The sequence below is a fragment of the Apodemus sylvaticus genome, chromosome 1 (genome assembly GCF_947179515.1).
Source record: "Apodemus sylvaticus chromosome 1, mApoSyl1.1, whole genome shotgun sequence".
NCBI classification, from domain to species: Eukaryota; Metazoa; Chordata; class Mammalia; order Rodentia; family Muridae; genus Apodemus; species Apodemus sylvaticus.
The window spans coordinates 133,238,464-133,382,642 of NC_067472.1; the positions used below are offsets into that span (position 1 = coordinate 133,238,464).

Here is a 144,179-nt window from a genome sequence, read left to right on the forward strand (position 1 = left end):
CTGACTGAGTAAGACCATATCTAAGCAATAGGAACCATGAAACCCTAACAAGCAGAGAGTGATGCCTTAGCGGGTCTGAGATGCACAAGGTACCCACTCAAGGCAGTCCTAGAAGATAGGGCATCTCTAGGACAGGACAATGGCAGGGCTAGTTTCTAGCCAAAGGTATGTTCCTTTCAGAAAAGAAAAGTATATGTAAAGAGAGACAAGGCAAGGCATATGAAGTGGGTCTTGTAGCTTGCTAACTCTCCTCAAAGACTTGCCTTTGGGATCTGTGGCAGGAAGAATAGTTCAAAATCTACCTTGACATCTTTATTAGTCTCTCAGGCTTCCTGCTCATCAAACCCATAGAGCTATAGCCATAAAGTCCCTTGAGCATTTCAAATATTTCCCTTTATTTTTTATGTTAGGTTTATGGGTATTTTATCTACATGTATATCTGTTCACTGTGTGATTGCAGTGCCCAAAGAGCCCAGAAGATCCTTTGATTATTGCAATCTTCCGTGTGGGTGCTTAAAATCCAACTTGGATCTTCTGGGAGATAGCTAGCTCTCTTAATGACTGAGTCACATCTCCAGCCTTCCTTGATCCGTTTAAGCAGAGATCCCAATTTTCAGGCTATCCCCCATGTTGGAACAGTAATCCAGGCTTATTGCCAGCTCTGCCTATTTATTTTCCAATTTCATCCAAAAGCTCCAGTGACCCAGATGATGATGTCTTTTGTGTGGTGAGTTCTTTTTACTCTTATAAACAGGATTCTGATTTTGTGTTTAGTAAAATGTATACCTACTGTCCCACATAGCATGGGACAGTGGGAGCCTGTTACATTCTCCTGGATGTCCCTAGCACCTGACACAGGACTTCTATGTGACTTTCGGTGTTTGACAGAATAGACAGGAGAATAACAATGGGAAAGGAGTAAGGGCGTTTGTCCAGGGAGGAGCTACAGAAAGAAGGAAGTGAAGCTGAGAGCTGGGGTGTGCATTGTTCAGTGAAGGCTAATTTAGGTCAAATCAAGTGTTTTGTGGCGAGCAAGGGAAATCTCCAAGGTGAGCACTGATTACATTATTTGCTTAGAGGCTTAAGCTATTTGCTCTCTATTTTTGAGGCATGCTTTCTACCTGTAGAATTGTTTTTTAATCGGTTCTATTTTGGGACAAAGAAAACAAAACATGTCTGAAATGCCCAGCAGGTTATCATATCTCTTCCTTTCTCTAGGAGATTGAAGTTTTCTGGAAATATGACTGGACTGGCTATTATAAACAGTTTCTTAGGGGAGCTCTCCCATGAGTGTTCACATGCATCTGTATAGGAGCAGAGGCTTTTATTGTAATAGCTTCTATTTTTCTTTCTAAAGAAAAATTGTCTCTTAGCTGATATTTTTTGTTGTCATTCAAGTTCTTCTCAACTTGTCTCTACTTTTTCCAATCTGTTTCCACATTTTCTTTCACATATATCTTCCAGCATCTTCCCAAACTTTCCTACCATGTGGATCCCTTCACCTGATACCTTGACATCACCTGGATTTGTTTGAGTTCACTGTCAGCTGCAGGGTTGGCTTTGGGTGCAGATACTCTTAAGTGATCGATCATACAGGGGTGTCTTCACTTGTGGCATACAGCAGACATTCTCCGTTGGGTAAACTTCTAATAGGAAGCAGAATTATAGAGAAGAGGTGAAGATGAAAGCCACCTTTAGACCAGGAACAAGGTGCTGTGTGACAAGCTAGCCTTCCCAGTGGCAGTCATCAGACTCCCATGTATAATCAGTGTATCCTGATCTATTGTTGGTTACCCATAACTGTCCAGCAGCAGCAAGAGATGCAGTAAACCTGGCATGCAGGCAGCTTGCTGAGGACAAGAGAGTTACTCTCTTTGAGATTTAGTTGTATTGTTTATGGGATGGAAAAGTTAAGTTATATGCATCCAAATTTTACAAAATTGAAGAGGACAAATTACTCAGTTCAGGGAATATTCCTTTGTACTTTCATTTGTTTGTATCTCTGGTGAAGAACATTCTCATATTCTTCCTTATTACTTTCTTTGGAAATGCCAGCTTAGGGGCAGAACAGAGAACTCTCAGCAAAAATGTATGCCACACAAACCTGAGGGCCTGAGTTCAGATCCCAACACTTGCTCAAAAAGCCAGGCACAGTAATGTGCCTCTGTAACTCTAAAACTCTCTCTGTGTGTGGTGGTGGTGATGGTAGTGGAGACATGATCCCCAGAGCTTACTGGCAGCTAGTCTAGGCAATCAATGAACTTGGCATTAGTTAGATACTTTATCTCAAACAATTAGCTAAAGTATGATAAAGGGAAATACCCATTGTCTACCTCTGGCTCACACTCCCCACACCACACCCTCTGGTATGGACACCACATACACATATACCAACCTACACACACTCACACACATAGACATACACCACGTGCACACTCATATACACACAAATAAAAATGAAGTCCAAGTCAGATGGGTTCATGTAAGAAAGAAAGCACATAACTATTGTATATATTGTGTAAATCATAAAAGCAAAGTCAATAAAAACACTTCAATATCATGATGCCTTCTGTAAGTTGATGCTGTTCCTTTTAAAGTTTCTGAGCATGAGGCTTGTCCCCTTTTCATTAGAAAGGGTGGCTCGAAAGTCAGCAGGGAACTGGTAAACCTGAGCTGTCACCTCAGAAAATCCTTACCTCAAAGAGAACTGAATACCCAATAGATAGATGTCAAAGTATCAGGTGAAGGGATCCACATGGTGGGCAAGTTTGGGGAGATGCTGGAAGATACTTGTGAAAGAAAATGTGGAAGTAGGTTGGGAAAGGTGGAGACAAGTTGGGAAGAACTTCAATGACAACAAAAAACACCTTTTCTGTGTGTAATTTGATGCTATTTAATAGGATAAAAACATCTTAGGTACCATGAAAGGCAACATTGCTGTTCTCAAAATGTTCATCTTAGCCATTATTCATTTTGGGAAAAATATGAATATGTACCTATGACTCAAGGTCATAAAGGAGATTTAAGAGGTTGTGAAAGAATGTGAGGACCTTAGGCCAAAGTGGCATGGGGATTCAGGGCTCAAACAGAGTGTGGGTACCCCAAGTCTAAAAGCTCTCCTGGAGAAGACTAAAGATTTGTGTTTGTGTGGAGGTGAAGCTAGCATCCCCATTGTCCTTTTGGCTCCTTTGTGCTTTGAGGCATAAATGGTGCATGCAGACCAAGGCCTTTCTCTGTGTGGTGTATGTATTTACACAGAAACTGGCTGGTGCTTTCATGGTTGAGTTTCTTCCTGGTCATGGACACTGAACCAAGCTTTGTGAAAATGTTACTTTCATAACAACTCAATAACCAGGATGCTATATTCTTCTCATTTCACATATGAAGAAACCAACACTTCCAGGGTTAAGTATATACTCTGATTTACAGAGCTGGCATCTATACAATTTCAAAGCTCTGCTTTGTAACACCGACTACAAGGCAAGAAATGCCGTGGGAAAAAATGTGATAAAGTCAAATCAAAGAGATGAGGGACTGGCAGATGCCTGTAAATTTGATTTTAGTTTTGAGACAGGGTTTTGCTATCTCTCCATGTATCTCAGGCTGCTCTTGAATTTATGGTAGTCCTCATGCTTTCACCTCCTGAGTAAAGGGTTTAGTTACAGCTATGCACTACTACATATGGGCCCATAACTGGCTTTTGTTAGGCTACATTCCCAGCCTATCAGACAGCTCGATGAACAGGTGGTATCCTAAACTGCAGGGTGTCTGGCTCATTGGGCCACGGTTCCTCAGCATGCTGCTGCTGCTGCTGCTGCTGCTGCTGCTGCTGCTGCTGCTTAATGTTACCTTCAGGCACAAGCCTGCTGACATCTGACAATTCTGTTTTGGGTGAACCAATGGTACACTGCTCAAGGACTCCTGATTCTTTTGTAGACTGTACTGTGGGCTGAAATCTGACTGTTGGTACTATCTCCTCTTGGGGAAGTCATATTCCTCCTTCTGTTAGTCTGATCACAGTGGTTTGGCATCTCTGTAAGTTTGAGCACCAGCTGCTGCCTCCTTCCCTTCTTCCTCAGCCTCTGGAAGAACATAGATGTTTGAAGACAGGTTGTCTCTAGTTTTGCCTTTGGATCACCAAGATACGATGATTTGCTTCCAGGATAAGAAGGCTTAAGCCCGGGGTAGGTCTTTAGTGCTGAAGGAGAGAGCTTACTAACAAAACAGACTTTAGTGCTGCTTCTGCTGTAGGGTATGTTTGTCCAGGAGTCTGCATTTGAGCAGCACTAAGAGACTTTCCTGACATGGCAGACTACACAATGAAAAACACAGTTGTGAGAATGCAGGCCAAAAGGGAACTAACAAACTTTTCGAGTAAGGAATGAATACTTATGTCTTACTAAGAGAATTCTGTCAGAGATATTTGTATAAAATAATATTTATAAATGTCTATAATGCCATGGATATTATTGGTCTAATAGATGAGTACATAATTTTCTTGCTCTAGTTTCCTCACTTCCTCATTTTCTAAATAAAACTCCTTCAAAAGCATAGTATTTATATTACCACATTATTTAACTCTATAAATATTTAAAGGTTTATTTTCCTGGCCTCTTTTTAGCATATCAGTTAATCCAACTTTTACTACATAAACAATGAACAATGCTATAATTACTATTCTTCATCAGTTGTTGCCCTACTTTTCCATTTTAAAAACTGGAAACATTCTGTAACTTCAAACTAAGCATGGCTTGACTGTACAGGGTTTGTTTTAATTTCTTGGGAAATAAAGCAGGGGGTTATTAGGGAGTTTGGTCTTGCTTAATCTGAGTTAAGCAAGTCTGTCACACGAAGCTAGCTTTCTGATCTAATGCAGTGGAATCTTGATGGATGATTCAGCTAAGAAGGGTGACATACCCCTAAGGTTATAGCACTAATGAACTAGCATGGTCCTGAGTGGGGCAAACCCAGAAGTGATGGTTAAGAATTCCAAAGAGTGGTTTCCCATTCCCATCCAGAACTGTGAGTCCTGCTACTTTCAACCTGTAGTTGATGTGATTTCTGCCAGAAACACCAACATTTTTTTTTAATATCACAGGTGATTAAAACCTATTTTGTGCTCAGAAACTTAGTAACAACCAAATACTCTTAGACCACTGTATCTCTATAAGCTCATCTAGGATGCCGACAGCATTTGAAGGATGTGAGGAAAGACATGGTGGATTCATTTGCATTCGTTGGTCCAGCCTTTTCTTTTCATTTTTCTTCTAATAATGAAAGTATCCATTTAAGCAATATTAAGCCAGTGGGTTTATTTACAGCAAGGAGGGGCCCTCTGGCTCACAGCCCTTTTTTTTGACTTGCTTTAGCGAGGAACTGAGTAACCGTTAACCTTGGTTGAGCAAATATTTTCAAACACCTGCTATGCTCAAAGACTATGCATTTGGCGATGGTGATTCAAATTGAAGTAAAACACACCACAATTCCTATCCTAGACTCATACGTAGATTTCCAGCAGAGAAACACACAGTAAAAAAAATGAGACATTAATAACTATCATATAATATGATAATACAGAAATATGTATATGCCAGGGGTCTTCTTAGAACAATTCTAAGTGTTCAAGAATTACAAGCTATCAAAGTTGTCAGTCTGTAAACCTTGCTCTTAATTAGAAAGAGTCATTACCTTAGATAGTAAGATAATAAAACATATATATTTCTCAGATGGCACATTCTGTGTTTGTATAAAGACATTAGGACAAATGGCTGCACAGTAACCATTCAGCACAGTCCCCACTGGAGAGATAAAAGCTGGGGCCTCACAACTCTGGCAATTGTCCCAGGATCCAACAGTGGCTTGAAGACAAGTTTAGGACAGCAGTCCAGTTCAGCATAGAGTGGCCTTTCTCATATCTTCTGTGTCTCCAAGTATTTACCATTGGTGTTGACTTCTCAATAAGGATGGAACCTAAGGACAAGCTAGTATAGGGGAGGTGGAGGTTCCACCTACTGATAGATTCATGTGTGGGTGCAGATGTGACTATATAGATCACATCTAGTGTGTTCTTTGCTGTGCTCAAAACATCTGATAGACACAACTCAAGCAAAGAAGGATTTGTCTTCATTTAGCTATGAAGGGTTGATAGTTTACAGCAGTGATTCTCAACCTGTGGGTCATGACCCCTTTTGGAGTTAATGACTTTTTTCACAGGGGTCACCAAACATTATTTGAAAACACAGATATTTACAATATGATTCATAACAGTATCAAAATTATAGTTATGAAGTAGTAATGAAAATAATTTTATGCTTTCAGGTCACCACAGTGGGTCATTAGGAATATTGAGAACCACTGGTTTATAGTATTCAGTTCATTAAGGTGAAGAAAAAAACGAAGGAATCCCTAAACTCACATCATGGTAGACCAGGAAACAGAAAGTGACATTAAGTGTCACATTAAGTCCAGGAATAATATACTTCCACACTTCTTCCCTGAGTAACCTGATTCCTCTATCTAGGTCTCACATACTGAAACTCCTCACTGCTTCCCAAAATAGTACTCATTGGAGACCAAACATCAGAATACAGGATATTACAGAGATATTTAATATTCACAACACAATAGAAAAATTGAACAGAGATAATAATAGTTCTGTATGATACAGGAACCTTCAGCAATGATGGCACAAGAATCAGGAAGGTCTGTAGTGAGTTGTGTGAAGTATGACAGGAGGATGGGAGGGGTGGGTTCAATAGTAATAAACTAACACAGGGCCTGTTTATTTAGACTCTTCACAGGTAAGAGCAATCTTTTCCTCTGAACACTGGGTAGGCTCCTGTGGAATGAAGATTTTGTGACCTACTTTTGTAGTAGGACAGAGAATTGCTTTGGTGAGTGACTTTTCTGGTGTCTATTGATTTTTCAAATGCAAAGGTGCCATATTTGGGGTCAGTATGTTCTAAACTCCTGCAGCATCTAAGCTCACAGGGATTCACATGAGCATCTCATTGGTATCTATCTGAGTTTGTTGCTTTACCTCATTCTTGTTCATGTAGAATAGATGATGATGAGCTTCTCCTCCTCCTCCTCCACGTCCTCCACCACCTCCTCCTCCTTCTCCTTTCTTCATGATTTTGAGATAGGGTTTCTCTGTGTAGTCCTGGCCATGCTAGGACTCAATCTGTAGATCAGAGTGGCCTCGAACTCATAGAGATCTGCCTGTCTCTGTCTCTTAGGAGCTGAGATTAAAGGTGTGCATCACCAACACTGCACCACCATCGGTATGCTTCTTAAGGAGTATTTTATCATATGTTTCCTTGTATGCCCCAGTCCTATTCCTGTTGAGTAGTCAAAGGTACCTGAGGGTATGAGCACTCTAAACAGTGTTCTTCCTTTGCCCTCATGGATTGAGGAGAATTTCTTGTCATAACTAATTTTAGGCAAAGACACAACTACTACTGACATCTGTCAATCAGGACACCAGTGTCTCAGCCCTTCTGCGGTTGCTCCTGTGTCTTTCCAGAGGGATTGTCTTCTGCTAGTGCTTGCACGGAAGTAGACATGGTCTGTGCCCTTGATATACTACCAGAGCCTAACTAAACCTGGAGAAAACGTCACATTTTGTTTTCTCCCATCCCCAGTGGTAACCAGGCTATGCTTCCTAACTCCCTTTTCCAATAGTTTTCCTCACTCCTACAAGTGGATTCTAGAAGGTACAACAAAATGGACCCTCAAATCTAGACTTGAGATATAAAAACAGCACTTAACTATTTATAAGAGCCTGTATGCATTCGTGTTGTCAAGATTTCCAAGGAGAAAGAAGCTTATGGTTGTTGTAAACACAGTTTAGCAAATTAGATGGACTTTTTTTTTTGAGTAGGATCAGCTGTGCAGAAGTACTCTGTATAGATTATAGCAATATTTCCATGTCATATATCTACTCTTGGACACATGATTAAATGATTTTCAGTGAGCATACTGAGCTTGTATATTCACCATTGTAGCCTAATTTTAGGATATTGCCATTTCTTCTCTGTTTCCAAATTCCATCAAGTTCATTTGGAATCAACATCCACTCCTACCATGGCCCTAGACCACCCCTGACCTATCCCCTCATATTGTGGACTTGCTTACCCTGGATGTTTTATGTAAATGGAATGAAACAATCTGTGGCATTTTGTAAATAGCTGAGTATCTGTCCAATCTGTTGCATGTATCACTAATTTGGCCCTTCTTAATGTCAGTTCATATTGTACTGCACAGACACATGATATTTCATTTATGTGTTCATGGGCTCAGAGGCATTTGTGTTAATCCCATTTTAGAGTTGATGTAGATGCTGTGAACATGTATGTGCAAATCTTTGTGTAAGCATATGTCTTGGGTACATTTTTTGGAATTGGGCTTGCTGGGGTTTTGTTAAATATATGTTTAGTGTTTTAAGAACCTGGCAAACCTATTTATAATAGCCAGAAGCTGGAAAGAACCCAGGTGTTCTTTAATGGAGGAATGGATACAAAAAATGTGGTATATATACACAGTGGAGTACTATTCAGCCATTGGAAACAATGAATTCATGAAATTCTTAGACAAATGGATGGAGCTAGAGAACTTCATACTAAGTGAGGTAGCCCAGTCTCAAAAGATCAGTCATGATATTCACTCACTGATAAGTAGGTATTAGCCTAGAAACTTGGAATACCCAAGACATAATCCACATATCAAATGATGTCCAAGAAGTACGGAGGAGTAGCCCCTGTTTCTGGAAAGGCTCAGTGCAGCAGTATAGGGCAATATCAGAACAGGGAAGTGGGAAGGGGTGGATGGGGGAATGGGGGGTGGGGAAGAAGGGAAGGGAAGAGGGCTTATAGGATTTTTGGAGAGTGGGGAGCCAGAAAAGGGGAAATCATTTGAAATGCAAATAAAAATATATTGAATAAAAAAATAACAACAACAACAAAAAGAACCTGGCAAACTATTTTCCAAACTAGTTGAACCATTCCTCACTCTCACCAGCGGTTTCTAACGGTTCTAGATCATCACCTCCCAGCCCACACATGCTGTCATCTGTCTGCTGATCAAAGCTATACTAGTGGCTGGGTGGTGGTGTCTCGTTGTTGTGTTAAATATGTTTTTGTTCAGTTCTTACAGCTTTCAATCTGACAGTGTGTGCTATGAGTCACCAGAAGAGAATTGTGGATAAAGGCTGCACCAGTTACCAAATTTATTTGCTCTTGGAATCGCTTTTGCTCTCTTAAATGAATATGTTCAAGTACTAATAGTATTCAGATTTCTGGGAAGAATTACATCATTTGATTACAGTATTGTTTGTAACTTTGTTCTAAACAAGTGTCTATGGCACAATGATTCTGAACCAAGTAGCCAGGCTAGCATTGTAAGAGTTAAAGACAACAAACAGATTAGTGCTAGGAGGTTTGGAAAAATAGTAGTTTGCAGTGAATATCTAAATGGAAGTTTGTTCTCTGCACTTGGTTTGCTAGCCCAGCCCAGATGGGTTCAGATCTCATGGAGAGAGCTGGGATAAAGCTGGGATCCTGGCTTCATTTTAATTTCTAATACTCAGATAACAATCACTACATCATACAGATGATAGTAAGGCGGGATTTGTATTGTTAGACCTTTTCAGACTAGGAGCTGGGGTGACTGAGGTTCACACATGGCTCATTAAATCCTCACAATGACTTTATGCATGACTGTTATATTTATAACACCCATTAACAAATGAGGATACTGAGGCACCAGGAGACTCTTAGTAGCTTCTACACAGGTAGCAAGAAATAGCAGAATCAGGATTTGAATCTGGATCGCCTATACACGAAGATGTTTGAGAAACATTCTACTGTCATGCTAGAAGGCAAATCAGTCAGGAAGATCCTTTGTTCTAATCACATAGAAATGACAGAGGTCTGAAAGTACTGGCAATCTAGCCTTTGGCTGTTTGGAATCATGGCTGGTTCCAAACAGCCTTGGTGTTTGCCTTCATACCTACATGGCATGTCCTACTTGCTCCACACATGTCTTCTGCACATGTGTCTCCTTTGTTTCAAAATTTTGCTGCTCACATCCTCACCAGTGAGATCTTCCCAGATCTTGGCTCTGCACACCCTCTCCGCTCATTTTCACAATCTCCACTGCATCTTTAGTCAGGGAGCAGAGCACCCAATGTTTTATTATATTTGGGACTCTAGTCCATGGAGTGGTACTGCCCTTATTAGTTAAATATGTCTCGAAATGCCCTTAGATGTTCCCAGAGATATCTCTCCTAAAGGATCCTCAATCCATTCAAGTTGACAATGAAGATTAACCAGATATAAGTTTCATCACCAAGCAATGAATTATGTTGTTTCAATTTTACTTTTCCATTCTTGAGAATGGAGTTAAAATGTATCCATTTATGCAGGGCTTTAAGCACCAAGGATCATGGAAAATGTAAGGGTGGGGAGAAGAACTCAATTGTGGAAGTAGGATCCACTCTCTTATCAAGATTAGTTCTGGGGTCAGCTGAGTATGGGGCCCTGACTTGACTCCTTGGATTCTAGGTCCCTTCTCTCTGCACAACCCTAACTTACCGTTTGACTTCAGCTTCTTACTCAACCCTTGGTACAGATTCTCTGTGTACACTTGGGCACATCCATTTATCCTCCCAATCCTTCATCTCTCCATCCATGACACAGTTAAACACAGATAATCATGCTTCATTCTTGGCCCTGAGTGTAGACAAGGCATCATGGGAAATGATCATTTTACTTCTTAGCTGGTGGGTTGCTCTTGTGCATATCTTTTCATTGCTGATTAGTTGATAAATTTGACTGTTCTTTCAAGGGGTTAAGTAATGGATGCTACTGATTTCATGGATCAAAACTGGCCATGCGCCAGTTCCAGAGACTCTTGAAATCCTAAACCGAGGTTATCAGCAGCTTGATTCTTTCTGAGAACATTCAGGGATACTGTTCTTAGCCCACTTCACAACTGCTGGTGGCCTCAAGCCTGCGGTATCTTGAGGTGACACTGTCTCCGAATGTCTACATCATGTTCCCTCCATGCACATCTGTCTCCCTGTCTCCACATCTGGATTTGCTTTTGCTTTTTCATAGATCCCAGTTACTTTAGGCTCCCCCCATGTCCTATTTATCACTTTTGTGGAACCCTGGTCTCTCTCTGTCTCTGTCTCTGTCTGTCTGTCTGTCTCTCTATCTTTGTGTGTGTGTCTGTGTCTGTGTCTCTGTGTGTGTATGAATGAATGCCTAGGCCAGAAAAAAATCATTGGGTACCTTCTTTCTGGCTACCCACCTGACACACACATGTCTTGCTTTGTTGAAGCAAGATCTCTCAGTAAAAATGGAGCTCACGTGGGATTTCAACTTTCCAGCTAGGCTAGAGGCCAGCAAGTCCAAGAAGCCTCCTATTTTCTGCTACCCAAGTGCTTCCTGGGCATCTGGACTCAGGTTCTCTTGCTTGCCCATCAAGCACTAAACCACTGCTCAGCCTCTCCAGTCTTAGACTTTATTCTTAATGAGATCACACTCTGAGAGCCTGAGGGTCAGGGTTCAGTTTATCTTTTGTGAAGGAAGCAATGTAACTCACAGTGCTGCAAATGAGTAATTGTTGTGTTCTCCAGAAAATGTTCTGTTAAAAAAAGAATAACTGAGCATTTCTCAATAAGATCCAAGTGTCAAGACATACTAAAAAACAAACAAACAAACAAAACAACAACAACAACAACAACAACAACAACAACAACAAAACGCTTGACAGGGAGACCCCTTCGCTTCACTGCACTTGACATTCACAGCCGTTCTTCAAACCAGATCGGGAAAGTGGGGTTGGTTTTCACAAAAGCCTTTTTCTTTTCACAGAGAAAGTATCAGAGTCTTTACCCAAAGTGGTATTTCCCACATATGCTTTCAGAATTGAAAATCTTTTCTTCCTGACTCGTGACATTTTTGTGGGGCCTCCAGAATAGAAATAACGGAGTAGATCTCAGGCATCTGGCACTCCTTCTCCATGTGACAGCATTCTGCTAACATTTCTGCTGTTTGTGTGTGATTTGTTGTCCTCCCAGGGTTTCTAAATGCATGAAATGAAAACCAATTTAGAATATTAATCTGACACGATACTGGTCCAATCGAAGTTTCTTTACTGGAGATGGTGAACATTTTTTGCAAGAGCAGAGTGAGAGTTATTCTTTTAAGTATTTCTTCCTGGCTTCTTCTGCACTGTTGTTCTGAGTCCCCCAGGTGGGTAGTGGGGCTAATGACAAATGATAGTTCCATGCCTGATTTCCACACTACAGTTCACTGTCTTTTGGAAACAGGTCCTAGAATCTCATTCTTAATGTGTTACCTGGGTTCTTCTCTATTTGCATTTGAGAGCCAGTATTTTTCTATCACCTTTCCATGAGAATATGCATTGTATCATTGGAGTTGTATAGTTCCCAGAGCTAGAGTCTGTCCAAGGCTGAAGGTGGGGAGAACCAGGTAGCATGTGTGGGGCAGAGGGCTCAGATATGGAGTGTGGGCAGGAGGGGAGTCCAGCAGCTGCTGCAAGGGCAAGTGTGCATGGTCTATTGTAAAGCAACATCTGCTGAAAGCAGGCAAGGGTCGAGGGATCCATGTGTGGTAGGAAGCTTAGTAAGGGTTCATGGCTATGAATTTGTTGGCAGACAAAGGCATGGGTTTCTGTCAGCTCTGATGAGAAGAGATCTGAATATCTACCTCAAACAGAAAAACCTGACTCCTGGGCACAGGTGGAGTAGAGAAGGGCTGAGGGAGACGCCTAGCCTATACTGCTGAGGGCCTCCCATTGAGGTGGGACCTCGGGGCTACCTGGGTGCTGTGTTAAAACTCAGATTTCTGATGTCCCATTGGCCCTTCTGAGATCTCTGGAGACTGTATTTCAAACTTCCTGTGTGATCTGGTGTGCCAGTCACCCAGGACAGCATTCAGGATATAGACCATAAAGAACTGTGGCCCTTGCAGTGATCCCTACCTTTGTGAAGACCTTGTTTTTGTTATTAACCTGCTTGGAGCCACACTTGCCTCATCCATTAGATAAAGTGTTCCTGCCTGCTTCGAGCCCTCTTTCCTCCTCCCCTCATCATCTCCTTTTCTTTCCTTACTTTCCCTACATTCTCCAGTTCCCTGTATGTAGCTCATTTTCAATGCACATTTGGGTACATGGTAAGCGTCATTTGGTGATGGCTCAATTCTTGTGAGACTTGAGATTCTAGAACAGGAGTTCTCAAACTTCCTAATGCTGGGACCCTACAGTACAGTTCTTCATGTTGTAGTGAGTCCAAACCATTATGTTTACTGCTACTTTATAACTGAAATTTTGCTACTATTATGAATCATAATGTAAATATCTTTGTTTTCTGATGGTTTGAGGAAACCTCTGTGAAAGGGTCATTTGACAAAAAGGGTCATGATCCACAGGTTGAAAACTGCTTTTCTAGAAGGTAGTTGGGGCAGGGAATCTACCTTTTGGGTGGTAAATTCAAAAGAGGGAACCTGTGATTAGACCTGGGTTGTAAAACAGTGCTTTGGGCCTAGACAATAATGGTTCCTGGTTTTCCAGAATGGAAGTAGGAAAATGATATTGCCTGAAATAATATTAACCAGCAGTCTGGATACTTTGTATATAATTTGTACATTAAGTACTATTGCCTCATGAAATGACTCTTTCCAAGCCTCAGGGCTCCCATAAAAATCTGGGAGATATGGCTCTGAGTCTCATATTTGACTCCCATTCTTATCCATTGGAGTCAAGTACAAGGTCATAGAGGTCTTTGAGCCACAGTGCTGATCTCAACAGCAAGCTGGGCCCCAGAGAAAGCTATTTATGTGTTCTACATTTCTAAATGTAAAGTGATACAAATACTTTATATTGAGGCTGGAAGAGCATGCATTTTCACAATAGAAATTGACCCATAGTATATACTTCTACTGTTGGCTAAGCTTGATAAGTTCAAAGGAAACCCATAACACAAAATTGCCTTGTACTGAAAATCCCTTGACTACTTCCTTTTGCATTCCTGTATAAGATCTGATCTTTGATCTTCACCGGGTTCTTCAAAGCTCAAAGAACTTCTCTGCCCATGGTTCCATTCACCAGCCTTACCAATTCAATCCCCACTTAGCGTATGTGAATTCAGATGTCTAACCAAATATACTCCACCTTACCCATGAAGTTTGGGTATTAGTAAATATATTCATTTAATTCAAAGATCACGTCAGAATCCCAGCCTTTTGTAACTATTCTCTTTTCTGTCTCTATTCCTAGGCCATAACCTTCAGGAGAAGGACAAACATCATAGGCAGTGAGCTGTCGAGCACTGCCCCAACCTTGTCAAAGAGAGCAGCTGGACCCATTTTTATTTAGAACCTCCCTGTACAACCTCTGGGTCATAGAAGAACAGGACAACGTTTGACACTTTCCAAAGACGTTTAACACACATCAGCACAAAAGGCTACTTAGGCTGTCTTTGTATGAATTTGGTTGATTTGAGAAACAAATTAAAAAGGTGCTTTGATTGAAGAAGTCACATAGGCATACTCACCATTTCAATGATATAATAGGTGATGGTTATTGGAACAGCCAGAACATTTACCACAGAGCAAGAGATATAGCTTGAGCAGCTACCAGACAATTCCAGAACCAAAGAATGGATGACTATAGGTACCGGGACAACTATGAAGGCTATGCCCCCAGTGATGGCTACTACCGTAGCAATGAGCAGAACCAGGAAGAAGATGCACAGAGTGATGTTACAGAAGGCCATGATGAGGAGGATGAGATCTATGAGGGAGAGTACCAAGGCATCCCTCATCCAGATGATGTCAAGTCTAAGCAGAACAAGATGGCACCCTCCAGAACAGATGGCCTTCGGGGCCAGGCAGACCTGATGGCTGAGAGAATGGAAGATGAGGAGCAGCTGGCTCACCAATACGAGACCATCATTGATGAGTGTGGCCATGGGCGCTTCCAGTGGACCCTCTTTTTCGTCTTGGGTTTGGCCTTGATGGCTGATGGAGTGGAAGTGTTTGTGGTGAGCTTTGCTCTGCCAAGTGCAGAGAAAGACATGTGTCTGTCCAGTTCCAAGAAAGGAATGCTTGGTAAGTAGGAACTTCCAAAGGTCATTTTCCTTGTGACATCAAGTATGTGAAAGTTAAGGAGAATATATATATGTACATATTTACACATACACATATAAGCATATATATGTATATGTATGCACACGTGTATAACTTGTCACTGTTAGACATCCTGCAAAGTTATACATTTTATAGTCATTTTACCATTAAGATGTTATTGTATTATGGAGATCAATTAATTTATTAACTCAAACTTTCATAGCTAGTATCATAGCTTGTTTTTTCAAGTCTTTTTGATCCATAGCTCTTTCTTTGATTCATAAATCTTGTTTTCTCAAGTGACAGACTATTTTCCTATTAAACCATCTTCCATATCCAAGTCATAATACATTTTGAAAGGGGTACGCCAGAAGTCTTGTCCATCATTTCTTCTTTATGTGTCTTCCAAAAATCCAATGGCATCTGCTCCCAGCTCCTCTTGTACTAAGAGTTAATGGCTAAGTGCCCATGTGGCTTGGATAACTGATGGGCTGGAGCATACCCACATGCAGAGTCCCCGTAGGCAGTTAAGAACCACGGTGTGAAGCACAGATGTACTCTGAAGGATAGAGGACCAGCTTGCAAGTCAGTTAGCAGACCAGCACTGTCAGATCCAAGCCTCAGCCATCAGGGCTTGAGGCAGAGAGGATTCTGTTATAGTTATAGAGAGGATGAGCACAAATGGTGTGGAATAGAAGAAATTCATCATAATAGAGCCAAAGGCTTGTCTTGATCCCCAAATGGTCTGAAAAACATATGTACCCTCTACATTTAGTGTCCAAATAGGGCCTAAGATATATGAAGCTATTGAGAACTTACCATGAACTAGTTTATCATTCAAGATAAAGAATAAGTATGCCCCCCCCAGGAGTTCAGCTGTCCAGACACCAAATTCATTAATTCAACAAATAGGTACATATTTCTGGTCTACAATCTGCTGGTACCTGTGATAGAATCTTGGAGAAAAAAATAGGTTTTGTCTCTTTAAAACAATTATATATATCAAGACAAGAAAGTCTTTATGAACACAGATTTAATAACTTCAGGGATAAACATTGGAATGTGTCTTGTGTGGCTCTAGACCTTGACTTTGGAGAAGGAGTAGGCAACCATTTCTGAAAAGACTGGGATAGTAAACAGTTTTGAACCCCAGATGGCCTGTCATAGCTATTCAAATCCCATTCTGTAATCAAAATGATTTGGAGACAATATATAAACTAGTGGATATGATTGTGTTTCAGTAAAACTGAAACTGATCTTTGGTGGTAGCAGGAGAACTGTGAACTTGAAGACAGTTTGTGCTATTTAGTGAGACTATCAACAAATCAGGAAAAAAAGCAATAAATGCTTATATAAAGAGCTATGAAGAATTGTCACCAGATAAACAAAATAACAGCACCAAAACCTCCAAAACTAGCTGAAAAAAAAAAGATTTGTCTCTGGGCTATTAAACCTTGTCTTATACATTTATGCTTAATCTATAACGCTATTTAAATGATTAGAACTCCATCAGGCATGACCAAGAAAATCAAAGGAGTCTGAGTACATAAAAACAGATGCTTTGAGAAGCTGGAGTGTTATTCAGCTTTTAAAAGCCAGCAGAATTTTTAGAATTTTTAGTTATGCATCAGCGTCCCTGGACATGCAGGTATACACTCTCAACTTTAAATATTGAATAGTGAGCTTTAATACCTTCATTTATTTTTACTTCTATGTGCACTGGTGTTATGCTTGCATGTATATCTGTGCGAGGGTGTCAGATCCCCTGGAACTGGAGCTACAAACAGTTGTGAGCTGCCACGTGTGCTGTGAATTAAACCTGGGTCATCTGGAAGAGCAGCCAGTACTTTTAACTGTGGAACCATCTCCCCAGTTCCCTGTGGTAGATTTTTGAAAAGGCAAGGCAAGGAACAAAATTTCCAATTGAAACCACTTCATCTGCAACCGACTTTAGCATTTCTAAGTCATCAACTTGTTTTTGTACTGTTTCCAACCAAAACCGGAGTTGCTGTTTATTCTGGCAATGGCAATGATGGTTTCATGCCCATCAGTGTCTCTGGTACCAAATACCCAGCAACCTTATTATTAGAACTGTGACAGTTTCCACTTCTCCCAGGGCAAACACTAGGCAGGAGTTGAGCAAATGGGGTTGTGGTCTAGAGAGCCCAACTGGTACAGTTTTTCCCTCTGCTTACCAAGATGGTATGACTCAAACTGAGACGGGCACATAGACCCTGAGTAGAGATTTCTATTTCCCATGGGGCTGAAAACCCCCTCAGTTCCTTCAGCCCCTTCTCCAACTCCACCATCAGGAAACCAATGCTCAGTCCAATGGTTGGCTGCTTGCAACTGCATCTGTATTTGTCAGGCTCTGGAAGGGCATCTCAGGAGACAGCCTGTCAGCAAGCACTTTTCCATATCCCACAACAGCATCCAGGTTTAGGGACTGTGTATGGAATGGATCCCAAGGTGGGGCAGTCTCTGGATGGCCTTTCCTTCAGTCTCTGATCTGAACTTTGTCTCCATATTTCCTCCTGTGAGTATTTTGTTCCCCCTTCTAAGAAGCACTGAAGAATCCACACTTTAGTCTTTCTTCTAGGGCTTCATATGGTCTGTGAATTGAATCTTGTATATTCTGAGCTTTGGGGGCTAATGTCCACTTATCAGTGAGTCTGTATCATGTGTGTTCTTTTGTGACTGAGATACCTCACTCAGGATGATATTTTCAAGTTCCGTCCATTTGCCTGTGATTTCATGAAGACATTGTTTTCAATAACTGAATAGTATTCAATTGTGTAAATGCACCACATTTTCTGTCTCCATTCCTCTTTTGAAGGACATCTGGTTTCTTTTCAGCTCCTGGCTATTATATATATGGCTGCTATGAACATAGTGGAGCATGTGTCCTTATTACATATTGGAGCATTTTCTGGGTATATGCCCAGGAGTGTAAGAGCTAAGTACTCAGGTAGTACCATGTCCAGTTTTCTGAGGAACAGCCAAACTGATTTCCAGAGTGCTTGTACCAGTTTGCAATCCCACCAGCAATGAAGTAGTGTTCCTCTTTCTCCACATCCTTGCCAGCATCTGCTGTCACCTGAGTTTTTGATTTTAGCTGTTATGAGGTCCCATTTGTCAATTTTAAATCTTAGAGCATAAGCCATTGGTGTTCTGTTCAGGAACTTTTCCCCTGTGCCCATGTGTTTAAGACTTTCCCCCAACTTTCTCTTCTATTACTTTTAGTGTATCTGGTTTTATGTAGAGGTCCTTGATCCACTTGGACTTGAGATTTGCTCAGGGAGATAAGACTGGGTAGATTTGCATTCTTCTTCATGGAGACCACCAATTGAAAGAGCACCGTTTGTTGAAAATGTTGTCTTTTTTCCACTGAGTGGTTTTAGCTCCTTTGTCAAAGATCAAGTGACAATAGGTGTGTGGGTTCATTTCTAGGTCTTCAATTCTATTCTATTGATCTACCTGCCTGTCACTATACCAATTTCATACAGTTTATACCACAATTGCTTTGTAGTACAACTTGAGGTCAGGAATGGTGATTCTCCCAGAAGTTCTTCTATTGCTGAAAATATTTTTTGCTATTGTGTTTTTTTTGTTGTTGTTACTCCAAATGAATTTGAAAATTGCTGTTTCTAATTCTATGAAAAATTGTGTTTGAATTTTGATGGGGATTGCATTGAATCTTTAGATTGCCTCAGCAAGATGTCCATTTTTACAATATTAATCCTGCCAATCCACAAGCCTGAGAGATCTTTCCATCTTCTGAGGCCTTCTTCCACTTCTTTTTTCAGAGACTTAAAGTTCTTGTCATACAGATCTTTCACTTGTTTGGTTAGAGTCACACCAAGATATTTTATATTGTTTGTGACTAATGTGAAGGGTGTCATTTCCCTAATTTCTTTCTCAGCACACTTATCCTATGAATAAAGAAAGACTACTAATTTGTTTAATTTAATTTTATGTATGGCCACTTTGCTGAAGTTGATTATCAGCTGCAGGAGTTCTCTGGTAGAATTTTTGGGGTCACTTAAGTATACTATCATACTATCTGTAAATAGTGATAGTTTGACTTCTTCCTTTCCAATTTGTATCCCTTTGACCTCTTTTTGTTGTCCAATTGCTCTAGCTAGAACTTCAAGTACTATATTGAATAGATAGGAAGAGAGGACAGCCTTGTCTAGTCCCTGATTTTGTGGGATTTCGTTAAGTTTCTCTCCATTTAGTTTGATGTTGGCCACTGGTTTGCTGTATATTATTTTTACTATGTTTAGGTATGGGACTTGAATTCCTGATCTATTCAAGACTTTTAACATTAAGGGATGTTTAATTTTTTCAAATGTATTTTTCAGCATCTAATGAAATGGACATTTTTTGTTGCATTTGTTTATTTAGAGCATTACATTGATAGATTTCTGTATATTGAACCATCTCTGCATTCCTGGGATGAAGCCTACTTGATCATGGTGAATGATCGTTTTGATGTTTTTTTTGGATTCAGTTTTGAGAATTTTATTCAGTATTTTTGTACTGATATCCATGAAGGATAGTGGTCTTAAGTTCTCTTTCTTTGCTGGGTCTTTTTGTGGTTTGGGTATCAGCGTAAATGTGGCTTCATAGAATGAATTGAGTAGTGTTCCTTCTGTTCTATTTTGTGGAATAGTTTGAAGAGTATTGGTATTAGGTCTTCTTTAAAGGTCTGATAGAATTCTGCAGTAAACCCATCTGGTCCTGGACTTTGTTTTTTTGGTTGGGAGACTTTTAATGGGTGCTTCTTTTTCCTTAGGGGTTATGGGATTGTTTAGATGGTTTAGCTGATTTATATTTGGTATTTGGTATTTGTCCATTTCATCCAGATTTTCCAGTTGTATTGAATATGGGCTTTTGTAGTAGGATATGATGACTTTTTGAATTTCCTTAGTTTCTGTTGTTATATCTCCCTTTTCATTTCTGATTTTGTTAATTTGGATACTGTCTCTGTGCCCTCTGATTAGTCTGGCTAGGGGTTTATCTGTGTTATTGATTTTCTCAGAGAACCAGCTCCTGGTTTTGCTAATTCTTTGTATAGTTCTTTTTGTTTCTACTTGGTTGATTTCAGCCCTGAGTTTGATTATTTCCTGCCATCTACTCCTCTTGGGTGTTTATTTGCTTCTTTTTGTTCTAGATTTTTCAGGTGTGCTAATAAATTGCTATTGTATGTTCTCTCCAGTTTCTTTTTGGAGGCACTCAGAGCTATGAGTTTTCCTTGTAGCACTTCTTTCATTGTGTCCCAAAAGTTTGGGTATGTTGTGCCTTCATTTTTATTAAATTCTAAAAAGTCTTTAATTTCTTTCATTATTTCTTCCTTGACCAAGTTATTATTGAGTAGAGGTTGTTCAGCTTCCATGTGTATGTGGACTTTCTGTTGTTTTTGTTGTTATTAAAGACCAGCCTTAATCTGCAGTGTTCTGTTAGGAGGCATGGGATTATTTCAATCTTGTATCTGTTGAAGTCTGATTTGTGACTGATCATAGGGTCAGTTTTGGAAAAGGTACCATGAGTTGCTGAGAAGGTATATTCTTTTGATTTAGGATAAAATGTTCTGTGGATATCTTTTAAACACATTTGGCCCACAACTTCTGTTAGTTGCACTGTGTCTCTGTTTAGTTTGTGTTTCCATGATCTGTCCATTGATGACAGTGTGGTGTTGAAATCTCCCACTATTATTGTGTGGGGTGCAATGTGTGCTTTGAGCTTTAGTAAAGTTTTTTTTATATAAATGTGGGTGCCCTTGCATTTGGAGCATAGATGTTCAGAACTGAGAGCTCATCTTGGTAGATTTTTCCTTTGACCAGTATGAAGTGTCCTTCACTATCCTTTTTGATAACTTTTGGTTGAAAATTTATTTTAATGTTTTTAATTCCACTTTCAATCAACTTAGAAATAATTTTATGCCTATCATTTTATCTGTATAATTTTCCATGAGTCAATTTTAACGTGCTTTTCTACATATTTCATCAATTTTATCAGAGATATTTTCCATGTAAATCTCCAATTTTATCAGAAAATGTTTATAATTCCACTCTTAATCAACTTAGAAATATTTTATGCCTATCATTTTATCTGTATAGTTTTCCATGATAATCTTCAATTTTAACATGTTTTTCTATGTATTTCTTCAATTTTATCAGGAATATTTTCCATGTAAATTTTCAGTTTTATCAGAAATGTTTATAATTCCACTTTCAATCAACTTAGGAATACTTTTATGCCTACCATTTTATCTGTGTAATTTTCCATGATAATCTTCAATTTTAACATGTTTTTCTATATTTTTTTACAACTTTATCAGAAATATTTTCCATGTAAATCTTCTATCCTATCATAAAATGTTTCTGCTTCCTTTTTCAATTAATTTAGCAATGTTCTTTATGTCTACCATTTAATTTTCCATGAAAATTGTCAATTTTAATGTTTTTATTTTTTCAATTTTGTCAGAAATATTTTCCATGTATATCTTCAATTTTATCATAAAATATTTTTATTTCCTTTTTCAATAAAAAGAAATAGAAAAAAAGAAAGTTGATTTTATTCGCTATTACAATGGCTACTCCAGCTTGTTTCTTGGGACCATTTGGTTGGAAAATTGTTTTCCCATTCTTTAATCTGAGGTAGTGTCTGTCTTTGACACTGAGGTGCATTTTCTGTATGCAGCAAGATCCTGGGTATCTTCAATATGTCTTTCTATTGAAAGTCTATGTCTTTCTATTGAAGTCTATGTCTTTCTATTGCAGAATGTTAGGGGATATTAAGGAATAGTTATTGTTTCCTGTTATCTTTGATGTTATTTTTATGTTTGTGTGGCTATCTTCTTTTGGTTTTTTTGGAAGGATATTACTTTCTTGCTTTTTCTATGGTACAATTTCTCTCTTTTTGTTGGAGTTTTCCATCTATTCTTTGTAGGGCTGGGTTTGTGGAAAGATTTTGTGCAAATTTGGTTTTGTCATGGAATATCTTGGTTTCTCCATCTTTAGTAATTTAGAGTTTTGCTGGGTATAGTAGATTGGGCTGGCATTTGTGTTCTCTCTGGCAGATCTGTATAACATCTGCCCAGGATCTTCTAGCTTTCATAGTCTCTGGTGAGAAGTGTGGTGTAATTCTGATAGTTCTGCCTTTCTATGTTACTTGACCTTTTTCCCTTGCTGCTTTTAATAGTCTCTGTTTTTTGTATTTGTTGTTTCAACTATTATTTTGTAACAACATAGGAAGAATTTCTGCTCTGGTCCAATCTATTTGGAGTTATTTATCTTCTTGTATGTTCATGGATATCTCTTTCTTTAGGTTAGGGAAGTTTCCTTCTATAATTTTGTTGAAGATATTCACTGGCCCTGTAAGTTGGGAATCTTCACTCTCTTCAATACTTATTATCCTTAGGTTTGGTCTTTACTAGATGTTTTGTGTTAGGAGCTTTTTCCATTTTGCATTTTCTTTGACTGTTGTGTCAATGTTTTCTATGGCATCTTCTGCACCCGAAATTCTCTCTTCTATCTTTTGTATTCTCTTGATGATTCCTGCATATATGACTCCTGATCTCTTTCCTAGGTTTTCTATCTCCAGGGTTGTCTCCCTTTGGGATTTCTTTATTGTTTCTATTTCCAGTTTTAGATCCTACATGGTTTTGTTCAATTCCTTCACCCATTTGTTTGTGTTTTCCTGTAATTCTTTAAGAGATTTTTGTGTTACCTCTTTAAGGACTTCTAACTGTTTACCTCTGTTCTCCTGTATTTCTTTAAGTGAGTTATTTATATCCTTCTTAAAGTCCTCTATCATCATCATGAGATGTGATTTTAAATCAGAGACTTGCTTTTCTGGTGTGTTGGGGTAAGGAGGGCTCCCTGTGGTTGGAGAAATTGGTTTTGATGATTTTGACAGAAACCAAGCAGCCTTGATTTTTGTTGTTTATGTTCTTAGCCTTGCCTCTCGCCATCTTGTTATTTGTGGTGTTAGCTGCTCTTGCTGTCTTTGACTGTGGCTTGTCCCTCCTGCAAGCCTATGTGTCTGAGTCAGTACTCCTGGGAGACCAGCTCTCTTCGGGAATAATTTGGGTATGGAGACCTGTGGCTCAGGACTAGCTCTGGGTGCAGACAGAAACTGGAAGGATCCTGTCCCAGGCTGCTACTCCTTGGTTTCTGTCCCTTCATTCTTTTGTCTATTTCTTTTATTTTTATATGTATGCATCTGGTTGTGTGTTCACATCTCTCTCTCTCTCTCTCTCTCTCTCTCTTTCTCTCTCTCTCTCTCTCTGTGTGTGTGTGTGTGTGTGTGTGTGTGTGAGTTGCATATACGTGTGCATGCCCATGCTTTTGGCAGCTCAGGGTTGATTGATGCGATGAGTTTTTCTTGATCTCTCTCCGTGCTATCTATTGAAGCAGGACTTGTTGCTAAACCTTGGAGTTCACTAATTCTAGCTTGTCTAGCTGGCCAACTGGGACTCTTCCTATGCCTGCCTCCCAAGCACTAGGATCACAGGCAGTTACATGGCTGCCACATGCTTTTTGTGGCTCTGATCTCCAGTCCACATGCTTGTCCACTGAGCCATTGGTTCATTACTTTTTTTAATTTTAAAAGGTTTTGAGGACTCTGGAGAGATGGCTTAGTTGGTAAGAGTACCTGCTGAACCTAGATTCAGTTTCAGGCAGCTACAATCATCTGGGCCTCCAGTTCTAGAGGTTCTGACACTCCCTTCTAGGATTTCTGGACACCAAGAATTCATATAGTGCATTTATATGCATGCAGTCACAATACTTGTGCTTATAAAAGGAAAACAATAAGCACTTAAAGATTTACAAAAGGGTTTTGGGCATTGCTATTCATTGAAACTAAGTAGTTGAGCACCTTAAGCATGTGCTCCCTCCTGAGTTCCATCCCAGTCACTTTGTTTCTTCTATTTAATACAATTTTTCATGGTTTGATCACAGGGTCTCTTGTGACTCAGGCTAGCCTGAAAATTGCCACAAAGCCAAGGATAGCCTTAGATCTCTGGCCCTTCTGCTTTTTGCTCTCACACACTAAGATTATAGACATGTGTCTCCATGCTTCACCTTTTACTCACTGCAAAAAAAGTGTTTTATTTTTAATTCTGTGTAAATGAGTAGACATGCACATGTGAGTGCCATTCCTATAGAGACCAGAACAGAACATCAGGTTCCATAGAGATGGAGTTATGTGTGGTTATGAGTTGCCCAATTTAAGTTCTGGGAACAGAAATCCAGTTCTGTGGAAGAATACTAAATACTCTTAACCTCTTAACTATCTCTTCATCCTCAGTTTATTCTTTAAAAAATAATTATTAAACATCAATATGTGCCTGTGGCTTATCGGACTGATATAAATACAAGGGAAAAATACAGTACGTGCATTAGCATTCAGAGAGTTTTATTCTCACAATAGAAATTGAGATCATATGTGAGTAAAGGGCAACAATACAGTACAGTACAGGTTTGGTACAGTACAGTATGGAGCAATTCAGTATGGCATACTGCAGTATGACACAGTGCATTGTGGCACAGTATGGTGCAGCACGATACAGCACAGTACCGTACGGTGCAGTAAGTACAGTCCAGTGCAGTATGACATGGTATGGAATGGCACAGTATGGTATGGCACAATATGGCATGGTACAATACAGTATGGTACAGTGTAGTATGACTCAGTACAGAATGACACAGTACATTATAGCACGGTATAGCACAGGAAGGCAAAGCATAGTATGGTTCAGTACACTATGGTACATTGCAGCGTGACATAGTATAGTACAATCAGTAAGGTACAGTACAATATGGTACAGTGCATTAAGACACAGTTTGGTATGGTACAGTAAGATATAGTACAGTATGGTGCAGTATGGGATGGCACAGAATGACACAATATGATATGGTTCAGTGCAATGGTACATCACAGTACAGTATGGCACAGTACAGTACGCTATGGCACAGTATGATACAGTACAGTGTGGCACAGTATGCTGCAGTATATGGCACATTGCAGTAAGCTATAGTACAGTATGGCACAATACAGCTTGGCACAGTACAGTATGTTATTGTACAGTGTGACATAAATTGGTACAGTACAGTAAAATATAGTACTATATAGCAAGTACAGTATGGGACTGCACAGTAAGGTATGGTGCAGTACAGTAAGGTGTAACACAGTATAATATGGCACAGTATGGTACAGTACTGTATGGTACAGTGCAGTGTGGCATAATTGTATGGTGCAGTATTCACTGGTGTCACTTTTACCAGATAGGAAAGAAAGGAAGGCAATGTGAGTGGATGGATCTGGTGAAGGGAAGCGCTGGACTGAAGACCCTTGCTTTTATTGGGGTTGTTCTGTTCTGAGATGGTTTTGAAACCTTGGGCTGATCTGAAATTTTCCTTCTGAAATATGATTTTAGGTGACTGATTCTCTCTCTCTCTCTCTCTCTCTCTCTCTCTCTCTCTCTCTCTCACACACACACACACACACACACACATACACACACACACATACACACATGCACACATTTTCAAAATGAAGTGAGTGTGTGTGTGTGTGTGTGTGTGTGTGTGTTTGTGTGTGCCATAGAGCGTGTGGTGGTCAGATGATGCCTTACAGAAGTCTGCTCTCCTCTATCATGTAGGTCCTGGGAACTGAACCTTACTCAACGGAATTGGTGTCAGTGTCTCTACCACTGAGCCATCTTACTGATCTTTTTCTATCTTTGTCTTTTTCTTTTACTTCCCTTTTATTTTACCTTCTTTTTAAGTGATAGCTATGCATTTTTTATTAATAATCGAGGAAAACAAAAACATTCTCCAGGCCTCAGTGTAATATTGTAATTACTGCTACTAGGAAGGTTGAGGCAAGAGAATGACTAACCTAGGTAGTTTAATAAGAACTTATCTCAAAATAAAAGATGGAAACATTATTGAGACTACAGACACTGTTAAAAGGACAAAATGGCAACCATCAAATTGGGAAAGGATATTCACCAACCCTACATCTGATAGAGGGCTAATATCCAATATATACAAAGAACTCAAGAAGTTAGACCCCAGGGAACCAAATAACCCTATTAAAAATGGGGTACAGATCTAAATAAAGAATTTTCACCTGAAGAAATTTGGATGGCCGAAAGGCAGCTTAAGAAGTGCTCAACATCATTAGTCATTAGGGAAATGCAGATCAAAACAACCCTGAGATTTCACCTTACACCAGTCAGAATGGCTAAGGTCAAAAACTCAGGAGACAGCAGGTGTTGGCGAGGATGTGGAGAAAGAGGAACACTCCTCCACTGCTGGTGGGGCTGTAAGATGGTACGACTACTTTGGAAATCAATCTGGGGCTTCCTCAGAAAACTGGACATGACACTTCCGGAGGACCCTGTTATACCTCTCTTGGGCATATACCTGAAGGATTCCCCGGTATGCAATAAAGACACATGCTCCATTATGTTCATAGCAGCCTTATTTATTATAGCCAGAAGCTGGAAAGAACCCCGATGTCCCTCAAAGGAGGAATGGATACAGAAAATGTGGTATATTTACACAACGGAATACTACTCAGCAATTAGAAACAATGAATTCACAAAATATTTAGGCAAATGGTTTGATCTGGAAAATATCATCCTAAGTGAGGTAACCCAATCACAAAAGAATACACATGGAATGCAATCTCTGATAAGTGGATATTAATTAGCCCTGAAGCTCTGAATACCCAAGGAACAAATTACATAACAAATGAGTCCCATGAAGAAGTATGGAGAGGGTCCTGATCCTGGAAAGGATTGATCTAGCATTGGAGGGGAATATAAGGACAGAGAAAAAGGAGGGAGGTGACTGGAGAATGGATGGAGAGAAGAAGGTTTATGAGACATATGGGGAGGGGGGATCCGGGAAAGGGGAAATCATTTGGAATGTAAACAAAGAATATAGAAAATAAAAATATTTAAAAAAACAGTTCAGTGTTAGAATGCTTGTTTAAAATATGAACGATCCTGAGTTCAGGCCTTTGCACCACTGCAAATAACAAACAAACAAACACACAAAGCAGTGGCTTTCACAGAAGAAAGTTCCTGGTGTGATGAGGCATTGATTTGCTTCTTTCAATTGATATTTGAGTGATTGACAGCTGTGTGTCCTATTTCTTTAGCTGTCTCACACTTAACATGGGTGGCACAAAAGACAAACCACTAACATATCCTTTCTTTGGGGCTTGCTGACATGATATCTGTTCTTTACCTTAGAAATAGGGTACCCCAGCTTCATGCCTGTCAAAAGAGGGAGATCCTCACTTGTAGGCAAGAGCATCATGTTTGCCTGCAGAGCCCTGATTTTCTGAAGAGTCTCTTAGTGCACATTTCACCGCTTACTGCTTGGTAGTTTTTCTTGCTAACTGGAGAGGGAAGTCCTGGGGAGTAGCGTGCTTCAGATACTGTTTTGATCCTAACATGGGGCCCCCAGGATTTGGAGTCTGCCCTGGCTATGAGGTGAATGTGGAACAATTTCAGAGAGGTTCATCCACTGGCATAAATTGTGGATTGAATTTTCACAGTTCCTCAGAGATAATTTTATCACTCTGATTTCACGAAAATTTATCTTTTAATTATTTTTATATACAAATGATTTCTGAGTGTCAGGGCAGAACATTTGATTTGTGATGATATAACATAAAAAGGTAAATATTTTTCTAAGTTTTAAAATTAGCCTGCTAGTATCTCAGTGGAGAGGAACACTCCATGTCCAAAGGTCTAGCACTAGACTGCTTTTATGCATTCCTTTCTGTGGTCAATATATTTTGTTCAGCTGCTCTTACTTATCACTGGGTAGACCATGGGATTGCTTAGGATAGAATGAGCACTAAAGGCTCTCTTACTGACTGCCATGTTTGACAATGGCGACTTGATTCCACAGACAGTGGAAAGCGGTTCAATGTTAAACATTTTGCAAGGCTCACAGATCCTGAGCTGGATGGCAGCCATGGCTCTCCCTTAGTACCACCCAAGAAGCTGTAAATGAATACAGACCTGGGACTGGGGCTTGTTCAGTTAGTAATAGGCCTTCTGCATGAGCATGAAGACCTGAATTTGGATACTGAGAACCCATGTAAAATTGGTAATGGTGGCCTATAACTGTGACCTTGGCAGTGGGGGAGAGCGGTGGTGGAGACAGGTGGATCACTGATGTTCATCAGCCAGCCAGCCATCTAGCCAAGTCAGTGGAGTTGAGGTTCAGTGAGAGAATTTGTCTTAAAAGTTTATATATATATATATATGTGTGTGTGTGTGTGTGTGTGTGTGTGTGTGTGAAGAGTGATAGAGGAAAGATAGTTAATGTCTGCTTCTGGCTTCCAATCAAACATGACTGAGCACATGCAAACACATGCACATACTTATATTAACAAGTGCATTCATTATTCATATGTGCATATTTACTCAAACACATAAATACACCTACACTAGCAAGTATACTCTAGCACACACACACACACACACACACTAAGAATATGTCTGGCTCTAGGAAAGTCTTGTTGGCTATCATTGAAATCCGCAATGGTGCGTTATGGGCATGGAGTGGTTTTGTTGTGCACTCTGGGGTAGAGAAGGTCATAACTGATACATGTCTTTGTCAGGATGGACTAAAGAGATGCCAGGGCTGTTCTTTGCTCTGTGCTATGCAAGATGACATATGATTCCCAGGTGGCCTTCCTTCTTGCGTTTCCTTTGATAGTTTGTCTATTTATTGTCTTGGCCAGAATGAAAACATAGATGTACATCTGAATCACGTTCAGTACTTTACAGATTCTCAACCGTTTTATTGGCTATTGTCATTTGTCTTTAAATGACCCAGGATGTGAGCAGAGTATGAATTCCCGGATCCCCAGATGAGAAAGTGTTGCTTGGAAGCCTTCAGTGATGAATGCCGGATTCCACTCCCTAATGAAGTTTTCTAGCCCTGTGATCCCTTCATTGCTACTCATCTTTGTGTGGGTTGCTTTCTGCTAATGAGGTTGAAAGGTTGATTTTATCATGTGCATATCTCTTTCAGGGATGCCAAAGAAATGGAAGCTAAAGAGATCACTGATTTTCCAGAGCCTGTACAATCTCTGTTAGCTTTCTTCTAATTTAAAAGCAAATTATAATAATCACACTACCATGACCTAGAGCTGTGATTGCATAAGGTCTCACCTTGCATCAGCCCTACACATGGCTCTGATGCATGACATCTCTAATCCGTATTGCAAGGTAAATATTGTCTTTATCACTTCACAGATGAGAGCATGTGGACTCTAAGTGGTTTAAGTAACTTCTCTAAATTAGTTGGAGAGAAAACTAAGATTTGAAACTGGTTATATATAATGTGACCTATTGCTTCTCCTTTCCCTTGATCTACCATCCATGGAAGACCTTGCAGTTGCTGTGACTTGCATAACCTTACCTTTTTGTGCAAAATGCATCATCTATAAGTTACAAATGAAAATGCTGGACTTCTAGCCAAGTGCTGCAATCAGGAACAAATCATCTTGGTAGATGAGAGGAGTCTCAACCAGGTGTGTCACAAAGGCCAATGGATGGTAGGGGTATGCAGTAATTCATTTAGGCATAGTCTATCTACACAGGACAGGCCTCCAGAGGGTTGGGAAGCAACACTGTCACCCTGCATCAGCTCAAGAATGATGCCCCCTAGGTCATGTCTGTTACCATGGCTATACCACAGCAGCAAGGCACAAATGCCTCCCCCAAATTCTCTTCCAGAAACCACATTAGGTAGAACATTTGGGTCCCATGTGGAGTTCATGACTACATAGCTAAAATGGCCCTGTGTAGGCTGGTGGGTATAAAACCCATCTTTACTCATAAATCTTAAACTGAACAAGCCCAGATGGTCTTATTTTTACTGTGCAGAGGATTGATTTAGATTTTTGAGGAGAAAGGGTAAACATTATAGATATTTACGTTGGGGAAGAAGGAAAGGGGAGTAGATAAATGGTTTTAGAAAATGCCATGCCCTTTGATATGCTTGCCCTGGGAGTGTCACTGAATAGCCTGAATGTGAACTCTCTTCTCTGGGGGTGAGCTGACCAGGTTGCTCAGACATGCAGAGTGAGCACTTTCTGTTTCACTGCAGGAGATTTGCTGACTCAGGGACACCCATTAATCTCTGTTGGAGATGTGCAGAAAATAGCCCAAAGAAGCCACCCCCCTGCCCTGGCCTTCCGCCTCACCTCTCCTTGGCTCTGCAGAAGGGAACTATTATTTTTGAGAGAGGTGTGTACTAATTATAAGTCAACCATGATGCCTAAATTACAGTGTTGTAGAACCATGTGATATCACACGTGAAGAGGATAGGGGGGTGCTTCTAGCATGTTCCTCATTTCTGGCTTTAGGAAACTGAGCCCCACAGAGAAAATAACTAGGTCAATGTCATGAGTCCTGAAACCAGAACCTATGTCTCCTTCTTACTGGGTTCTTTTTTTTAAAAATATATTTATTTTCTATATTCTTTGTTTACACTCCAAATGATTTCCCCTTTCCCAGATCCCCCCTCCCCCTATGTCCCATAAACCTTCTTCTCTCCATCCATTCTCCAATCACCTCTCTCCTTTTTCTCTGTCCTTATATTCCTTCCAATGCTAGATCAATCCTTTCCAGGATTAGGACCCTCTCCATACTTCTTCATGGGGGTCATTTGTTACGCGATTTGTGCCTTGGGTATTCAGGGCTTCTGGGATAATTAATATCCACTTATCAGAGATTGCATTCCATGTGTATTCTTTTGTGATTGGGTTACCTCACTTAGGATGATATTTTCCAGATCAAACCATTTGCCTAAAATTTTTGTGAATTCATTGTTTCTAATTGCTGAGTAGTATTCCATTGTGTAAATATACCACATTTTCTGAATCCATTCCTCCTTTGAGGGGCATCTGGGTTCTTTCCAGATTCTGGCTATTATAAATAAGGCTGCTATGAACATAATGGAGCATGTGTCTTTATTGTATGCTGGGGAATCCTTTGGGTATATGCCCAGGAGAGGTATAGCAGGGTCCTCCGGAAGTGTCATGTCCAGTTTTCTGAGGAACCACCAGACTGATTTCCAAAGTGGTTGTACCATCTTACAGCCCCACCAGCAGTGGAGGAGTGTTCCTCTTTCTCCACATCCTCGCCAACACCTGCTGTCTCCTGAGTTTTTGACCTTAGCCATTCTGACTGGTGTAAGGTGAAATCTCAGGGTTGTTTTGATTTTCATTTCCCTAATGACTAATGATGTTGAGCACTTCTTAAGGTGCCTCTCGGCCATTCGAATTTCTTCAGGTGAAAATTCTTTGTTTAGATCTGTACCCCATTTTTAATAGGGTTATTTGGTTCCCTGGGGTCTAACTTCTTGAGTTCTTTGTATATATTAGATATTAGCCCTCTATCAGATGTAGGGTTGGTGAATATCCTTTTCCAATTTGATGGTTACCGTTTTGTCCTTTTAACAGTGTCCTTTGCCTTACAGAAACTTTGTAATTTTATGAGGTCCCATTTGTCAATTCTTGATCTTAGAGCATAAGCTATTGGTGGTCTGTTCAGGAACTTTTCCCCTGTGCCCATGTCCTCAAGGGTCTTCCCCAGTTTCTTTTCTATTAGTTTCAGTCTGTCTGGTTTTACATGGAGGTCCTTGATCCACTTGGAATGAAGTTTAGTACACGGAGATAAGAATGGATCAATTCGTGCTGTGATAAAACATCCTGACCAAAGCAACTTGGAGAGAGAAGGGTGTGTTTCTTCTTAGAACTCTCGGGACACACTGCATCACTGAGGGAAAGTTAGGCTAGGAACTCAAGCAGGATCCTAGTTCCTGCTTGAGGAACTGAGGCAGAGGCCATAAAGGAAGGCCTCCTCCTGGCTTGCACCCTGTGATTTGCTTGGCCTGCTTGCTGACATGCCACAGGGCTACCTACTTAGGGGAGGTGTTGTCCACTCTAGGCTAGGTTCTCCCAGATCAACCAGTAATCAAGAAAATGCCTTACAGATTTTTCTATAGACCAAATATCTGGAGACATTTTCTAAATTAAGAATCTATCTTCCCAAATGTCTCTAGCTAGCATCAAGTTGGCAAAAACCTAGTGAGAACACAGAACTTTTTTTCTCTACATCAAACTGTCTTGCCTCTGCTCCTAAGAGAAAACTATATAAGCCAGTCAGATGATCTTTTATCTGTGTGATTTCTTTTTATAGGAGACAATATGTGCATAGGATATATTTGGCTGCTTTTAACAGTGGCTTTGAGTCATAAAGACATCATTTATTTACTGCTCCAGAATTCTCAAAGTATGTGGCTTCAAGCATTGATTCAGGGCCTTCCTGATGTTAGGGCTGTGAGGTTCACATCTTCGTTGTTGTCCTTTCCTTAAGGTCACAGGGCTGTCAACACAGTTTGAAGCTCTCTACCCCTCAGGAAAGTTTTCTAAGTAGAGAAGGGAGAGGGATGGTAGACAATCTTTGACTCCCTCTGTGTTCCCTTTTAATCTGCCATGATGCATTACTCCAAGGTCTCTGCAGGATGCCTTATATGATCCCTTTCTTGGATTACCACTGGCAAGAGAACAGGACGAAGATGGCCATCTTAAGTCTGAGTCATCCTTGGAGGTTAGGTATGGAAGAAAAACTTCAAAAAACATTTCAATACCTGAAACCAAAGAAACCAAAACAGCCAACCAACCACCACCACCACCACCACCACCACCACCACCACCACCACCTTCACAACAACATAACAAAGCAAAACACTAAAGCAAGGATCTTCTAACAAGGAAGAAGAGAAAACACTTTGTGGGGTTTGCTGCATGCACTACTATTTTTCCAAGATAGACTTGATTTTGCTATAGCCCTATAGCACTATCTCTACCATCTTAGATTAGTCACATAAGCATCCTGACTCTTGATTTCTTAATCAATAAAATTAAGATATCATTAGCACTTGCTTTATAAAACATTTATGAGGGTTAAATAAGATAGTGTAAGGGGAGCATGTAGAGATGGATCAGTGGTTAAGAGAACTTATTCCTCCTGCAGAGATCCTATATTTGGCTCCAAGTATCCACATACTTCATAATCATTTTTAATTCTAATTCCAGTGTCTCTGACACTCACACAGGCTCCAGACATGCATGTGTGTACATGGGTACATGTAGGCAAAGGACTCATATACATAAAATAAAAATTAAAAAAAAAACTTAAAAAGATAATGCATTGAAAGGCCCAGCAGAGTCTCTGGTATGTGAGGATCCATCAGATATTTTTTTTTATTCGATATAATTTATTTACATTTCAAATGATTTCCCTTTTCTAGCCCCCCACTCCCCGAAAGTCCCGTAAGCCCCCTTCTCTTCCCCTGTCCTCCCACCCACCCCTTCCCACTTCCCTGTTCTGGTTTTGCCGAATACTGTTTCACTGAGTCTTTCCAGAACCAGGGGCCACTCCTCCTTTCTTCTTGTACCTCATTTGATGTGTGGATTATGTTTTGGGTATTCCAGTTTTCTAGGTTAATATCCACTTATTAGTGAGTGCATACCATGATTCATCTTTTGAGTCTGGGTTACCTTACTTAGTATGATATTCTCTAGCTCCATCCATTTGCCTAAGAATTTCATGAATTCATTGTTTCTAATGGCTGAATAGTACTCCATTGTGTAGATATACCACATTTTTTGCATCCACTCTTCTGTTGAGGGATACCTGGGTTCTTTCCAGCATCTGGCAATTATAAATAGGGCTGCTATGAACATAGTAGAGCATGTATCCTTATTACATGGTGGGGAATCCTCTGGGTATATGCCCAGGAGTGGTATAGCAGGATCTTCTGGAAGTGAGGTGCCCAGTTTTCGGAGGAACCGCCAGACTGCTTTCCAGAGTGGTTGTACCAATTTGCAACCCCACCAGCAGTGGAGGAGTGTTCCTCTTTCTCCACACCCTCTCCAACACCTGCTGTCTCCTGAATTTTTAATCTTAGCCATTCTGACTGGTGTAAGATGAAATCTTAGGGTTGTTGTGATTTGCATTTCCCTAATGACTAATGAAGTTGAGCATTTTTTAAGATGCTTCTCCGCCATCCGAAGTTCTTCAGGTGAGAATTCTTTGTTTAACTCTGTACCCCATTTTTTACCTATATTTTCTATTTATTTACTCTGTATAAGAAGTAAACATTCATTCATTGGGCTATAATTAATAAGGTATTATTAATAAGGTCTTTCTCCTCAAGGGACAAATATTTTCATGAAGAAATATAAGAATCAAAGACCACTGTCCCTCAGCCTTCATTTCTCTGTCCTCAGACTGGCTTTGTAGAGAGGATGACCTTTCACTCCTTGCCTCCTCTTGCCAGTTCCCTGCACTGGGACTTGAGGCCTGCACTGTGCAGTGCTGAACATTGAATCCTGGGCCTCAGGGGATGCTAGATAAACACTTGCATCCTTAGCCTCAAGAACTTAACACAATCTTGGTAGACTGCTCAGCATTTATGCCTCCACAGCACTGCCAGTCCTGCTACCAAAACCAAGATTGTTTGTTCTGCATTTTGTTCTGCATGTATCATTCACTCTGGGAGTCTCATGTCTCCTAGGGTACCCCTTGTCACCTATACTCTCACCCATATGTGACCATGTGCCCCTTTCCCCTTTAAGTCTTCTCTGAAAGCCATTTGCTTTTTTTATGTAATCAAAGCTTGTTCTCCCCTCATAGTGTTCCTTAGCCACCAAGTCTCAATGTAAACTTCTTTCTCTCCCTCCCTGCAGACCAGCACTCTTGCCCCCTCATGAACCTATCCAAACCATTCTCCTTCTCTTTCCTGATTAAAGATGCTAGATTTTAATCAGTTGTCACCATAGTCTGCCACTTTCTACTCGTTCTTATTACAGAAGTCCAGTGACCTCTGCATCATGGTACTATGGTCATTTAGGAGTTGAGCTCCAGGATTAGTGTTATATTCCAATGCCATAATAATTCTTGGTCTTTTCAATGCTTACTTTCCAGTGTCTTGGCCTCTTGGTTTCTTTGAGTCCTCTTCAACAGACATCTGATTACGTATCTCTTACTGTCTATTGTCAGTCAGAGTTTCTATTCCTACACAAACATCATAACCAAGAAGCAAATTGTGGAGGAAAGGGTTTATTCAGCTTACATTTTCACATTGATGTTCATCACCTAAGGAAGTCAGGACTGGAACTCAAGCAGGTCAGGAAGCAGGAGCTGATGCAGAGGTAATGAAAGGATGTTTCTTACTGGCTTGCTTCCCCTGGCTTGCTCAGCTTGCTTTCTTATAGAACCCAAGAATATCAGTCAGGGACAGCACCACCCACAAGGGGCCCTCCTCCCTTGATCACTAATTAAGAAATGCCTTATAGCTGGATCTCAAGGAGGCATTTCCTCAAGGGAGGCTCTTTTTCTCTGTGATGACTCCAGCTTGTGTCAAGTTGACACACAAAACCAGCCAGTACATTTGACCCCTTGTCATCTTGACACACAAACACATCACTATTAAGCCCCAACCCTTACTTTTTTATTTTAATTTTCTATTGAATATTGTTTTCATTTACATTACCAATGGTAAAACCTTTCCTGATATCCCCCCTCCCCTAAGACTCTCAACCCCTCCCCTTCCTCCTTCCCCCTGACTCTACATATATCCCTCTCCACCCAACACATTCCCTCCCACCCCTCGGTTTCCCTTTGTTCCGGCCTCTGTTGAGCCTTTACCTGACCAAGGACTATTCCTTCCACTGATACCCAACAAGGCCTTTCTCTGCTACATTTTTGGCTGGAACCATGTGTGCCCCTTTGTTGATGGTTCAGTCCCTGGGAGTCTTGGGGCATCTGGGTGACTGAAATCATTGTTCTTCCCATGGGGCTGCAAACCCCTTCAGCTCCTCTGGACCATCCTCCAGCTCCTCCATTGGAGACCCCATGCCCAGTCCAATAGTTGGTTGTTAGCATCTGCCTCTGTATTTGTAAGGCTCTGGCAGGGCCCCTCTGGAGACAACCATGGTATGCTCCTTTTGGTATACACTTCTTGTCATCCATAGTAGTGTCAGGGTTTGTTGACTGTTTATAGGATGAATTCCCTGGTAGGACAGTCTCTGGGTTACCTTTACTTCAGTCACTGCTCCACACATTGTCTCCCTTATTGTTCCTATGACTATTTTGCTCCCTTTCTTAGAGGAACCAAAGCACCCTCACTTAAGTCCTCCTTCTTCTTGAGCTTGGTAAATTGTAACTTGTATATTTTGAGCTTTTGGGCTAATATCCGCTTATTATTGAATGCTTACCATGTGTGTTCTTTTGTGATTGGGTTGCCTTGCTCAGGATGACACTTTATAGTTCTATCCATTTGCCTAAGAATTTCATGAATTCATTGTTTTTTAATAGCTGAATAGTACTCCATTGTGTATATATAACAACATAACTGTATCCATTCCTCTGTTGAAGAACATCTGGGTTCTTTTCATCTTCTGGCTATTATAAATAAAGTATCTATGAACATAGTGGAGCATGTGTCCTTATTACATGTAGGAGCATTTTCTGGGTATATGTCCAGGAGTGATATAGCTGGGTTTGCTGGTAGTACTATGTCTAATTTTCTGAGGAATCACAAAACTGATTTCCAGAGTGGCTTTTATCAATTTTCAATCCCACCAACAATGGAGAAGTGTTCCTTTTTCCCCACATCCTCTCCAGCAACTGCTGTCCCCTGAGTTTTTCATCTTAGCCATTTTGACTGGTGTAGAATCTCAGTATTGTTTTGATTTGCATTTCCCTGATAACTAAGGATGCTGAACATTTCTTTAGGTGCTTTAGAGCCATTTGAGTTTCCTCAGTTGAGAATTCCCTGTTTAGCTCTGTACCCCATTTTTAATAGTGTTATTTGACTCTCTGGAGACTAACTTCGTGAGTTCTTTGTATACATTAGATATTAACCCTCTATAGGATGTAGCAACCCTTACTTTCTTATTCATAAACAAGTCTAAATAACTTGAAAAATCCCACAGTCTTTACAAATTCTTACATATTAAGATTTAAATCCCTTAAAATATACAATTTCTTTTGAAAACATCTTTCTACAATTCAAAGTCTCTTAACTGTGGGTTCTATTAAAATACTTTCTTCCTTCAAGAGGGAAAAATATTGGGATACAGTCACAATCAAAATCAAAATCAAACTGTCAAATGTCTGGAATCCATTCACAGTCTTCTGGGATCCGCAAGGGCTTGGGTCACTCCTCCAGCTCTGCCCTTTGTAGCACACACCTTGTCTTCTAGGCTCCAGCTGCCTGTACTCCACTGATGCTGCTCTTCTTGGTGATCATCTCACGGTACTGGCATCTCTCATACATTGCTGTCTTCTACTGCAACTAGGCCTCACCAATAGCCTCTCATAGGTTCCCCTCCTGGTGCCAAGCCTCAACTCCTTTGCCTGACCCCTACAGTCATTGATCATCAGTTGCAACTGGGGTTGCACTTTACCAATGACCTTCCATGGCCTTTCACAGTGCCGAGCCTCAGCTGCTTTTCATGACCCCTCATGCCTTCAAAATCAGTACCACCTGGGTGACTCTTACACATTACCAAATCCACGTGTAGCACAAGATACAGCATCATTGAGGTGAAATCTCCTGGGAAGTGTTTTCTGAGAGCATAAAGAAACTCTTCCAGAGATAGCCAAGGTTGTACCTTAAGCCAATCCTCAGCTGCTTTTCATGACCCCTTCATGCCTGAAAAGATATTTGTGGGTAAACATTGAGGAAACTCCAGGCAGCTAGGGTGAGGGTCTTAAACCCATGCCCACAGTGACACACTTACTCCAACAAGGCCACAACACCAGATAATGCCACTTCCTGGCCCTAGCATATACAAACCATCACATGGCCAATAATGAGAATCTCTGCACACAGCATCAATTTCCTCCTTTGTCTTCCTTTCTTGTATCCTCCAGTGCTGATTATATTGGCTTCACCATCAATCTGTCTTTGCATCCTACAGCTGAATGTGGCTGGTGGGAATCATGCTCAGTTGGGTGCTGGCCCCACTAAACTCCTGATCTAGGACATTCAAAAGCTCTTTGTGCCACCAGCCATTGTCTTTTATTTCCTTTTCCTCTGGTGAAAATTGTGTTTCTTATCTACCCTTCTCCACTCTTGGGGACCTCAAGCCCATGCCCATTCTCTGGCTTATGAACTCACTTCCTCTTTTCTTAAGGATAACAGAAGCAACCAGAAGGGAACATCCACAACTCCTGGTTCCATAGCTCTGTGCTGCCACTGTCCCCATGTGAGTCTGGGGATAGAAGCTAGTCATTTGCATGTCAGGTCTCATCACCTCCCATCTCCCTGGGACATCACTTTTAAAATTCTCACTTCTGTCCCATCAATATTTTTTTTTCCTTTCTATGGATTTTTTTCCTATTAGCACCCAGGGTGCTGGAGTTTCCTCAATGTTTACCCACAAATACCTTTTCAAGTCTCTGTTTTTGATAAAACCCATGGAATCCAATCCTCTCTTCCTATTCTCCCTTGAACCCATTCATGCAGGTTTCAATCCCAATCCACTTCAGAAGCTTGTTCTTGTCTATGTCACCAGTGGGTCCTATGCGTTGACCTTTGTCCTCAACATCCTGACCAGGTCACAGCAACTGCTGCCAGTACTGTTCCTTTCTGCACAGCACACTGCAGTCAATAGACCTCTCAACTGTCATTCTCTCCCATTTCTGTTTCTTCCCATTGTCTGTCCCTTGTCACATTCTTTCCTGAGGTCCTTTTCATCCTTCTGGCCTTTAAACACTGGGATATCTAGTGCTCAGTCCCCTGCTTTCTCCCATGCCCCTTGAGCACAACTCAGTCCCTACTTTAATACCACCCTTGGACTGATGTTACTCTTGATGCATCTCTGGAACCCAGCCACTTCATCCCACCTCTTCTGCTGCCAGGTTGGCCTATGTTGCCAGTATCACTCACATGGAATATATAACAACAGTCTCCTTACTAGTTGTCATGACTCAGCTTGATAGAAGGAGAAGATAGGGTGGATGGTTACTCAGGGAGGCCTCTCTGAACGTTGGATTGGAGTTTAAGAGGGAACCAACCATGTGCAGAACTTAAAATTAGAGAATAACAGTGTGTGCAAGTGCTAGAGGAGACACTGAGGCAGCAAAGTGCATAGGGCATTCACATCTAGGGGCCGCTCAATATAAATAACGTTAAGAATATTTGTTACTGGTAAGAGTATTTGTTACAAGATTTTTGACCCATGTGTTATATTTTATCTTTAGAAATGTGAGTATTCACTTTATTAACATACTATTAAAGTACAAATCAAATAAGACACATGGGTTCTCAAACAATAGATAAAAATAACTGTTTTGCTAGTACAGTGTTTTAAAAGCAGAATTTTATTTAACAATTCAAACTGTCTTTCTCTTTGAAACTATAATAAGATCTGCCATTCATAATTCTGCAGTCATTTAAGGTTAGGTGGTTGCTACTCCTTTTAGATGAGACTTCTATTTGCCTATCTATCTATCTATCTATCTATCTATCTATCTATCTATCTATCTATCTATCTATCATCTATCACCTGTTATCTATCATCCATATATATATGTATATGTATGTATCTGTCATGTATGTAAGTATGCATATATAACATCTACTTATATATCTGTCCATCTATCTATAATCTCTCTATAATTTATTTTCATACTTATAAAGAACACTTCCTGTATGTATGTATGTATGTATGTATGTATGTATGTATGTATGTACATGCATACAAGTGCCAGAAAAAACAGAAGAAGGTGTTAGATTCCCTGGAGCTGGAGTTATAGGTAATTGCAAACCCTATGACATGGGCTTGCTTAGCAACTGCATTCATGCGCATTGCAAGAGCAGAAGGTACTTTTAGCCACTAAGACAATTCTCCAGCCTCCATCTTCATATGCTTTGTTTTTTCATCTCTGATCACATATTCCTAATCAATGCCTAACTGGCTTCACCCAATTGTGTTATTTATCTTGTTCTGTAAATCTTGGTTTGAAACCTCAAGGTCATGAGGTATAAAATCCATTTGCGTATTTAAAAGGATCCTCATGGCTCATCTAAGTATGTTCATGGAAGATTTCTACTTTAAGTCAATGAATACAGTGGATGAAGAAAAGAAAGCATAAGCAAACATTGAAGACCCAAGAGACATCTGGTCATGGACCTGTCTCCTGTTTAAGCTACTCATATATGTGCAAGACATCTTAACTTTGGAAGCAAACAAGGCAGAAAGTGTCAAAAGGAATTTTCATGTCAAGTCAGTTGCCTAACCAGTTGTGTGTGGTCAAACCAGGTATAATAATCTATTATGCCACCAAAAACCCATCAGTGAACAGTGCTAGAGGTTCCTAGGAGAGTTTCCAACTTTTATATCACAGATGCCCTTATGTTGGCCAAGAGTCAGAGTCAGATGTCTAATTGTTCCCGGAGATAAAGGTCTCTCTTTCCCTGATGTAAAGCAGCTCTACCTGAACACAGGCAATACTGACTGCTGAAGACGAGACATCTGGTTCAGTCGGTAGATAAACATGTGTCTAGGTTCTGGAAGGACTGAAGTGACAGGTCACGAGCTCGATTTCTTCTAGTCTCCAGTCTTGTCACCTTCTGATCATGTGATGTGCCACTTAGTCCTGGTGTCTTTTTCCTTCCATGATCAGATGCTTAGTCAGCCACTCTCAGATGCCACCCTCCTGCCTGGAGACATTCTTGCTGTGTCCCTTCTTTGGATATTGAGCTTCTTTCAAATTCTCCTGGAATTTAAGTTTTCAGAAAGAAGAGGATTTAAAAAAATACTGTTAAAGATTTGATTTGTATTTCATTAGCATTGAAATTTTGCTTCCTCAGGCCTACATTCAGAATTGTGATTTACAGTCTTTAAATTTTGATTTTTTTATTTTGAGATTGCAATATAATTATATCATTTCCTCCTCTTTATTGTCTCCAAACCCTCTCATATACCACTTCATGTTCTCTTTCAAACTCATAGACTGTTTTATCATTACTTATCATTACATATATTCCTAAATATATAAGTATAACCACTTAGAGGAATTTTGACTTGTTTGTCTGCATGTCGTTGTCATGGAATCATTACTTGGGCTTAGAAAATTGCCATTTAGACTTTGGCTCCTTCTCCGGATCTCTTGACATGTCCCTCAGTTTTGCTCTGAGACTGGCCCTGTTGTGAAACTCCTAGACTATTTTTAGATCTCACCAGACACAGGCTTCAGCCCTCTCAGCAAGGACCACAGCAGCCATCCCAACATAACCTTAGGACAAAGGGCTGAGGCATTGCTGTGCATCCCTGGGTTGTGACTTCATCTGAGATGTCCATCCACAGTTCTCAGAATAGCTATTAGAAGAGTCATACATCTATTGCTTAGGTGTCACCTCTCCTAACCTGCCTTACCTACAATTATTCTGCATATATAGTAAGTTCCAAAAGAGAAAATAAGTCTTTTTAAGGTACTTCTAGTGTGGTGTGTGAACAAGGGAGTTACAATTTTCCTGTAGTGTCTCCAGGGAATATGCTTCTTATTTTCCATGCAAGAGAAAATTAAAGATGCTTCCTATGTCCAGGGCTAGGATAAGCCCTGGTTAAAGCCTAACTTAGGGTTTCTGCATTGTATATGTTGTAGATGCTCCTACCATGGCTGACAGTGTGCATCTGCTAACCACAGTCATGGCCAGGGATCTGGAGTCTTGATCTGCTCATAGAATACTGCTCAGTGGGAAGTTTCCCTGAGGTTGGAGATGGGCTATTCATCTTCTAGGATGAGGAATTCTCCAGGTTGCTTTATAGGTTCATTAGCCTTCCATTCATTCTGGCTAAAAGGTGTGTCCTGACACTATGGTATGGAAGCAACGGGCATCTTACTTTCAGATTCTCTGCCTGCAAACCTCTGGCCTTGTTGACCACACTGAGAACTTCAATGTTCCATGAGGCTTAGCTTTGCCTGTTCATGGAGCTGTGTCTTAACTGGAACTGAAGAGCTGGTGATGAGTGAATAGGCTTCTTTCTCAGCAGGGTGACAAGGGTCTTGCCCAGACCTCAGCTGCTCCAGTAGTCTTGTCTTATCACAGGCCATTCCGTAATTTGGGGGCAATGATGGATCTCCTGACTGTATGCTTGGATTTCTACCAGATATTGAAAAAATATCTCCACTCTTCACTTCTTCTTTCTCCTTTTTCTCCTTCTCCTCTTCTTCCTCCTCCTTCTTTTTGATAATATTTGTTAGGGAGGAAAATATTTTAAATTAAATTTAATTTTTTAACGTATTCACTTTACATTCTTCTTACTGCCTCTCTCCCTGGTACCTCCTCTCACAATCCTTCCCTCATGCCCTTGCTTCTTCTCTGAGTGGGTGGGGACCCCTGGGTATACCCCCACACTGACACTTCAAGTCTCTGTGGGGCTAGGCCCTTAGGGAGGAGAATTCTTGACATCAGTTTTCTCATATTATCGACTCTTCCCACCGTTGGGATGGCTAAGTGAGAGTATTGCATATGTCTCTGATGCTTGGTGGGGAGTTCAGTTACCAGTCCCACTGCTCTTCCTTTTTCTCCTCTGTTCTTAAGTAACATATGTGACACTTGGGGAAGTTTCATCTTCCCCAGAATCGGAAAAACACATTTACTTGCTCTTATTGCTCTCAGGAAAGGTCATAAAAAGCTAGTGTAGTGATTCCATGGTAGTTCCCACTAGACAATATGGAAAGCTAAACTCCTTCTCTATGACATATGCAAAGTGTTAACTCATCCAGAAATTTTTGAGGATCCAGATATTGTATAAATAAAGCACCTGTCAAACTTACCCAGCACTTCTTTTTTAAAAAAATTGGTTATTTTATTTATTTACATTTCAAATGTTATTCCCCTTCTTAGTTTTCCTTTCCGCAAACTCCCCTATCCACTCCCCTTCCCCCCTTCTATGAGGATGCTTCCCCACCCACCCACCCACTCCTGCCTCACCACCCTAGAATTCTCCTATGCTGGAACAGAGAGTGTACACAGAGATATATTTTAAGTTCTTTCTTGATTTGAAAGCAAGGTAATATTTTTCTAGGATATTGCTATGTGCATTAGAATGGTCTTTGCCATGTGCATTAGAATGGCCATGTGCATTAGAAAGGTCTTTGCACATTTATCACCATGTTAGTCTGTAAGCCCCAGACCCTAGACCAAGACCAAGAGAATATCTTTCTTTCAGAGAGTACATTTCTTTTTTTAAACAATGACAACGACAACAGAAAACCACTGTCAGGAATTATCTGTTATAAATGGTAGGTGGAATGGAAATAGTTTAGATGACAGGGGTTGATTTTTCTGTGGGACTGTGCTTCTAAAAATCAAATTCAGTCTTGCCTATACTGTGCAGGTCTATCCTAAGTTATTGAGGTACTCTACAGATGAACCCAGGGAGTGCTGAATATTTTTCTCTGCAATGTGTGTACATAGAGTGAAATAAATATTTGCAATGGTGGCAGGGAAAGAGAGTTCAGAATTCTCCTAGGAAAAATTCTCCAGTATAATTAGTACATTTATTTTCTGTTTATTTAGGTAAGAAACAACAGCTAAACATAGCTTCTTCATCCTGGCTTAATTGCTAAATAATATGATCAACCATATAAGGTCCCTTTTTTTTTTCACATCATGCTAATCTAATACAATCTCATTATACATCTCTTTGCCACATTGGCCCCCATGCTTAGAGGAAGTATCCTGTGTGTGGGAAGAAAAATCATGGAGCTAGTATGTGTGAGGGGGGGTTGGTAGATGCCTGCTATCTGGAAAGCAATTTGGACTTTCATGCTGGGAACTACAGACTTTTTGATCCGCTGTAAACCCCATCATTCTGTTCCTTGGGACCTATTCTGAGTGAATAACTAGAAATTCAGCCAAGGACATATGCACTTTTCCTGGATTATTATTTATGAAATGAAAAAAATAAGGGACTCTGGACTTTCCAATGCTGAAGCGATTTTGACCCTATAACTACAGCGTGTAGTATTATATTCACAGACATACTAACGACCTTCCTCTAGTGGCACTAAGCTGGATAGTTTTTTCCTTTATTGTTTATACATTTCGAGGGTACTGTTCATGTTTTCCCATAGCAAATATGAATTATTTTATATTACTTTATTTAACAAATATTAATGGCTTCCTTTTCTTTTTGGCACTACTGTGGATGGAATCGAAGGCCTTGCATGGCACTTTCCCATTAAGTTACAGCCCCAGCCCTGAGCAAATATTAATGGGACACCTACTATGTGCCTACTGTGGGCTAAGTGCATGGTAAACAGTGGAGAACTGTAGCAGAATTGACAGAACTCTTGCAGTAATGGACAGTCAAAAGAGTTTGATCAGCATTGGATACCAGGTTGTCTAATAGCAAATAGAGACACGTTGAATGGAGGAAGAGCTTGTCATTGAAAGACAAACTGGGTGAACATGTTTGTTTGGGGCAGAGGTCAGTAACTATGGCCCAAATCTCTGCAACACATTTCTATATATTTAAAATTAAATAGATATATAATAATTATGCATGTTTATGGGTTATAGTGTGATAATTTGATATATGTATGTGATATAGAATTATTAAATCCAGATAATAGCCTCTCTCTGTCTCTCTCTGTCTCTCTCTGTCTCTCTCTGTCTCTGTCTCTGTCTCTCTCTCTGTCTCTCTCTCTCTCTCTCTGTCTCTCTGTCTCTCTGTCTCTCTCTCTCTCTCTCTCTCTCTCTCTCTCTCTCTCTCTCTCTCTTTCTCCTCTAACTCTGTCTCTAAAGCAGGTCTCATTATATAGGATTGGTTGGATTGGAGCTTGCCTTGTAGACTACACTGACCTTGAGCTCAAATCTGCCTACCTCTGCTTACCAGGTGCTGGGATTAAAGACATGCACTGCCATACTCAGCTCTTTTCAGTCTTTATAAAATAAAAAGTAAATCTCTATAAACTATAGCCACCATCCTGTGCTGTAGAACACTAGACCACACCCCTTCTATCTAAGGATGCTTTCACATGAAGTACAAACTTAAAGGGTGGAAAGGAGGAGGAAGAGTCGGTAAAAGCTACTCAGCAAAGCCCCTGAGATGTCTATGAAGCAACAGCATGCATATGAAATACGTACTTTCTGGTCCTTAGCAGAAGAATTTGGTGAGGCAGAGTTTAGAAGATTGGGAGTATCTCCCTAATGAAATAACATTTATAAAGAGATCTTTAAAAATTGAAGAGTTGGTTTGGGGAAAAGGTTTTCCATTGAAGCTCTTTTTTAAAACAGCAGGGAATATTTTAGTCAAAAGAAGCTTTATATTGGAACATGACTCTTTCTCCAGGTCTGGAGGAGGGGAAGTCTACTTAAAGGACAAGCTACTATAAATAAGTACCTTCTGCAACTCTCCAGCCTCCTTTGTGATTCCTCGCATATATGGTTGGCTTGGTTTTAAAATGCCACTATTACACCTTCATTTCCTTGAGCCCTGGATTCCTAAGGCAGAAGCCCACACCCAGATACACTATTAATGACCACAACAGGAACTTAAGGTGGTTGTGCATCTAGGCTGAGCCTCTACTCCTCTTCATATTATCTCTCATTGTCCTAACAGCTCTGCAAGAACACAAACTGGCCAAAGTTTATAAAGAAGTGACATGGTCTGGGCTAACCATGGCCATGTTGCTGGTCACTGTGAACAGGGTAAAGATGTCTCTGACTTTCCACCATGGCTGTTATTGAAGACTGATTTCTTTCCCATACAGGCAGATTCCATGACTTTATTACATTGTCAACAGTTAAAAAGAAGGGCCCTCCTGGTCACGTCCACCACCTCTCGACATTGAAGCTCTACTCTTCAAACAGCAACCACAATTTTTTTTGTTTTTGTTTTTTATTGGATATTTTCTTTATTTACATTTCAAATGTTTTCCACTTTCCAGGTCTCCCCCTCAGAAGCCCCCTATCCTATCCCCCTCCCCTGCCTCTATGAGGGTGCTCCCCTACCCACCCACCCACTCCTGTCTTCCCACCCTGGCGTTCCCCTACACTAGAGCATCAAACACACTCAGGTCCAAGGGCCTTTCCTCCCACTGACGTCCAACAAGGCCATCCTCTTGTACATATGTGGTTGGAGCTATGGATCCCTCCATGTATACTCTTTGGTTGGTGGTCCAGTCCCCAGGAGCTCGGAGGGGATTTCTGGCTTGTTGACACCGTTACTCCCCTCATGGGGCTGCAAACCCCTTCAGCTCCTTCAGTTCCTTCTCCAACTCCTCCATTGGGGACCCTGTGCTCAGTCCAATGGTTGGCTGTGAGCATCCACCTCTGTATTTGTCAGGCTCTGGCCAAGCCTTTCGGGACACACATAATTTTTAATTTCTTTTTAAAAAGTTTCAGTGTGCTTGGGTCGGGAGGAGGACACTTTGCTAATCTCCCGGCAGCCGGTTGAATGGAATTAAGGGATGATAGTTTCCAGCTTTCTAACTGGTCTCTCATCTGCTTCAGGGTAAAGTAATTTTTTGATAACTCCATTGCACTCTAATTTTCCAAATTTATTATCTTAATTTTCCTCAGCTAAAGATGGGTTTTAAATGAGTTTAGTAGTGTGTAGTCATTTCAGAGGCACTGTTAATTTCACATTTCTCTTCCCTTGTAGATAGGGTCATTTTTCTTCTATCCCTCCTCCCCCATTCTCAAAGGCAGCATGTGTGAGGCTCTTCTTGCTCTTCCTGATGCCGTCATTACTTGGACAGGGAGGTTTGCTGGTGAAAGCCCCTGCCTTGGTGCCAGGAAGCCAAAGATGCAGTGATCACAGACCCTTAGCCGCATCAAGGTTCTGGGAAAGTCATGAGCTTTGAGGGAGTAAACTACTTTATTCGATAAAATCGAGGGTGGGGTAAGTGGGATTCAATATCTAAGTTCTAAGTTTTTTGGATCCTGGTAAGTCAGGATCAGTCAAGGAATAGCAAGGACACCAACATAATACCAGTTATCTGAAAAGAGAGACTTTGGTGTAAAAGATCACTAATTGGATAAGTGGAATGCTTTTGCTTAAGTGGTAAAAGTAGGGTATAGCTAGAACCTCTAGGACTGTACACATTGAGGAAAGGTCCTGGAATTATTATAACTAAGTAGAAGAGAGAAGGGATATCCTGGAGATGCATGTAAGAAGTGGGGTCCCTGGCTGGCTCACCCTGGTCTGAGAGAAGAAGATGGGGGCACAATGAGTTTCCTCTATTGGATCTAGCTGCTACCATAGAAGGAATTGCTGCTGTCAGGATGGTGTTGATGAAGCCACCATTAACAGGATGGAATAAAGAGGATCTTCACTTCTTATCATTTCCTATGGGAAGACCTTAGAAGCAGCATCAAGTATGGTCCAGAATAGCTTTGGATTGGGAGACAATAGCTTGATACCTGGTGTAGTAGCTTTTTTCTGCTGGGATAGCAAATAAGTAACCTGGAAGTCACTTTTGTTAGAAACAGGTCTCGTGTGTCCCTCAGTATTTTAATTAGACATCTGTGTTTAGGCTTTTGTCTGTCTGTCTTTCTATCTATCTGTCTGTCCGCCTTCCCCCTGCCCCCTGCCCATCAATCATACATCATCCATCCATCCATCCATCCACCCACCCAACCACCCATCCATCCATCATCTATCTATCTATCTATCTATCTATCTATCTATCTATCTATCTATCTATCTATCTATCTATTCATGTGCGTATGTTGTGCCATGGTATAGATGTGGAAATCAGAGGCCAACTTTGGGAATTCAGTTCTCTCCTTGAATTTATGTCATCACACTCAGCAGCAAGCACCTTTTCCTGATAATCCATTTTGTAAGGCTTGTTTTTAACCTGAAGATCTTCTTTCTAAGTGAGAAGTGTACAGCACCTCATCTTTAGTGATTTCTCTTTTTAAAAAGTATAGGAAGATGGCTTGGAATTGAGCAACCATTTTATGAATGAGATGGCTAAGATCACCACAAGGCAAGAGCTTTTGACTAAAATCATATATTAGGTGAATAACATCCCTGGGTTTTGAGGTCAGTGTCCTCGATGTGCTAAAAGGAAGTCAATCCTTTTGCTATTCAAGGTCTTGCTTCAGGGCCAGCAGGGCTAGTCACCTAAGAGTATATTAGAGATACAGAAACTCAGGGTCCCCCTTTTATCACATACAAAGACACAGAGCTTATGATTTGTCTTACACCTTAGTCTCATCCCTTATCAGGTACCTCTGCCTTAATTATACTCCGCTTACTTAATTATACTTTCGACCACATGCCAGTACTCCTAACTATATATCACACTTTCTTTTTTGCTTTCCTGGATCTGCACATGTCACTGGTCACTGTCTTGTGTATGTATGATGTGTGTAGATATATAGATGTGTAGATGTGGGTGCATTCAGATATGTGAGTGCAGGCATGTGTATACAGGCATATGCGTGGCATACTATGTATGAGTGAAGGTTAGAAGACTCACTGGGATTCCACATTGTTTGAGACAAGGTTGTTTTGTTTCATTACCATGGCAGGCTAGCTGGCCTGTGAGCTTCTGAGATCCCCCTGCTTGTCCTCCATCTAGGATTATAAACATGTGCGTTTATGTGAGTTTTGGGTATATGAACTCAGATACATAACACTTGTATGAAAAACAGTTGATTCTGGAGCCATTTTCCAAGCCCTAGGCACAGACCTTAATGTCTACTTCAAGAGGAGCAGAATATATATTTCTTGGAAGCCTTCCCACACTGAGATTCCTTGTCTGTGTTTTAACACATGACATATACATTTTCCAGAATTTGTCACTTGGTGATGATCATATATTTTATTGTTTATCTCCTTGAGATAAAGGGACCATTCCCTACTTAGCAGATTGTCCTGGAGATGAGTAATGAAGAATAATGAACTAATATAGAGATAAGAAATCTAGCTAATATGTGTCTACAAGGGGGCACTAAAGTGGAATCGGTGTAGACTCATTTTTTTTCAAAGATAGAAAAAAACTGATAAACTTTTTAGCTGACCTAAGGAAATACAGAGCAGACTCAAAATCAGAAATGGAAGATGGGACATTGTAACTAATGCCACAGACATATAAAAGATAATAACAGACTGTTGTGAACAAGTGGTTGTCAACAGATTAGATGAAGAAGAATAGATTAACCCATAGAAACATACTGCTAAGACCAAATCACAAGAAACAGGAAGTCAGAAGAGACTAAAATTTAGCAGAGATTGAGTCAGTAATCAAGCACTTGTCAACACCACAAAACCTAAGACTTGAGGTCTTCTCTGGTGAACCCTACCAAACACCTGAAGAATAATTAATGGCAAATTTCCTTAAACTCTCCCCCCCCCGCCCTTCCCCAATTTTAAGCATCTACAAACTCACTTTAATAAAGCCAACGTCACTGTGATACCAAAACCATGTTACTAAGTAATCCCCCAACCCCCTGCAAAGACCACCACACAGACACTCTCAAAGCCAAAGAAGAACTTTACTATCCCTGAAGAACCATGAGACTGATATCCTCAACGATGTATTATCAAATCATTAGCAAATCAAATATGAATCCAAATGTGGAAGATCATATAACATGATCATGTTATGCAAACACAGTTCAATATATATATATATATGTGTCTTAATTAGGGTTTCTATGGCTATGATGACCAAAAGCAACTTGAAGATGAAATAGTTTATTTTGCTTATGCTTCCACAGCCAAAGTCATCACTGAAGAAAGTTAGGACTGGAGCTCACCTAGGGCAGGAACCTGGAGGCAGGAGCTGATACAGAGCCCATGGAGGGGTAGTGATTACCAGCTTGATCCCCATGGCTTGCTCAGCCTGCTTTCTTTCTTTTTTAATTGAATATTTTCTTTATTTACATTTCAAATGTTATCCCTTTTCCCTGTTCCAGCCTCCTGGAAGCCCTCTATCCCATCTTCCCCCACCATGCTTCTATGAGGGTGTCCCTCCACCCACCCCACTCCCACCTCCCTGCCTTGTCCAATTTTCTGAGGAACCACCAGACTTATTTCCAGAGTGCTTGTATCAACTTGCAATCCCACCAGCAATGAAGGAGTGTTCCTCTTTCTCCACATCCTCTCCAGCATCTCTTGTCACCTGAGTTTTTGATCTTAGCCATTCTGGCTGGTGTGAGGTGGAATCTCGGGGTTGTTTCGATTTGCATTTCTCTTATGACTAAGGATGTTGAACATTTTTTAGGTGTTTCTCAGCCATTCGAGTTTCCTCACTTGAGAATTCTCTGTTTAGCTCTGTTCCCCATTTTTGTTAGGGTTCTTTGGTTCTTTGGAGTCTAACTACTTGAGTTCTTTGTATATATTGAATATTAACCCTCTATTGGATGTGGGATTGGTAAAGATCTTTTCCCAATCTGTTGGCTGTGGTTTCATCCTCTTGACAGTATCCTTTGCCTTACAGAAGCTTTGCAATTTTATGAGGTCCCATTTGCCTATTCTTGATCTTAGAGCATAAGTCATTGGTGTTCTGTTCAGGAAAATTTCCCCTGTGCCCACGTGTTCAAGGCTCTTCCCCTGCTTTCTCCTCTATAAGCTTCAGTATAACTGTTTTTATACAGAGGTCCTTGATCCACTTGGAACTGATCTTTGTACACGGAAGTAAGAATGGGTTGATTTGCGTTTTTCTACGTGCTGATGGCCAGTTGAGCCAGCACCATTTGTTAAAAATGCTGTCTTTTTTCCACTGGATGGTTTTAGCTCCTTTGTCAAATATCAAGTGCCATGGTTTTAAAAAATTATATTTTTATTTATTCCCTGAAATGTTCGTACATCTCTACAATGTATTTTGATCGCACACATCCTTTACTGCTTTTCTCCTGTGTCTATTGTGCTACCCACACAGTATACTTCACAGCTCTGTGTCTTCTTTCATGTTTACATCATCAACAATGACCCTCTAGGTTCAGCTTTCATTTGGACATGAGTGCGGGCCACCCACTGCGACAGGGACAACTAGCTTAGATGGGTGAGCCATCAAGTAACATGTTCAAGGTCAAACAGGGAGTTGGGCCCTTATTTTAAGTGCTTGTCTGGGTTTAAGAGGGTAGGGTTGGTAGGGGCAGGTGAGCTCAGGGTACTTGTTCTAAGTTGCACCATTTCTGGAGATTCTGGCTGCTCTTCAGCAACTTGCTTAGGACATGCCGTCAATTGCTGCGATGTCAGGAAAAAGAACGCTTCAGCAGGAGACTTTGCGAGGCAAATGGGCATCAGGAACCAGAGGAAGAATGGGAGCAGTGGTTGCGCTTGCTGTGTGTCAGCCTGCTTTCTTAAAGAGACAAGGACCACTAGCCCAGAGTGGCACCATCCACAATGATCTAGATCTTCCCACATCAATCAGTAATTAATGAAGTACTGCATAGGTTTGTGAGCTTACAGTCCAATCTTATGGAGGCACATTCTCAACTGGGACTTCCTTCTTTCAGATGACTATAGCTTGTGTTAAGCTGGCATAAAACTATCCAGCACAATGACTGAAAACTTACAGCAAATCAGGGGGAACAAGGAATGTACTCCACCATGGTAATGATTGTGAGTGACAAGCCCACTAGTATTGTGCTTAATAGTAAAACCTTTTCTAGTGAGATCAGGGACAAGGGTAGGATGGTTCTTTGTTTGCACTAAGTTTTGGAATATCCAATCAGAGCATTCAGGGAAGAAAATGAAATGAAAGCCATCTAAATTAGGAAGAAGCGAAAGTGTCTGTTTGCAGACGGTAGGACCCTATAGCCCAAACCCCATACATACAATAAAAACAACATGTTAGTACTAATAAACAAATTTATCTAAGTTGTAGCATGGGGAATACACATGCAAAAATAAGTAGCATTTCTATATGTGAGAAATGAGCTGAGAAAAAGAAATTAAAACCAGTGCCATTTACAATAGTATCAACAAACACTTCAGAATATGTTTAAGCAAGGAAATAAAAGAGGTATACACTAAGAACTATAAAACCACTAAAGATGAACATCGAAGAACATACAAATAAATGGGAAGATATTGCCCATAGATTGGAAGAAATGATACTGTTAAGTACTCATAGTAAAATGACCCATCATGCAATCCTTACCAAATTCCAATGACATTTTTCTCAGTGTTAGAAAAAAAATGTAAAACCTGTATGGAACACAAGACACTGGCTAACCAAAGAAATCTCAAGATAAAATAACAAAGTTGATGTTACCACATTGCCTAACTTCATATATGCTTCAAAACTATAAAGATCAAGACAGATTTGTACTGGCACACAAATTAAAAAGCAACAAAACAGAATCCTGACCTAGAAATAAAACCACAAATTTATGGTGATTGTTTTTTGAATATACATATACATATATATTTAAAGTTATTTAATGTCTGTGGGTGTTTTGCTAGTACATATGTCTAGCACGTATGGTGGTACACCATGAGTATGTCTGGTGCCTGAGACAGCCAGAAGAGGGTATTGGGTTCTCTGCAACTGGAGTTACAGATGGATGTGAGATGCTCTGTGGGTTCTGGGAATTCCACCCAGGTCCTCTGAAGAGCAGCCAGTGCTTTTATGTATGCATGGAGATGTCTCTCCAGCTTCATGGTGGATTTGTCTTTGAGAAAGATGCCAATAAAATATAATTTGGGAAGGAAAGTGTGGAGAACACTGCATACCCACATGCAGAGGAGTGAAGTTGGACTCACAGTTTCCCACACAGTCTATGCTGAAGATTCTCACTTTGAATATTAAATCTCACATGAGGGCCTTTAAAGTACACTTTACTTTTTTAAATGAAAAATTACAGCATTTAATGTATGGATTGTGAGACAAAAATCACCTCACAATGGGGTGATAATTCTCATTTTAGTTTATCTGTGTTTATGTGTCTGTTTGTAAAGCTGGTGAGCTTATTATTTTGTTGCAACAGCATATACAGAAAATCACCTGTAGATAGTTTCTGATTTGCGATGGGGAGACTGTTCCATCACCCATTTTAATGTGGTTGACATGAGATTTTTAGGATGGGGAAAGTTAGCATTGGAGACCAATGCTCATGGATCTTGGGTTATTTCACTACAAAGGAGGAGAAGGAGGAGGTAATGAATTCTCTCTAATGTCTTGTCTTCTCTATTTAGGGCTGATAGTCTACCTAGGAATGATGGCAGGAGCCTTCATCCTGGGGGGCCTGGCTGATAAACTGGGGAGGAAGAAGGCCCTCAGCATGTCACTGGCCATCAATGCCTCCTTCGCCTCCCTCTCCTCCTTCGTGCAGGGATATGGAGCCTTCCTTTTCTGCAGACTCATCTCAGGCATAGGGTATGTACTGCCTCTCTCCATGAGTCTCTCACCTCCGCCCCTAGGTCCATGTGATACCTCATGGAGCACTTGGATTGAATGTTGTTGTTTGACTTTAAAGATACTTTATTAAAGTTAAGGGCAGACAAAGATGGCTCAGTGGGTAGAAGTGTTTTCTACCTACCTTGACAGCCTGAGTTCAGTACCCAGGATGTGCAGGGTGGGAGTGGAGAACTAACTTCTACAAGTAGTCATCTAATGCCTATAGACTATACTATGTCTTGAGTGTATGTGCACACATGATAACAAACAAACAAGCAAACAAAGAAACAAACAAATGCAATGACTTTTTAAAAGCCAAAACAACCCGAGATTGCTTTCCAAATGTAGGGGAAGCCTCACTGATGGTCTATTTAATTAATGAGGGTTTCATCCCCGAGCCCAAAGATACAATAGAAGGCAATTTGCTTTCTGCTATGACATTTTAAAATTTATCACTTGGTGATCTCTTTCTGTTTGGTTTTTCTCTTCAGGATTGGGGGCTCTCTGCCAATTGTTTTTGCCTACTTTTCTGAGTTCTTATCACGGGAGAAACGCGGTGAGCATCTCAGCTGGCTGGGCATCTTCTGGATGACTGGGGGTATCTATGCATCTGCCATGGCCTGGAGCATCATTCCACACTATGGTGAGCTGCAGACTTAAGAGAGGTCCAGGTTCTCTGTTTCTATGACAACCACATCAAATAAATACCTGCTCTCAACCTCATTTCCTATCTTGTACATAGTTGCTCTATGTGACTTAAAAAAAGAATTTATAATGTTACCGACAAATTGTTAATTTAGAAATAATGTCATCTCTTCCCTTCTCTTTTTAAAACTATTTCTCCTCCTCCACTCACTCCTTTCCCTCTCTTTAACTTTTCTTTTCCCTATGTCTCGGTATATGTTCTCATGTAAGTACTTGTGAAGGACAACCTGCAAGGTTCAGTTCTCTACTCACACAGCCTTCATTTCTTCCAGCACTCTTCACTTCCATGAGTGGGGCGTTGGGAGGCCTGTTTTATAGGTGGAAAATGTAACAAAAATCATGAGATGTGCCTGGCTTACCCTAGGCTATGCATCAGAGATGGGGCAGGAATGGATACCCAGTATTCCTCCGGGTGTAGCTCACTTCTTGCACACATTACATTTTCTTTCTATTTTTACATTTCAAGTTAGAATACAAAACAATGGATTTCATGGTGGCATCTTCAGTCTTATGTGTCATTACAGTTTGTTCTTATTAATTGTCTTCCTCTTGGCCCTCTTCGTCCTGTTGGCTTATTCCCTTCTCCTAGTTAATGAAACCACCCCAATTCCTTACCACCTGTACTTCAATGGTCTTTATAGCTCTTTCTAAGGATTACTTTGACTCTTTACACCAAAGGGTTGTTTTGCTTTGTTCTCTCTTCCTCTCTTCTTTCTGACTGTCTCTGTCTCTGTCTCTGTCTCTGTCTCTCTCTGTCTCTGTCTCTCTCTCTCTCTCTCTCTCTCTCTCTGTGTGTGTGTGTGTGTGTGTGTGTGTGTATGTGTGTGTGTGTGTGTGTGTGTGTGTGTGTGTGTGTGTGTGTGTGTGTGTTGTGATTTCCTATTAATTTTAGAACTTTTTTTTAGTTCTGGGGAGGATATAATTAGGATTTTAATTGCAACTTCACCGAATCTGTAGATTTTTGGTAACCTGGCCATTTTAATGATATGAATTGCACTAATCAATCCATGGACACCAAAGTCTTTTCTATCTAATATTTTCTTCAATCTATGCTTTCCTACATCAGAGACCCTTTACTTCTTTTGCCAAGTTTATTGATAAGTATTTTTGAAGCTATTGTGAATGGGTTTAAAAAGTTTCTTTGTAAATTTTTTATTAGTATGTGACAGCATTGGTGATTGTTATATGTTGACCTTTGTATCCTGACACTATACTAAAATACACCACTTTCATACCTGATGTCATTCTTGGCGGTCCACAGAAGGGAAGCAATCCATGATCATTTATCAATGACAATTTTATTATCCCCAATAGGTAAATGCTGTGATCTCTGCAGAAAGACTTGGCAACATCAACTTTATTCTCAGTGTTGTTGAGAGTTAAGCAGAAGAAATAGCAGTTTTGAATTTTTGATGTCTTTTGAGTATTCTGGTAATGTCATGAGCATCCTTCAAAAGCATTTATTCATTTCACAAAATGCTGATTGATAAGTCTATGCTCTTTAGTGTTCTAAAATCCTGAATGCCACTAGGAGTATTATGTGCCATTTTCTTGTTTTAAATCTGACTGCATTGTGTGTTTGCTGAACTCAGGGAGGCTGATGGGCACCTTTGTAAGAAACAGTCACAGTGGCGATGATGCAGTCTTAGTTGGGGTAGTATTGGGTGAATTTCTGTGATAAACTGATAGATCCAGACACTTTAATGGTTTAGAAGTTTTTAGAAGAAACAATTCAGTTTCTTTCTCCTGTAAAGTCAGGTTGATTTTTCTAGTTTGCAGATGGCTCTGCTCCATCAGCAACTCTGGGACTCACATCATGTATTTGGGCCATCTTTAAGAGATTCCCTGTAGCATGTTATGGTTTCAATGGTAAATGTTCCTCACAGGCTCATATAGTTTGAACAATTGGTCTCCAGCCAGTAGTGCTGTTTAGTAAGGTTGTGAATCTTTTGGACATGGGGTCCAGCTGGTATATAGAGGTCCATGGAGTAGATGAGGAGGTTATGGCCCTAACTCTGGCTTGAGGCCTGTGCTTCCCAGCTGCCTATATGACCAGCCATATATGACAGCTGTGGACTGTCTCTACTATGCCTTCTCTACCAGGTACTGTGGGTTCTGAACTGTGAGTCAGAATAAAACTGTTCTCCCTTGCTTCTGTTAGGTGTTCTGCCACAGGGAGGTGAAAACTGGCTTTTCCTTGTCTTTCACTTGAGAAAGAGCATGGACAGTTCTGAGCAGGTTTTTAAATTTTGTTTTGTTGTTTGCTTGTTTGCTTGTTTTCCAGCCAGGGGTTCTCTGTGTAGTGCCGGCTGTCCTAGAACTCTCTTTGTAGACCAAGCTGGCCTGGAATTCACAGACCTCTGCCTGCATCTGCCTCCAGAGTGCTGGGATTAAAAACATGCACAACCATGCCTGACTCTATGCAGGATTTTTAAGGGCAGGAAATGGAGCTTATGATCTCCACTCACATTTATTTGTCCACATTTCTGTATCAGAGCAAATGCTACTGCAATGAATGCTGGGAAACACAGGCCAGCGGGGAGTCTGGAAAATAGAAGAAAGGGTTTGGGACCATCAGGTAGTTGTGGTCATTTTTAATACGTGAGAACCAACTAGATTTTATATCATTAGAAACACAGAAAGTTATGCATAGGTCTAGGGAAGAAAAGAGTTTCCTGGCTATTTTGTCAGTAGGCAATTTTTAAACTTACTATAGATATCAAATTACATATGCTTAATAGAAGGCCATTCTATCCTTCACCAGATGCACATTTTAATTTTTACCTACTTGAGTGTATGGTTCTGAGAAATAAAATTTTATTTATTTGTTTGCTTATTTGCTTATTTATCTTTTTCCTCCAGACAACATTTATTCTTTAAAACTCTATTAATTAGCCTATTTATTCAGTTTACACCCTGATCCCAGCCTCCCTCTCCTCCCAGTTCCCCCTCACACAACTCCCCTCTCCCCTCCCCTTCTCCTCTGAGAAGGGGGATTGTCCCCCTGGGTACCAACCCTTCCTGACATATCAAGTCACTGCAGGACTAGGCACATCCTCACCCACTGATACCAGACAAGGAGGCCCAGTTAGGGGAGCAGGATTCACAGGCTGAATGCCACCATTCTTTATATAAGACGACTTCCTCTGCTAACCGGTCTAAATTTGTTAGCACTATAAAACTACTTCCACATTTACATGAACTTACTGAAAAACACTTTTTGTTGAGTGGATAAAAATAAATATTAATTCTGAATAAGTCTGAGTAAATTAGTGCTTTTGTGCAGTATGGGGACAAGGTACCCCATCTTTACAAGCATACTTTTATCACTTACAAAACAGGAAAAAGAAGTGAAAAGAATTCACCTTAGATTCCTTGCCAATACAGTGATTCCCAGGATGCAAACCATCTTGAGAATATTTTCTAGGTGATCTTAGTGATGGGGCTAGCTTTCCTCCTGGAAGCAGTAGGCATCCTACTGTATCTGTTTACAGAGCGCAGGTACCAAGGAAGCATGTCTTCAACCGAGACAGCAAGCAGCGAGGCCATGACTTCTCTGGTTGGCTCAGCCTAAAACAACTTCTCACCTTAACCAGTCACCAATTACTTGGAAGATTCAGGTTCTGGCTGGGTTAGAAAGCACTTCTTTCCTCACTCATGGAAGTGAGTGCAGGGGTGGGGTAGGGGTAGGGTCAGTATGATCCATGTTATGTGTCTGCAACAGAATGGGTGGCAAAGGGAAGGAAAGGTAGGGATGGATGCTGTGAGAGGAGAGAAGAGTCGCAGTGGTCATCACCACCTGCATTAATTTATAAACCTTACCCCCCCCACACACACACACGTACGCTCACATCTTCATGCATAGTTTCTGTTTTGGCTTTGTTTTTAAAGACAAGATTTCATGTTGTGGCCCTGGTTGGCCTTGAACTTGCAGCAGTCCTCCTACTTCTGTGATAACTGCTGGGATTACAGACATGCACTAAATAGTCAGGAGCAAATGAGACCAAATGAAAAGTCATGTGGAGGAGGGACCCCTGGGTTTCTGTCTGGTCACTGCTGGCTGACAGTAGTGCTTGTGGCTAAATATTTTACTCCTAATGGATAGGAACCTTCTTTATTTTTATGCCTGTATGAAATCTGTGACTTTTACACTCTAATTTAGAAGTAGAGGTTTAATCAAAGTGGTCATTAGCTTGGAGGAAAACTATTCTAGACATGCTTTGGCAGAATCAGAGTACAAAAAGAGCGATTGTTTACTTTAATCATCATTTTACCAGGACCAGATGTTTGGTGCAGAGAAAAGATCTTTGATGGCGTGTCTCAATATGTTTGAGACATGTGTCCTCTAACAAACGGGAAGGGTGACTTTAGGAAGGAGACTGAAGCTTGTATATGTACAGCTTGTATAATCCATTTAGTTGCTTTTGTAAGAAGGTATCATGGGAGTTTTGGCTCTAGAAATTTGGACAACGGATTTACTGAGAAAGGAAAGGACAAAACTTGGAATCCTCCTCCTCTTCCTTTTCTTCCTCCTTCTCCTCCTTCTCTTTCTTCTCTTCCTCCTTCTCCTCCTCCTTCTGAGAATTCACTGGGACAGCCCAGCAAACACTAAAAGCAAGTGGGCACACGTTGGAAGAACGGCTCTCATTGCAGTCAGCCCCACCAGATGGTTGTGAAATCCTGACAAGAGAAAAGTAGGGCAAGCGGAAAGATCAGCCAGCAGAGCAATCCATGCCTCTGAATTAATGTTGTTCCAAATATTTGAGGCAGTGCTCCATTTAATTTTATTCAATTTAAGGCCCCAAAGACGTGCCTAATGAATGCAGTAATGCAAATGACTGAAATCACCAGGAAAGCCGCAGAAGCCTGAGGGAATAACGGAGATTAGAGATTTTACTCATATTATCATAAAGAAAATGTCTTTCTTTGCATGATATCTTCTAAATATACCAATGTCAGTCCCTCTTTCCTGGTCATCCATTTGAGTGTGATTCCCTGGGAAGTTTTGATCAACTTGGCTTCTAAGGATGCCAGAACTGTGCAAATAATGCTATGGTTTTATCTTTCTTTGACTAATATTACTCCCAAGAGGAAATAAGGGTTTTTAATTAAAATTAAAATGAATCAAACAACTCCAGTGAGACAGAGATGACCAAGCTATGCGAAAAGAGGGTTGACTGTAATGGAGCACACTGGATGAGGCAGAAGTGCCCTCTCAAGGGGCCACATCTCACCACCTGGACGTTGTCATTGTTGCTCAGTTGTACGTGAAGTAGGAAATGTCTGTAGGCCCAGAAGATGTGGGTTAGACATCAGCTGTGGAAACACAAACTGAAGCATGATGGGAAATCAGAAGTATCAGGATATAAGCTTCCTACCACCTGAGCCAGCCATAAAGTGTTGTTTGTTTTTAACTAAATAACTGGAACTTTTGTATCCAAGTAGTTACTATCTTCTAAATGTTAATAGTGAGTGCATTTATTTCTTAGACTTTACCTATTAAAATACTGATTGGGCTCTTTTCATATAAGCCCTGAAGGATATTATAACTTTAGCCTTTGCTTTTCAAAAGTAACTCATTGATTTTATTCAGCGGCTCTTACACTAAATGCCACAAGCTTACTTCTAAAAGTCTGGAATCCCGTCTTGAAGCATATGAGTCATTATGGGTTTCCAGGAAAGGGCATGTATAGCAAGCTTACAGGGGACCACTATCTGCATTCTGCAGCTGTGAAGACCTAGTGAGATAATGATATGCTCAGGATTTGAACTCTGACCTATTTGACTACAAAAACCCAAGATCTTACCATTGTGTGTGCTCCTTAAAAAGAGGAGAGTTGGGCTATCCATGAGATCCTTAAAAGTTAATGCTTGGGTAAACTAGCACAGCCACTGTGGGAATCACAATAGAGGATGCCCCTGCCAAAGCAACCAAAACAAAATAAAAGTAAGGCTCTCCTACAATTCAGTAATGCCATTCCTAGATGCATATTCAAAGAAATCTAAGCTAAGATAGTGCAGATCTAGGTACTTGACTGTGTTTATCATAGTGTGGTTTGTAGTAGCTAAGGTATGGAATCAACCTGTGTGTCTACCAACAGATAGTGAATAAAGAAAATGTAGTGTAGATATAGAATGAAGACTTGAGGAACAGAATTAAGTCATTTGCAAGAAAGTGGGTGGAGTTGAAAATTATCATAGGTAAAAATAACCCTGGTATTGAAAGACAAATATCAAATGTTTTCTTTCATGTGTACAGCCTAGATTTAACTATGGGTGGTGTGAAAGTAGAAGGGGAATCTGGGAAGACAAAAGGGACTATAGCAAGGGGCGGATACAGGATCATGGAATGTGAACACAGATCACGTGGCATGCTGAGATGAAAATGTCATGACACATCCATCACTTCATGCTATGTATGAGTTTACACTGATAAAGCCTTAAAGTGCTCTCTCACTGTAAGCTCTGAAAAAAGAATTCCATAACATTTTGTACAACAGCAGCTCATAGTGCCTAGTCACATTCCCTTTCAATGGTGGTAAGATTCACTTGAATGGGGAAGGATGTTTGCTTTTGGAAACATACTAAGTCATGTCAGGATCTGTGATGCTTTCCACTGTGAGGACATGAAGCCTGCTTGCTGCAGTCACTTGGAGTTGGTATTGGGGCACTCTATCCCACTGAATGCTCGTGGTGGAGAGAGGAGCACACCCTTTTCACTGTGGCAGTCTTGGGTCTTTCTTCCATTTGGCAGGGGAACACTTACTGAGCAGAAAGAGAAGAGAACGGTACCCTGTGAGAGTGCCTTCTGGGCCAGTGCTTGTGGAGGTCTGGCAGGAGAATATCGTCAGTTAACAGTTTGTTCACTAAAAATTAAATGTCTATACAGGGCTGAGGACGTAGCTCTGTTAGCAGTATTTGTCCAGCATGAACTAGGCCCTGAATCTATCTCCAACACCATATACACTGGGTATGGTGGCGCATGCCTGTAATCCCAGTTTGTGGGAGACAGAGGCAGGAAGATTAGAAGTTTGTGGTTAGGGCTGGAAAGATGGCCCAATGGTTATGAGAATTTATTGCTCTTGTAGATGTCTGGGGCTCTATTCTCAGCACCCACATGCTTGATAACAACCATCCATAGCTCTACTTCCATTGTATCTGATTCTCTCTGATGAGCTCTTATTTTTTCCTTTTTATTGGATATTTTCTTTATTTACATTTCAAATGTTTTTCCCTTTCCTGGTTTCCCTTCCAAAGACTTCCTATCCCATCCCCCTTACCCCTGCTCACCAACCCATCCATTCCCACTTCCCTGCCCTTTCATTCCCCTATATTGGGGCATCGAGCCTTCACAGGACCACTGATGCCCATCAAGGCCATCCTCTGCTGCATATGCAGCCAGACCCATGGGTCCCTCCATGTGTACTCTTTGGTTAGTGGTTTAGTCCCTGGGAGCTCTGGGAGTACTTGTTGGTCAATCATTGTTCTTCTTATGAGCTCTTTATGTGCTAGACATACACATGGTGTACATACATACACATAGCCAAAATACTCGTAAGCATAAAATAAAAATAAATATTTTGGATAGAGATGTTTAAGATGATCCTTGACTAATAAGTTTCAGGCCAAGTTGGGCTATTTATGAGACCCTGGGGAAGCAGAGAGATAAAGACAAAAGTAAGACAGTGATTTCTTCTTCTTTTAGACAAAGTCTCATCATGACTTACAGTTATCCTCCTGTCTTAGACATCTGAATACTGAGATTATAAGCATGCACTCCCATGTTTGACTGAGGATTTTTTTCTATTATACATTTATATAAGGCCCTATAAACCTCAAGCAGGCCCAGAGTTCAGAGTTTGCTAAAATGCAGACCCCCAGACTCGTAACTGAGAAGCTCTGGTGCAAACAGGGACTCGGCATTTTTTCTTCAGTAGCCTCTTCTAAAAGGCTGGCATGTCCTTGAGCTTGAGAGCTGGTTCTTCCATTCTGTCTGCAGTGGGACGGCCTATTCCACACGCTTTCTGTTTCTTTACAGGCTGGGGCTTCAGCATGGGGACCAATTACCACTTCCACAGCTGGAGAGTGTTTGTCATCGTCTGTGTTCTGCCTGCCACTGTGTCCATGGTGGCTCTGAAGTTCATGCCAGAAAGCCCCAGGTTCCTGCTGGAGGTGAGTCCTTACCAGCCACAGGAGTCCTGGCCTAGTTCCCTCAGTCCCCAGCTGTGTGCTATCTCCTCATTGCCTGCTGCCCACTCTCCTTTGTTGATGACTAGGTCTGGCTCCCTTCCTCTTGGTAATGGTGGCAGGTCATGGATTAGAGCTCATGGTGCAGTAGGCAGGGAACCTCCCTCAGGCTCGGAGGGTACTGAAGGACAGGTCCTGGCTTGCCTTATGGTACTGTCTCCTCACAGAGGTCCTGAATAGGAGCCCCATCATATTTTCATGCATGCTATTTTTAGTATGACCACAGTGAAGTCTTTGTTAAATCTTGTAACTGTCCCAGGGCCTCCAGGACTCTTAGCTCTCTGTAGGTCCTCTATTTACTAGAAAGATGCAGGTGATCTTGCGAGTTTCCCACTCTGGGGGTTTTTGTGTCTATAGTAGTCGGAAAGCAGGAGCTGACAGCAGGTGACAGGACCCGGTCTCACACAGCCTCAATCCCTAGATCAGCCTTGTTGTTGACTATCGCAAGAATGACCCATGTTTAATTCTCCCTTGTACACACCACTGATCACATACATCAAACCATTTTCAACCAGGGTCATTGCAAAATGCAGCCTTTGCCTATCCATTTCTTATGGATGCCCTAACAAAGTGCCAGAGGTTGACTTCAACACATTTATATCACAGTTTCATAAATGAGAAGCACGAAATGAAGGTACCAGTGGTGCTGGGCTTCCTCTGAAACCTGCAGGCAAGGCTGCTTTTTTCCCTGTTCTTCACAAGGGTGCTGCTAGTCATACTGGGTTGCGGACCCACTCTGCTCCAAGATGAACTGATGTTAACTAATTCCATCGGAAGCAGCCTTCTTTCTGAATAAGGCCACACTCTGCAGGGCAGCGCCAGTGTAGGGGTCATACTTAGGACCTCACTCACAGTATATTACTTTTTGCTTCATCTCATCAGTGAGGAGCATGGCTCCATGATCCATTCAGATTCATAGTGATAACAACATTTGACATCTGCCCCTCAGTGCCAAAACCTAGTTATCCTTCCAATGCATGCTAGGGACTTGCTGTGGCGCTTACCTGGGGCTAATGGGTCCATGTCTGATCCTGCAGACCCAGCACACTGTTTAGGGGTGGAGGGCTTTCCATCCCAATGAAAAGGAGGCACAGGCAGCCATGAAGTTTCATGTCTCTATTTTTTGATTTTCCAGATGGGCAAACATGATGAAGCATGGATGATTCTCAAGCAAGTCCATGACACAAACATGAGAGCTAAGGGGACCCCTGAGAAGGTGTTCACGGTGAGTGAGCTAGCCTGTACCAATGACGCACTTTACTGCTTTATTGAGAGAAAAGTATTCCTTTAATATTCCTATCATTTTCATACTTGAAAGATCTCTTCATCAGAATTATTTGCTCTCTCTCTCTCTCTCTCTCTCTCTCTCTCTCTCTCTCTCTCTCTCTCTCTCTCTCTGTGTGTGTGTGTGTGTGTGTGTGTATGTGTGTGTGTGTGTACACAGGTGCATACATACCACAGCCTATATGTAAAAGTCAGAGGATAACTGTCAGGAGTTAGTTCTCTCCTGCCACCTATGGGGTTCAAGCATCAAACTCAGGTTATTAGGCTATATGTGAGCAACTCTACCCACAGAATCATTTTACCCATCTTGCCAGTCCTAGGTATTTTTTACTATTATCACTTTCTAATGAAATTACCTAAGGAAGGTTGAGAAGGTGATTCAGTCAGTAGAGTGCTTGCTGCACAAATATGAGGACCTGAGTTTGATCCCCAGAGCCAGACACACAGACACAGACACACAGACACACAGACACAGACACACACACACACACACATAGTCACAGACACACAGACAGACACAGACAGACAGATATACACACACAGAGAGAGACACAGACACACACACAGACACACAACACACAGCCACACAGACACACATAGAGACACAGACACACACACAGACGCACAACACACAGACACACAGACACACACACACTAATTATCAAGAAAAGAAAAAAACACATTGAGGTTGGAGAGATGGCTCAGTGGTTAAGAGCATTTGCTGTTTTTGCAGAGGACCAGCGTTTAGTTTCCGGCTCCTACATGATAGCTATCTGTAACTTCAACACAGGAAATTTGATTCTTTCTTCTGGCTTCTATGAGTACTAGGCATTCTTGTGATGTACAGACTCACCTGAAAGCAACAACTACTCCTACCCCCTCCTACAAAAGTAAAAATGAGTGAATTTAGAAAAAGAAAAGGCTAGCTATACTCTTGTGAGCATACATCCACATGAAGATTTGCTTATTGTATTTAGCTGTATGCACTAGCATTTTAGATATCTCCGCAAACATCTACAGCCATCGTTCCTCTCCATTGGCCTCTCATACTATCATTTTAATAAAAGACACTGTCATTTTAATGAATGTCAGTGCTTGGAACATTAACCCCACTTTCAACACGTCCCTAATGACAGAGACTCATTTATACTGTTCCATTGCCTGTTTCTATAAATATCATTGTGATGAACCTCCTCATCCATGTAGCGCCTGTCTCTTCAAGTTCTGTAGAAATAAAATTTCTGGCTCAGATGGCATTGATTATTTTTATTATTTAGCATTTTGAGATTGTAATATAATCACAACATTTCTCCCCTTCCCTTTCCTCCCTCAAAACCCTCTCAAATTTCGCCTGGCTCTCTTTCAAATGTAAGGCCTCTTTTTTTTAGTTAATTATTATTATATACACATAGACAGACAGACATGTATGCATGTGTGCGCGCGTGCATGCACACACACACACACCTAAATATTTAAGTAGAACCTTGAGATGAATCCCTAAGTTACATCTCATAAGAGCTATGTTACCTTTCCAAAGCACAAGTAGCAGGCTACCCATTTCTCTCCACCCTCTCAGCACTGGCTATTAGCCTGGGTTTAAGAAGCAGGAAGTGATGATTTCCATGAAGATATTTGCTCCTGCTTGCCACACTTTGTAGCCAGACACCAGGAAGGCGTGGCCCAGGCAGCTCTTCACATCTGCGATTATAACCCTCTCAGACCGGTGTTTCCTGAGAAGGCCTTGTGGATGAGGTCCCACCTAACTCCCAGTCACCCGCTTTTCCCCCTTCTAACCCATGGCTTCAGCCCTGAATTCTTAGGTGGGATCACATGGTAGCATTTGGGTTTCCTCATGGGGAAAGGCAGGTAGTGTGCCTGCAAAGACATTACTGCAGAGATTAAACAAAGAGCCCAAGACAATGCCTGCCTTGGAGTATTACAAAATGTTAACAGCTGTGAGAAATGTTATGACATGCATTTTTTCATAAATTAGCTCATTACTTTCTTTATAGAAAATTGCTTAATGGCATGTTTGCCCAGTTCTAATGCTCCCAAGATATTTAAAATAATAGACATTTTATTTTACTTTTAATTTGAAATTGTTTTCCACATATTTATAAATATGTCTATATATATAGCAACACTCCCATCCTCCCTTCTCTCTTCCCCTCCATCACTTCTGTTTTCTCTCCTCAATACTTTTACCTATACTTTTATGGGACTAGTCTATCCATTACTAAAATGTATTATGAAGACCATGCTCCAAATGCAGATGTTAAGCATCAGTGGTTCTCCCTCTCTCTCTCTCTCTCTCCCTCTCCCTCCCTCTCTCTCTCCCTCTCCTCCCCTCTCTCTCTCTCTCTGCCCCTTCCCCTCCCCTTCTCTCTCCCCCCTCCCCCTCCCCGTTACTCATGGATGGATTGTGATGCACAGGGAGGCTACAGTTGAGCAGACTCCCTGCCCACCACCATCATTCCTGTACTCTTCCTTCCTTGTTGCACAGCCTGGGCAAGTCCAAGCTCTGGGTTCTTCCCGGGAGGTGTGTCCTTAGCCATCTCTCCTCCTCCAGCCTCAGGTGCAATGGCCTCTGAACCATATCAGCCTGGCACAGAACGCACACCCTCCACCTGCAGCAGGCATTTGTGAGTTTGGCGGTGTTACTGAAAAGTTATGGAAATGATATCAGAACACACAGTTTTGCTCTTTCTTCCTTCCAGACCTTGCCCTCTTTTTAAGCCTCTTTGTGTGCACTGGCTGGCGTCCTTCTCCACACCGTGCCTGAAAGCTGCGAAACATGTGCCCGTGCACGCGTGCACCCTTCATTTCTTGGGAATACACTCACTGGATTCTCAGCTTGCACTATGTCACCTTTCACAAATCAGCCTCTCCCAGGGCAAGCGGGCGGTGACTTCTGTAAGGCATACTTCTGGAAACCTGGCTTGGCTTCTGAGACTGGCTGCCCTTTGTAGAAAAGCGATCCCACATTCTCGCTTGGCCAAGTGCAGAGATAAGATCAGACACATTACAAGCAGGCTTTCACCTGAACGGAAAGTGGTCTGCTAGTCTCGGCTGCTACCAGAGGTGGCTGGGATTCCAGCGTGGGTGTTCAGGGGAACGCTTCCCAGCCAGCGGGAAGCTCTGGCAGCCGCTGGTTCATATCCTTCCGGGAAGTCTGAGATGATAAAACTAACAAGCACCTCAACTTCTAAAGGCAAAAGCTAAGCTGTTTACTTTCAGGACGGGAGTTCTTCGTGTTAGGGAGCACACTGGGATGGAAGGAAGCCCATGGAGATCAGAGTGCAAGGGGCCTTATAGATTCTGGGATTTTTCTTACCCTAACCTATATGCCACTTCCTGGATCTTGGGGCTTCTGCTTTTAGTGATTCTTTTCATTTTCTTCTTTTTTAACCTAATAGGACACTGGAGCTAAATGAATATAGGTTCAGTGTTCCAAACTGCCTTGTTGATCATGAGCTATGCTGAAATGGAAAACTGGAGTCCAGGAAAGATGGGAAAGGGAAGCAGGGAAGGGGGGGGGCAGGAGAAGAAGAGGAAGGAGAGAGAGAGAAGGAAGAAGAGAATGGGGAGAAAGGAACTGAAGGAGGGAGGTACAGAGGGGGAAAGTGGAAGGAAGAGAGAGAAGGGGGAGATGAAGGAGAGGATGGAAGGAAAGGGAAGGGAAGTAAAAATACCAGGAAGGAAGAACTGAAAGTTGACCGACCTTAGGCAGTAGGGCTGACATCGCGGTCAGCAGGGGGTTGCATACTCTACTCAGCCCACCTGGGCCAAGCCACCAGCTGGTTCTTGAGTGTCCCCTTCAGTAAAGCAGTCACGAATGTGCTCAGCCACCCACACCAGAAGAGAGGCTCAGCCCTGAAGCTGTTGAACTGGGAGCTCACCTACCTCCTTGACTCCGGAGCTGCAGGCTTTCGAAGCTCTGCTATGGTCCTCCCACACGACTGGACAGCAGCAGCCGCTAGAAGCTTTGCCTGCAGAGAATCCTTGGAAGGGTCTGGGACTTGGAGCATTCTACTAAGAACTTCGGCAGGGTAAACAGGAACACAGGCCATATGCTCTTCTCCGTGGCGCCAAAGAAAGTGTTCTAATTAATTGTAAATTCGAGAGCAGTTGTGCTGGAAATCAACACGCCCACTCCCCAAAGCCCAGGAACAGAGTGTTATTTCCCCCAAGGAGCAAAGCAAAGAAAATTTACACCACAGCGGTTACTTTGGTGATTTGGAGCGTGCTTTATACGGGGCTTTTAAATCTGCCATCCTCCTTTCCCTTTGTCCTCTGTTGGCAGTAACTGGTGCTGTGGTGTCCAATGGGGTTAGGTGATTCGAAGCCCTGCTCCATCCGTTTCTGATGAGTCCTTCTGCAGTGCCTTCTATGACCATTGCCTACTCCCCAGGCTAAGCCCAGAGGAAAGAATGTTTTCCCAGGCTGTGCAGCTGCAGCTGGGAAGTTCGGAGTACAGATGTGCCTGTCAGGCTGCAGCTGAGCGGGCACTCGGCCATCCTGAAGATTATGTGTAGCCCCATCCGTGTTTCTCCTTTGCATCTTCACATTCACAGTTTATTGGCTGAAGAGAGAAATGGAGAACTTAAGAGCTATTTTATCCCAATTCAAACGCTTCGTTAGAAGACCAATAGAAACTGCACGCTCTTCTTCTGGTTCTGTGAATTCGAGCAGAGTGTCTGCATTGTGGACCTGGCTAACTCTGCTACAGGAATTTACATGGTCTCCTTAGCACTGACTAGGTCTACATTTCAATGGTTTAACAACCACATTGATGTGAAAGTTGCTGTTATAGTGAGTGAGGGTTGTTTCCGTTGGACTTTCCAGGTGTTTATAGTATTAGAGGAACACAGACCTATTTCTCATTACCTGACTTCAGAACTCTCATCTATAGCAAGAAAATTGGCATGTCCAGGAAGCCATGATTTCTCTCACTCTGTTGTGTTTGTAAAACATCTCAAGCAGCAGTGTCTATCCCTTATATTGCTGCTTGCCTGTATTCCAAAATTTTCTGATATTTATGCTCACTAGTTAATAGAAGTGTGAACTTTAATGCAATGGCAGCTTTAGTCGGTCAACATACTCTAGACCTGGTAACACACATTTCTCAATGGCTTGATTTCCTGAAAAGACTACCGTTCAAAACGAACTATAGTTCATTTTGCTTGCAGACAGACATACCCACATGGGAAAGTTCACTGAGATCTGCAATGCAAATCTTCATTCAAAAAAAATCATAAAAATCAGAGGACTGTCAAACACTTTTAAAATTCTGGACAATCGCTTCTCGGCCTTTTGGCTAAGATCAAGTGTAAAATTCTGGACAATTCAATAAAGCCTTCAACATTTAGAAGGCAAAAACTGAAGATAAATGGTGTTGAGATAGTCACACCCATCTTTGCTTTTCAGGTTTCCCACATCAAAACTCCCAAGCAAATGGATGAATTCATTGAGATCCAGAGTTCAACGGGAACTTGGTACCAGCGCTGGCTGGTCAGGTTCATGACCATTTTCAAACAGGTATGATCTGTGAGCACATTGTTTGGAGAGGAGGCTGGCTCCATAGGAGCCTATTACTTCAGCGGATGAAGAATAAAGACCACTCAGCATCCTTAAACTAAGGCGGCAGGATGGACAGGGGGCAACCTGAGGAAGCTTTAGGCAGGGCCCCTCTAAACCTGCCCAGTATCTAGAGATGAGAGTGTTTAAACCGTAGTGTATTCTCCTGCTGCTTTTTCTCAGCACCAGGGTTTTGATAGTCTAAGTAAGCACCCTTCTCTCCAGCAATGTCTCTTTAAGTAATTCATAGCAAGGGAGATACGATAAAAAATAAACGACTCTGGGATTTTAGTTGACTTTGGGAAGGAATGTGCTGATTCTATTTCTGCTGGAGTGTGTCAAGGCAGCCCATTGACCACTGAGACAGCCAGCGAGCTTCTCCTGAGACTTGAAGGGTTCAAGCTTTATAGTCAATAAGTATTTGAAGTGTTGCCCTGATTGCAGGGTAGGGAGTGTAGAACTGACTGCTGTAGGTTACGGAATGTCTTAGAATTCCAGCTTGGTGTGCTTTGGTCACACTTACCAAAGTACCGTGCTCCTGGGGGAAAAGCTACAGGGCTGTTGATGTTCAAAGCAGAGCAGAAGGAAGGGATGGACATTCCTTGTTAGATAGACAGGGTTGGTTCCTCTGGAGGAGGATGGGCCACCCCCTTCTGAAGGATGTGTTCGTGCTGTCAGCTGTCCCTCCCTTTAACTGTTTTTTATTGGTGTGTATCCTAGGTCTGGGATAACGCCTTGTACTGTGTGATGGGTCCCTACAGAATGAACACCCTGATTCTGGCTGTGGTCTGGTTCACCATGGCCTTAAGGTAAGTTCTACCTCACACTGGTCCCTTTGCAGCCTGGTTTATAGATTGAGGGTTATAATTTGGTCTGGTGCACTGTTTGTCTCAGACTGGATGCTATGGGCCACAAGTGGCAAGCAAATCATTTCTGTGAACAGAAACCTCCCAAAAGGGATCCTTAGAGCAGTCAGGAGTGGTCTAGCCTCAGGCTAGTCTTACTGCTGTGTTGGCAGATTGCCTGCAGGCTTCCTGTGCACAAATCATCTGCCTTCTCCTTCATCTACACCAAGGCATAGCAGACAAATAGGAAATGGGCGTGCTTACGGTGTACTACTTAGTTTTTCAGTATACATAAGCTTTGTGGAATCATCGCATGGTGAAGTTCATCACACTTCTTCATCCTTTTTTAACACCGAAGATTCCCTCTTTAGGAGAGTTCAAGTAAGCACTGCCTATTGATTCTGAACTGCTTTTTACCATTAGCTATAATTGTTCATCACTGAGCTTCTGGCTTTTTCTTTTTAAACCAATGGCACCTTTCTCAGAAGCTCTGGAGCCAATATTTCCTTTAGTTCCTGTAGCCAGATGGCAGTCTCCTTTCCTGTTACTAGTTAAGGAAGTGAGATTGGCCTGTGGGTTTTTGACTCATTTGGATTTACCCCCAAGCTGGAGATGCCTGTACTTTCCTGAATGCTGATGTCTGAATAAAGTTTCAGCTTTTATCATACTTTGCCCAGCAATAAGGAAACAAAACAAAACAAAACAAAACAAAACAGAGCTAGAGCTGGTTCTGCCTTTAAACTTCAGGCTGATACCTTGGGCTCGTCTTAGCTTCAGATTTCATCACCGTGCTCCCTAGGTGGGTTATGCAGGGTGTGTAAAGCACTCAGAGGCTGTTCAGCTAGCATACAAAGAGCATCTGGTCCATAGTGATCAATGAGGAGGACTATACACTTAGATCTGGGACAGTGCTTTGTTCTATAACCCATGGGTAGGGAATCTCAGAAATCGACTCAGGATACCCTAAGACCAAGTTCCCAGCACAAAGGAGACAGAGGGCAGGGACAAGGGAGGAGATAGAAAAGGGAGAGGGGAGGGGCACAAGTGAGAGGGGAGATAAGGCATGAGGGAGAGGAGGGAAGGGGTATTTGTTCAGTTGGGGTGGATAAGACAAAGGATTGTCTCTGGTTAGAGAGAAGACAGAAGTAGCCTGCAGGTGAATGGCAATTTATAAAGGTAAAGGGGAAAACCCATGTTAGGATGAGGTATTTGTTTAAATTGGGCATGCTCATTAGGTGAGCCAAAGGGGGCTTTCGATTGCTGGACTTGATAGCTGGACCTTGGTAGTCAGCCTCAGAGGGAGGAAGAGGCCAAATAAAGGGATAGACCCTGAGGAAAGTAATCTAACAGGTTTTAGCAAGGCAGAGGGAATGGGGGAAGGGCATAGCCTGCCAGAGACGTGTTTGCCAGGCTTGAGCTGGCCACAGTCCCTTCACCATGACTCCAAACAACTCCTTCACCCCAGAAAAACAAGAAGCTCTAGTGAGTTCTTTGATAGTGGCATGAATATAGGTAAATTAATGTGATCCAGTACCTGGGTGGAAGGGATGAAAATCGGCTCTTCCAGACCTAAACAGGTTGATTATAGAGGAAGCCTATAGAGGAATTATTCAATTCCAATATTTCAGAAGTCAAATATACTGGGCACTAATATTCAACTCATCAAATGCTTAAAAAGTGAGTTTTATTTATATCTATTCATATTGAATTTAATTTCATTTGATAGGTAATATATTCCAAATGTTGGAATACCAGGGAAATCTTACCTCTGCTTCCTTCTCTCTCTTCCACCCACTCCCTTCTGCCTCCAGTTTGTAATCAGCTTTTAGTTCCAGTTTTTCTTGTTCTCGCCCCCTCCCTCTCCCTCTCCCTCCCTCTCTTCTTTCAAATGTAAGCAAATTTATACAGATACATGTAGATGTTTCCCAAAGTCTGTGTATATGTGCAGATGTTCCCATAGCCTATGTACACTTGTAGCTGCTATCCAAAGTCTGTTTATATATGCAGATGCTTCGTCGGACTTCTCTTATTCACTTTGCATATGATTGTTGTAGTCAATGATATATTCCGAGTATCTGTGCACACCAATCAACCAAGGTTTTGGTTTCCCTCCTTCTCTCCTTCATTCCTTTTCCCACTTATTTTGAGATAGAGTTTATATAGCCCCAGATGGCTGAAAATTCAGTGCATAGCTGAGCCTTTCCTTGAATCACTGATCCTCCTGTCTCCTCCTAAGTGCTGGGATTATAAGCATATCGTACCATATGTGGGCCTTCCTTCTTTGAAGAGGAATAATATGTCTAAGTAGTGTCCTACACTTACCTCATCCATCACTCATCATTAGCCAAAGCTCCCTGGTAAGATTTCCAGGAATTTCCAGATCTTTGTCATTGTAAACAGTGCCACAATGTCTAGACCATGGGCTATGCAATTGCACTGGGAAATGAAGGATCCACAGCTTTTAGTGCTGAGATCCCTGAAGTAATCTGTGGCCTGCTTGCACTGAGGCTGCTTTGTCAGTGAACTGGATTCCTGGAAGTGGCATTCAAGGGTCAAAAGAGATAAGCCATCACAAATATTTTAGGCACCAGTAAGCTCTTCTCCACATGTGCTTTTCTTGCTATCAATAGAACAGGGCATCTTTGCTGTCAGTCCACTCTCTGTTGCTTTGATTTAACATCCTAGAGTTTGGGGTATAATTTATATCAGTCAAAAGGAGAGCTTTTTTTTTTTATAATTTTTATATTTCTATGTTTCATGTGTGGTATATGTAGTCTCTCCCTCATCCTCTCCTCTCTCTCTCTCTCTCTCTCTCTCTCTCTCTCTCTCTCTCTCTCTCTCTCCCTCTCCCTCTCCCTCTCCCTCTCCCTCTCCCTCTCCCTCTCCCTCTCCCTCTCTCTCTCTCTCTCTGTGCGTATGTGAACATAAGCCAGACATTGAAAGTTAGTTATCTTCCCAGATTTCTTTCACATTATTTACTGAGACAGGGTGTCACTGAACCTGGATCTTGTTGATTTGTCTAGCTAGCCAGTTTGCCCTGGGGACCCCCTGTCTTTACCTCTCCAGGCTATCTTGTCTACCTATGATTTATGCTGGTGCTAAGGATCTGAATGCCACCCCTCAACCTTGCACAGCGAGCACTTTATCCACAGAACTATTTGCTCAGCCCCCTTCCTGTCTTAGGTTGTCTAAGTGCTGCTGAGTGATGCGCACACAGTCTCAGTCCTCACATTAATGGGAATATCTTTAACATGTCCCTTTTTACTACTATGTCTGGATTTTGAGTTAAGATGTATTTTCTATAGGTTGGATAAGTGTCCACCAGTCCCTAATCTACTGGTAGTTTTTGTTGTTGTTGTTTTGGGTTTTGTTTAAAATAACAAATGAGCTTTTGATCAAGTGCATTTCAGAATATCATTTTCTTTTGCCTTTTCGATGTGTTAATGCGATGAATTTTGTATTCTATTTTCTAATAATGAACCAGATTACTGCATTAATTGTGATCTGCATTAAGTCATGGACGCAGAGCCCACTGCTGAAAGAATGAGCCAGAACAATGGGGACTTCTCAGATTCTCTGCCTTCTCTCCTGCAGTTACTACGGCCTGACGGTGTGGTTCCCTGACATGATCCGGTACTTCCAGGATGAGGAATATAGGTCTAAGATGAAGGTGTTTTTTGGTGAGCATGTGCATGGCGCCACAATCAACTTCACCATGGAAAACCAGATCCACCAACATGGGAAGCTTGTGAATGATAAGTAAGTGTGGGGCCATGGGCTTTCCTTGGGCCTGAGTCAATCACTGGGGGTCCCCTTGGAAGAGAGTGTTGGGATGCTAAGAGTACTATGGATGAACTCCAAGGATAGAGTGGTCCTCACAACCCACTCTGGCTGCTGGAGATACCACAGTCCACTGATGGCTGACTCTGTTTTGCCCCTTGTGCCCTGACTATGAGATGACATTTGGAGGAGGATGACCAATGTGTCTGTCTTTCCTGAGAACTTGAGCCTTTGATGAAAGGGAACAGAAAGCCACATTTCATCAGGTGCCAAGTTATTCGCTAGGCTGAGCTGTCCTCTGTTGAGCTTGAAGTGTGCTTAGCAAGCTCCTAGAGTGTGGCTGTCAACCGTGTGAGTGACCCATGACTTTGCCATTGCACTGGGAAATAAAGGAGCCACGGCTTTTAGTGCTGAGGCCCCTGAAAAGCATCTGTGGCCTGGTGGTTGAGCTTTTCCTCTGGTTCTGGAAGCTTCTCTGTGCTATTATGGAACTACTGTCTGTTATTCTCCATATACTGCCTCAGAAGGTCGACCAATATGTTCCGTGGTCAGTGGGACTCTTGTCCTTACCGCAGAAACCAGTGGATTCTAGAAAGGTTCCGCCTACATCTCTGTGAGGTCGCTTTCTCAGTCCATTTGACTCATCGCCCTCCTTGTGGGACAAATGCCGTGGATAGTTTAGACTGTTGAATTCCCTCTATGAGGCTGCCCCCTGGAGGTGAGTAACGGATGGAGGCAGGATGTTAGATCAGATAGTTTCCAGGTCATATTGTTCATCAAGCGGAGCAAGGGCCCCTTGAAATTGCTTTCTGGAACTGTACCTAGTAAGGTCACTGAGTTCAGTGGCGTATGACTAACCATAGAATTATGTGGGATTTCTGGAGATGCTATGGCCTAGACACATCACTGTCAATGCCACTAACTCCCTATCTGCTACATTATCACAACATTGGCACTGTCATGGGGAGTTCATAAGGTCTCTCTGAAGCCTATTCAAAATGTATCTGTCTTCACCTACGAATTTGAAACTATGCCATGCTTGTCTTCTTGTGTTATGCTGCCACCTGGTGGTTAAGATGTAACAGTACCTTTTCTTTCATATTCCCAAGCTGTTGATCCTCTGCACCCTTTGTGCCCTATATTTCCCTCTGTGACACCATACGCATGTTGCTGCTTTAAAATGTAGATGAAAAGTGATTTACTTTACTGACTAAAACACATATAGGAAATGATTCTGTATAAGGGCCTCAGACTTTCTCCTCTATGTAATGTAGTTTCCATTGAGAGCCAATCCGTATCCTTCCGAGAACCACATTCCCTTGACCTCAAGAAGAAATCAAAGTGCAAAGATCAGTTTTGGCCTTACCCCAAGGGATCATTGGTGTGTTTTATGGGACACGGTGCCTCTGCATTCCAACACAGAGTTTGCCTCAGAGTTCATGAGTTTTTGCAAGAAAGGCAAAGGATTAAATGAATATTTAGCTAAAATGCCAGGTTAGGTTACCCTTACTAGTAATTAAGAGAAAGATTGGGATCCCACCTGAGTATGTATTAACTAAGCATCTAACCAACTGATGTGCCTTTTCCAAGAAGTAGGTCATTTGGGAGCACCAGCTTGCCAGTGGGTTAGCCTGGGGAAGCTTGCCAGGGGGTTAGCCTGGGGAAGGAGAGCAGGGAGAGGTCCCTAATTCCGGTCTGTGAGAATTCAGGACCCTGGAAGTCATGACCTGATTTCCATTTTTCTTCCCAGTTGAGTCTGTACTCTGAAGGCTCAGATTGTTTGCAGTGGGACCGCATCACAATTCACGGAGGTGACTTGCCATCGGGAAGTAGAAAGGCTTTTTATTAAAAGTCTTATGAAGTCAACAGGGCTTCCATTAAAGGTCAGCTGCGAGTGGCTCAGGGTGCAAATGAGGCTCGTGGTGAGATTTCCCTCCAAGTGAGGCAGAGAGCAGGCAGGAAGCAGGGAGAGCAGAGGGGGAGGCAGAATCACGCAGTGAGCAGAGCGGGATTCCATGCACCGCCGGAAAGGTCACCATGCCACCAGGGCCCCTTGTAGCAGCACGTAAATAAGATGCGGTTTTTAAAGACCAGTTGTGGCTAATTTTAATACAATAAAGTCCATTGCGACTGCAACAGTAGGTGGTGAGCATAGGCGATTGCTGGAATATACTGGGCTCTCCAGTCTCACAGTCTACCTTGGAAGGTTACAGTTCAGATACGGAACACACATTAGATTATGTGGTAAAATTTCTCGGTACCATTTCTCCCTTCATGTGGGTCATGTGTCTTTTCTTCTTGACAGTCTGACTGGGCACTTTGTATTTTTGCTGGGCACTGATAATAGGATTTCTTTCTCCCAACAGACGGTTTGAATACAAGATTGCAAATACTTAAGAACCCTCTTGATTACTGGAGGTGTATTTTGTGCCTAGTTGAGCGCCTAAGAATTTTCTTCATTATTGGTTCTGTAATCCTATCGCTTTTGAAGAACTATTGCCTTCTTTTTACTGTGGAGTGATCTGTACTTTGAGAGATGAGGGAATAATCCAGATACCACTATTTGGGGTCCTCAGCCTTATAAACCATAGCCTCTAGGTCATCAGCTTAGGTTCTAAATACTCACTTTGTTAACCCTGTTTCCTTCTGGTGAGGAGAAGCTGCTTGGAGCTGATCTTAGTGCTTCTCACATGGGAAGTGTGTACTTTACCACAGAACAACAGTTCTTAACCTGCGGTCACAACCCCTTTGGCAGTCGCATGTTAGATATCCTACACACCAGATATTTACGTTGCGATTCAGAACAATAGCAAGGTTCCAGTTACGAAGTATCAAGGATATAATTGTATGATGGGGCTCGGCACACGAGGAACTGTATTAAGGGGTCAGAGCATGAGAAAGGCTGCAAATGACCTCTCTAAGCTGTGTTCTTCAGTCCTCGATACTATTCCTGTCTCTCCAGAGAAAATGATCACCATTGTCAGAAGTTGGTGTGTTTTCCAGTGTCATTCTATATCTGTGAGCATTGCACAACCATCTTCTGTATGTGTCAAGTTTCAGCTAAATATATAATATATATTAATTGTTATTGCCACTGTTTTTCTGAGACAGGGCCTTGTGTAGGCCAGGCTGGTCTCAGACTTGCCTCGTAGCTGATGATGCTCTTGAATCCTTGATCTTCCTGCTCTGCCTCCTGCTGGGATTACAACCGTGTACTTCCATTTCTTGCTTTACATATGCTAGTGATTGTACAACTTGTTTTTGTGTGTGTGTGTGTGTGTGTGTGCTTAGAATGAAACTCTTTTCAAAATTCATTTATTCTGTGACAATTTCATAAATGCACAAAACAGACTCCAGGCACATTCTCCTCCCCTCACTCCTTACCCCTCCGACTCCCACCAACATCCCCTCCTACCAAGTCTCTGTTCTAGTTTCATATCTTTTCATTTTGATTTTGATTTTGCATGGTGACTCACTGGGTTTAACCTGGGCATGTGTGCAAAGCTGTCCGTAGAAGTGTGATCACTCAGAGAGGTGACATCACTAAGGACAATGCCTTCCTGTCACCTACAGCCATCAACTGCCTACAGCTCCCATGAGGAGGTCTGGGCTTGAGGACCTCGTCTCTGTCTGACAGTTTATGGGCCCACTCTTTGCGGGCCCTGTTCAGGAAGCTGCATCTATGGTGATGGTTAGTGTAGCTACACAACTCATTATTTTTAACTTGATTTCATCTCATGCATATGCTACGATCTATCTGTTCATTGGTGGACATTTAGGTGACAGTTGTTCACCACTGCAACAATGTTGCAAAAAATATTCTTATGAGAGTTTTTCTCCCTAGTATAACTAAAGGGAACATTCCTGAGTGGGAAGGGTCTTGCTTAGCTATGCTCACATGAAAACTCTGCTTCCTCCATACCAATGGTTCTCAACCAGAGATTGAGAACCAACCTGTGGGTCTCAACCCCTTTAGGGTCAAATGACCTTTTCACAGGGGTCACCTGAGACCATCCGAAAGACATATATTTATATTACCATTCATAACAGTAGCAAAATTGCACTTATGAAGCAGCAATGAAAATAATTTTATGGTTGGAGGTCATCACAACATGAGAAATTATATTAAAAGGGGATTTGCAACATTAGAAAGAGAACCACTGTTACATATTTCAAATAAAATATTTCTATGTACATGTTGGTGTTTGTGTGTGTGTGTGTGTGTGTGTGCATGTGTCATATGTGATTGGGGGAAGATATGTGTGCCACAGCATGCAGAGGACTACTTGGTGGAGTAGATTCTGGGGATTAAACACAGGTCCTTAGTTGTATAGTAAGAGACTTTACCCACTGAGCCACCGTGTCACTGACTCCTGCTACAGTTCTGTCTGTATCTCTGATGTGATTTTAAAAATCTTCCTTCTTTCAATATTTTCTTCCCTCCTCCCTTCCAAGACAGGGTCTCACACTGAAGCCCTGGCTATCTTGGAAGTCACTATGATGTATACCAGGGCAGCCTTGACCTCACAGATATCTGCTGGCCTCTGTGTTCCAAGTGCTGGTATTAAAGACATATGCCCACACCTGACCTTGTATTTGCTATTTATCTGTTTAGGTGACAGTTGTTCACCACTGCAACAATGTTGCAAAAAATATTCTTATAATATTTTTAACCGTATAACGCTTCTTCCTTCTCTTTCTTCTGCTTCTTCTGGTACTTCCTCTATGAACTTGTCAAATTATTGTTTTGCTTCCATATTTCTTTGGGAAAATTATTCACCATATCTCCTCAAGTATTTCTTCTGACAAATTCTGTCCTCTTTCCATCTTGAATGATGAATGCTTCCTATATTAGACTGGCCTGTATTCTCTCATAGTTTTTAGATATTCTTTTCTGTCTTTATTTATTCTGTTCATGTTTCCATTTTGGTAATTTCTTTTGAATTATGTATAATTTCAGCAATTCCCTCTTTTTGTTAGGACATGTGTCCTGATGAGTCTATCAAATGCATTTTTTCAAAGAGAATATTTTTGATTTATTTTTTGGCAATTTCCTACATGTATATACTGAATTGTGATCATCTTCAACTGTAATTCCCCCAGCACTCCCTCCTGGGCTCCCACAACACTCCCCTCTTTCACCTTCATCTGCTCCCCCTCTTCTCTTTTGTTTTATAGTTAATTAAGTCAAATTAGTGCTCCCTGTATGCACATGGGTTTGGGACCATGCACCACAGCAGGAACAGCTTATTTGCAGGCAGGGCATACCCCTGAAGACAAATGACCCTCCCTCCCCCAGCAGCCAATTACCAACAGCTCCTTAGATAGAAGTACGGCCTCAAGAGCCCTCTCCTCTCAATGCTGGCATATTGTGTTGGTAATCATGGCTGCTCTTAGTTCATGAAAGCTACGGCCCTGCCAATTCCCCTAGATGGTATTTCACGGCCACGGCCTTCTTCCCAATCCTCAAGCTTTTCAGTCTTTCTGTCTGCTCTACTGCAGGTTTTTTTTTTTTTTCTGAGCCTGGGTGGCGACTGGATAGTCTAGCCTCTGTCTTGGCAATGATCACAGTCAATTATAATAATCGACTCTTTCTGTAGAGTCAGTCTCATGACAGTGACACCATCAGACCACAAACACAAGGACGACATTGGCATGAGTCTGGTGTCCTTTAGAGCCCTCTGTGGATAAAGCGTTGAGTCTGAGTGACTGAAATAGAGTATCCCAATAATGATTCTCTTCTAAAATTTATTATTTAGACTTGTTCTTTGACAACTTCACACACGTATAAGTTGCAGTGCATTCAGATCACTCTCCCCTCTGCCCTGTTTATCTCCCCCTCAATCCTGACAATCCTTCTTCACATGTTCCAGTCCTTCTGCTTTGTTTGTCACCCGCTGGGTTTCGCCAGGGATGCCTATATAATCACAGATTTGGGACTATCCAATGGATCCTGTTGGGCTCAGCAAAGCTGTCATAATAATTTTGTCCCAGACTCTGCATTACCAGTGGCTTCTCTTTCCTTAAAGGAATAAGAGATACGCTGTCTTTTGCTAACTCACTCCCCAACCCCAATCACTGTACTTAGAGACAGGATCTCACTATCTAGCCCAGGCTGTCCCTGAACCCATAATACTCTGGGATTGAAGGTGGGTACCACTACACCTGTTTTTTTTTTTTTTTTTTTTTTTTTTTTTTTTTTTTTTGGTGATATTGCTTTCAGCCTCCAAACCTTCCAAATGAGTAATCTTGAGATGACTCAGTGTATAAGTTAGATATCGGAAGATATGACTTATGGAGAGACTCATAAAATGTGTTGGTCCTTTCTCCTTTTATCTTTTTCCTTATAATGTTGTCTTTTTTTAACCCACTTGGAGACACATTTTGAGATCTGCCTGCGTCACATTCATTTTTGATTTATGGCTCAGCTTTCTTAGTTACCCTTGGAAGGATATTAAAATACCTCTAAAGGCCATGTCAGCAGCCCATTATTATATTAAAGAGAAGGATATCTTAAGAGAGGCAAAGACTGAGACAGGAATAGCTGTCCTATGTAAACGCTCATCTGGTGTACAGTGTTTGAAACCATTATTAAAAATGGTTTGAAAATATTTGAAACCTGTATTAAAAATGTCCCAATTAGTTTTCTGTTTCTCTCTTCCCTTCCCCTCTCCTACTCCCTCCACACCTTTCCCCTCTGTGACACGGTCCCCTCTGGCCACAGATTCCTGCCTGAGGGTGACTTGAATTCCTGATTTTCCTGCCTCTACCCCCCAAATGCTGGAGGGATTTTGGGATGTTGGGATGCTGGGATTATAGGCAAGTTCCACCTAACTCTTCCTTCCTCCCAACACTCCCCCCCCTCCCCCTCCCCCGTCATAGGGCCTCACTCTGTAGCTAAGGATGGCCTCTAACTCATAGCTATTCTTTTACCTCAGCCTCCTTCGTGCTGGGTAGATAGGTATTAGTGTCTATGTCCCATTAGTTTTTCCTATAGAAGTTGGAAAGTTAATGACAGATTCTGTAAGTGTGAGTTTAAATGTCCACCCAAATGGGTGCCTAAGAAAAATGATTCAAAGTTGTTGGGAGCATAGCACGGAAGGCCTTGTGCCTACAGATCTCCAGAGAAACTAGGAATTGTAAGCATGCACCCAGAAAACTGGGAATTGGAAGTGATTAATAGCCTGCTGATCTGCTTTATCTGTTGGCTCAGGCCACATCGAGCTGTTACACACAGGACTAAATGCAAATGACCCTCATAACCAGGGTTTCCCAGGCTCTCACAGCCAGGGCCAGGGCTGGTTAGTAGCCATGACCTCAAAGCTATCTGTATGACTGAGGCCAGGCCATTTTTCCCCCAGGATGTTAACCTAGTAGAGGTAGTTTTGATGCAATTGTACTTCCTTGTGCACCTGGCATTGTATTACACTAGGAACCTTCCAAATTATACGGTTTAAATTTGTTGGGAATAAACCACCTGGCATCAGACTCCCAAAGTCTTGATCTAGGTTGGCAACGTCATTCTCCCCCTAGTTTTCATTCTCACTGCTATGTGGTTCACTTCCACGCCTTCTGTGATCATCTGCAGGCTCTCCTCCACAAAGGATTTTTATTTTCTAGACCAATAATTACAGCAAACATTGAAAGTGTAATAATCTGATCTCTGCCTCACACAAATATGATGTGTGTGTTTGTGTGTTTGTGTGTTTGTGTGTGTGTATTTGTGTGTGCACACGTGTGTGCGCGCATGTCTCACTAAACATTCTAGGCTAGCCTTGAACTCATGATCCTCCTGCCTCAGAACTTCCAGTGCTGGTATTACAGGTGCTCACCACCATGTCCAGCAATGGAAACTGGATATTTAACAATAGTTTCCTAGTTTTATTCTGATGATGTAGATAGGGGCTATCACTGTGGCAATCACTGGCCCGAGGCTTCTTTTGGGGAAGGAGGTCCATTTGCAGAAGCTAATTATGAGCATCTCCAGGTTAGGCTCTGAGCAGTGCACAATGGAACACTGGCCATTACACATGGCCAGAGAGTGCATCATCTTGGGTGCTAAAGAGGAGCAATGACCCTCAGCACCCTGTGTTGCTCTGTCCCTGATTCCAGTATCTGGCAGTGGTCTAATTTGTGTAAAGCATCACTTTTCCCCCATCACTTAGATTGAAGGCTGGGGCACATGGTTTTTCTCTCTATTCCCAGGACAGGATCGAGTACCTATGAATATCAGTACCATGCCCTGGAAAGGTTGGCTAAAGATTGATTGTATAAATGTGTGAAGGAAATGTGTGAGGGGCTTGCAATTGTTCATGAATGAAAACTTATCCAAAAGCTTCCAGCTTAAACACCTGACCACTATAGTGGAGGAGATGGACATGCTCAGAAGGGACCTTCTTTCCAAGTTGATGGGAGTTGGAGCTCTACCAAGAAGCTTCTCATGGTGGCTGTACCTCAAAAGCATCCAGATGCCTTGCCCACTTATTATTAATGGGACACTTTTAAGTGAAAACAAACAAATAAACCAAAACAAACCACCACCACCACCACCACCACCACCACCACCACCACCACCACCACCACCACCATTACCACCACCACCACTACCACCACATCACAAACAACAACAACACTCACATACCCTTCATCTAAAGAGAAAATTAAATTGATCCAATTTCTAACCTTATTACACCAATCCTAGCCCCCACAACTACCTTCATTTTGTGGTATAACTCTGAAAATGTATTTGAAAACATACATTTTATCAACTCTATCAAAACACATTCTATCAACTCTATATTATATCTTGATTTGATTTTTTTACTTAATATATCAGTCCCTTCTTTCCCCCTCCCTTATTTCTTTCCTTCCTGGACAGAGGTTTGCTTGTAGCCCAGGCTGTCTAGGGACTCACTAGGTAGTCCCAAACTCAAGGCAATCCTCCTGTTTCAACCTCTCCAAGAGATGAGATTTCAAGAGTACCATCACACTCTGCTCATTTGACATATCTTAAATATTGTTCCATATTAATACATATAGATCTGCCTGTATGGGATCTGTCTGTTGTCTATCTACCTCTCAGGTATGCACATATATGTACCTGTAGTTGAATGCATGTGGTAATCCATTGCTATTGTAAGCAACATTGTTATAAAGACCAGAATGTATCTTTTCTAATATACGAGCAAATGCATGTAAGGTAATCCCTAGGTCAAAGGAAATGTATGAGTTAAATTTTGTGAAATTGTTCTCCAAAGAAGCTGCATTGATTACATTCTGGGCAGGACAGGGCTCATCTGCCCACATGTAGGTCTAGCTTGGGGATTTGCTCAGGTTCAAGGCTTATGGGAAAGCGAGGTGTTGGTGATATCTCCATTTCATGCTCTCCACATTTCTGCCATTCTGATGGGAAGGTCCTTGGGTCAGAATTTGGGAGCTATGCCATGGGCACGGGCTCTTCCATGCTCAGCTGGACCACATGCTGCCCTCCATAGCCCCAGAGCCTATTGCCAGCAGCAGAAAAGCAGCTGCAAAAAAATGGGGCAGTGGACTGGCTTGAAATCGTGTCCTGCTACCTCTGCCACGCAGTTCTTGATTTTGTCCTGTGTTCTCCATTTGGCCACGAGCATTCCTCTTTACCTGGGACACGTCACTCAAGGATGCTGTCTTCCCCACAGGTTCATAAAGATGTACTTTAAGCATGTCCTCTTTGAGGACACATTCTTTGACAAATGCTATTTTGAAGATGTGACATCCACAGATACTTATTTCAAGAACTGCACCATCGAATCAACCACCTTCTACAACACAGGTAAGAGGATGGACACACTGGGAGGAATACACAAAGGTGGTCTGGGGCTTAGAACTGAAGCCCATAGTCAGAGCTGATGCATCTGTGTCAGCTTCTTGGGAGAGAAATGGCTTGTAGCCCCAGGGAGGGCAGGCATTAGGTACCATCCTGGCATCTGCTTAGTCTATACCTCAGTTCTTTTTTATCACATATAAATTGGAACCAAAATTCTGGCAAAATGTTCTCATCTGAATGAGACAGATGCTATACAATATTCCAGTATGACATTCATAAAACCAGCATTCTTAGGAGGGCTACATTTTCCACCCCAGATTCATTCCTGGAGGCTGTGCATAATTTAAAACTTGCACAATTTAAAACCAGTTATAAATCAAAAGGGAATTGTTACCTCTGTACAGATTCAGTGCATAAGGCAAGATACAAAGAACATTTTAGAATCACACTGTTTCAGATTTTCATGACTAAAAACAAAACAGAGAGTTCTACTGCTCCACTACTTTTGTTACTTCGACTGCGCTCATCACGACTTAAGGACCTCTCAGTGCAGCTGAGTATTATCAGAGCCTTCCTTACCAGGGTCTCAGTGGAGAAATGTATTCTGATTATTTCTGCCTTAGAGCTGAGGAAACAGACTTAAGCAATTGATCGAGGCCATATCTTGTAAGGAGCTAGAGTTTGAATCCATTTATTTATTACATGGTTCAAAAATCTCTTTGCTTTGGACATCTTGCTTCATATCTGTATTTATGTGTTTGTGGTCAACAGATAGTTTATACAATATCTTCTTTCCTCATGTTCCCAGCCTCAAAAGTTTTGCTATCTGGTCTCTAATAATCTGCTATTAGACACACCTTCCTGAATTTCTTCTTAGCTTTACCTTAAAAAATAATGGATTCCAGAAATTCCGTTGTCATTAAAAACCCTTTTATTCTTTCAAGTTCAAATGATGCCTCGTCATTTGCATACTTAACACAGGGTTGGGCTTACTTTTTGTGTTTGTAGCTGGGAAATGTCATAACTTGGAGAAGCAAAGGCCATAGTCAGGTGTATGCCTCCAATTGTGTGTGTGTGTGTGTGTGTGTGTGTGTGCATCCATGTGTGTGCACAGTACACATATGGAAGCTAGAGGTTGATACTGAATAACTTTCATTCACCTCACCTAACATTTTGAGACAGGGTCTCTCACTGACCCTGGAACTCCATGACTCAGCAGGTCAGTAAGCCCTGGAGATACTTCTGTGGCTGTTTTCCCAAATCTAGTATTTTAGGAACATGCTACTATACTTGGGACTGTTTTTTTTCTTTCTTTTTTTTTTTGTTGTTGTTATTGTTTTTGGGTTTTTTTGGTTGTTGTTGTTTTGTTTTTTACATGGGGGATAGGGATCTGAACTCAGATAATATGTTGTGTGGCAGGCATGCTACCCTCAGAGCCCAGTCTCTGTACACCTTTGATCTTCTAGGAAGAAGCTCAGGAAGCTAAGTGTTTGTATTAGGGCCAGCCATCCCACCCAGATTTCCCTAATTAGCATTTTTTCTACTAGAATAGTTGCTCTTTGATAGTGTCAGAAGATATGAATTGTTTTCAGAGCAAGTGGCTTTTACTTTTGAGAAAGTTTAGGGTTTTGGATAAGAGTCTGCCTGGGCTCAGCAGTAGACAGTTCAGGCTGGTCCTAATTCATGGGTGTGGACAGTGTGTGTGTGTGTGTGTGTGTGTGTGTGTGTGAGGGTCTCTTAGGAGGACCTGAAGCTCATCAATCAGGCTAGACCAGCTGAGCAGCAAGTCTCAGCAATCCATTAGTTCCCATCTTTTCTGCACTGGGATTACAAATTTGTGCCGCCACGGTCAGCTTTTTTTTGTAGGTTCTGGGGAATCAAACTCGGGTTTTCATCCTTTCGCAGATAACACTTTACTATTTTGCCTGTCCCTAATCCCAGTTCTTAAGTTCTACTCTCTAAGATGGATTACTTCAGAGGCGTGTCTCAGTCATTGCATGGCCCCGGGTGTCACATTATTGGGACAGTCAGGATTCTCAGGGGCTGGGAAGAGGGGTTTGGATGACGTTCTTACCACATAGGTGTGAGGAGTGGAATTCATATCTTCAGGAAAAGACTGAGCTGGTGTGGCTGATGTGTGTAATCCCAGCACTAGAGTGGCAGAAACAGGGGATCCTCAGGGTGAGCAAGCTAGCTAGACTAGCAGGAGTAAGTGAGCTCCAGTTTCAGTGAAGGACCCCACCTCAATAGGTAAAATGGAGAGTGATTGAAGAAGATACCCAACAGCTTCAGGTCTCGATATGCATGTGTACACACATATGTGCCCCTACACATGTGAACACACATACACACATGCACATACTACACAAACACACGCATAAAAAGTCTCTAAATTTAGCATTAGTTTAATTTCTCTTTATTATAGGCACTTGAGCAGATTATTACATTTTTGGACAAACATCACTGTGACTTTGAGGTCACAGCTTGTCCATAAAGAGGGTGTCTATGCATCTGCTTTCTCTACCGAGCTCCCATCCACTCCATGAACCAAGGCTTCTTTCTCTCCCCAGACCTCTACAAACACAAGTTCATTGACTGTCGGTTTATCAATTCCACCTTTCTGGAGCAGAAGGAGGGCTGCCACATGGACTTTGAAGAGGACAATGATTTTCTGATTTACCTCGTCAGCTTCCTGGGCAGCCTGTCTGTCTTGCCTGGGAACATAATTTCTGCCCTGCTCATGGACAGAATCGGAAGACTCAAGATGATTGGTAAGTTGCTCATGATGGAACATTTGCAACTCCTGACCACAATGACTTGTTTCCTTCTCTTAAAGAAATGTTACACGTGGTAATGCTGGATCTGCTGCTGTAAAACCAAGGAGCCTCATTTACAGATTCCTAGGGTTTCATATGAAGGCTTTGAGTGCAGGGAAGGGACTCCTCATCACTTCTAGAGTATTCTATTATCACTCTAATAATGATGATGAAACAGATCGACCTTCCTGCCTCATAGCATTATAATGGGAAAGATATAAAATGCTATTTAATGATAGCTTGATGGCTTAAGGCAAATCATATTATTTTTCTTATTTGATAGCGACTTTCTGTTGTTTAATAGTGAAAGTGAGAGGGGCTAAAGGAATTGATGAAATTCTATGACGTGTGTGCAAAATCATGAATGAGTAAGTAAATGAATAAAAACTATTTTAAATTGCAGATAATTATCTTAGTCTTTGTTGGACAGACTCTTGTTGAAATCCTTGCACATTCAGCCATTTGATTTTGAACATATGCTGTTTTCCTGGGTTTTGGTTTCCTAATAATATAAGGAATAATAATTGGGAGGATTTGTGAGGGTTAAACATCATATATAGCCCAAACGTCTTATAACATTCAGTATGCTGTAGGCTCTTGGAGTGGTGGCTGTATCCACATCTGCCTTGCCTCCCTCCGGCAGAATGTGCACTGCTGGATACTGAAACACAGCGCTGTGAGGAGTCAATAGAAGTGAAATGTGTGCACCGAGGTCAGTGAGAGCGTGCTCTAACTGTGAGCCGGTTACACTGCTAGGAAAGTAGGAAGGAGGCACATTGATAAAGAAGCCAGTAAGGATCTGCCTTCAGGGTGTTGTTGATTGAGAAAATGAATACTAAATTTTCCAGTGTTAGAATACCAAGGGAAACAAAATCAATCACATTGTCATTTTATTGGAGAAGAGAAAAACAAATCAAGTCTTGGTGAGAAGAAACCTTCCTTGGCATTTGGATGGTACTTGATATTATTATTGTAGGTAGGAGATGAATATTCAGAATGATGAACACAAGATGTGCTTGTGATCTTGGCTCTGGTATCTTATTAGAAAGATTGGAAATTGTCTCATGAGTACTACAGACTGAGCTGCTTCTGTTAGGGGGAAGTGTCCTTGTTGGGAGACTCATGAGTGATACACACACAGACACACACACACAGACACACACACATACACAAGCACACACAGAGACACACACATACGGGGGAGGGGGAGAGAAAGAGAGAGGGAGGGAAGGAGGGAGAGAGAGGGATAGGAAAGGAGAGGAGAAAAAGGGAAGACATGGGGAGGGAGAGAGGGAGAGAGAAGAGGAGGAAGACAGAGGAGGTAAAGAGGAGAGAGGAAAAGAAAGGAGAGGAGGGGAAGGGAGAGAGAGAGAGAGAGAGAGAGAGAGAGAGAGAGAGAGAGAGAGAGAGAGAGAGAGAGAGAGAGAGAGAGAGAGTCACTGTTCAGGTCATGATTGCTCAGTCTCTGCACTCCTCTTCTTTACAGAAGATCTCCAGGCCTTTCTGTAAATGTTGGTCTGTTGAGCAGCTGTAACATTCTCAGTTCCTAATGAACACTAGACACTCTGTGAAGCTTCCCTTCCACCATGTCACCACAGGATGGAGAGAGGTGCTTTGAAGCAGCTTTTTTTGTGCCCCTCAGCGCAGCCTGGCTGCTTTATCCTGATGCTCCTCAGGGCTCTCGTCTGGGAGAAGTCATTTCTTGTTATGGGCAGAGTAGAAGTTTTTCATAATGAAGCTGTTAGTTACACACTCATTTATTCATTTAATAAACATTTATTTAGACAGTCCTTACTCTGCACCAGACTGTGGAGGAAGCTATGGGAATATAATGGTAATTGAGACCATCAACATCCTCATGTTTAAAGAGTAAAAGACGAATTGAGAGAGACAGACTCAAACTAGAGACTTCATTTAGCACCGGGATGCTTGTCTGCCAGGATGTGTTTCAAGCCTTTCATAAACCCCACGGGGTGGGAACTATTGATATTAACGTTTTACAGATGGGAGAATGAGGCACTGCGGGAGCAGGTGAAGGACCTTTTCAGAGCACGCAGATAGAAAGTGGTGAGGCTTGACCTTGACTTCAGATCTAATTAGAAGAGGAATCAGGATTATGGGAATGAAGGGCAATGGGCCTTGTTCCTCTGCGGTAGGAGCAGTTAACACAGTCGAGGAAGTTCCTTTGACCATAGCTTAATTTGACAATGGTGTTTTATTAGTCACAATTTATTAGCTAAGAGTCACATTGGTCTCTCGGAGCAGAGCATATGTTCGGAGAGCATTGCTCTCAGGCCGCTTGCAGCCCACAGATGCCAGCCTCCTTCCGCTGTGCTTCCATCCGGGCTGGTCGGAAGAGCCTAGAGTGTCTGCTTACAGCCCTGCCCCTTCCCAGAGCGGGTGGTATCCCCGTGGATAGTTATCATGCCCCAGCTCCATAGCCAGGCTTACACTTCGCACTGTTGTTACAGCCCGGAGTCCCTGTGTGATTCCAGGGTGAGGCCCCATCAGGAAGGCGTTTCTGGATAGAGTCAGAAAAGCATTCGGATTCCAGGCAAGGAGGACGCTTGCTCCCATTGCTCTGATGGTGGTGGGAGCTTGCATATTGCGGCTCGCTGCTTTTGCTTCTTTCTTTTGGACTCAGCCCCACATGATTCCAGACCCTTTCAGGCCTGCAGCCTACTCCGTCATGACCAGAATCAACCCAAGGCTTCCCAAGCTCTCCCGGGTGGGCCTCCTGGGTTGGGAAAGGGTTTGCTACAACTGGTTTTTTAATATGGGGTCTGTTATTACCATCTCCGTCAGCGGGATTCCTAGTTAGAGAATCACCCTGAATGGTGTAGTGAGAAAAACAAAACAAAACCCTGTTGATGGACAGCTTTGTACATGTGACTGGGGTTGGGACACATGAGGGACACAGCTGTCATCCTATGGTGGCAGGAACTGGGGGAGAAAACAGCATCCACAGAGCCCAGTGAGGTCTCATACAGTAGAGGAAGAATAGCCTGGAAGACACTGTGGTCCTGGAGGGACTTAGCCGTTGCCAAAGATGGAGCTTCTAAAATGGATGGTGGTCACCAAGCAGTCCCACTTCTCTTCCATCATGGCGATAACGGGTCCCAGCTTCTCAGGGGGTTGCAGTAGGTTCTGTGAGGGCAGAGAGATCTCTGTGGTGGAGATGGGGATGTATTAGTCCTATTTCTGTTGCCATGACAAACACCCCAGACTTTGTACTTAGAAGGAAGACGCATTTATTTTGATTCCCGACTTTGGAGATTTTTGGTCCAAGGCCCTTTGCCTCTGTTGTTTCAGGGTTTCAGGGTTTGTGTTGAGGCGGAGCGTCATGCCAGGGAGAATGTGATAGTACAAAGCTGCTCGCCTCATGGTGGCCTGGGAGCACAGGGAGCTCTTTCCTTCAGACGCCATTAAACGAATCCATAAATTTAATCCATTCATGAGCCCAGAGGCCCGCAGAGGCTTTACTTCTGAGTATGGCTGCCTTGTGGACAAGGCTTATTCAACATACGTGCTTTGGGGAGGCATTTAAAATTCAAGCCAGAACAGGTCATAGGTGGAGAAGCAGAAGAACTGCCCTTCTGGAATTTTCCCTTTGTAGCCCACCTACAAATGTGTTCACATTGGAATGCAAGCTTTATGAGCTCTGATTCTTAATTTATTTTTTTTACGTTTCTTTAAAAAGGCAGTTAAACCTTAATATCTTAAATTTTGAGTTGTATATAAATGTATGGCACTCTTTCCATGCGTACATGTCAATATTTACTTTTTCATTGTATATGCTTGTATTTAAAATAAGTATGAGCTTATTTGTCCCATTTGTGCTCTTCCCAAGTGGGAGTTGGACCTAGTAACTCAAGTGACCTGTAGCTTCAGCTGAGCCCTTGAGATTGGTGGGGTGGGGTGGGCCAATCCTCTGGGGGCAAACTCCAGGATACCACAGGCTTCATGTTTCTTTCCACCTTTGTCTTGTCTCTGCAGGGGGCTCCATGCTCATCTCTGCAGTCTGCTGCTTCTTCCTGTTTTTTGGCAACAGCGAATCTGCAATGATCGGCTGGCAATGCCTGTTCTGTGGCACCAGCATTGCAGCCTGGAATGCCCTGGATGTGATCACAGTAGAGCTGTATCCCACCAACCAGAGGTCAGTTCTTCCCTGGGGTTTCCTCTAGAACTTGTTTAAGTTACTTTGCTCAGAAGCCCACCTCCCGCTGAATCTTGGACCACACATGGTCTTGATCTTCTTGGAGTCCATGTTCCAAATGACTCCTGGGCAACTTACTTTCTCTCCAAGATGATGACAGCAGCCTGGGCCTGGGTAGGCTAGGGTTTGATAGGATTGAGTGAGTGACAAGAACCAGTGAAGGGGTAAGAGTGACTAAAGCCATCTGTATCATGCATTCCTCGTGGCGGTTGAGCCCAAGCCTGCCAATGAGAACTAAGGAGAAAACGTGAAGATTTGGAACAACATGGATGGAGGTGGGGCTTGACAGGAAGTAAGAGAAGGTGGATGGAGGCAGAATGGTCCAGGGATGCTACAGTTTACTCTTTGTTTAAAAGCAGAAAGTCAAGTCCATTACCCAGTAGGTGTTTCTCTACATGAAGGGGATCTTGAACTATGTGGACAGTGGGTAAGTACATGGTATGGAGGATTAGTAAACAGAGTGCTGAAAAGTATTTTAGTGATAGTCCCAAAGCCAATGACAGAGCTTCTGGGTTTTGGATGGCTATCCAACCATGTTTAAAGCCTCTTTCCTGAGTCAAAGAATGCTAAGTTTTACAAATAGTAAGGGGCAGAACGGTGGCCATTGTTGAATGGGCTATGGTTTTACAGGTAGGAGATTTAGGAAAGTGAAATGAAGAAACACTTAGAGACAATAGGATATCAGAAAAAAAAAAACCCTTAGAACATCTACATGTTTAGCCATATCAAAAAAAATGTAAAAATGCAATAGAAATACTCTGATAATAGCAGAAATGATAAAATACCTATAAACCAACCAACCTGAAACATGAATAAAATCATAAACCTTTGCTACAACATAAAAGAAGACATAAAACAGAAACAAAGACTTGCTTCATTGTGGACAAGAAAATTTACTCTTACAAAAATGTCAAGTTTCCTCTAATTCTTCCCAATTACAATAGTCCATTCAAAATTCAGTGGGACTTCCCCTCCCGCTGGAAAGTTGGAAAAATCATTTTAAATTTTATTAGAAAAGCAAGCATATGGAAATAGAAAACAACAACACAAACATGACTGGCTAGGGTTGGGGCTGGAGCTTATAAATCCATCATGCTGCTCAGGTAGAGACAATAGAACCCAATCTCTAACTGTAAATGTATGCCAACATTTTAAACTTTTTATATAAAAAAAGAACTATTTTAGCTGCAACCCAGGAATGACTACCTTGAGAATACTCTCCCTGCGTACCAGTGGTTCTCAACCTTCCTAATGCTGAGACCATGAGTTCCTCATGTTGTGGTGACCCCCAACCATAAAATTAATTTTGTTGTTAATCCATAACTGTAATTTTGCTACTGTTATGAATCATAATGTAAATATCTGTGTTTTCTGACGGCTTAGGTGACCCCTGTGAAAAGGTCCTTGAACTCCTATATAGAGTGAGAAATGTGCTCTATACAGACTGTGTGGTTCATGAAGTTTATCACTTAAGTGTAGTCTAGGGATAATAACTGGTACTGGGTTCTGCCATGGGTAGTAAAAACTCCAAACAAGCATGGGATGTTTGGCATCGCAAAGACTCTTTATTGGTAGTCTGAGCAGAAGGTTTAGTTTCCTATGTTTTTAGTCTCCTTTGCCTGGACTCTACCACGGACCATCTCTGTTGCAGGAAGTAAGATAAAGGGGGAAAAAATAAAGGAATAGAGAGTAGAAGTCAGCTCTCAGAAAAATTCTCAAGTGCACTTCTGTCTCCTTGGCTGAAACTAAGTCACACTAACACAGCCAGCAGCAAGGGACTCTGGGAAATGTAGTCTTATACTTGGGGACCTGTATTGCAGGGTGAGCTAGCTGTCTTTCCCACAAGAGAGGGTGCTCACACTTTACTTTGCAGGCAGCTTTATTTTTTGATATTTTTCTCTAAGCAAGTACCACTTGTAACTATTTTAATTAGAGGTATGCTTGGGAAGGTAAAGAAAGAAGCTTAAAGGTAATCCAAATGTTAATAGGGGCCATTAGTCCAGATATCCCTACATCTGTGTACATCACTCAGTACTTCCAGTGCTGGCTAAAATAAAAACAATGTTTTTATATTGAGGTAAAATGTTCAGTCCCACACCTCCTCCTCTTACAACATCGAAAGAACATACTGTCGCTCATCTAGTGAGGCCTAGAATTTCAGAATCCTCTCCTGTCCTCTTCTTTTGCAGGGCCACGGCCTTTGGCATCCTTAATGGACTGTGCAAATTTGGCGCCATCCTGGGAAACACTATCTTTGCTTCTTTTGTTGGGATAACCAAAGTGGTCCCCATCCTTTTGGCTGCTGCTTCTCTGGTTGGAGGTGGCCTGATTGCCCTTCGACTGCCAGAGACTCGGGAGCAAGTCCTGATGTGAGCAACCCTCCGGGGAGAGACAGACTTCAGGACACTCCAGCACAGCCACACCTCCTGCCTCTCACTGTCCACAGGATACCACGGACAGCACAGAAGGAGCAATGGACTTTGTGATCCCTAGTTTAGGACCCACTTCAGTTGTTGATACATTTTTAACTCAGGTGATTGACTAGGGGTGCCCAGAACCACCCTTAGGATCCCAGAGCTGTGTGCATAGCTTCAGGTCTCTTGATCCAAGGCAGGGGGAGGACTCTCCAGTAAAAACACACAATAAGCAAGGAGTATATGCTTCTTTAAATGAGGTGCAAAAACTATTTGCATTTCAGACTGAAGTTGAGGACAAGAAACACTTAAGCTCCTTCATGTAGCTTCTGGGAGCCCAGTGATCTAGCAGAGAGCCATAGTGTGGAGTGGGGTCAACACATTCTGGGCTCAGAGAACAGGCTACATATCTGCATTTGAAAGTATCACCTATCATATTTTCCTTTTGAAAATTGGCACAGTAGTATTGAAGACACTCTGATCTAGAAAAACCCAATATTTAAGCAAAATGTATATAGACTGACTTCTCTTTCCAAGTGTCCTGAACTTTGCACAATGAAGAGGTGATACTTTAAGAATGATATTTAGTATGGTTTTGCTCTAGTCAGAGAAACCTGAGGATGGGTATTAATGTAAACTAAGTTTGTATATAACAGTTTTGAGGTTTTATCCCCACAAATGATAGCTGCTACGTTGCCAGCATTTTAGCCATATTTGGGGAGAATTCTCCATTCAAGGTCCCAGAAGACTTGGTGCAAAGGGGTGACATGTAAGCACGATTTCAATGCAGCCATCTTGCTTGCAAGATATACTTGGCAAGCTTCATGCCATTTCCTTTACCTGGGAACTTTTCTTCAGGTTGGTAGGGAAGTTACTTTTCTCTCCTATGTTGGTCGTCTGTGAAACTCCGGTCCACAGGTCATTTGATGCTGTTTACCCAGAAAGAACAGGAAGAGAGTGTTTTTTTTTTTATTATAATTTTTATTTTTTAATGACTGCTTGCACTCTTTTTCTTTTAGAGCCCCCCCCCCCCAACCCCACACACAGGTAACTGACTAAGGACGGGGAAAGGTAACTACGGTTCTTCAAAATGTGAGTTCTTCCTGTTTGATTTCAAAGGAAAACACAATGTACATTTATTAGAGCGGTTAGGACCTGTGAGGAATTTATGCTCTGTGGGCTGGCTCGAGGCTTTGGAAACAGGCCATTATCAGACACATTAGGAAATAAAAAGCATGAGATACATTCGTTTCATTATTGCTCCAAGGAAGCTTTTCCTGAGATCCAGGTTGGAACTTGAATGTGGAAATGGAAGGGGAGAGGGAGCCAGGGCACACTGCTCTGGCAGGTGTCTGGAGGCCACACTGCAGGAGCGGCTATTGCTCCTCAGTACCCTCTGCAATGGCAGAGACAGGAACCTAGGAGTTCCTGTCACCCGAGCTGCTCTTGCCTGGGCCAGGGGAACGACTGACTGTAAGAACTAGTTTGCTCATGTTATTTGTAGCTATGAAGTGCTAACCTTTGCCTATTAGAAACCTCCCCCAGTCCAAACCAAACTAATGGCTATGTTGAGTGTTTTTTCAGTTTTGTGGCAATACTTATGATGCCAGAACAGGTCAAGCCATCTTTCCTTAATCCTCTGGAATATAAGTCAGTAGCAGGAAAGAGTGAAATTTTTGAGACCTCCCCATGTTCAAGTGTGGCTAACATGTTTACTCTGCTTCCCTGGTCCCCACCTCTTTATTTACACCACCGTTACTTTCTGTACAGGCAAGGAAGATGCATCAGGTCTGATGTGATAGCCCGATTCCCCCAAATATAAATATATATAAATATACAGAATGTATTGATGCTTCTCTCAGTGTTTTATAGGAATTAACTGATAATGCTCTGTTGTTAACGAGAAACTTCCTGTAATATAGCTGTAATGCCCTTTTCCATTTTCTTGTGATATGGACTGCATTGGCTAGGATCATGAGAGGACTGTGTAAATCTGTGGTTATGTATTCATCATAACAGTATTCTTTAATGGGATAATAGACCTCAGTGCGTAGCTACCACTCAAGAAATGTACAAGACACTTAGAATCCACATTTACAGCCAGATAGATCTTGTAAACTTAAAATCTGTTTAATTTTTTTAAGCATAGGAATGGCTGCAGTCATTTTTGGCTAACTGTACTTGGTTTCTAAGCTCTGTCTTCTACATTACATTTATGGCTCCTTAAACTGACTGCCTAACCAACCAAGGGCAGTTCCCACCTATCCACCACGTGGTCTGCAGCCTCTCTCATGAAGGATTATCTGGCCATGGTACCTGACCACTTCATAACTTGCTGTCACTCCTGGTGAAATAAATATGTTTTTAAAAATAGTCCCAGTGGCAGGTTACTGGGGTATAATGTACACCATTCTTAGCCATCCATATTTTCATTTTTTGTTTTTGTTTTTTGTTTTGCCCTGAGAGACTCCCAGTGGCATCTATAGAGGACTAAAGAGAAAAGCCGTTGCCACACTGAGCAAGACTGTTCACAGTTCATGATGTATTTTATGATGGCTTGTTTGGGAGTTGATACTTTCAACAGTCTCAACTGTGTTGTGGGATCTCCTGATGCTGATTTTTGACCTTTTTTTGTTGTATTAAAACTAATCAGTGAAAGAGGTGTCTTGGTTCTGAAATTTGTAGTACGTGAGCTTGAGATTATATAATGATCCACTCTTTGGGTTCCCTGGCTATTGGCTCATGAAAATAACCATGAGGGAATCTCTAGGAACCGAGGTCAGAGAACTCATGTCTCTTCTGCATTCCTAAAGTGATGGAATCCCTTCTTCTAACTGTCTTATTCTTTTATATGTTGACTTCGAATGATGTGGCCCAGGGACCTATGTGATGCAGCCTAGGATGATGCAGTCTCTCTTTGTGGGCTACTGTTCTTAGTTGAACCAGGCTCCTTCTAATTTACTCTGTAAATTGGAGGCTCCTCTCAGTTATAAATATAAACATGAACATCTTTGCTCACCTTTGCTGTAGAGCATGCTGAGAAATATGTTTGCTGGATACATGACCATCATTTATTTCTTCAAAGTGGAGTTATTGGTACTAAAAGAAAATAGATCGATGAATCATTCCTAAAATTTTCTTGTTCACTAGAACCACCTGGAATGGAGTCTGGGGCAATATCTCAGTCGGCGAGGATCAGTCATGGTATGCACTCACTGATAAGTGCATAATAACCTAGAAACTTGGAATACCCAAGAAATAATCCACATATTAAATAATGTCCAAAAAGCACAGAGGAGTGGCTCCTGGTTCTGAAAAGACTCAATGCAACAGTATAGGGGAATACCAGAACAGGGAAGTGGGAAGGAGTAGATGGAGGAACAGGGGGAGGGAAGAGGGCTTATGGGACTTTCAGGGAGTGGGGACCCAGAAAAGGGGAAATCATTTGATATGTAAATAAAGAATACATCGAATAAAAAGAAACACATTTCAAAGGTATTGACTAGTTACAGACATCAATAACTCAATGGTGTCAGAAATGACATTTTCATCCCTAAAGATCACAGCTTCCCCCAGGCCTCGGCCTTGGGCCATTTCTGTTGGTCCAGTTCTGCCTCTTCCTAGACTTACAGGGGCAGATTTCACCTGGGATTGCTCATGTCTGCCTTGACTATTTCCACATGGTATGTGTGTGGTGCCTGTGTTTATAGACTTTTGCAGACAAAGATACCTTTGGCATATTATTACCCACTGGGGCTCTATAATGAGAGTTTGATTCTAAAAGCTTTTTATTACCTGGTGATTGTGACAAGGTGAGGTGGAACACAGCCAGCTGACCATCAGCTGACCTTGCTTGGTGATGTTCTTGACAAAGATGGAAAGAATTCCCCTTTAGAGATAAGGCACCTTCCTCCATGCAGACTTCATGGGACATAGTTTACAGATGCCCCCCCTCTTCCTGTTCTTGTGTAGGACCCGATCTTATAAGCATTTTCCCAAGTTAAAATGCTAAGCTACTGTGGGTAGCTCTGTCATCTTTGGACCTAGCCCCAGAAACATTTGCAAATCAATCACAAAGCACCTTTGAATTCAAGCAAGCTTAAAGCACATTTTGTTTAATTTGCAGAGGCATGGCGAAGAATTTATAAGCATGGCTTTTGTGCAGCAGGGATGCTTCCCCAAAGATTAATGACAGAATGAAACACAGACTAGAGCTGTCCACAGATGCTAAATGCAAGAATAAAAGTTGTTAGTTATTATAAGTTATGGGTCAGGCAGGGGATTTATTTAGCAGACCCATCCTATAACCTCTGCAAGGTTCAGTTCATGAATAGAGAGTGAAGAGTCTCTGTCACCTTACCTTAAATATGCATTCAGCTGACCACTCACCTTTGGGACCATGGACTTAAGATGTTGTCTCCTGGAGTGAATGTGGTCACCATGCCTGATAATTTCCCTTAGGTGGGGAGGTTTACTGAATCACAGTTACTGTCCTTCAGGAGAACAAGAGAATGAGGCTTTCAAACGTGACAGCCCTGACCTTCACTTGTGAGGTGCGTGTGCACAGTCGCTCAGATTTCTTCAGGTCAGCACTTGTGGTGATTTCAGCAGAGTCTGAACACAAATGACATCTTATTACATGGAAAAGGAAAAGGGATTACTGTAGAGTTAAATAGCTCTGGCCACCTGGCAATGTATACACATGCATGTGCGTGGCCAGGGAAAGAGGTGCGTTCTGAGAAATGAGTGTTAGGCAATTCTGAAGTTGTGCAAACATTAGAGTGTGTACACATACAGGCAAAACTAGGTACAGAGTTACCAGGCAACCCAATCTTGGGGGACCATCAATTGTCTTTGTAGTTCATCATCATGCAGTATGGGGTCTACCTATCAAAGAATATTGCACACCATATACACATGTAACTTTGACTTGCCTGCCTGAAAGTAAATAAATAAAATGGCTTTGCAAGAGCGTCGTATCACAAAAGAACTGTTTACGAATGAATAGAAAACAAACTGTTAAGCAGTTGTCGAATGGATTAGAAATGAGTCGCATTGGTTCAAGTCCTCCCAAAGCATTGCCAGATTTTACTTATCTCTAGAGGCCTGAGAGTGGGGGCGCTTCCATCAGAATGCGTGCAATGTGGTTACTGGCGCTGTCCTACTGGTTTTAAGAAGGTTCACTTTAAAAACAACCCGTGTTCTTCACATTGACATTATTATAGCTCATGATTTTCAAAGAGTGATTTGGTAGAGTGTTGCTCAGCTGTGAGTAGTGGGCAGAGAGAGCACGCTGGACACGTAACTGTGAGTGTGTGCATGTCCATCCTGGGTGATGATTAGATAGCCTGAAAGGGCTCAACATTCTAAAATTATATTGTGGGAAGTACAATGTAGGTACTTATGGCATATAAAAACAGGAAAAAAGTCTCATATAATATACACATATATTAGACAGAGAGGCATACAATTTTTTTGTCTAATATACATGCCACTTGTAAATTAGACTTTTAAAAGTCTAATTTATTTATTGTGTCTTGGCTATTTTTACATAGGAGTAAGGCAGGAAAAGCTACTTTAGAGACTGAAATATTTATCAGATACCTTATGCAAATTTCTCAAGTTTGCTTTATTTCAAATGGGTAAAAGAGTGACATGGAAGATAAACACAGCTTAAGCGTCAAGAGTGGAGCTATTTAAGGTTATTTTTTCGACACAAAAAACATGGCCTAGATGAATCCTGGAACTCTGCAATCTTAGTAGACTAGAAATGCCCCCATGTGCTGTTCTTGGTAGGGCAAACAGAGCAAGGTACTAGAAAGGACTCTGAAAGTCTGATGGGTTATCATTTACAGTAACACATACTCGTGATCTTTTGTCTTTTCCTCCTTCCAAAGTCAGATCCTAAGTTTCGAACGTCTTGGGCTCTAGCGAGAAGATCTGAAGGGCTAACAGGTTTTATTCTTTGGAGGGAGATAGTGCCAGTGTTTGAGAAAGGAGAAGGTATATTCATATGACTGCCTTCATCTGCTGTGTGTTTCTATAACATGATTTTGGTGATTGTAAAGTTGGAACAGCGTGGGGCTCAGTTCATCTTAACTGGTATGGAAGACCGTCGGTATTTCAGCGAGCACGGAAGCACAGTGTGAATGAGATGATTGGAAGCTTTAGAAGCACAATGAGTCAGCTCCACTGAGGTAACCTTTCTGGCGGTGTGTTTCCTGTGTTTCCGAAGCTCCCTGCCAAGGCTGCTGAAGCACGTGGCTAATTAAAAACTTAAGTGTAAGGCTGCTTTATTCCAATATGAACACTAGAGGGCAGTAGCTACCTGGACCATGCAAGGCAGTTTTTCATTGGTTAGCTTTGTCAGCCAGTCCCTATTCAAGCCTAAGAAGACAGCCTTGGGAAAATGCTTATTTCTCACCACTCTATTCTTTAGGATGCCTGTGAAGATGGAGACGATTCCAGAAGACGTTTTCTGAAGGAGTTCCTTCAGACTCCTTACCTGCTCAGGTCTGAAATAAGGAAATCTCTTTGTCTCTGGAGGGATTATAGATCAGTCACCTTTTGTTAAACACTGGGTGTGGACATGCCCTTCACCACCCCAGTAGACAGCTGAGTTTGAACCTTGGCTTATTTCACCAGCTTTTTGCTGTTTCCTGTCATTGGTTAATTTCTTATAACAAAAACCTTTGGGTATCCCTGGAAATTCATGAGAATAATGTGTTTAAGCAAGAAGACCTCCTCTCAAAGCCTGAACTCTTCCACATGTGGGAGGAGGCTATTGTCATAGCTCTATTAAAAACCAGATAGTCACTGACCTAGCTGACTGAGGTCATGGTAATGGACATTTTCCCTCCCACAGCTGAGCTGATTCATGAGAAGATAATATCATAAAGCAGAAGAAGCTCCTCTTGGGAGCCCCAGGGTCTCTTGGGTGTGGGTGTACTTATATCATCTAGAGAAAGGCTTTGAGGTCTAGGACTGGTTACTTGATCTCAACTGCTTTATATTTAACAGAGAAAAGCTTTAATGAAAAAGGCTGGAACATGACCCAGAGTTTGAATTTCTAGGGTGAGAACAATGCCCACCCAGGAATGCATACCAACCAAAGTACAGACAAAGAATCTTGATTGGATGCAAGAAAGTGCACAGAAGACTTGTGTGGCACAGTGACATATTTGGGAATCTGTTTTGCTCTTGCTCACCAGTAGAGGGAGCAAGTGAGCAGCAGGTGACTTGTGTTCCGTGGAAGGAAACATGGACTCAGGATTCATTTACAGGAAAAGGTCACAGAGAAAATTGAACTGATCTTTGAATGACACTTTAACTGAGAGTGGGGAGTCCTAGAGAAGCAGCATGTTTTGGGGGATGGGAGGGAGGGAAGGAAGGAGAGAGGGAAGGAGGGAGGAAAGGAAAGGGGGGAGAGAGAGAGAGAGAGAGAGAGAGAGAGAGAGAGAGAGAGAGAGCCCTTTCTGGATTTGTTCTCATCAGATGACCCATGAATATTGTTTAAGCCTCCTTTTGTCAGCTCTTGAATCTGCATTTCTTGAGACTTAAGTTTTATCTATCCAGTATAAGTAATTCTCCACAGTCCCAAACTCATAAGAAAGTATCTTAAGTGTAGTAGAAGAACCAGGGGACTGAAGAAGCCACACCACTTCCAGCAAGATGGATGAAGGGACCCGGAAGTGTCCTTAATCCCTTGTTCTTTTGTGTTCCCTAGCAATGAGCTTCCTGACAGAATGGAAACAAAACAAAACAAAACCAACAACCACAACAACAAACAAATCAGGCACACTGTGTGTGCAAGAAGAATAGGAAAGATAACAGGACTTTAGATCCCTTCCTGGTCTCTCTGGGTCTCCCCAGAGAGGCCTTTATGTATGATGGAGGAGGCTATGGGTATTGTAGATTCTGAGGCTGCAGTCCTAACAATGGTGACAGTGACAACGACCCATGACCCAGAGCTTGAGGGTGCACTGTGACAGCAGGAATCAAGGACTGCACAGGGGCAGGAGGAAATACAGGATAACTATGGGACTCTTAAAAGTATTTTTTAAATTGTTTGAGAATTTTGTACTTGCATCATATACTGCATTTTGGTCAAATCTATCCCATTCCCCCCTTCTCATCCCTCCCCACTCCCCACCACGTGATCTTTTTTTTTAAGACTCATTGTGTCTGCCGAGTGTTTCTTCTGTTTGCATGAGTTTAGGGACATCTACTGAAGCTGGAGTAGCTTATCAGGGCCTGAATCCCCAAAGGAAACTTACTTCCTCTCTTCCCAAAGCTATCGATTGCCAATAGCTCCTCAATAGTGGCGGGATGCTGTGGGTGTTTCTCCTGTCCATGCTGGGGAGATCTTGTGCAGGTTGTGCTCATACAATCACAGCTGCTGTGTGTTCATGTGTGCAACCCCTGTCATATCCATCAAATACTGTCTGACTGCACATGCCCACTGCCTCTGGCTCTTACAATCTTTCCACCCCCTTCTCTGTGATGACTCTTCCAGGGAAGGGGTGTGATATAGATGCCTCATTTAGAGCCAAGCACTCCACAATCTGTTTTCTGAGCATTGACTAACTGTGTGTTTCTGTATTCATTTCTATTTACTGCAAAAAGAAGCTTCTTTGAGGGAGGTGTTAAATGTGGCAGCTACCATGAGAATTGGTGTAGAAGTTCACCCCAAACCGGGAAGGAGATCTATGATCTAGCTATACCATTCTCAGGGATGTAACCCAAGACTCCATGCCCTACAACAGAGATACTCATTCCTCCCTGTTCATTGCTGCTTGCTTGCTTGACAATAGTCAGGAAATGGAAACTGTCTAATGTCCATCGACAGATGAAAGGATAACAAAAATGTGCTACATTAATACAATGGAATATTATTCAGCGGCCAACAAAACATGAAACTTGCAAGGAAATACTGGCTCTGGAAATAATTATTTTTGAGTAAGGCAACCCAGACCCACAAAGACAAATAGTACCTGTTCTCTCCCATATGTGGATGCTAGGTTTGAATGTTTATCTAGGTATGTTTGAATATAAATTCCGGTGTGGCTCTCAATGACACTGGAAATCCTATGCAGACATTTCCTGACATATACTAGTTTGATTTGCAACTTTTTAAAGTTTATGATGGTGCAATATAATATATATTCTGCAGTAACCATTCCTTAAATTTTGAATTTTGACCTATTCCTGGCTGCTGGTGTGTGGTATGATTACATTCTCGTTATGCTGGGCATTAGGTATAAGATTTAGGTCCTAGTCAGCCACAAACTGAGGTGAGGTACATTAAATGTGTTCTCTCTCTCTCTCTCTCTCTCTCTCTCTCTCTCTCTCTCTCTCTCCCTCTCCCTCTCCCTCTCCCTCTCCCTCTCCCTCTCCCTTTCCCTCTCCCTCTCCCTTTCCCTCTCCCTCCCCTCCCTCTGTGTGTGTATGTGTGTATGTGATGTACATGTGAATGCAGATATATGTATGCTATAGCATGTCCATCAAGGTCACATGACCACTGTGGCATTGGTTTTTTTCCTTCTACCTTTACCTGGACTTGGGGAACATAATGACAGTCTTTCGTTATGTTCCATTCCACTGCATTTCTGTTGGAGTGTAACTCCATTCAGAGTTGAGTAGCATTTGTATTACCAGTACCAGTGCGGAGAAGAACCTAAGAAATATTGGAGAAGACTGAATGTGGTCTAGTGTATAGGAGACCTACAAATGTATGATGATCAGTTACAGGTCACATGCCGCCTGAGGTGACTGGAGGAAACTGGAGTGTCTCACATGGGTGAGGAAATGTGAAGAGACTGGGCAAAATTCAGGAAATTACTATGTCTCCAAAATTCTGGGCATTGAAGTTCTACCAGGACAGCGGTGGATGATTTAGAATCATGGGACTTCATGAACTGGTTATTATGAATTTACTTTAAAAAAATGGCAGCCTTGTTTTAAAGAACTTCTGCTTCCTGATTTTGTCAAAGAGACTCCAGCAAGAAGAATAGAGTACCAGCAATTTGCATAATCTTCCTTCTGAAATCGATAACGTATTTTCATCAAGTTCTCAGATTTAATTTACACTGCATATAGGATTTCCCCTCAGGAAACCAGGCCAAAGAGAAAAATGCTAAAGAGAAGTGAAAGAGAATGATTGAGATCCTGGGGACAGAAGGAGACAGAGGGCAAAAGGGCCAGAGCCTGGAAGGATGCCAAGTCGGAAGGGGGCAGCGGGTGGTTCACATGGAAGCAAGAAAGAGGTCATCCCAAGAGATTCTAGAAATACAGAGAAAAAGTGTTCAGAGATCCCAAATCTTCTAAGAGACTAAGCAAAAAGATCCAGCATGTGAGCCCCAGCCCTGGGCCTGGCACAACACCATGCCTACCAACAGGGTGGAGGTACGGAAGCTGAGTCTGGAGGCAGAAGAGTTTCAGGTACATGAAAACCATCACAGTACAGTGCCTGGAAAAGACATGGAGAGGATTGCATCCTGGGTCAGACATGGACAGTCCAATGACTATTATAACCCTAAGCAGTGACTGAGCATTCAGGGCTGGATCTCCTTCGCCCTTCTGTGGATGTATTGGTTCCATCCGTTGTGTCACCTGCATTCCTCTTGGCCCTGCCTCTGTTTATATGGTGGCTGCTATGACTGTCAGCCACACAAGATGTGACATACTTCCTACAATGAAGTACTTTTGCTTATACACACACAAACACACACACACACACATACACACACACACATACACACACACACACACACACACACACACACGCACACGCACACACTCATACATACATTCATGTGCACACTCACAAACACATTTACATACACGCACACATACACATGCACACACATACGCACACACACATCATATGCATTCACTAGCTACTATCGAATAGCACAATGCGATAGAAAAGGACAGGCCAATGAATGCTCACCTATAAAATGGGGGAGACTTTATGACCTTATGTATAAGACTAAGTGGAACAACAGGGGCCAAAAGCCAGCAGATACATACATTGTCTCAGACAGGTCATCTAGTGACTGGGCTCATGATGATGTGGTCTATCTAGAACAAGGGCCACATAGATAACACCAGTGCATGCTGACACTGGGTTCCTTCCCAGCCTTTGTATCCTCCATATACCAAAATTGCTGGATCATCTTCCCAGAGGATAAAAATTCACTTCAGGCTCTACTCTGGCTAACACTGGCTAGAAAAACAAGAAACTAAGAGAATGAGGAGACGTCCTTGGAGGGTGTCTTTAATGAGCTACTGCAGAGAGCAGAGAGTAAGCAAATGGGACTAATACTGTAACACCAGCACTTCCTCCATGGAGGGTGATGAGGACCTGGGGCAGTGGTCTTCTTGGACCTCATGCTCCAGGAGCCGATCTGCTCTTCAGACATAACTTTATTACCTCTCAAGTCTCACATGTCTGCAGGTCAGACTCCTTGTCTTTTACATTTATTTATAGTTAATAAAGTGTATGTGTGTGAATGTGTGTATGTGTTTGTGTATGTGTGAATGTGTGTGTGAATATGTGTGTGAATGTGTGTGTGAATGTGTGTGTGAATGTGTGTGTGTGAATGTGTGTGTGTGAATGTGTGTGTGTATGAATGCATGTGTGTGTGAATGTGTGTGAATGCATATGTGTGTGAATGTGTGTGTGTATGAATGCATATATGTATGTGTGAATGTGTCTGTGTGAATGTGTCTGTGTGAATGCATTTGTGTGTGAATGTGTATATGAATGTGTGTGTGAATGTGTGTGTGAATGTGTGTGTGAATGTGTGTGTGTGAATGTGTGTGTGTGAATGTGTGTGTGTATGAATGCATGTGTGTGTGAATGTGTGTGAATGCATATGTGTGTGAATGTGTGTGTGTATGAATGCATATATGTATGTGTGAATGTGTCTGTGTGAATGTGTCTGTGTGAATGCATTTGTGTGTGAATGTGTATATGAATGTGTGTGTGAATGTGTGTGTATGAATGTGTGTGTGTGAATGTGTGTGTGTATGAATGCATATGTGTGTGTGAATGTGTGTATGAATGCTATGTGTGTGAATGTGTGTGTGTATGAATGCATATATGTGTGTGTGAATGTGTGTGTGTGTGTACGTGAGGGCATCAGGCATGCTCACGTCATGGCATGTGTATGTGATGGTCAGAGGGCAGCTCTGGAGTCATTATCACCTCCCACCAAACAGGCTCTTGACATGGAACTCAGGTTGTCCAGCTTGGCATTAGCTGCCTTTCCCACTGAGCCATCTCACTGCTTCGTCTGTCTTTTTAAAAATTTAATTTAACTAAATTTTTATTTTATTTATTCACTGCCCCCCTCTTGGTCACTCTCTCCCATAGTTGTTTTCCCAGCTCCCCTTCTTCTCTAAGTGGGCGGGGTCCCCTCTGGGTATCCTCCTCACCTTGGCCCTTCAAGTCTCTGGGGCACTAGGCATTTCCTTTCTCACTGGGGCCAGACAAGGAAGCCAAGCTAGTAGAATTTATCCAACATACAGGTGCAGGAATGGGGTGTGGGGAGAGAGCAGAGACTGAGGGAACAGCCAATCAATAATCAATTGGCCCAACTTGGGACCTATCTCATGGGCAAACACCAGTTCCTAACACTCTTAATGATACTCTGCTATGCTTGCAGATAGGGGTATGCTGTCCTCTGAGAGGATCCACTTAGCAGCTGACTCAGACAGACAAAGACATCCATAGCTAAACAGACGGAACCTGGGGACTGTTCTGGAAGAATAGGAGGAAGGTTTGCAGGTCCGAAATCAGACAGGAACTCCACAGGAAGACAAACAGAATCAACTAATCTGGACCCCTGAGCCTCTCAGAGTCTGAACCACCAACCAAAGATCATACACAGCTGGACCTAGGTGTCCCCATTCATATGTAGCAGATGTGTGGCTTGGTCTTCATGTGGGTCCTGAACAATTGGAGAGGGGGCTGTCCCAAAAGCTGTTGCCTGAACATGGGATATGTTTTCCTCTTGTCTTAAAACAAGGTTTTCAGATCTGGCTCAGTCTCCTGTTCTCAAAGGTGGATACGGCAGTGCTTACTTCCCCCAAACCATCTTCTGAGGACTCTCTTCTAACTCAGGTGCGGTCTCACCACACATTCAGGAGGATTCTTATCTCCTCTTATTGAAATCAGCTCCTGGTCAAATAATGGGGACCCGGATCGTAGAATACAGCTCTTTTGATTCTAGGAAATTCAATTACTGCATTCAATGCACTAAGTACTTGTCTTAAAAACCGACCTGGTTCTCTAAGAATACTTATTACTGCAAGGAAAGCAAAAACAATCAGGACAGTGCAAATCTTTAAGGCCACATTCAATTCTGAGCTTCTGCTTTAGTAGAGGATTGTATGAGTTCCTCATTCTCTACCCACCGGAAGTTCTCAGCTACAAACAACCTGCTACCCATTTCTGTTTGGATACTAGTTAGACATAGTGACAAAAACCACAACATGTGGGGGTTCACACAACTTCTGCATCTGTTATTTTAAGCCCACTTGAAGAATGTAAGTCATTATTGAAGTTGTTGCTAGTGTTTGTGGTATGGTGTGTGTGTGTGTGTGTGTGTGTGTGTGTGTGTGAGAGAGAGAGAGAGAGAGAGAGAGAGAGAGAGAGAGAGGAAGAGAGAGAGAGAGGAAGAGAGAGAGATGTAAGATGTGTAATGTGATGTGGTGTGTGTGTGTGATGTGTGTGTATGATGTGATGTTATATAGTGTGCATGTGTGTGTGTGTGTGTGTGTGTGTGTGTATGTAGCATAGTGACTTTTAGGGTTTCTATGACTACATCACGCAACCCCCTTGCCACTTGAACAGCCTGTAGAGGCGGCCACAACAGGGGGAGGGGCTTGGCAAGTCATATAAATGAAATCAGAGGAGGTTACAAATTCCCAATTTGGAAAACTGTATTTCCTTAAATACCTCTACCATCTGGGCACATTCTCTGGGAAGATGCTGTACTCCAGATGTGATTTTTGTCCAACAAAGCAGAGTTATCTTTAGTCAAGTAAGATTAAAGGGACTGTGAATGGAACTATTCTAAAGAAAGCCAAGATCTGCTCTGAAGTGGCGTTTCATTTAGTGGACACAGTGGGGGCCTCTGTCTATAGAAATAGGCCATCTCTTCAGTGGGAGCTCTTCTGGTTGAAGGAGGACAGGTAAGCAGACAGAGGAAGGTTCTGTTTATCACCATCTCTTACTCCTGGAAGGCTTTGAGAGAGAGAGAGAGAGAGAGAGAGAGAGAGAGAGAGAGAGAGAGAGAGAGAGAGAGAGAGAGAGAGAGGAGGGGGAGAGAGAGAGAGAGATTTGGGGTCACTATGTCTACTCTTTTTTTATTTCTTGTTTTATACTCTCTTTTCCAACTCCAGCCTAGAACAAGAGAAACCTTCCAAAGAAAAGAACTAACTGGAAAATCTGGCCTTTATACCACAAAATCCAAATAATTTATTAAATATATTGCTTGTAAGTTTATTATTATTATTTTAACTCACTATCCTCCATTTTCTACTGTTTCTGTCTCCTCAACTCAACTGATCTCCTTTCTTTCATTTTTCTGCTTAATAAAAGTTTAATTGGAGAACAAAATCCATTCAGATTTTTCCATGTGCACTTCACTGACCTTTTGTTACTCTGTGTCCCCAGAACTCAGACAAAGACACTCAGCCGCTCTCCCTAGGATCCTGCCCACTCCTACCAGAGTATCTGCCATCCTCCTCAGCTCTGTCATGCCTGACAGATCATGTCATGTCAAGTTTTTGAAACTTACACGTATGAACTTCTTCCATATGTCTGTATCCTCATTAGCATGTCTGAGTCTGTGGTTTCACTCTTCTGTATTATCTTTCCTTGGGTGAATTTGTCTTGATTAATTCACTGTTTTGTCATTTGTTGTTTTGTCTCATCGAGATTCCTTCTTAAGATCAAAGGATAATTTCCTCTGTTCTGTTGGTTGAGAGCCGCGTTGCCCAATGTCCCACATGTCTGTTGGGGCAGGCACCGCCAACAATGTAGACACTGCAAACAGGACAGCCAGTCTGTGTTCTCACCCAGGCTCAGAACTCCTTGTAGAACAGGCACAGACCACGTGACTGTACTCTAACCCAACAATCACCCTTTCTGCCCAGTTCTGTTTCCTTTCTCTCCTTGGTGATGATCCTAAGAGCTCTTTTAAAGGCATACTGCAGCCTGTAAGGGGATAGAAACTCCACAGGAAGCCCAATAGGAAGTCAACTAACCTGGACCCTTGGGGCTCTCAGAGACTGAACAACTAACCAAAGAACATACCTGGGCCTCCCTACACATATGTAACAGATGTGAAGTTTAGTCTTCATGTGGGTCCCAAACAACTGGAGCAGAGGCTATCTCAAAATATATTGCCTGCACGTGGGATAAGTTCTTCTAGCTGGGCTGCTTTGTCTGGCTTTAGTGGAGAGGATGCACCTAGCCTCATGGAAACTTGATGTGCCAAGATGGAGATAACCAACCCCCCCCCCCTCCGCACCTGCTCAGTGGAGAAGGGATTGTGGGATGGGTAACTGGGAGGGGTGCAGAAAAATGAATAAGTAAATAAATAAAATAATTAAAATAATGCACTGCAGACTATTGCAGCTTCCTGCAGAGCAAAGGAGTCTGGTCCTTTTCAACGTTAGTCTTCAATGTGGTATTGTTGCTATGAACACTCTTATAGTCCTACTAAATGTGTATCTTGCATCTCAGTGGGGTCTATAGCTCTAGTGGAAGTGCTAGAGTTCAGAATTAGCTCAGGCTAAAGTCTGACAGGCATCACCAAATATGTTTCCAGAGTAGTTGTGGCAATTGTCATCTTACCAGCAGTCTGGTTGCTTTGTGCTCCTCTATATCTTAGCTATTGAAGTAGGCGTCATACTTTGCATATGAACATTTCCCCCCACAGGATCACAAGTTTGAATACTGGGTCTCCAGCTGGGGGTGCTGTTTTGCAAGGCTGTGAAACCTTTATGAAGTGAGGTCCAGCTAAAGGGGTGCTACACTGGTGGTTAGGCCTTGAGGGAGAGGTATAAGCCAGCTATTTCCACCCCTCTGTTTCCTGGTGTAGGAGGGGTGAGTGAGCCCCTTAACAAGCTCAGTCAGACTGTGAGCTGTAAATCCTGATTCCTTAAGCTGTCAGGTATTTGGTCACAGGAAGGAGAAAACTAGCTGATGGGAATGTTGAGCATTTCAACAGGGTGTTAATTGGCATTTCTATTCCAGCCTGAATACATTTAAAGCATCTTTCCTGGGCTATTAGGAAGACACTCCTTGGTTTCAAGAATTAATTTGGGGGCCAGAACTTAGAACTTTAGGAAAACTGAGAGGGAGGCATAGGGACTTGTCCACATGCAACCCTCAGAGATAGAGCCCTAGAATGACACATTGGTGAACTACATTGACACTTCTTGTCACCCCAAGTCTATAGCTTGTATCTGTTTGGCTGTTGGCATTGGACAGTCTATGGGTTTTCAGTAATGTACAATGGCATGTCTCCATCATTAGAGAACCACAGGAGCATCTCTGCTGTGCTCAAATCCTGGGCAATAAGGGCATTCTTTATAATGATCACATTGCTTCGTCCAGGAAAAGCACAGGTTTTTCTTGTAGATAGAAATAAATTAACTTTAGTTCCTTTCAATCCATTGAATATAGTGAGGCCTGGCACTGTTCTCTGTGGGCTGGTAATATTAGTGGGTTCATTAAATTGCTATAGTACTCCAGAATGAGAGGTGGCAGAAGATCAACAGAAAATCCCAGGGCACGTGACCACACAGCAAGAGAGGTATGGTGAACACTAGCGAAGGGTTGGAACTGGGAAGGTTAGGACACCTGTAGAAATTAGATGGAGTAGCCCATGACCAAGAGAGACATAAGGAAAAAGACACAAGTTTGAATTATACATTGACATGAGTCTAAGACCTGTTGCTAACTACTGGGGTAAGCTTGAAACAATGACTTTGGGCTTCAGTTTCTACACCTATACATGAACAGGTCAGGAGCAGTGGACTGCAAACATCATTTATGGAAGGCTAGTGACTAGTGGTAGCATGAACTTCTGGTGCTAGCAAAGAACTCTAGGGACCCCCCTCACCAGTAGGGGAAAACTCCTGGATACCAATGGAAAAGATCTTGATGCCCAACAGCAAGTGCATAGACCTAGTGAGATTTTGGCAGTGGTTATCAACCTGTATTTTGCCACCCTTTTGGGGGTTGAGCATCCCTTTCACAGAGGTCACCTAAGACCATTGGAAAAACATAGATAATTACATTATGATTCAAAACAGTAGCAAAATTAAAGCTATGAAGTTGCAATGAAAATAATTTTATAGTTTGGCATAACCACAACATGATGAACTGTATTAAAGGGTCACAAACATTAGGAAGGTTGCTCTATGGGCATCAAATAGGAAAAGGGGTTGTGTCTGCTTATCTCCTTCCTGTGAAGTGGGCTCTCCTCTTCAGCATGACAGTTCTTCAAGTTCATTCCCAGTTTTGAAAGCTGCAGCTAAGAACCCAGGAGTCCCTGTCTCTTTACTTCCTGTCAGAGGCCTTTCTTTTGGGAGGAGCAGACATTAGCATTCCTCATCTTGTTCCTTCCTATCCACTTGCTGCTGAGGCAGCTGCTCTGTCAGAGGCTCCTTTCTGCTTACCCTGCACTATGAAGCAGGGTGGGTTGAGGATATAGGGGCCTCCTATACACCCTTTATTCCAGCTTGTAAGCCATGGCTCCATTTCAGCAGGCAAGCCACACAGACCCGATTCTATAGTCTCCTTCTCACCAAACATCCATTCTAGAACAGAGAGAAGCTGGCAGCATCCTCAATTCACCTCCAGAGTCACGTCCTACAGATTTTGCAAAGTTGTCCATAAAGCAGGTACTCCTAATCTCTTCCTGAAGCAGGTGATTTCATTTGGAGTGGTATGTTCAAACCCAAAGACTCTCTCAGTACTCAAATACTGTGGGGAGAGGCTGCTGACACACAGACTTAATTATGACATAGCTTATTACTATTGGCCAGCTAGTTTTCTTGCAATTGGGAAATGGAGAGATCCCTCTTGGGGTCAAAACAAATCTCTACCACAAGCATCAGGAATCCAACTGGATTAGGTTTGAGCACATTTCTACCTCAGGGGACTATTAAAAGCAATGTATTAACTAGAGGTTTCTAGCAGAGCTGAACTTCTGGGAGAGGTAGAGGAAGGAAAGCAAACTTTATGAATACCCCTGCTAAGTGACTATGGCACATCCAAATCTACCTCTCTGGAGAACATTAGAAGTGTCACACTCATATACTGAACAACAAACAAGAAAAAAAAAATTGCAAGTGTTTCAGGGACACCGGTTTCCAGAGCTGTTACCATCCACCATTGAAAAGACTTAGTTTCCTTCAGGAAATTAGAAGGTACAGGAAGAAAGATTCCCTACATGGCAGTTCAGATAAGCTGCTTTTCCATAAAATTTAATGGCTAGAAAATTATATGTTGTTTCTGTAAAAATATATAGTCTGTTAGCTTTATAAATACTGTCTACTTGATACAAGAAACCACATAGAAGTAACGTTTTCAAATGGCCAGCTAAATTAAAGGTACCCGTTTGTGTTATAAACTAGCACTATTAAGAGATGCTATTAACTTCTGAAAATAAATACATGCTACAAAAACATCCCCAGGAAACTAGTTCTCCGTGTGCTGGATGTCAGAGAAATGTAAACAATGTTGGTGAGACAGATTGGCTGCCGTATAAATGAGTATGTGAGTGTCTAAATGTGTACACAGGCAAACATGTATGCTGAGGTCATATGCAAACTCTGGCTGTTGTTTGTAAGGGCTGCTCACCTGCATTTTTGATGCAAATTCCCCTTTTCGATCTGAAGCATGACAAGTAGTCAGGCTGGTTGGCCAGCAAGCCTCAGACAGAGATCCTATGTTCATCTTTGAAGCATACGATTACAATGCATACAACTGATTTTTATTGTTGTTTTGTTTTGTTTTGTTTTTAATATGGGTTCTGGGGATCAAACTCAGTACAAACTCCTTGTACTTACAGGCGAGTACTTTTTCAAATAGACTCTTCCCAAGCTCAGATATCATATGTTGACAATGGAGGACTATTTTGTAAGTATGACTTTTGGAGGCTAAGAAAGGTAGGATGTCAACAGTACATCAAACAAAGAATATTAACACAAAATACACATTATACAACAGAAACAAATGGAATTGAAAAATACACGTATCAAATAAAACATTTACCAGAGGAGGCTTGAGATTTGATCTGTCATGGAAGAAAATAAGAATCACCCAAATAGAGTATGCATTAATAGAGACCGTGAATGAAGATTTGAGAGAAAAAGAAAAAAGATGAGCTGGGCCTCAGACAATTGTGGGAGACCATCAATCTCGTTACCCTGGAAGAATGGGAAGGAAGCAGAGAGAGATTAAAATACAGAATGTCTGAGAGGTGATTGAAGACGGTGCTAACAGGTGAAGCAATATAAAGATGTGTTAAGTAAATGCTGATAAGTTTCCTTTCCTGTTCTGGAAAAATCATCCAGTCCTAGTGTGTGAGAGCACAAGGCAAAGTGATATGAATTGAAGAAATAGAGCCAGGATGACACAGTTACCTCTGGGCAGTTTTCACAGTCACAACTCAAGATGTAACTTAACCCTAACCTCAGTTAGGGTTTTATTGCTGTGAATAGATGCCACAACTACAACAACTCTTGTTTTTTTTTTTTTAATTTTATCTTATGATTTTTATTTTATTTTACTTTTTTTATTGGAAAGGGAAGTAAAAACACTTTATGATAAAATTAAAGATTTACATGGAAAATATTTCAGATAAAATAGAAGCGATACATAGAAAAACATGTTAAAATTGACAATTTTGATGGAAAATTAAAAAGTAAAGTGGTAGACATGCAAAACATTGCTAAATTAATTGAAATACGAAATAGAAACATTTTATGATAGAATTGAAGATTTACATGGGAAATATTTCTGATAAAATTGTAGAAAAATGTAGAAAAACATGTTAGAATTGAAGATTATCATGGGAAATTTTATATAGATATAATAATGGTAGGCATAAAAGTATTCCTAAGTTGATTGAAAGTGGAATTATAAACATTTTCTGATAAACTTGAAGATTTACATGGACAATATTTCTGAAATAAATGAAGAAAAATATAGAAAAACATGTTAAAATTGAAGATTATCATGGAAGTTATACAGAGAAAATGATAGGCATAAAGTTGATTGAAGGTGGAATTATAAACATTTTCAGATACAATTGATTTATATGGAAAATATTTCCGGTAAAATTCAAGAAATATATAGACAAACATGTTAAAATTGACTATTTCATGGAAAATTTTATATATAAAACGGTAGATATAAAAACTCTCCTTAGTATCTCTTAACAATGGACTTAGCTCCCCAATAAAAAGACATAGATTGACAGAGATATTTCTCATGTAAATCTTCAATGTTATCAGAAAATCTTTGTAATTCCCCTTTTAATTAATTTAGTAATTTTTTTATGTCTACCATTTTATCTGCATTATTTTTCATAATATTCAATTTTAATATGACTTTCTATATAGTTCCTCTATTTTATCAGAAATGTTTTCGATGTAAATCTTTGATTTTATCACAAATGTTTCTAATTACACCTTCAATTAATTTATAACAACACTTATAAGGGAAAACATTTTTTTTATTGTTATTTTTTTTTATTCGATATAATTTATTTACATTTCAAATGATTTCCCCTTTTCTAGCCCCCCCCACTCCCCGAAAGTCCCGTAAGCCCCCTTCTCTTCCCCTGTCCTCCCTCCCACCCCTTCCCAGTTCCCCGTTCTGGTTTTGCCAAATACTGTTTCACTGAGTCTTTCCAGAACCAGGGACCACTCCTGCTTTCTTCTTGTATCTCATTTGATGTGTGGATTATGTTTTGGGTATTCCAGTTTTCTAGGTTAATAACCACTTATTAGTGAGTGCATACCATGATTCACCTTTTGAGTCTGGGTTACCTCACTTAGTATGATGTTCTCTAGCTCCATCCATTTGCCTAAGAATTTCATGAATTCATTGTTTCTAATGGCTGAATAGTACTCCATTGTGTAGATATACCACATTTTTTGCATCCACTCTTCTGTTGAGGGATACCTGGGTTCTTTCCAGCATCTGGCAATTATAAATAGGGCTGCTATGAACATAGTAGAGCATGTATCCTTATTACATGGTGGGGAATCCTCTGGGTATATGCCCAGGAGTGGTATAGCAGGATCTTCTGGAAGTGAGGTGGGAAAACATTTAATTGGGGCTTGATTCCAGTTTCAGAGGTGCCGCAGACCAAACTCAGCCGCGGGGATAACCAGGATTCTTTTGGTCCAGGAAGGCACAGATTCGGCGAAATGACACACAGACACCAGATGCAGAGGTGGTTTTTGGATCTGAGTGTATTTTTCTGTTCTGAGGCATGAGCCTTTAAGCAAGAGGGATTGACATTTACATATCAAAAGATGTATCCAGGAAAGCAGGCACAAGGAACAATTAGCATAACCATTTGGCACAAGGAAGTGTAAAATCAACCAGGTAAACCGTTTTCCCGTGTAACAAATTTAGAAGCTCGAACACAGACAACATCAATCTTCTTGATAAAAACTTTTAAAGAGACTTTAAAGGACATTTTGTCAAACTCCCTGAGTCTAAATGAGTCTCTGCAAGTAATAAGCATGAACTGCATCCTGAATCACACCTGGATAAGTTAAGAATGTTGTTTTGGCCAAAGACCCCCTAGGTGGGGTCTGCAAGACAAAAGCAGTTCCTCACAAGCTTCCATAGAGGCAGCTCTGAGCTTTGCACCAACTCAAATGTAAATTCTTTCTAATTTGCCCAACACCCACCTGTTCAGCAAGGACATTGTATAAGGTTCTTCAGATGTACATATCTTCTAGTCTGGGCCTATTGTTTCAAATCCACCTGTCCTGCAAGGGTGACTATGAGGGTCAAAAAACAAAAGGAAGTTGTACTTTTTATGTGTCTCTGGTTAAACTAACCTCTTCTTAATAACATTATATCTTTTAAATTATGTCCAATGACTTATAAGCCAATATACAGTCAAGACACATAAAATATATTTATATCACTGTGCTATTTAATGCTTTTCATACCATTGTGAAGAGCTATACTTCATTTATATACTGTTGGGAGGTAAATGTAATTACGTAAATGACTGGAGCAAAGCATTGCAGAATTTTCTGGCTAGTGAGTTACTTCAAGATGGATTCTTTTACATCTTGATTTGCTTGGTTTTTCTTAGTCCCAGCTACTAAGAAAGGGGGAGGAGTTTAGGAGCAAAGCAAATTGCCAAGTGAGATTTCGGCTTCTGAATAGAGGTGTTCTGAAGGGCTCCAGGAGACATTTCTTACCTCAGTTTGTAAAACTTTGTCTCACAGAATCTACTGGAGCCACTGTGGCACAGAGGTTTAGTCTGAACAAGGCTACACCTCCAAGAATGCCACTCCCTATGAACCTATAGGGGCCACAATGGCTATGGTTAGGCCAAGCTGGATCTCTATAAACTTTTCAGCTGTGCTTCCCACCCAGGGTGATGTGATTAATATAATAGCTTAGTGTGACTTCTATGCTTCTCCCTGTTCAATCAAAAATAAGCAAATGCTTCCTTAGCTGTTACCGACCATGGGTCTGTTGCAGGATAACCAGGATTCTTTGGTCCAGGAAGACTTAGGTCCAGCAGGAATTAATGTTGGGGTTTTGTCTAAGCTCCACCCCACACCTACCTGGCAATAGCCAGGTATGCCCCGCCCCAGAGATCTGGCCCACTATAAGAGGGGCTACTTGCTCCTCCTCTCCCTCTTTGCTCTCCGCTCTCCCATACTCTCTCACCTCTCTGCCCCTGGGGCTCTTCCCCCCCTCCACGTGGTCATGGCTGGCCTCCACTCTCTCTATTCTCTCTCTCTCTCTCTCTCTCTCTCTCTCTCTCTCTCTCTCTCTCTCTCTCTCTCTCCCCCTGTCTCTCTACCTCTCTCTCTCTACCACTAACTCCCATCCCCTATTCTGAATAAACTCTATTCTATACCATGTCTGTGTGTGTGTGTGTGGTCCCTCAGGGGCAGAAGTGCCCAGGCAAGGGCCCGCCTGGACACCTTCCCCCATGCCGCCTAGCCACACTCACCTAACTCCCTATACTCCCCCCTTTAACCCCCTTCATCCTGCTGCCAAAAGTCCTCCAATGGTGCTCAAAGTCCTTCATTGGTGCATTGGCCGGGAACTCAGGTGTGCAGTTGTGGTGGATGAAACCAATACCTCCTGTAAGCGCCATTGCGATGGCCATTCCTGCCTCTGTCACAGTGTCCATAGGTGAGAAAACCAATGGGGTCTTCAGTGTAATCTTAGTTAGAGCAGAGGTCAAGTCCACCTGATCCGCAGTAAAGTCGATATACCCGGGAAGAATGAGAAAAGAATAAGAGGAGCAAGTAGCCCCTCTTATAGTGGGCCAGATCTCTGGGGCGGGGCATACCTGGCTATTGCCAGGTAGGTGTGGGGTGGAGCTTAGACAAAACCCCAACAATTACAAACTGACATGACTACAGAGGTGGTTTGAAATCTGAGTGTATTTTCGGGTATCTCTCAAAGTCCAGTCAAGTTAACATCTCAAATTAAGCATCATATACATCTGTAAAAGACTAGCTAGGCTTTCTTGGGCAATACAGGTGTTTACCCAAAGTCCAGGGTCCATGCGGCTAAACTGCTTCTTCATCTTGGTCTCGATGTCGCACTGGCCCAGGAGCTGAAGTAGATGATTTTTGTGCCTAGCCTCCTGGCGAAAATGGCGGCATTGTAGAGCTTGAGAAGCTGCCTGGCTCATGCTGTCTTTCAAGAGTCCTTTTGCCATTTTTCTCTGTGCCATGCCTGGGGCCATTGTAGGCCCTGAGCCCAGGGCCATCATAGGCCCTGGGTGATCAGTTCTAATGATTAGCTCTGGTAGCAGCCTCTAGCCTCTAGCCTTCAGCTTGAGGAATTAACTTACTGGATCCAGCTCTTTGGGCCAGCCTGGTAAATTAACCGGCTGTTAGCCCTTAGGCCCAGCTGAAATGAACTAACTAACTCATTCCTCCTCCGAGTGTCTCTTTGAGTAGCAAAAAGCTATTGCCTCTCTGAGTAAAAGTTATCTATTGCCTCTCTACTCTCTCTCAGACTCAATTGAGTCTTCTTGAGTATTAAGTATATACTGTATCTTGAATCGCACCTGGACAAGCTAAGAAAGGCTGTTTTTCTCAAGGACTCCCTGCGTGAGGCCTGTAACACAAAAGGCCAGTTCCTCATAAACTTCCCTTGCTATTCAGGTGGGCCTGAGATAGCCTGTCTGCAAGCAAAATCAAGAGTTAAAGGTGGAACTGGATTAACTTGTGGGGGAATGTAGTAGCTATGGGACTAGGTATCAACTCAAATGTAAATTCTTTCTACCTTGCCCAATATTCATCTGTATGGCAGGGACCTCATAAGATTTTTCAGATGTAAATATCCTTAGTTAGGGCTATATTGTTTGGTATACCCCTGCCCTGAAAGGCAGTGACTAGAAAAGCAAAAAAAGAGCTTGTGACTGGAATTTCTTGAATGCCTTTTCTGCCATAATAACATAAATGGTTGGAGCAAAGCAAAGCAGAATTTTTTGCTATAAGATGGATTCTTACATATCTATATTGGCTTGGTTATACCATGTCTTTGCTATAAGGAAAGAAGAGAGTTTAGGAAATTGCCAAGTGAGATTTTTTAGCTTCTAAATATACAGAGAGGTCTGTTATTCCCAGGTGACATTTTTTCTTTCACCTCTGTCTGAAAAATATCATGTTTACAGACTTCACTGGGCCACTGCAGTACTTAGCCATTACATATAAAATAGAGAAGGCTATTTTATTGCTTAGATGGACTGCAACCATCTTCCTGCTTGGATCTCTGGTAATAATGATTCTATTCTGTTTGTTTAATAGAAGATGTGACTTTGTAAAATCTATTTTATTCTAATCACATTGAATTCAATTTTAAATATTTAAGGCAAAACTTGTCTTGCACTAGTCTAACAGCCTTATTATTCTTAGGGTAGGGACTAGTACAGTTTAGAGGGGGGGTTCGTGATAGAAAAATAAGGGATGACAAAAATTAACTTGTTCAATATTCTTTTTAGTTTATTACAATTTCCTACATATTAAATATACTTAGGTGGGACTTTCGCATCCCTTTGAAACTTACCAGATCCCAATCCTCTCCCTATAAGGGGTCTCTCAAATTATCAGAGCTCACCCTTAGACTATAGAAAAACACAGATATTTACATTATGATTTATAATAGCAGCAAATTACAGTTATGAAGTATAAATGAAAATAAGTTTATTTGAGGCTCATCACAATATGAGGAAGTGTATTAAAGGGTTGCAGCATTTGGAAAGTTGAGAGCTACTCCTCTATAAGATTGTCCTATGGGTAACTTTGTGGGGAATTTTCTTAATTAGTGATTGGTATGGAAGGACTCAGCCCATTGGGAACACTGGAACCACTGGCCCTGAACTTTCTAAGAAAGCAGATTGAGCAAGTCACAGAGAACAAGCAGGAAAACAACTTTCTCCATGGCCTCTACATCAGTTCCTGCCTCCAGGTTCCCACACTGCTTGATTTCTTGCATAGATTTCCCTCCGTGTTGGACTATGAGAAGTATAAGTCAACCCCTTACTCCCCAAGTTGTTTTTTGTCATGTCATTTTATCTTAGCAATAGAAACCAAGGACATGAGGAATGGGGTTGTTCACTGGGAACAAAATCACAGTCAAGTAGAAGGACTAAGTTCTGAAGTTCTGTTACATGGTAGGGTAGGTTTACTGATCATCAACTATGTACTGTAGTTTCTAAACAGGTAGAAGAGAGGGCTTTGAATATTATTTCACAAAGATATGATAAATGCTTGACTTTGTATGTTCTTGATGCTGAGTTATGGTATGATCAAATTGCCATAATTTGATCATGACACAACAGATTTGTAGATGAAACATGACATTGTACCCAGTGAACTCATTAGCTAGTTGTCAATTCCTCCACAAACACTGTAAGGATCAGTTTTCCTCACATTTCTATGGGGCAGCATGAAACTAGGCAAATCTGGTATGGGTGTAGGAGGGGTAGGTGTGGACAGGATTAACTACACTTCAATCAGAATGGTGGCTCTAATTCATGAGTCTTTTTGTGACCAGAAAACCAGACTGCTGAAGCCAGAGGAATAAGATTGTTCACCTGCAAAAGCACATTCCACACCCCTGTTGGTGTAAGACCCCAAAAACCGAGGGTGCCCCAGCACCCCACATCCCGGAAAGTGACACCCAAATCACTGGCGAGAAACGGTCTCGATGCAATAGCATGAGGATTTCTTTATTCCAGAATTCTGGGTTCCATAGCCGTGTACCACGCAGGGTCAGAGGACTATGGACCCCGAGTGCCGAATTGCGACAGCTTTTATAAGTTTAGGACAAAGCCCTCGAATCACAAACCAATCATTTCTTAGCATGGAGAGCCCGCGAAATGCGAGCCAATTGATTTGTACCACTCCATAGTTTTTAGACCAATCAGTTTAAATTATCGGAGCCCGCTCTCAGTGGACCAATTAGTTTCCTATAATGTCTACAGCTGCGTGAACTCCTGCTTAGGGGTAATGGCGTAAGTTTACAGAAGCAAGATAAGTTTAGCCCATTTCCAGTTACCCTATGGGGCCAGGATCACCTATTCAAGGCCTTTCTGCTAGGTCTAAACAAAGGGCGGGCTCTGGAATGTGACCTTTTACCTAGTTTCTAACAAAGCAAGATAGTATTTTAAACTCCTGATTTCTTGGGGTCATTAGAGTTAGGCTGTATTATTTTTTATCCTTTCATTGGCTTCCCATTTGCTAAAATCCTAGGAGCCCAAGCGTGCCAGCTAGCTGATCTCAGAGTCAAAGGAGGACTGAGTAGGCTTAGGAACAGGTTATAGATGTGCAATCCTATTGCTAGAGAAAGAGCTAAGACCTAGGACTTGATTTATTGTTGTCATCTGTTAGCAATTTCCTTTTTGTTATATGAGGAAGAAAAAGGAGCTAAAGCTATCCACCTTGTAATTTTGTTGTGAGGACTAATTGTAACATTGTAGGTACATCCCTTGACATCTCATATATAATCATTGGCTATTAACTTCCTTTCTTTACAAAAGCTATCATGGATAATATGGTTCTTTGATGTTCAAACTCCTGAATGATATTACTAAACTGATAAAATAAAAAAGGTACACTGCAATTTTCAAAGCCTTTCTCTCCAGTACTCTAGTGCATAATGGAATCTCACTCGTTGTGCCTAGATGTTCCCATTAGGGACTCAATTATTTCTACTTTCATAAATACCTTTGCACGCTTGCATTCGGGGTATAGAACCATTCTGGGTTTTGATATTTAAATTTTTCTCACATCAAAACATCATCTGCCTTCTTTTCCCTTCATCCCTTGTGGTTGTGAGGCAGTTTGCCTCTTCACAGGATCACAATGAGGTTTTACTGTTTCATGGAGAGAGTTTCAAGCTTGCTGCCTGGGTATGCATCACCTGAGTTGGTGTCCTGTTGGTTTCCGAGCGCTGACACCTGCTGAGTGATGACAGGGAAGATTTGGGGCACAGGGGCTCTCAAGCTCCCATAAATCCTCTCTTCTCTGAAAAGTCAAGCAAACTGTTCTAGAAAGCAATAAAGTCCTGTGTGCTATATTAGTGTGACTGCTGCCCCCAGGGGAGGAAATACAGCTATCTGCTCTGTCGGTGACAGTCACACACTGCACCAGGGCCTGACCCTACTGACCAGACTTTGCGGTCCAGAATTGTTTTAGTGAGACATAGAACTAACATCATTAGTGGATCTGATGGAGCCATTTTAAGCCAACTTGTTAAAATTTAAATCGTAGATGAAGAGAGCTTAGCTGGTTTACTGAAGATTCAGGCAGCCAAGGGCAGGCTATGGTGGATGACCTCTGTCACATAGGCAGATCTACATGTTCGGACAGGCTCTACATGGAGCTGTTGCTTTCTTTGGGGGGGTCACATGGCAAGTGCCTGAGTGCTGGGACTAATTCCAGAGCTACCCTGGAGAGGATCCATGCCAAGCTAGGAGTTCAGCTTAAGAAGGGGAAGAAAACACTTTTGTTTATGGTGTCTAATTAGAGTTTGTGACCTCTTGCCTAGGAGCTTCTACAAATAAGCTTGGGTCCCTGTGAGTTTTACTTCTCTGTCACTTAATATTTGAATCTCCAGAGACAACTATATAATGCCTTGGGTTTATAGGGATATTTGTATTGGAAAAAATCTGTTCATACTTTTTGGTGATCATTGTTTTGTTTTAATTTAATACAAGTTAAAATCATCTGGGGGGGGCTCTATCAGACTGGCCAGTGGGCATGCCCAGGGGGTGTATTTTCTTGACTCATGATTGATGTAGTAGGGTCCTGTCTATTGGGAACATGGTCCTGGGTTGTATGAACAAGAGAGCAAGCCTGTAATCAGCATTCCTTCATGGTCCCTACCTCAGTTCCTATCTGAGGTTCCTGCCTTGGCTTTCCTTGATGAGGGACTGTATCTAACCTGTAAGTAAAACAAGCCTCATTTTTTCCTCAAGTTGTTTTTGGCCAGTGTTTTACCACCACAACAGAAAGCAAATAGGACACATGAAACATGTCTTCATGTCTTGCTCCACGTACCCAGGGGAGGTGTCTAAATGGAAGGTCTTGATACTTGGCTTAGACACTTTGGAGTTGTCAGTTTCATCAAATTGTCTGACCTTCATAGGATTGTTTGAGCCTCAAAAGGGTATCAGGTTTCTGTAGTGTAGTAGCTTTCATGTTCATCGAACTTGTGAAAGGACTATGGGTGGAAATAAATTTCTATTTGGGGCCAAGATGGCTCTGTTGGTAAAGGCCCTTTCCACCAAGCCTAACACCCTAAGTTCAATCCCCAGAGCCTCATGGCAGAGAGAACTGGCTCCTGAAAGTTGTTGTTTTACACACACACACACACACAAACACACTTTCCCACTCCATATACATAAACCTAATAAGAACTTTTTTTTTTTTTTTTTTTTTAAGAAAAAAGGAGAATCAAGAAGCTATATAAAGTGCTTGGAGAAGTTTGTGACAGAGAGTATTGTGTAAATAGGGCTCTCATTATTTTAAGACCTCAACGACCATGGACTAAATGAGATGGTACAATGAATGTTGTAGTATATAGAGTTGTACATTGGATTGTAGCTACTGTTACTGAGACCCTGTTCATCTCCCTTCATAGTCCCTACTGTGGAAAATGCCTGAGTGATAATTACAGGGTTCTTACAGGTAGATAGAGCCCTATCCCATATCTCCCCTTTTAAATTTGAAGTTTTCTTTATAAATGCTTATCATGCGTATGTGTGTGTATGTGTGTGTGTGTGTGTAAGTGCTTGTGTGTGTATGTAGTTCTAATACATCTTTATATCACAGAGCTATTTTGCCTAAAATAGCTATTGAATTTTTTTTTTCTGAAGCTTGGAATTTCAGATCAGACCAATCATTGGTAGTATTTTCAACTCTTCTGAAATAATGCTAACCAAGAAACCTCCCTCTTCACCCCTGGGAGATATGATCACACTTATTAATACTCCTGTATATCAGAAATTGGTATGCGGGAAGATGCATTATACCCAAATAAAAACATACTAATAACTATCATTACCTGAAATGTGCCAGACATTTAAAAAACAAATTCTCTCTAATTTCTCTAAAGTCTTTTGTAAAATGTGGTGATTATATTTGATTTCAAGAGAAGAAAATTGAAGATCTGTGGTTATAGCTCTGAAGGTTTCTGATGATCACTTTGCAAGATTACGATGGGGGAATTTGGCATTCTCTGTACCACTTAAGGAGATGAGCAGAGAAGAGAGAAGCAGCAGTAATTAACAGGGGCACATTCACGGTACAATTTAGAAAATGCTTATTAGGAGTTTCTCACTTGATTCTTGGTATGTACAACCTGGGCCAGCCTCTCTGTGTGAGCTCCTACCCCTCAGCTCCTCTGGACTCTCATGGCTGTTTCAGTCTCCTGACTTTTTTCATATTCCTCTTCCCCCATACAGTTTCCTTTGCAAGGTTGACCTGCATCTATCTTCTCTAAGCAGCCTTTCCCCAACCCCTCTGGACAGAATCAGCCACTGTTTCCTTTTATACCACTGTTTTATTGAATTTTATCTGGAATGACAGAGCAAGAAGGGCCTGTTTTTCAAATGCATACTGTCTTGGCCTGTTATTATAATGTTAAGTATTTATTCCATCTTATGTGTATGGGTGTGTGCTCCTGCATAAGTTCATGTGCATCCTGTTAGTGCAGGAACCCAAGGAGGCCTGAAAAGGGTGTTGGATTCCCTGGGATTGGCATTTACAGAGAGCTGTGAGATGCTATGTGGATGCCGGAGCTGAACCCATTATTCTGCAAGAGCAGTAAACAACCACACAGCTATCTCTCTGGGCCCATTGTCAAGTGGGATGAAGAGCGAAAGTTCACGTCTTTTTTTGAAAGCAAATGGTCCTCCACCAGCCTTGTGTTGGAGATTGACCATAGGGCCTTCTACATGTGAACTGAGCACTAAAGCCCTGAGCTCCAGCTCCAGCCCTAAGAGATTTCTCACAGGATGAGTGAATGAAAAAAGGTAGTTTGTAGCCCCTGACTTATATGTATGTTAGTTCATAAACTGCTTCCATTCTCCCCACTTCAGTAGCTACATCTAAAAAGTCACACCGTGAGTATCTTTTCCCTGAATTGATTGATATTAGCAAATATGTCTTTTGGTGCGTCTTTGTATTAAAAGAGAAACTCCCATAACCAACATCTTAGCATCTCCTGTGTCTTTCGATCAAAGGCTGGCTTTGCACAGACTTTCTTTCTTTTCTTACTCTGTGGGAAACTGTATCTTCACATCTTTAGAGAGGGCAATTAAAAGGAATCAATTACAGTCAGACTTGCTAAGGCAGTGATGCAACAAAGGAGGAATAAAGGAGCAAGGGCATGCATGTACCATTACTGAAGCTGTTCTTGCCTAAGCAGTCTTTCTCAGGCATGAGACTGACAGCTATGAACACCCTAGGAGGGCACAGTGAGGCAAAGGCTTTGCACTTCAGTGTGATCTTCAACTTTATCTCCTGTAGGCTGCTGTAGAACTCAGATGTGCACTCAGGAGAGACAGTGAGGCAGGGGGTGCACACACTGAGGCAGGCAGGCTGCCTTGTCTTCTCCGCACACCAAAGTCCAAAGTCATATCACCACCAGCCAGCTCAATATAACTGTGATCTCCATGGCTAGCCTTCCTGATTGTTTTTGGTAAATTTTCTTTGGGGATGAGATGGAAACCATTGAATGTAGACTATGATTCACTGGTTCTAGGAAGGGTCTGTTTTAATAGTGCTCTTGGCAATGCAAAAAGCAGCCATTGGACTTTGGGCTCATACAAGGGAGCAGCATCACCTTGCTGAGAGCTCCAACCAGGCCGTGGTACTTCCTCATCCCTATCCACTTCTAGAAGTTCTTCTGCTTGCTACATAAAGATAGTGGGAATGGGTCTTAGGACTTCTCAAAATATTTCAAAAAGTGGTGAGGCAAGAATGGGTAGGTGGGTGGGGTAGCACCCTCATAGAGGCAAGGGGGAGGAGGAATGGGATGGGGGTTTGCAGAGGGGAAACAGGAAAGGGGGACAACATTTGAAATGTAAATAAACAAAATAATCAATAAAAATTCAAAATGCACCTTTGCCTTTGCATATGTGTGTATGTATGTGTATAGATGTGTGTGTGTGTGTGTGTGTGTGTGTGTGTCTATATGCACACATGTGTGTTAACCAGAAGACCTTAGGTATTGTTTCTTAGGTGGCATCCACTTTGGGTTTCTAGAGTGGGTCTCTCATTGGCCTGGAACTTGCCAAGTAGGTGAGTCTGTGTCTTAGTCAAGTTTCTATTCCTGCAGAAACATCATGACCAAGAAGCAAGTTGGGGTGGAAAGGGTTTATTCAGCTTACATTTCCAAATTGCTGTTTATTACCAAAGGAGGTCAGGACTGGAACTCAAATAGATCAGGAAGCAGGAGCTGATGCAGAGGCCAGGGAGGGATGTTTCTTACTGGCTTGCTTCCCCTGACTTGCTTAGCCTGCTCTCTTATAGAACCCAAGACTACCAGCCCAGATATTGTACCACCCATAAGGGGCCCTCCCCCCTTGATCACTAATTGAGAAAATGCCCCACAAGTGGATCTCATGGAGGCACTTCCCCAACTGAAGCTCCTTTCTCTGTGATAACTCCAGCCTGTGTCAAGTTGACACACAAAACTAGCCAGGACAGTCTGGAAGGCCTTGAAGCACCCAGAATTCACCCATTTCTTTATCTCCAGTACTGGGATTACAAGTGTGTGCCATCACACCTGCCTTTTTTAATGTAGGTTCTAGAGACTGAACACACAGTCATATTTTATGGCAAGTGTTTTACTAACTGAGCTGTGTCCCAGACCTTCCCCTAGCTGCGTTTTGGGAGATGGGTACTAGATTCAGAGTAGGTGCTCATTAGGCAAGCCCTCTACTACTAAGTTACATGCCCAGCTCTCTTTTTATCTTTTGTTGTTTTTAACAATTTTTTTGTTCAATATATTTTGGTCATATCCTTCCTTCTTCCTCCTGTTTCTTCATATCCCTATACACTCAACCTCATATTCCTCCTCTCTCTTAAAAAATGAAAACAAACACAAACAGAAGCAAACCCAAAACAAACAAACAAAACCAACCCACAAACCAAACTGAAACAAACATGGAGTTCATTTTTATGTTAGGCAACTCTTCCTGAGCATGCAGCCTGCAGTGGGCTGTGTTTAGTATAACCAGTGCCACTCCACTGAAGATAGCTGATGCTTTCTTTCCCAGAAGGTATCAATTACAGATAGCCTTTTGTTTAGGGGTGGGGCTTAGTGTCCACCTCCCCTTTCGACATGCTGGCATTTTGTTTGGTTTGATCTTGTGCAGGTCTTCTTCATGCTGTCATAGTTTCTCTGAGTTCCATTTATCTTTAATTTTTTTTTCATTTTGAGATAAGTTTTCAGTAAGTTGCCCAGGTTCACCTTGAGTCACTCTAACTCAAAAGGCCTTGAACTTTCCATTCGTCCATTTTAGCCTTCAGTGTAGCAGAGATTACAGACCACTGGACTAACTTTCTACCCCACTTTCTTTCTCATTAACGTTGTTGGTTGTATGTTCCAGTTAACTGGGATAAGTCTTGAATCTGTAGTAATCACTGAAAGCTGACACATTGTTTTCTTATATTGAAGCTAAGATCCCAGAGCCAATATGGCTAGTAAGCTCACTATGCCTGAGATAACTTAATCTTCTTTAACTCATCTTCATGCTAATGATTCAGACTTTGACCTCTGGCAATTTCACATTGTTTTTTTTTTCATATTGAGAACTGAGCATTTTTATGATTACATCTTAAATAAACAGCATAAAAGTTATCTGAATTTTTCATCTGTCATTTGTAAACAGGAACTTTCATTAGAGGGTTCTGAGTAAGCTGCAGTTTCACGAAGTGAATGATGACCATTTAGTAGTGAACCACTTAACTTCATTGGACATGTTATTGTTTAGACTCACTTAGGTACAAGAGAAACAATGTTAACACTAGTACATTTTATGTTGTGAGTTAATTTATGTTTCTGATATGCATCAAAGAATCCAAGAGCACACATATGGCCAGGTCTCAGGACCCTCAAGTCAAGAACTTATCTCTCTGCCATGCCTCTATTCCTTTTATCTATAATTCCCTCAACATTCTAGCTCTTCTCTTCTTGTATTTATATGCAGTCATTGACTTTATGTGCAATCCATGCCACAGATGATAGGACTATAAATATGCCATGAGATCCCAACCTCACAGCAAGCATTCAAATGCTGACTTTCTTGGATCAAGGTCCAAGATTTCTATGCTTGCACTGTAGGTGACCTGCAGTAGATGGTGGCCAAACAGGACTTACATCACATCAATCTAGATGGAGGGATCAGATGTGCGAGGAAGGCCTTGGATGAAAGCCAGGGGTTCTGAAGATGAAAATAGGCATAAAAGCAAGAAAATGTCCATGTATAAACCATTTCTTGAGAAAACATTGATTTCATTACTTTTGGTAAGTTAAGTGAATTTATTTTTAATTAACTAATTAATTTTATGTATCTGATTGCTTTGTTTTCATGTGTATCTGCTCACCATGTGCATGCCTGATATCATCAGATCCCCTGGGACTGGAGCTACAGATTCCTGTGATGTGCATGGAGGTGCTAGGCACAGAACCTTGGTTCTCTGAAAGAGCAGGTGGTTCGCTTAACCATAGAGCCATCTCTTCAGCCCCAAGTCATTTCATTTTGTAGGAAGTATGTTGTGGATATTTAATCTATGAGCTGTTAGCTTTGATTACTAATTGAATTTAATTACTTAGAGAAATCAATAATTTTCTCAGACAACCATTCTCTGAAAAAAAATATCTATTTACATTGATCTTTTCCCTAAGCAACTTGTAGTAGTAGTAAACACTTGCAAGGCTGACTACATTTGGACTCTGTCTCTCTCTTCTCTTTGTCTGTGTGCAGGAATGCGTGTGTGTATGTGTGTATGTGTGTGTGTGTGTGTGTATATGCATATGTATTCATACCTTTTCAATCCTCAGAATTATCACATGAGAAATTTGAATATGCAAATATGCCCAAAGAGTTTGAAAAATTGTTTAAGGTCAAGAGATAATAAGTGGTGGAGCTTGGATTAATGAAAAAATAGGGTAGGGGAGACACATTTAAATTAAACATGTCAAATAATAACACATTACATAAATGTGGTGTAATGTCCTATAGTTTGGACGAGGTTTAAGGATGACATAAAATAATTTTATAAACATCATTTAACATTAACACAGACAGTTGCTACTGTTCCACTACCAGAAAAAAATGATTTTAAAAGTCCCCAATAACTTTTTGTTAGAGGTACTTATAACTTAGACTGCTTAGAGGTAATTATAAAAGGGTAGGGAGAAATAAGAAAATTTGGGTGGTAGTCAGATGTGAGAGGGAAAACTTCCTCAGGATTGTGCCAGAGAGTAGATCCAGGAAGGGCTGGCTTCAAAGTTTGTACTTTTGGGAAATTCTGCCAATGATGAATTCAGCCTGTAGTCAAAACACTGGGTCTTTCACAGTAGTAACATCCCAGTGGTCCCTAGATCTGCAGCAACAGCATCCTCCGAGGGATCCAGCCTGAAGCTTATGTTTGGTAATACACAGTGGGAACTGCTGCTGGCTGTCACATGGTCACTACATGAAACACTGGGAGGAAGTGACTCTCCTGCATGGAAAGACCTTATACAGTTCATGCAGTGGTTTTGTTTTTCGGGGGAGTTGTTTTGTTTTGTGTCTGTCATGAAAAAGTCAGTCGTATTTATTCTCAGAAAATTGTCTACATGCACAGCATGTTTGGTCATATTTACCCTTTCACTCTTCTCCCTAACTCCTCCCTGGTCCACTCCCATGACTGCCTCCCAACTTTATGTCACTTTTTTCCAAGTTCATCTAGTTCAATTAGTATAGCTCGTATATGCATGGGTGTGGGGTCATCTACTGAAATACAAACAACCAATCACGAAGCATACTTCTAAAGAATCCTGCCCCCTCAGACATAAAAAAAATTTTTATTGAATATATTCTTCATTTACATTTCAAATGAAGTGGTAAAAGAATTATACCCCTTCCTGGTTTCCTGCTTCCCAGAGAACCCCCAACCCATCCTCCTACCCCTGCCTCCAAGAATATGCTCCTCTACCCAACCCACTCCCACCTCTCGCCCCCCCTCCCATTTCCCCACACTGGGGCATCTATTGAATCTTCACAGGACCAAGGACCTCTCATCCCACTGATGCCCAACAAGGCATTCCTCTGCTACTCTTTTGGCTGGAACCATGTGTACCCCTTGGTTGATGGCTTAGTCCCTGGGAGTCCTGGGGCGTCTGGTTTGCTGACATCTTTGTCCGTCCCATGGGACTGCAACCCCCCCCCCCCAAGCTCCTCCAGTCTGCTCTCCAATTCCTCCATTGTGAACCCTGCGCTCAGTCCAATGGTTGGCTGCTAGTATCATAAATAAAGAATTTAAAGACATTCTAGAATTCATTGAAAATGAAAACACAACATACTGAAACTTAGGGGGCACAATGAAAGCTGTGCTAAGAAGAAAGTTCATGGCCAAGTACGTACATAAACAATTTTGCAGAGGTCTCATACTAGCAAATTAATGGCACACCTGAAACCTCTAGAAAAAAAGAAGTAAGCATATCCAAGATGAATCGATGGAAATAAATAAATTGAGGGCTGAAATCAATAAAATAAAAACAGAGAACAATACAAAGAATTAATGAAACAAAAGAGTTGATTCTTTGAAAAAATCAACAAGATAGACAAACTGTTATCTAAACTAACTGAAAGGTAGAGAGAGAATATACAAATTAACAAAATCAGAAAGGAAAGGGGACATAACAACAATCATAAGGATATACTTTAAGCATCTGTACTCCAACAAATTAGAAAGTCTAAAAGAAATAGATAACTTTCTCAATAGGCACCATTTACCAAAGTTAAATAAAGATCAGGTAAACAATTTATTTTTTATTTCTTTAAAGAATTATTTGTTTATTTTATGTATATGAGTACACTGTCGCTGTCTTCAGACACATCAGAAGAGGGTATCAGATCTCATTACAGATGGCTGTGAGCCACTATGGTTCTCATTACAGATGGTTGCTGAGAATTGAACTCAGGATCTCTGGAAGAGCAGTCAGTGCTCTTAACCACTGAGCCATCTCTCCAGCCCCAGGTAAACAATTTAAATAGACCTATATTGCCTAAGAAAATAGAAGTAGTCATTAAAAGTCTCCCAACCATTTAAAGTCCAGGACCAGATGGTCTTAATGCAGAATTCTACAAGTTTTTCAAAGAAGAGTTAATATCAGTACTCCTCAAATTATTATAGAAAATAGAAATAGAAGGAACATTACCCAGTTCATTTTGTGAGGCCACAGTCACCATGATACCCAAACCACTTAAAGACTCAACCAAAAAGAGAACTATAGATCAATTTCCCTAATAAGAAGAACATAGATGCAAAAATACTCAATAAAATACTTGCAAACTGAATCCAAGAACACATCACAAGATCATTCACGATGATCATGTAGGTTGCATTCCAGAGATGTAGGGGTGGCTCAACATACAAAAATCAGTACATTTAATGCACCATGTGCAAACAGGGAAAAAAAGCTCTACATGATCATCTCATTAGATGGAGAACCGACCTTTGATTCACAATAAAAGTCCTGGAACGATAGGGATACAAGAGATATGCCTCAACATAATAAAAGCAATATACAGCAAGCCTATAGCCAACATCAAATTAGAAAGAAACTGAAAGCAATTCTGCTAAAATCAGGAACAAAACAAAGTTGGCTATTCTCTAAATATCTATTTAACACAGTACTTGAAGTCGTAGATAGAGCAACAAGACAGCTAGAGGAGATCGAAGGGATATATATTGAAAAGGAAGAAGGATGAAAAAAGTCAGATCAAATTATTTGCAGGTGATAAGAGAGTGTTATATAGTCACTTACACTTAAGTGACTCTAAAAATTCCACCAGGGAACTCCAAAACCTGATAAACATTTTTAGTAGAGTAGCTAGATACAAAATTATCTTGAAGTAATCAGTATTTCTTCTATGTTCAAATGACAAATGAACTAAGAAAGAAATCAGGGAAACAACACCCTTCATAATATCCTCAAATAATGTAAGTTATTTTGGTATAACTCTAACCAAGAGTCTTAGGGTTTGTTTTCCTACACAAAACATCATGACCAAGAAGCAAAGTTGGGGAAGAAAGGTTTACTCAGTTTATATTTCCACATTGGCATTCATCACCAAAGGGAGAAAGGACTGGAACTCAGGCAGGTCAGGAAGCAGGAGCTGATGCAGAGGTCATGAAAGGATGTTTCTTACTGGCCTGCTTCCCCTGGCTTGCTCGGCTTGCTTTCTTATAGAACCCAAGACCACCAGCCCAGGGATGGCACCACCCACAAGGGGCCCTCCCATCCTTAATCACTAATTGAGAAAATGCCTTACAGCTGGATCTCAAGGAGGCATTTCCTCAAGGGAGGCTCCTTTCTCTGTGATAACTCCAGCTTGTGGCAAGTTGACACACAAAACCAGCCAGTACACCAAGTAAGTGAAATATTTATATTACAAAACTTTAACCTCTGAAGAAATTGAAAGATGGAAAGATCTCTCATGCTCATGGATTGGTAGGTCTAATGGTAAAAATGGCTACTCTACCAAAAGCAATCTACAAAATCAATGCAATTCCTATAAAGAATTTTTACAGTCCTTGAAAGAAAGTTTCTCAACTGTATGTGGAAAAACAAAATCCCAGGACAGTCAGAATAACCTGAATGCTGGAGGTCTCACCACTGCTGATTTCAAGTTTTACTACAGAGCTATACTAATAAAAGCAGCGTGATATTGGCATGAAGACAGATCTGTTCATCAATGGAATTAAGTTGAAGAACCAGACATAAATCTATACACATATGGATACCTTTTTTTTTTATAAAGAAGCCAAAAAATACACACTGAAAAACAGACAGCATCGTTAACAAATGGTACTGGTCTAACTGGATGGCTGTATGTAGAAGAATGCAAATAGAACTATACTTATCACACTGAACAAAGCTTAAGCACAAGTGAATCAAATACTTCAACCTCAAACCAGATACACTGAAGCTGATAGAAGAGAAAGTGGGGAATAGCTTTGAATGCATTGGCACAAGGACAACTTTCTGAATAGAACACTGATAGTTCAGACACTAAAATCTGCAATTAATAAATGGTATCTTATGAAACCAAAAATCTTTTGTAAATCAAAAGACACCATTAACATAACAAATAGCACTCTACAGAATGGGAAAAGATTTTCACCAACTTTGCATCTGACAGAAGGCTAATTTTCAAAATGCATAAAGAATGGCTAAGATCAATAACACTAATGACAGCTCATGCTGGAAAGGGTGTGGAATAAGGGGAACACTTTTCTAAGACTGGTGGGAGTGCAAACTTGTAATGCCACTATGGAATCAATATGATTCCTCAGAAAAGTTAGGAATTGATCTACCTCAAGATCCAGCTAAACTACTCTTGGGTATAAACCCAAAGGATGCTTCTTCATCCTATCACAAAGACCCTTGCTCAACTATAGTCATTGCGACTTTATTCATAATAGCCAGAAAGAAGAAACAACCTAGATGTCCCTCAATAGAAGAAAAGATAAAGAAAATGCAGTGCATGTACACAATGGAGCATTACTCAGATAAATATAGTATATATTGGTTTATAAGTGGGTATTCGACATTAAGTAAGTAATAGCTAAGCTACAATCCAGGGACCAAGAAAATAAAGATGAATGGTCTAAGGGCAATACATGGATTTCTCTGGGAGAAGGAAATAGAAAAGATTTTTTTTTATTGTTGCTTACTTTTCTTTTATTGTCGTTCTTTTATTTATTTTTTTTTAATATTTTTATTTTCTATATTCTTTGTTTACATTCCAAATGATTTCCCCTTTCCCGGATCCCACCTCCCCATTTGTCCCATAAACCTTCTTTTTTCCATCCCTTCTCTGATCACCTCCCTCCTTTTTCTCTGTCCTTATATTCCCTATGGGCAGACTATAAGCATGTGGGTGTGGGAGCATGGGATCAGGTATGTGGTGGGGAAGATGGGGTAGAGGGAGAGATTTCAGAGAGAGATGGCTGGAATTGGGTAGCATTTGGGGGTGGTATGGAAACCCTGTGAAGTGGAAATTTTCTAGAATATACGAAGGTGATTCTAATGACTACTTGTAATGGGGGTATGGAGTCTCAACTGCCCATTTTTGTCACTAGGCAAGGCTTCCAGCTGCAGGAGTGGGTTGCATTCAATTGAGCTTTTGGACAAGGTGGTCCATGGAAATCCCCAAGCAACCCAGGATGATGCTAAGTCAAAGGATTGCTCTCCACAAACTGACAATGGGCCCCATGGCTGAGGCTAACACTCACACAATTCATTGAACTCAGAGAAATCAAGTTGGTGCCTACATGGAGACTTTATCCCTAATTTCTAGTCTCTTTGGCATAGGAAGGTACTCTGTAGTCTACCAAAAGAGAAATGTGGACTCCAAGCCAACCACAGATTGGTGGCTGGCTTGCTCTGTGCAGGTTCTGTGTAGACAACCACAGCTGCCTCGAGCTCGTATGCACAGTGGTTGTCTCTGAGCCTGTGTTGGAATGGTCTTCATTTTCCACCATAAGTTGGAATCAGAACTGAGTTCAGTTACATATGTGTCAATCAGTGTGTGTGTGTGCGCCAGTGGATGACATCTAAAGGAATGATGTTTAAGTCATTTACACATGCATCTCGGGCTTCTGGGGAGCTTGAGGGGACCACTGGCTAGGGAAAGGCTGATTCCATAATCAAGAGAATTTGATTTTGGCCAAAGCACCTCTACTTACAACCAGGTGAATTCATTTTAGTTATAAAATAAGATGATCACAGAAATCATCTATTTTAGCTTGACTTACTCATTTTGCAGATGGAACAAAAAAAAATGAATGAACATGGTTAAGAACATGCGTCTACAGAATGTCAGTTTCTGGGTTTTCAGAATTATCTGAAAAGTTGCTCTTCCGTTGCTTTTTGTCAGTGCCCACTTTATCGCATTGTTCTCGTCTCCATAATAGATATAATGACATTTATGTTCCTACTAAAAATAGAACTTGCTAGAGAGGAAATGCACATTAATTAAAAAGCATTTTTGTAGATTAAAATATAACATTATTCAATGCTATTATCTTCACCATTGATTTTATCGTAATTTCTGTCCTGTATATTAACTATCCTCTGGGTATAGTTTTTAATGCCAGGACAGCCAGTTCCTTCCACAGCCTCATTTTGGATGAGGCCACGAAGGCCAAGGGAGACCTGTGTGATTTGCAGGAGGTCACAGATAATCAAACAAGTTCTCCTGCATTGTGAGTCCCCGAGGATCCACATCTCAGGGAGTGCCTCCCCTGAAATGCTTTTCTGAAATGATGCTGAGGCTGTAGTCTGCTTCCCATGTAATTTCCCCTCTGGTATTTGACACCACAAACGGAAGCTCGAGGCCAGATGCTTAATAGCTCCTAAATGGAGCTCCTGAGTGATCAAACGACCTTCCTCCTTCTTTTCTGTGGGTCATTGTGTCTCCTCCAAAGTCATTCATTTTTGTTGTGTTGTTACCTGATTTCCAAACTGGGAATTTCATAAATGATTTTAAAGCAGCAGATAACTTACAGAAAATTGTAGAATATAGCATGTCTAGATTTTGTTTTCAGGAATTTGTATCTAAATGATGATAATTGGTATACTTCTAGCAGAACAGAAAACTATAAAATATAAAGGGAAAGCTGTTCTTGGTCATAATATCCTTTCTTTAAATAGTAGAATTTGTTTTTCCCATATCATACACAATGTTTTTATCATTGCAGAAAAATTTTAAAAACATTTCTCCTTTCTGTCTTTACTGAATAAATAAATACTCCAGGTTCATTGTATGTATTTTCTACCTCAGACAAAAAGTCAGCCATGTCTCCAAGGAGCTCTGGTTCTTCTGAGTGGGAAAAGGGTTTAGAAACCAAGATTTGGCTTTTAAGTTATGCCCTTGGCTAACAGAGCAAAGAAATACATGTGTGTTTATTAAGTGTCATTTGTGTATCCATAAGTACGTCTGTTATGCCTATATTAAGAATGACATGAGCTTTTATTTGTGTCTACAGCTTTAAGTCATTACCACACAGATCACTGTAGCATTCTTGCTTGAATTTCCCACTCCAATAACGAGAAACTTGGCTGACACCACTGCTATCCATTTATGTAATTGTTCAGTTCTTGCTGATATATGTAGTGGTGCTAGAATTCTTAGCTCAGTCAATGCATTTTTGATATACTTTTTTCTGTTCGTATTAGTAGTTATTACAACAATCGTGGCAAGCATACCTAACACTGAGGCAAAATTTGATAAACTTAACTTTCATCCTGATAAACCTTGGGACACTGGAACTTCAGCTCTCCTTCCATCTTACTTCTTACATGGCACTTTAGTTCTCTCGTGTTTGCATGTGTGTGCATGTTAACATTACTGCATACTGTTTAGATTACATTTAGATAGTGCAGTCCTTTCTTCGTTCTCCATTCTTTCTTAAATCCTGGCTTTTAGTCTGAGATATCCTTTTCTTCATTTGAAATGTATCTTTTAGCCTTTCCTTCAGTGAGAACCTTTTGATCATGAATTTCAACTGTAGCTTGTGTGAAAAGCTTTTATTTTGCCTCTCTCTTCTTCACAGATAATCTTGTTAGATATAGAAAATTTGACTGCTACGAAGTTTCTTTTAGCTCTCTGAAAACAGCAGCTTTCTATTTTGGCTTTGCTTATGGCTTTTGAGTGAAGTCCTGTCCCAGTGTCCTTCCACCCATAGAGGGTGATCTATCTCTAGGACCTTTTATACATGTCTTTTGGTTATTATTATTATTAATTATTATTATTATTGTTGTCTATGTTTCCACTACTTGAATATGTATATGCATATATGCATGTGGGCACACACAGGTACATATACTCACATATTCACACACACACATACACACACACACACACACACACACACACACTCACACACACATACACTCAAACCCCCCTCCACATACACAGAACTCTTCCTATTTATCCAGATGGGTATTCTAAGCTGATATGGCCACACATCAAGTCTAAGCATCTCAGCTACTATTGCCTTAAATACTGCCTTTGTTTCTCTTCCTGTCTTCTCTTCTTCAGCCATTCAGATTGTGCCTCAATGTGTTTGTGATGCTTTGCTGTGTCTGGGAAATGCCTTTTTTTTTTTTTTAAAAAAAAATCTCTTTCTGGCTATGTCAAATTTGCTGTCCAGTGTAACCAGTGAGCTCTTAAATCTGTTTGTTTTTTGTTTTATATCCAGAACTTCTAAGTGCTTCTTTTAAATCTATTATACCAAACTGATTTTAGAGTCCTACTACCATTAAAAATCCCTGACTCTTTTTTGTTCAACTGTAGCAATCATGGTTACTTTATTAGTTTATAATTGAACTGTCTGCTTCCTGCTTCTGCTTATTCTCCATGTTTGCCTGGTTGCCTTTCATCACTAGCTTGTCACTGCCCTGGGAAAGTTATCTGAGCAGATTCCCCTAACTCAAGGATGAATGAACTTTCTGGGTTTCCTACAGAGGGCCTTATGCTCACGTTTCTGGCCCATCTCAGGTGAGTCATGCCTAGGAAGAGGAGGATAATGAGTAGTTTTTAGCATATCACCCCAACCTTAACGCTCCTGGTCTTAAGGATGACTTTGGATCAGATTTCCCCCTTCTATCTTCACACAGCCAGATGATGAGTCTAAGCAATTACCATTAGCAAATAGACTCAGGCACATACTCTGCTCACCACAATCGTGATTTATACATCATGTAATAGTATTGTGTGTCTTGACATTTTTGTCTTAGCATTGTAGTTGTTTCCTCGTCCTATCAAAACTGTATTTTTATGTTTTCAATCACATTAATAATGTGTACAATTTTTAACACAATTATAGACCATTAGTAAATTGTGATTAGTCTTTTATATGTCTCATGACAGGAAAAAATGAAAATGTCAAAAGGGCACAATTAAAACTTCAACTTGCATGTTGAAAACAGAAAATTGAATTTAATAATTATAACAGATGAATCACAAAAACAAGGGCATGTCAATCCCACTCAATGTAGCCAAGAAGTTAAATAGAAGGACGTGTATTAAGAAGTGCCTATCACTGTTAGATTTTGATTTCTGGATTGCCTTTCTTCTGGTGTGTGCTGGTGTGTGTGTGTGTGTGTGTGTGTGTGTGTGTGTGTGTGTGTATGTTTGTGTTACCAGATAACAATAATTGAGTTTCATTTCAGCAGTCATTCACCTTATTTCCTTAGGGTCCCATATCCTTGGGCTTGCCAATTATGTCATGTTGGCTGGCCAGTGAGCCCCAGGGACTCACCTGTCTGATGTTCCAGTGAGGGGATTACAAGTGTTTGATACTGTGACTAACTCTTTAAAATAGGTTTTCTGGGTTGAACTTAGGTCTTCATGCTTGAATGACAAATAGTTCAATAGTTGAGCTTTCTCCCTGGCCTTTGGCTACCTCCCTCTGTTCTAGATGAGCAAACTCTACAGTCTCTTGCAGTTCTAATGCTAACAACCACAAGAGAATGAGGCCTGCTTCAAGGTGAATCAGGTAACAGTTTTCAGGCCAGTCTGTCTTCATTCCAGGAGTGAAAATTGCTACCTTGTTTCTGAAGACCAATTCCACAACACATGCAATTAAGTGTTTGGATAGCCTACAGCCTGCAATTTTACTTCTGAATAGGGTTTCCAAGAGAAACGCTCACACAAGCAGATAAAGATATGTACATGAGTATGTTTGCCGGGGGAAAAAAAAACTGGAGGCAGTCCAACTGTTCATTCCTAGAAGAATGGAGAAGTAAAATATGACATGTGCAGATGACAGAATGCCACCCAGTAGCCAGAAGGAGTGAAAAGGAGCTACAAATAGAAATTTCTCAAGTACACAGCGTTAGATTGAATAAACAAAGATGAGATCCACGGCTTCATCATATCAATTGTGAGTAACAAACCACCCCAAACTTACTGGTTTACAATGCTTGTTTACAACCTCAAGATTTTGGTCTAGCTTAAGGGGTGGGAGTTAATTCTGTTAGTCTCTTCTGGCCTCACACAGTGTCCCTAAAATTGACTGACTGTGCTATCTGCCTTTGCTGTGTAAAATGGCTTCTTCTACAAAAAAATCATTGACACTAACTCCTTGTGTCTGGGAGGACTTCATGCCTATAGCAGTTTAGCTTAGGTTTTCTCATGCAATGCTAGACAGTGTGCCAGCACTTGGCAAAAGAAACCGGCAGTGAACAAGGTATTATCAAGCCTTTACCTGAATCATGTTTGCTAAAATCCTATAGAGCAAGTTATGCTCCACGCCTTTGGAACCCATGATAGACAGGTATATAGTTCATTGAATACTGTAACTGCCATATCACCTACTATTAAAGAAGACTTTTTAAAGTCTTTTTTTAAAAAGAAGAACTGTGTCATTTCTCTGTTCATATATTGTAGCTCTCTGGGCATGGTGGGTGCAAGCCTATATTCCCAGAACATGGGAAATGGAAGCAGGAGGGTCAGAAGCTCAAAGTCTTCTTTGGCTATATAATGAGTTAGAATTTAATTCTAGGCTACATTACTTCTGACTCAATAAACCTCAAAAAAATAAAAACAAAAACAACAACAAAAACAAAACAAAAAACTAGCATGGAGGAAGAAGTGTGTCATGAATTCCTGCCTGTGGCTTAGTATTTATTGGCAGTTGGTAGCTGCTTGGAGAGGGAGTCAATTTTCTTTAGGGTTGCCGCCCCTAAGAGACTGCCCATGCTCCAGTAGAGGACCCCACACTGATGCACATCCTAGCAGTACTAACTGGACTTAGTGGACTTAAGAAACACATGCAATTGGAAAGGCACAGTGGCGGGTGATATGGGAGGAATTGGAGTGGAGCGAATGGGGCCTAGTTGGGTCAAAATTTATTATATACATGTATTAAATTCTCAAATATCAAAACATAATGCAAATATTGGAGCTTTAACCCCAGTAGTTCAGAATATAATAATATTAAAGATAAGGTCTTCAAAAAGGATGGTGTTCAATTTGAGTATCTTAGAGTTGACCTTCCTTTGAGACAGAGTTTCACTGTGTAGCTCTGGCACGTCTGAAACACACTTTGTTGGCTAGGCTGGCCTCAGACTCATTGACATATGTTTGCCTGTGCCTCCTGAATGTTGAGATTCCATCTTGCCTGACAGAGTAGGCTCTTAAATAGTAGGTTTTAGTTTAGTGTGATAAGTAGCCTTTATAAGGAGGTAGCATTAAAACACAGAGAGTCCCCAGGGTTGTGCACACAGAGGCAGGATCATGAGGATGCAGGAGGAGGCGTCCATCTGCAGATCAAGGACAAGGGCCTTAGTAGAGATCAACCCTGTGAACACTTGGATCATGGTCTACAGAACTGTGAGAAAATAAATACAGATTGCTTATTACACCCAATCCATGATATTTTATGATGTTAGTCTCAGAAAATGAATAATGTTAATCAGATAGAAATCTAAGATGTGCACTCAGAAGTCACACTAAAAATGTTCTATAGATGCAATTGGAATTGAGTAAACATATGTATAGATTAGAGATGTGTGCTAAACCCTAGAGTAAAGGTGCTTAGGACACAGAAACAAAGGAGACGTCAGTTTAAGAAGCTTCTCATGGAATAGACAGCATAGCTCTTGCCAAGGAAGATGATCAATTCTAGCAAATATACAAATTGTAGGCTAAGGTAAAATAAATCTGATTTCCCAAACTGAAGCAGAGTTGTTATTGCATGATAGAGTTAAATGATAGAGTCTCATATCATTTAACTGTCCCAGAAGATACCATTACTTGTGCTTACAGGAAAGGAAACTGAGGCCAAGACAACACTGATAAACTCCTCACAGATGTACAGCAAGGAACAGTTGGGCAGGGGGTGGGGTGAGCCCAACCTTTCTGCCTCTCTTTCCTGTACCTGGGCAACTTTCTAAATCATTGCTTACATGGCTCCTTGTGCCTCTCCCCTGCCTGGGCTTGCTCTTTGTATCTGCAATCTGGTTTCTCTTCATTCGTGGCTGCCAGGGATCCTTCTTCATTCCATTCTTCACGCCCAAGCTTTGCCTTCTGCTGTTTGCTGGTTCTGATTTATAGCCTGGCTCCTGTATGTGGTTTCCTGGCAGCTCCAACTTGCTCCTCTCTGTTTTTCAGAAGGCTCCTAAGTTGCATCTGCAGGGCCTGAGAAAAACTCAAAAACGGGAGAGCAAAAGAACATAAACAACAGTGCACAGAAGAAGCAAGTTTCAGCCTTAACTGCCTTAGCTTTGGGCATTTTGAAAGACATGCAGATTTATTGAAAAAATAAGCCCAGTGAGAACTGTTGGGAAGTGGGGGAAAGTTCCAGAAGCTGACTGCTTGTGCTTGACATCAGCAGGTGTGATTTACACCACAGGCATTGGCAAATGTGACCGATCCTGTCTTGCTCTCTGGGTGGACTAGTTTGTCAGAACAAAGATTGTAAATTTCTTTCATGTAAACAATATAACACTGCACCGTCTGAGCTCAAATCAAAACCTCTCAAAGGTTTAAGTCAGTATTCGAAGGGAATGATATTCTATTACACTTATGTGTGTTTTCATTGATTCAGCTTCCAAATATGAGTAATCATATCACGTTCATTGAAATATTGTGAGAACAAGAAAATATTCATGAAAGAATTTAGGATCATGCACACAACATGTGCTTGAAAAACATTAGCTGAATTAATGTAAAGAGAAAAGGCTTCAGGAAATGCAGATGATTATGATGTTGTTTACGAATGTTGACAGAAAGCTAGATATTATGTCGTTGTGTGCTGGCTTACATCAGTTTGAGATGGGTGATGTTTCTTTGCCAATGTTTTAAAGGTGATTAAATTCACAGGAGGGTTTTTTCTGACCTGTCTTGGGCATGTCAGATTTCTGTCAGAGTGCTTTCAACTATCCCGGGTTGCCTGTAAAGTCCTAACTGCTGAATGGGGATAATGCATGCACTAAGCATGGTTACATGGGGTATGCAGGTCTGCTTGTTCAATTAGGTGTGAGGTCATCTGGAAACCAGAATCCTTGTATCAATTAATGTGGCATCACGGCTTCGCTGACCTCTCAGGGGCTGCCTGAGATCTTTGGCATAAATCATGAGCCATGTTTTATGCAGTGCGGTCACTCTCTTTCAATCCTGTGGGGATTAGAGTCTTCCCAGAAGAGGTTCTTAGGGTCTTCAGCTAAACCACCTTAAAGCTCAATTTTCATTCCAAGATCCTATTAGCAGACCTTTGATATGGCATTGATAACAGCCTGTCACTCTGTGATTAGTTTCTCTGTCATCTTCTAATCCTAGCCTGTTCCTTTAAAGAATATGTGAACTGAAGTTTCTCATTTTACCCCTGTCTCTGGGCTCAATCAATTTCACTGTATCTGGGCCATTAGAAGATCCCAGTTTGGGGGCTGGTGATATGGGTCAGTGAGTAAAGGAAGGGTATTTGCCATGTGTGATGACCCTGGTTCAAGCCCCAGAACCCACATGATAATAGAGAAAACTGATTTCCCCAAGTTATCCTCTGACCTGTACATGCTTGCTATGTTGCCTGTTCTGACACAAAATAAATAATAAATGTAAAATAAAATTTAGAGAATGGAGACATAGCTCAGCAGTCAAGAGGACTCGCTGTTCTTGCAGAGGATTCAGGTTTGGTTCACAGCACCAATATGATGGTTTGCAACTATACAAAACTATATTTCCGGGGGATTTTCTGACTTCCATTGAGCATGAGGTACATATGTGATGCACATACACACATTCAGGCAAATACTCATATACAGAAAAAATAAAATACACACATCAGAAATAAATGAAAAATTCCAATGGGGAAAAAATTTATTCATGCTGAATCTCAAATACAGACAGTATTTTATTCTCTTTTGGTATTTTGTCTCTTGGCTGGCATCCTGAAAACATAGTCAATGCAAGAAACTTTTCTTTTCATGGAGAAGCAACTGAGAAAGAGGATTTCATTTCCTTACCTCTGGCTTTATTTATTCACCAGCTACACTTTTTTAATTTAACATTTCAATTTAAAAAATTTAAAGAATTTTATACATAAATACTGCATTTACATTATTTCTAACCAATCCAACTCCTCCTGTAACACCTACCTACACCATCTCAAATTCATGATCTCTTCTTTAAATATTGTTACATATATGCATATGCACCTGTGTATATATAAGAATAGCTTGCTGAGTCCAGTTAATGATGCCTGTGTGTGTACAGGGCTGACTAATTAGTATTGGATAACCTATCATGGGGCTTTTCCCTGGAAAAGAATAATTTCCCCTCTCATTATTAATTACCTGCAGATCTTCATTTAGGAATATGGCTTCATGATATTTCCTGCATCTGTATTGGCATGCCAGGTTTTGTTTAGGCGGTCATGTTGTTGAGATTTTTTTTGGGGGGGGAGTGCAGTTCAAATATAGAACATCCTATCTCACAGCAGACATCCTGATACTCTGGCTCTTCCAATCTTTCTGTCCCTCTTCTGCATGTTCCCCAAGCTTTAGATGTAGGTTGTCTTGCAGATGTACCCACTACGGTTGGGTATCTCATCGTCAGTTTTCTTCTGCTTTATGACCGGGTTGAATTGTGTAATGGTCTCTGGCTGCTGCAAAAAAGAATTTCTTGACGAGAGGTGAGAACTACAGTTATCTTAGTTGTACTGGCTGGTTTCGTTTGTCAACCTGACATAAGCTGGAGTTATCACAGAGAAAGGAGCTTCAGTTGGGGAAGTGCCTCCATGAGATCCAGCTATGGGGCATTTTCTCAATTAGTGATCAAGGGGGGAGGGTCCCTTGTGGGTGGTGCCATCTCTTGGCTGGGAGTCTTGAGTTCTATAAGAGAGTAGGCTGAGCAAGTCAGGGGAAGCAAGCCAGTAAGTAACATCTCTCTATGGCCTCTGCATCAGCTCCTGCTTCCTGACCTGCCTGAGTTCAGTCTTGAACCTGAGTTTAGTCATCTTCCTTTGGTGATGAACAGCAGTGTGGAAGTGTAAGCTGAACAACCCCTTTCTTCCCCAACTTGCTTCTTTGTCATGATGTTTGTGCAGGAATAGAAACCCTGTCTAAGACATTAGTGTAAGTATAAATATTTAGAATGCATCTAGATTATTCACTTTTAGGAAAGTGACAACTGTAAGTTCTGTAGGGTTCATGGTCTTAGCAGCAAAGAGTAGTTAGCTAGGTTTACAGCCAGGCGTTGATTCCCTCCTATTGAGTGAGCCTTATGTCCTACTAGACAAATAGAAGCGCACTGCTGCCCCATTGGGGCCATGTTGATCATGTTTGTTGTGCATAGGCTTTCCTTTTGTTTTCCTTTCTGGCTTGTCACCTTCCAAAGTGTTTTTATTGTGAGACCTAGTCCTCATGGTCTCTCCTAGGTCAGCTCCAGTTCAATTCATCTAAGTCCTATGCCCAAAGTGTTTGTGTCTTAAGAAGTAGGGTTTTAACTTTGTGTTCTAGGAGGCAATCAAGGCAGCTGCAATAGCCTATATTATTTTAGGAGTATCTTTGATGCTTCTGAGCAATTTAAAACTGTCTCTTTCTTAGGACAAAGTATCTCAACTAGGATGGAATTTGTCAAGTAGGTTAGGCAGGCTAGCTAGAGAGCCCCATCCTGTCTCTGTCTACCCAATGCTAGGGTAACAAATTCATGCTGCCAAGTATAGCCTTGGGTTCTGGAGAAGAAACTCAAGTCCTTATGATGGTAGGGCAGCACTTTGCCTCAGAAACACTTATTCTCTTAAAAGAGGAATATCTTCTATTTTCCTTCCCTTCCTTCCCACCTCCCTTCTTTCCTCTTCCCCCTCCCCCTTTCTTCTTTCTTCTCT

The 144,179-nt window shown here is 41.5% G+C and overlaps 1 protein-coding gene across 1 annotated transcript; it reads left to right on the forward strand.

Annotated features, from left to right (window-relative positions):
* The first annotated feature begins 14,310 nt into the window (after nucleotides 1-14,310).
* Sv2b (synaptic vesicle glycoprotein 2B) lies at nucleotides 14,311-93,274 on the forward strand. The gene is made up of 12 exons (XM_052178380.1): nucleotides 14,311-15,137; nucleotides 53,406-53,586; nucleotides 54,099-54,250; nucleotides 62,351-62,484; nucleotides 63,695-63,784; nucleotides 69,271-69,381; nucleotides 70,141-70,229; nucleotides 73,860-74,024; nucleotides 83,723-83,856; nucleotides 86,421-86,621; nucleotides 90,663-90,822; nucleotides 93,072-93,274. The coding sequence occupies exons 1-12, from the start codon at nucleotides 14,687-14,689 to the stop codon at nucleotides 93,253-93,255; spliced, it is 2,052 nt and encodes a 683-aa protein (XP_052034340.1). The 5' UTR covers nucleotides 14,311-14,686; the 3' UTR covers nucleotides 93,256-93,274.
* Nucleotides 93,275-144,179: the final 50,905 nt, after the last annotated feature.

Excerpts from the sequence above, each read along its gene's own strand:
- Sv2b (XM_052178380.1), top strand. The coding sequence starts at position 14,687 with ATGGATGACTATAGGTACCGGGACAACTATGAAGGCTATGCCCCCAGT. Across the intron at positions 62,485-63,694 it reads GCCCCAGGTTCCTGCTGGAG|ATGGGCAAACATGATGAAGC; the intron begins GTGAGTCCTTAC and ends TTGATTTTCCAG. Across the intron at positions 90,823-93,071 it reads CTGTATCCCACCAACCAGAG|GGCCACGGCCTTTGGCATCC; the intron begins GTCAGTTCTTCC and ends CTTCTTTTGCAG.